Source organism: Pseudopipra pipra, chromosome W (assembly GCF_036250125.1).
Source record: "Pseudopipra pipra isolate bDixPip1 chromosome W, bDixPip1.hap1, whole genome shotgun sequence".
NCBI classification, from domain to species: Eukaryota; Metazoa; Chordata; class Aves; order Passeriformes; family Pipridae; genus Pseudopipra; species Pseudopipra pipra.
The window spans coordinates 51,666,433-51,810,611 of record NC_087580.1 but is presented as its reverse complement, the minus strand read 5'-3'; positions in this window follow the sequence as shown (position 1 = coordinate 51,810,611).

Sequence of the window (144,179 nt, the reverse complement as noted above, 5' to 3'; positions counted from 1 at the left end):
GATGACATCGGTACGGTCAGGAATATCCCTTTGGTCAGTTTGGGTCAGCTGACCTACTTGGGTCCCCTCCCAGGATCTTGCCCTCAACTAAGGAAGGAATGTTACAGTGTTGGTGCTGTGCTCAGCAGTAGCCAAAACACCGGTGTGTTATCAACACCCTTCTAGCTACCAATGCAAAGCACAGCACTGTGAGGGCTGCTATGGGGAAATGAAGTCCAGCTCAGCCAGACTCAATACAGCTGTCTAATGTAAAACCAACCTTTGTCCCCCAGCTTACCTACTGGGGATGAAGAGAGGAGTTTCCCGTCACCTCTCCTTTCTGTGATCCCTCCAGGGGAGGGGCTGTAGCAGGGACAGCTTTCAGGGATCCCTCCTTTGCTGGCTATTCTTGAATTAATATCTCTAATTTATCCGTGGGTTGGCCATCCATTAGGTTTTTGGGATTCCTTTTTGCAAGCCTTCAGTCCACAGGGTATTCCTTTTTTCCCTGTGTCCCCCAGTGTTAGTGGGTCCTCCTTGTCCAGGGAAGAATGTTACCTTTCGGAGTCTTGCTCGAGGAATACTTGTTTTGCATTCTGTGTGCCGAATTGATTTAGAATCAGTAGTAATTGAAGGTACTGGACCATATTTTCTTCCATAATTAATTCCTGTGCCACTTCCCCCCAGGTCCAAATCTTATTTTCTCCACGGTAATGACTGGGGGTTAAAGCTGCTTCCAAGGTGGCTGCAGTTCTTTACCCTTTGGTGAGGCTTTCTATTTGTCCTTTTAGCTGAATGCCAATGGGTTTCATAGCCTCAGGGAGATCTCTGATAAGGGGAATCATTCTTTCAGGGTCTACAGGCAGGATCACCCTTGAGGAGAAAAGACAATGCAGAAAGAATCGTGCTTTGCAGAATATACCACCTAAGGAGTCTTTCTGCTGTGCCTTTTGCAACCGAACATGTCTATCTCGTATTGGCCTTTTTAGCCACCAACGCGCTTGCAACAAACATGGGTAGAGCCCTTCCCAAATCTTCGTTCGTGAATCCTAACCATGATGACAGGCAGCATCATAGAGGATTCATGTCTTGGTGTTAATTCCCTATCATACATCATTTGTAAACAAGCAGCCTTTTGCACACTTTCGACAATCTGATTAACATTTCCCACTATAGCCAGGGGATCTCCCCTTTCTAGGGGTTTGAGTCTGCCAGCCCAATAGTCTGCTCTTTGGGTAAGGGACCAGGGTGCACGATTATCTCCTGTAGTCAGGAAAACTCCAACTCCCCAGAAGCCTTCAGTCTCCTTTTCTGATAACAAAATTTGGTCACCCCCAGTAAGAGAGAGTCTCCAAACATACTCAGTCTCATATTCTTAAGGGGTTCTGCTATATTCCTTTTTCAACTTAGCTAATTCAGTTGCTGTATAAGGAACTTCTTTTGTAGTTATTTGAGGTGTATTGTCATCCGAGCCCTCATATGTGTATTCTGTTTTAATTAGGGGACGGAGCGACACCAAGAGTTTTTCCACTTGGTCACGCAAAGGCTTTAAGTCAGAGAGGGGGTATGTTTCTTTAGATGACTCCAGCTCTGACTCCCTTTTCCCTTCTCTCATTAATCTTGCATAGAGCTCCTCTCGGAGTACATGGGCAGTAGCCCTTTCATTCCTTATCTCTTCCTGGAGGACATTGACAGTAGCCTCTCATTCCTCCAGCTGCATCTGCAAAGATTTAACCAAATCTTGCAGTGAGGTAACCACTTCCATGTGAGCTTTTAGCTGCTGTTCTTTGTTGTTAATTGCAGTTATTACAACTGCACCTAATATTGAATGAACAATACGTTTTCCTTTACCTTTTCTGACTCTCTCCCCTGCCTGCAGGGTAGAGATTCAATCAACAATTGCTTGAATATTATACCAATTATCTTGTGCCCATTCCATTCCTGGAGGAGATGGCCTGGCACCAAATTCATCTAATAGATTTGTAAGTGCCTGCACATTATGATCCATGTTACCACAAATTTGGAGTGAATATGTCTCCAGGGGTTACCTCTTGAAAGTTACGGCAAATTTCCAAAGTTCTTCACTCCTCTCCCTGGAAAGGCCCCTCTTAAAAGTTACAAGTTCAGAGCGATCTTCCCCAGAGAGCACCTATTGAAAGTTACAGCAAATTTCCCAAAGTCTCGCTCCTTCCTCTGGAGACTTACCCCTTAAAAGTTACGTTACAACCAAAAGCAGGGTGAGCTTATCCGGTGGGCCCCTCGTAAAAGTTAATTTCCAAAATTTCACCCCTTTCTCCTCAGAAAGCACTAAGTTACAATGTGCACATTAACTTCAAAGCAAAACAAAAACAAAACCCAAAAAAATAACTTGTAAAGTCAAAGTCCTAAAGTCACTCAGTCATAAAGTCAAAAAGGAAGGTACCTTACTCTGTTTGTCTATCACAAAATGATCAATCAAAAAAAATTAGCAATTATCAGATTTTGGAATGAACAGTTTTGCTTCAAGGGAATCCTGTCCTGTGATGCCAAAAAAGAAATGTTACAGTCTGCTTAAATGTTGCAGAAAGAACTTCAAATTCGAATGTTCCCTTGTGCAAAATTAAAACTCACACAAGTGTTCTGTTGATACCAAAACTGATTTTATTAATTGCTAAGGGATGCAAAGAAGAAAAAATAAGAAAAGTTGGAAAATGCTAAGATTACTTCTAGAAGCAGAGAAAAGAAACCACCAAAGCTACCTTTCTGCCGAGCTGGTCTATGTGTGGGGGGAGAGAAGCAGTTTCTGCTTTTTTTTTCTGTCTCTGCCGCTTTTTCATGTTATCTCTTTAGCTGTGGGGGAAGGAGGTGGGGTGGGTGTCTTAACAGCTTTAGTTCTCTGGAATGCAGCCAGGATGTGTGATTTCGCAGCTCACGCTGAGCTGTGTCCCAGGCTGTGCAGAGTCCGGGTCCAGCCACACCTTTTGGCCCTCAGAAATATGGCAAGGGTAGACGCATAAGATATAACTCACGCATGTCACACAGTGGGTCTCAGTCCTCTCCAGGCCAGCAGAGTTCCAGTCTCCGGTGGCAGGCAGGCAGCATACAGTGGCAGAAGAAAGGTGAGGGGGGCTGGGGAGAGATTCTCAGCTAGGGTAACTGGTTCTCTCTCCCTTTTGCTCTCCCCTGATTTTCCCAAATTTTTCCTCAACTTTTATAGTGTTCAAAGGAGGTTGTATGTGGTTTCTTGGCACGTAGTCCTATTCAGATGTTTGAAGAGATAAACAATAGCAGGATCTTTTGGCAGGAAAACTCCAGCAGGAAGCTCTGGTGAGAACTTCTGGTAGAAAGCTGACAGAGAATATTTGGTATGAAGTTTTGACAGGCAGAAACAATGGCAAAACATTATTTTTGGCATTTCTATGTTATCTGTGTGTTACAACAAGTCCTACCAGGAAACCTGCTCCAGTGTGCGCTCTTCTCTCCACAGGTCTGCAGGTCCCTGCCAGGCCCCTGCTCCAGTGCAGGCTTCCCATGGGGTCACAGCCTTCTTTCAGGCATCCACCTGCTCCAGTGGGGGTCTCCTCCACGGGCTGCAGGCAGATCTCTGCTCCTCCGTGGACTTCCATGGGCTGCAGGGGGACAGTCTGCTTCACCATGGTCTTCACCACAGGCTGCAGGGGAATCTCAGCTCTGGTACCTGGAGCACCTCCTCCGCCTCCTTCTTCACTGACCTTGGTGTCTGCATAGTTGTTGAAACATTACCTGTGACTATACTGCTGCCAGCCCACCATGGTTTCTGCTTCTCATTGTCAAAATGTTCAGCATGTAGTGTAACACTGGAGAGCACAGACAAACACAGCAAACCCTGTTTTAAGTTTCAATTTAGTTTTCCATAAAGTATAAAGGGGAAAAGGAATGAAAAAAAGAAGACGAATGAAGATTTTCCCACTGCGCTACTCTCCTTGGTGGCATCATGGGTTGTAATGGGTTTGTATTCCTCCCTGAGAGGGAAAAACAGAAATAGGATAAGTCATTTGATGTGTATTCTGCCAATAAAATATTCCATACCATGTTATGTCAGCCCAGCTATTTAAACAGCCAGGAAGGAAGAGATCTCTCTCTTCTTTTCCAGTTACCGAGCAAGGCAGTTTCAGGAAGAAAAGCATCGGTTGTTTGGGAAGTATCTTTATTTTTAACTCTTCTCTGTATACATATTGCTTGTAGTGTTTTTTCTATCTTTGTGTAAATATAAATAATCTCTCTTAACAGCCTTGGACTAGTTTTTTTCCTTCTTCCCTCTTTTTCCCTTTTTACCCCTCCCCTTCTTCCCAGAGGAACTGGGCGCAGGCTCAGTAGACACCTGGCCTTCAGCCAAAGTAAACAGTCACAAAAAAATTTGGTGCCGAAACCCGGGACGACTGCCAAGGGAACATTGTTTATAAAACAACTGCCTCACTTATCTATTTGTTTTGCTAACCAGGGAACATATAACAAAAACACGGCAATTCGCCCAGTTCTAGTGGGTATCCCTGTAATTTTAGTAACAGTTTTGATAGGTTGTGGGGACCCTGGCAGCCCCCGCACTGGGTGTGGCGGACATCCAGGGACCCCGGCAGCCCCCGCACCGTGGTGCGGAGGTCCGGGGACCCAGGCCCCTGGGCACGATCACGGTTGGCCCCCACCCTAGCCCTTGCGAGTGAAAGGAGAGAAAGAGGGGGAGCCTTGCCAGCAGGTACTGCACCCCCGTGGAAGACGAGAGGGGAGCTTCGGAGCACACAGAGGTTTGCCGTTCCAGGTCTGGGGGAGGGGAAGGGTGTTGAGCGGGCCATGGGGCTCCTCAGACTGGCAGGAGGGTGAGCGGGGCAATCCTGTATGAAATGTTGCAGGCGAGCAGTGTACCTGTAGATATGTGGTAAAACAGTGGGGTAAGGATAAGGTCAGGGTGGATAATGGGTTCTTTTAGAATGTTGGGGGTCCCAGCAGGGCTGGGGCCTTGAAAGGCACCCCAGCCTTGGATGGGTACAGGGACCAGAACAGTTTGTTTTTTTGTTTGTTTCTGGCTCACCTGCAGCTACTGCCCAGGTTCGGCATGCTCTGGATATATTTGCTTTGCTCTGTTACATCCTGAAAGGGTGGTCAGGACAAAGGGTTGTTCCTGGGTATTTCCTTGAGATTGTATATAGATAGGTGATAGCAAAGTAGGAAATGAAAGACTTGCCCAAATTGTTCCAATAGGAATGAAACCTGTGTACCCCTATGTGGTTGCGAGCTACACTGGCGATGGTACATGCCTTCAGTAGGGTCGCCCATGCCAGACAGGTCAAAAACGTAGGACCAGATACAATACATTCTTGGGCAGGATGAGCTTGTTAGCCTTCTGGCAGTCATCCTAGGAGAAGGACAACTCTAATCCCAAACCCGGGCAGATGGAGCTCGCTTAGCCCTGTAAGACCATCCATCTAAGAGAAGGTCACTCTAATCAAACCTACGTCCTGAGGACCTCGCTGCCATGGTCCAAACTCCCTCGACCGTGGCAGATGAACCTTAAGATTAAAGGGTCGAAACGGTAGGTGAAAGGTGCACTGGAAGCCGCAGACCCAACCCTGCATGCGAGTGGTTCAGGATATTGGTCATTTGAGACTGACTGGAGATGACAGTCTCTTGGGGTAGCACCCTGAATGACCAAGCAGCCTTTTCAAGGACAGCACTGCTTGCTGCACTCGGAGAGGGGCCTAGAAAAGGTGACCTAAACAAAACTCATCTCCACCTTCACCCAGTTGGTTAACCGCAGGCCAACAGGCATCTTCTTCCAATGCTGTCGCACAAAGATCAAAAGACAAAGGCATACACCTGCCTCCAAAGGTGTACCTAAATTAACTCTAGCATGTTGGAATATCAGAACCATGCTTGATTCTGCGGATAGCGGACGTCCTGAGCGACATTCTGCCCTAATTGCCCATGAACTGGCTCGTCTCAACATCGACATTGCTGCTCTCAGTGAAGTTCGCCTTCATGAAGAACATGGTGCCGGTTACACACTCTTTTGGTCAGGTAAGCCCAGAACCGAAAAACATCTCTCAGGAGTCGGCTTCATGATCAAAAACTCCATTGTTCCTAAACGCGAAAATCTGTCGACAGGTCACTCTGACCGCATTATCTCCCTATGCCTTCCACTCCACAACAACCAACACGTCGTCCTCTTTAGTATATATGCCCCAACTCTCTAATCTGACCCTGCTGAAAAAGATAAATTTTACACTGACCTGTGCCGCCTTACCCAAAAGGTGTCTGCAGATGATAAGATCATTATCCTTGGTGATTTCAATGCCAGAGTAGGTAAGAATTTTGAAGCATGGAAAGGAATATTAGGCAAGCATGGTGTTGGAAACTGCAAGGATAATGATCGACTTCTGCTAGAATTCTGTGCGGAGCAACAGCTCACCATCACTAATACTGTCTTTCAGCAGAAAAATGGTCTGAAGACAACCTGGATGCATCCCAGATCTAAGCATTCGCACCTCATTGATTATGTCTTGGTGCGACGGAGAGATATCCGCGATGTCCACCATACCCATGTGATGCCCAGTGCAGAATGCCAAACAGACCATCGGCTTGTGCGCTGTAAACTCAACTTCAATCTCAAATTCAAACCTAAAAGGGGCAGTATCCCAAGGAGAAGACTCCAAGTTAACAATCTCCAATCAGCCACAGTAAGTGACAGATTCCAGGTAAACCTTCAAACTCGGCTTGAAAACCATTCCACAGATTCTGCAGATTCCTCTCCTGAAACAATTTGGCACCATATTAAAAACAGCATCCTGCAATCCTCTGAAGAATCCTTAGGATTCTCCCTCAAGAAGAACAAGGACTGGTTTGATGAAAACAATCAAGAGATCTAGGAATTGTTGAGGAAGAAGAGAACCGCCCACCAAGCACACCTTGCACTGCCATCCTTTCGTCTTGCATGCAACAAACTCCAACAGAAACTCCATGACATCCAGAACAAGTGGTGGATCGATCTACCTGAAAAAACTCAGTTATATGCAGATACGGGTGATCACAAAGGATTCTATGAGGCCCTGAAAACAGCATATGGGCCTACATACCAGGTACAGAGCCCTCTACTCAGCGCTGATGGTCAAACCCTTCTAACAGATAAAACCTCCATTCTGAATCGATGGTCTGAACACTTTCAGACTCTTTTTAGTACCAACCGTGTAGTCCAAGACTCTGCAATTCAGTCCATCACACAACAACTGATGAAATACGAATTGGATATGCCCCCACTTTAGGAGAAACCCTCAAGGCCATACAACAGGTCAAAATCGGCAAGGCAGCTGAGGTTGATGGAATTCCACCCGAAGTCTGGAAACATGGGGGCCTTGCACTACATGCTAAATTTCATGAGTTTGTGGTGCGCTGTTGGGAACTAGGCGAACTACCATCAGACCTTCGTGATGCAGTCATCATCACTTTGTACAAGGAGAAAGGAGTTAAATCAGACTGCTCAAATTACCGTGGTATTACTCTGCTCTCCATTGCTGGCAAAATCCTGGCAAGGATACTCTTGAACAAACTAATACCTGCTATAGCAGAAGGAATTCTACCTGAAAGCCAATGTGGTTTCAGAGCCAACAGGAACGCAACGGACATGGTATTTGTTCTCAGACAACTGCAAGAGAAGTGTAGGGAACAGAACAAAGGTCTTTATGTAACCTTTGTCGACCTCACCAAGGCTTTTGATACTGTGAGCAGAAAAGGTTTGTGGCAGATTTTGGAACATTTAGGTTGTCCCCCCGAGTTCCTTACAATGATCATCTCACTCCATGAGGATCAGCATGGCCAAGTCAGATATGGCAATGCACTTTCTGAGCCCTTTCTAATAACTAATGGTTTGAAACAAGGCTGCGTTCTTGCACCAACCCTATTCACAGTCTTTTTCAGCATGGTGCTCCAAAGGGTCATGGCAGACCTCGATGATCAGGATGGTATCTACATTCGATACCATACTGATGGAAGCCTATTCAACCTAAGGCGACTGAAGGCCCACACTAAGACCTTAAACCATCTTGTCCGGGAGCTGCTTTATGCTGATGACTCCACCCTTGTTGCACACACAGAAGTAGCTCTGCAATGTTTAACATCCTGCTTTGCAGCTCTTTGGGCTGGAAGTCAGCTTAAAGAAGACAGAAGTTCTCTATCAACCGGCACCTCAGGAAGTCTTCCTTCATCTCCATATCACCATTGGCGAATCAGAGCTCAAATCAGTTCAGCAGTTTAATTACCTAGGTAGCCTTATCTCCTCGGATGGTAAGATTGACGGAGAGATAGACAACAGGTTAGCAAAGGCGTACAGTGCTTTCGGAAAGCTTCATAAAAGAGTTTGGCAAAATAAACACCTGAAGAAAAGTACAAAGATCAGTGTTTACAGAGCCATAGTGCTGTCTACTCTCTTATACGGATCTCAATCATGGGTCATCTACCGCCACCACCTGCGACTCTGAAGGAGTCTTTCTGCTATGCCTTTTGCAACCGGACATGTCTATATCGTATTGACCTTTTTAGCCACCAACGCGCTTGGGTAGAGCCCTTCCCAAATCTTCATTTGCAAAGCCTAGCCATGATGATGATGATAGGTTGTGGAACTTACCCCTTAAAAGACATAGAAGAAAAAAATAATTTTTTTTTCCCTTCTTAATTTTGACATAGAGGGCCTGGTAATGAAAGTACCCATGATCCTTACTAATCCTTACTTGAATTGTCTGGCTCTATTACTGCTTATAACCAATGCTCTTAAAACATTGTGGGGAGTGGGGAAGGTGGTGTTGTTTCTGTTGCCTTGTGCCAGGACAAAACCAACTTCAAGAGAGAATTTATTGGGATGTTCTCTAAAGGGACCAGTTCCTGGGTGGCAAGGGATGTGGATGAATTTAGGCAGGTTCTAACACCCCCTGTTGCTTGGGACTTCACACCAGAACAAGTATTCAACTCCGACAAACTGACATGTCGTTTGATGGAAGGATGCCTTGCCTACCCTGATCAAAACCAGCAACTTCTCACCCTGTACTGGGGCCTGGCCTGTGCCTACTGAGCTGCTGTTCAATACTCCAAAATGACTATGACTGAGACAGGGACCCAAACCATGACATCTGAAGTCACTATTGCCCTTCTAGTGAAAAGGAAGACATGGGTAACGAGATCTTCAGGACCTATAGTCATACCTCTGGGATTAGTAAGGGAGGAAGGGGATAGACTAACGTAACAACAGGAGAAGAACAGGAGGCAAGGCAAAGAGCCAGTTCACAAAGAGCCAGTTCCTCACTAGAGGAAAGTCGATCAATCAGAGAAGTCAGACAGGAAAGTGAAGTTACCCGGTCCCTGACCTTCGGAATTTGCAGAGATAATTATACCTGTCAGCCTGGTGAACGAATTCTTACCTGGCTGCTACGATGCTGGGACAATGGGGCTAGAAGTCACCTGTTAGAAGGTCATGAAGCACAGCAACTAGGATCTATTGCCCGAGATCGTGAAATTGAACAGGAAATTGGGAGAGATTTATTAGCAGTCTTTGGCTCTGGCTCCTCTACGCTGTGAGAGAAACGTACCTGTTCAAGGAAGATCTAATGAGCTCTCCAAGAAGGTGGACTACTGCAGAAGGCGGCGTCCAGTACCTACAGGAATTGGCCATGCTCGAAATTATTTATTGTGACCCAGGCAATCACCCCTTCCTAGATCCAGAGAGTGTTCCTTGCATGCTACCCATGTGGAGAAAAGTAATTCAAGGTGCCCCTGCATCATATGTTAACTGCATGGTAACAATATACCATCCAAGGATGACTGAATCAAATGTGGATATGATGTGTGCCTGGATACAGAGTATAGCAGAAGGTATGAAAGACTCCTCACTCTCCCAGGCCAGCAAGTTAGATTTCAGAGAAAGCTCCGATCTCCGACACCAATGCACCCACACTGGGGAGAGGATGGAAAGGCCTTATGAATCCTCTGAATGTGAGCACTGCCACAGAAACAGCTTAATAAAGCAGTCTCGGTCTCCTCCTGCCCCACTCAGAAGGAAAGGAAGTCCCAAGAGCAGACCACATGGTGAGCTATGGTTCTTTCTGCGTGAGCAGGGGGAAGACATGAAGAAGTGGGATGGTGAACCTACCTATAAACTTGAAGCCTGGGTATGAGAATTAAAAGGGAAAAAACCTAGTAAGAAGGCCATCCACATAGTTGATGCAGAAGCCCTGGAAAGAGATCGGCGACCTTTGAGACACAGAAAGACTGAGGTCAGTTCCTGTGATCGTGATGAAGGGACCTCTGGCTGGGCAATGCAAGGATCAGACAGTGAATACTCTGACCAAGAACAATAGAGAGGCCCTGCCTTCAGCCAGGAGAAGGAAAGGGACAATAGGGTTTACTGGACTGTGTGGGTTCGGTGGCCTGGCACATCGGATCCACAGAGATATAGAGCTTTGGTAGACACTGGCGCACAATGCACCTTGATGCCATCAGGGCATAAAAGCAGAGAGCCCATTTGGATTTCTGGAGTGACAGAGGGACATCAAGAATTATCGGTGCTAGAGGTTGAAGTGAGTTTAACGGGGGACAAACAGGAAAAGCACCTCATTGTGACTTGAGTTATGCTGGCTTGAGTTATGAGGAAAAAAAGAAGAAAAAAAAAGAAAAACTCACCTGAGAGAGCTGGGAGGTGGCTGTGCCCCTCCTGCTTGCCCTGCCTGCACGAACTGCCTCACTAACTGCTGTTCCACATCCCTATTTGCCCGCTTCTGTTCGCCACGCTCTGGGTTGCTGGCGCTCCCAGCAGCCGTTTAAATCCCTTGTGGAAGGGATGCCACTGATGCTACATGAAGCAAGTGGATTGCTTTGATTACATGGTGTGCTCAAATTGGAAACTCAAACCACCCTGGAATACTAGAAATCATAACAAATTGGCCTGAAGGTGGAAACTTCAGTCTGATAGATGAGGAAAAAGAACAAGTGAATCAGGCTGAGGAAGCTCCACCACACAACCAGTTACCCAAAGAAGAAACACACTATGCCCTCTTCACTGATGGTTCTTGTCGTATTGTAGGGAAGAACCGGAAGTGGAAAGCAGCTGTCTGGAGTCCCACCCGACAAGTGGCAGAAGCTACTGAAGGGGAAGGTGAATCAAGCCAATTTGCAGAACTCAAAACCATTCAATTGGCCCTGGACATTGCCGAACAAGAGAAATGGCCAAGGCTTTACCTCTACACCAACTCGTGGATGATAGTCAATGTTCTGTGGGGGTGGTTGGATTGGCAGAAGAAGATTAATTGGAAGCATGGAGGAAAACCTATCTGGGCTACTGATTTATGGCAAGACATTGCCACTCGGGTTGAGAAGTTGACTGTGAGAGTCTGTGGGGAATCTCGGCTGGACCGAGACCCTAACATGGACCGAAAAGGTGACTGAGAATGGAGGCCTTTCTCAGCACAACGCCATGCCTGCAAAACGTAAGGTATCTGGCCTTCTGGACACTGGGGCTGATGTCACTATAATCTCACGGAAAGATTGGCCTCCCACTTGGCCTGTAATTTCCTCCACTCAAGGCATGGTGGGTCTAGGAGGTTTAGCACAAAGCTTGATGGCTGCCCAACCAGTGACTGTTACTAACCCTGAGGGGCAGGTAGCAACAGTACGTCCTTTCGTCACAACAACACCTCTGAATCTATGGGGCCGAGACTGTCTCTCACAATGGGGGGTTCGCATCACTACGGATTTTCACTAGGGGCCACTGTATTGCAGGGGGTGAAGAGACCCACATTAGCCCTCAAATGGCTGACTGACACACCGATATGGGTAAACCAGTCGTCCCTCAATCAAGAGAAACTTGAAGCCCTGCATCTATTGGTAGCAGAACAGTTAAGAGCAGGCCACATTGAACCTTCTCACAGTCCCTGGAACACTCCTGTGCTTGTTATCAAAAAGAAATCAGGGAAATGGTGGTTACTGCATGATTTGTGACAGATCAATGCTGTTATGGCCACCATGGGTGCACTGCAACTAGGTTTGCCTTCCCCAGCCATGATTCCTATGCATTGGGAAATCATTGTCATGGATCTTGTTTTTTTACCATCCCCTTAGATCCAAATGACATGGAAAAATTTGCCTTCACTGTTCCGTCTGTGAATCATGCAGAACCTACACAAAGATACCATTGGAAAGTGCTTCCTTGAGGGATGAAAAATTCTTCCACCATATGCCAATGGTTTGTGGTCCAAACCTTAAGTCCCATCAAAAAATGTTTTCCTAACTGTTTGTGTTATCATTATATGGATGATATTCTTTTAGCTGCTCCATCACCTCAGATCTCAAATTCAATGGAAGATCAAACACGACTGTCCTTGCAACAATTCGGCCTTGTCGTTGCCCCTGAAAAGGTGCAACGCCAGTCTCCGTGGTTGTATCTAGGACTGAAAGTGCTTGATCGCACAGTGCAACCCCAACCCATTGCTATAAATTTTGAAATCAAAAATCTGAATGATGTTCAGAAATTGGCCAGTGTGATCAATTGGGTGAGACCTTACCTAGGCCTCTCCTCCTCTCAGTTATCACCTCTATTTGAACTCTTAAAGGGTGATACTGATCCATCTGCACCTTGTCATTTGATGCAGAATGTGAAAAAGGTAATTGAGTTGGTGGAGCAAGCAATTCAGAATAAACACATAGGCGCATTGACTTCTCTGTAGAAGTTCAAGTTTTTGTGGTGATTGATGAATTGATTCCTACTGCCATGATTGCTCAGTGGAGTGAGAAGTGGGATGACCCCCTTCATGCACTGGAATGGACCTTTTTGTCATTCCTCAGCAAGAAAACTGCCCCAGGTTTGTTTGAACTATTGGCTCAAGTAATTATTAAAGTACGACTGCGTTGTGCTGAATTGTTGGCAAGAGACCCAGCACACATTGTCGTGCCAGTTCGAGCTGAGTACTTTGAGTGGTGTCTAGCCAACAGCTCGGCTCTGCAAGCAGTGCTGATGAATTTTACTGGGCAAATTACTTATCATCTCCCTTCTCATCCATTGTTGAAACTGGCAAGTCAGGTACCGTTTGCCCAAAAACAACTCAGTTCACGAGATCCCGTGCCCGGTCCCACCGTTTTTACGGATGGGTCAGGAAAAACCAGAAAAGCTGCCGTAGTGTGGTATGCCGATTCACAATGGCATCACATTGTAGAGCAGCAAGAAGGCTCTCCCCAGGTTGTAGAATTGCATGCTGTTTTGTTAGTCTTTCAACATTTTAATGATGCTGTAAATATTGTCACTGATTCTGCTTATGTAGCTGGTTTGGTTCAATGACTTGACAAGGCTGTTTTGGGGTGTGTGTCTAATGCCCTCTTGTTTGGTGTGCTGAAGCTTTTGTGGTTGACCATTTAGAAATGCTCACATCCTTATTATATTTTACATATCAGGAACCATACTTCTCTTCCAGGTTTTTTCACCAAAGGTAATGCATGAGCGGACCACTTGGTTTCTGCACTAGCATTAGGCCCGGTTCCAAATTTGCGCCAACAAGCTGTTGAGTCCCATCGTTTTTTCCATCAAGGTTTTTGAGCCCTGATGAGACAGTTTCAACTTACAGCAGGTGATGCACGATCCATTGTTGCCTCTTGCCCCAATTGCCAGGATTATCATGTTCCTGCTTTTTATGGTACCAACCCACGAGGGCTTCAGGCCCTGCAAATTTGGCAATCTGATGTAACCCACATTCTAGAATTTGGTCGTCTAAAATATGTTCATGTTTCTATCGATACCTTTTCACAAGTCATCGTTGCCACCACCCATGCTGACGAGGCTGCCTGAGATGTGATCCGCCATTGGCAACAGGTGTTCGCTTTTTGCGGAGTTCCCAGTCAACTTAAAACTGACAATGCCCCAGCTTACAAATCAAGTAGGATTGCACTGTTTTTACAGCAATGGGGTCTTACACATATTACGGGCATCCCTCATTCTCCTACAGGCCAGAGTATTGTTGAGTGTGCTCATGGCACTCTCAAACGTTTTCTTCAAAAACAGAAAGGGGGAATGATGGGTGAATCCCCTGAGGCAAGATTAAACAAAGCAACATACATGTTTAACTTTTTGCATATTGCAGAAGGTTGTCAGGAACCTCCCATAGTTCACCATTTTGCGTCTCTGACACAAAATTCGACTGTTTCCCCCAGGGCCAAGGTGCAGGTAAAAAATTTGCAGACGGGACAATGGGACATTACTGGGGAATTATTAACTTGGGAACAAGGCTATGCTTGTGTCTCCACAGATGAATGGCCACGCTGGGTTCCTGCATGGTGTGTGCATCCTGTTCTGCATTGGGATGATCGCTGCTGATACATCCTACAAAGAGGAGCTGAATCGAATTAGTCTGTGGAAGGAGCGCAATGTCTGGGTCACCTTAATGAAGGCCTTGAATCAAACCACCTTTTGTGCCTCGCTTGCACGACCCAAACAGCCTTTTCATACCTGTCTGGTAGGGGTTCCGTTAAATGGCAGTGAGGCCAGCCTTATAGTAACCAGCCTCAGACCCCTAACGAAGCCGTTTTGTAAAGTTATGTGGCAGTGTACAGACAATTGGGATTTGTGGGATCATTCTCTCCCACGTGCTTTGCTGCTTCAAGAATTAGACATCTTGGGGAGTTTAACGACTGAGAGCTGTGTTTTCTTTAATCATAGGTGTGATTATGAGCTATACGACGATGGTACAATGGTCCCACAAGATATATCCTCTGGCGTACCTTTCTATCAAAATCATTCTAATTGGTGCCAACACTTAGGGCGCGATAAAATCTATCCCGCCCCAGGGGTCAATGTTGCAAGGAGATTGCTCTCTGGCCTGTTTCTCATATGTGGAGACAGAGCCTGGCCGGGAATTCCGGAAAAGATAACAGGGGGACCTTGTACCATAGGTCATCTAGGACTGTTAACACCTTCTCACAAAGTGCTTTTTAACCACACCCATCTATCTAGCCACTCTAGTGTTAAGCGTGCTTTAACTCTTGATTCTAAGTGTGACAATTCTGTCAACTTGTGGAATCGTGGGAAAATAGTAGCTGCCTCTTTCTTTGTGCCGGGAGCAGATGCTGCGAAAGCATTGGCGACCTTGAACAAGTTAGCCTGGTGGGTTACGAAACAAGCTAAAGAAAAGTCTCAAATTTTATATCAATTAGCCACAGATGTTGACAGTATTCGTCATGCTACTTTGCAAAATAGAGCCGCTATTGATTTTCTGCTTTTAGTTCACAGACGTGGCTGTCAGGAATTTGAAGGGATGTGTTGCATGAACTTGTCTGACCACTCTGAATCGATTTACAGACAGATCACGAAGTTACAAGAAAAGACTCAGAAAATTACTCAGGACACAGGGTTTTTTGGTTTAGATAATGTGTTTAAGGGATGGGGGTTATCGATATGGCTTCTTTCTTGCCTCAGGACAGGACTCCTTGTCATTGTTATAGTTGTAGTTGTGTTTCTGATGTTTCTGTGTATTGTGTCGCTTGTGCAAAGGGCCCTGCAGAAGACGGCACAGGCAATCTTTGTCGCACAAACACAGAAAGGGGGAATTGTGGGGTGACTGAGAATGGAGGCCTTAGTCCTGACAACATATTGATGCACCCTGAGAGAGGAGAAAAACACCAGGAGAAAGCTGTCCTGTGAGAACAAGGATGCTGTCCCATGAGAACTTATTTTGAACAAAGTGACTGAGTAGAATGTAAACATGAGAAGAAAACAAGAACAGATGTGCAGAGAGACTGTGAGAAAGTAAGACTAAGTCCACCTATCAGCCGTGAGAATTGTGGTTTGTGTGTTTGAATTAACCTATCTGTGTAGAATACGTGTGCCTAAAAAACTGTATTTAAGGAACTGTGCTGCTGCTGCTGCAGGCTCTCTTTTCTTTCCAATAAACTTTCTTGCTGGATACTTTATGTCACAGTCCGTTCCAACAGCGACAAGAGTCTGCCATGTAGATGCCCATGTACCCAAAAATTGAGCTAATGAAGAACATCATAACAACAAACAAGCAGACCGAGCTGCACAAGTCAAGGTGTCGCAAGTAGATCTAGATTGGCAGCGCAAAGGAGAGTTGTTCTTAGCTCGATGGGCGCATGATGCTTCAGGTCATCAGGGCAGACATGCCACTTATAGATGGGCATGAGACCGAGGGGTGGATCTAACTATGGATACTATTTCCCAAGTTATCCATGATTGTGAGACATGCGCTGCCATTAAACAAGCAAAGAGAGTGAAACCCCTATGGTATGGTGGACACTGGGATAAGTATAGATATGGGGAGGCTTGGCAGGTTGACTATATTGCACAGACCCACCAAGGTAAGTGCTATGTGCTCACCATGGTGGAAGCAAACACTGGATGGTTAGAGACTTATCTGGTGCCTCACGCAACTGCCTGAAATACCATCCTGGGCCTTGAAAAGCAAGTACTGTGGCGACACGGCACCCCAAAGTGCATTGAGTCAGAAAATGGGACCCATTTCAAAAACAGTTTAGTTACTACTTGGGCAAGGGAACATGGCATTGAATGGGTATACCATATCCCACATCATGCACCAGTCGCTGGAAAAGTTGAATGATGCAACGGATTGGTGAAAACTACTTTGAAGGCATTGGGTGGGGGGACTTTCAAAAATTTGGATCAGCATCTAGCAAAGGTTACATGGTTTGTCAACACTAGAGGCTCCGTCAGTCGAGCAGGCCCTGCCCAAACAGAGCCCTTTCACACTGTAGATGGAGACAAAAGCCCAGTAATTCACTTGAGAGGTATGTTAGGTAAAGCAGTTTGGGTCAATCCTCCCTCAAGCAAAGGTAAACCCATTCGTGGGATTGTCTTTGCTCAAGGACCTGGATACACTTGGTGGATAATGAGAGAAGATGGGGAAACCCAGTGTGGGAAAAACTAATTTGTATTCTGAGTTGTATGGTGCAGGAAAAGTCATTAGATGAGGAAGACCCGAACTGAGCTGGTGCTGGTGATCAACGATGGGACAACCGTAGAAGACAAGACTTATATAAGCATGGGATATGAGTGTGAGGTAAAATGGTATGGAATAAGGGGTGGAGATTGCAATGGGTTTGTATTCCTCCGTGAGAGGGAAAAACGGAAATAGGATAAGTCATTTGATATTTATTCTGCCAATAAAATATTCCATACAATGTTATGTCAGCCCAGCTTTTTAAACAGCCAGGAAGGAAAAGAGCTCTCTCTTCTTTTCTGGTTACCGAGCAAGGCGGTTTCAGGAAGAAAAGCATCAGTTGTTTGGGAAGTACCTTTATTTTTAATTCTTCTTTGTATACATATTGCTTGTAGTGTTTTTTTCTATCTTTGTGTAAATATAAATAATCTCTCTTAGCAGCCCTGGACTAGTTTTTTTCCTTCTTCCCTCTTTTTCCCTTTTTACCCCTCCCCTTCTTCCCAGAGGAACTGGGCGCAGGCTCAGTAGACACCTGACATTCAGTCAAAGAAAACAGCCACCTCCTCCCCCTCTTTCTTCACTGACCTTGGTGTCTGCATAGTTGTTGAAACATTGCCTGTGACTATACTGCTGCCAGCCCAACATGGTTTCTGTTTCTCATTGTCAAAATGTTCAGCATGTAGTGTAACACTGGAGAGCACAGACAAACACAGCAAACCCTGTTTTAAGTTTCAATTTAGTTTTCCATAAAGTATAAAGGGGAAAAGGAATGAAAAAAAAGAAGACAAATGAAGATTTTCCCACTGCGCTACTCTCCTTGGTGGCATCGTGGGTTCAAAAGCTGGTTTAAAACCAAACCTCTACAGATAGCAGCAGAAGACAAATATAGTCTGTGCCACCAGGCTCTGAAGAAATTTCAAGCTTAATTGCTTAGAAGCAACCTGACCTGAAAGGTGCTATACTATCAGCAACTGATGCTAAATGTGGTCCCGGAAGTTTCAGACTTTTAGCTCTTGGATCCCTTCCAACTGGAGGCTCAGCAGTGATGATAAAGCAAAGGTTACAATCAGCTAAGCTACATAGAGACTAATCTCTTCAATGTAGGTAAGGAAGGTTGCTTGTCTCAAACAGTAGCACTTAAGATTTTCTTTGTATTGTTTGCTTTTCTCACATTTTATCTAGATCAGTGAAATGGGGGACCTCAAGGCTTTTCACATGTATCTTGCTATGAAAACAGGTTACTACTGCATTCCAGCATCACTCTCATACAAAACAAGGGGCTATATATTACGATATTTTTATCCTTCACCTCCCCTAAACGTTACAGTATTTTCACCTCTTTCTGTTGTAGTGCTTTCAGTCCTCAGTCTTCATTAGTCCTATCTGAAGGCAATGCTGGAGGATTGCTGAACTGCCTCGCATAGCACAGGGAGTTGTGCCAGAAGAGATTTCAAAGAGTGCTGCAGCACAACTCAGTTCCTTCCTTTTTTCCTCAAGACAGAAACCATGCTTTGGCAAAAGTAAGCCTCCTCACTAGGCATATTCAGAAACCACCTACCATCTACTAATTACTGTCAGCATCCATTTATGGCCTGAAAGATGAAACAAGAAGTCAAGCTTCAGCCTTTCTCTGGGGTACAACAGAGTGAGTCACTGTTTTTGTTGTCTTGAAAAATATATTTGATAAACTACAGATTGCCATTGTCTCCTAGCCCCTTTATATTTATCATGCAGGAACCAATCAAAAAGCTACCCACATACAAAAATCACATATCTGCTTCATTGAAATGAACTTTTAAGATTTATGTGAATCTTAGGTGATAATTAAATTCCCAATAGCCTCTACTTTGAATGAAAAAAAGATTTTCCCTGACTTACAGATTTTTTCCTGCAAGAACAAATTTCTTCAACCCCCTCTCTCAGCTTTTTCAAATGTCATAATTTTCAGTGCTGTTAGTTTATTTCACTGTTTGTAAAAAAAAACTGAGAAGTGCTACAACAGGGGTAAACTTTATCGCTTCCACCAGAGCATTGAAGTGGACAAGTGAGAGTGGACAAGTGGAGTAACACCAGTTACTCCTGAATGTAGCAGTGTTAAGTTGACGAAATAGATGCAAGTGTAACTTTAAGGGTAAGGTCACCAGTAAGTGTGAGAACAAAAATACCACATTCAGAGCAACGCAGAAATCTTGAAAGCCAATTAGTTATCTGAAATTTTGAGGAAATACTAAAGATTACCAGATTAAAACAAATTTTAAAAGTCTTCCTTTTTTTTTGCATCTTCATAGCTCACACATGTTTTTGTCTGAATGGCTTTATTTAGATTATTGCAACTAGCACAGAAAGAAAGAATCATTATAATATTTCCTTGGCTAAGCACGTAGCCTGTACAACTCACATAGCAATATCATTGCTTTTGAACTGCCTCACATGGAACATCTGGAAGATGGGACATTGTCAACTGAAGGGGGGGAGGGTTTACCTGACTCTTAGTGTGGGGGAGACTTTCTCGATCCTTAGTAATTTATTTGTGTGTCAGTGCCTCAGGGAAGCCGAAACCCTTATGTGTTGTTGTGGCGGTCAAATAAAAATACACAGACAGTCTAGTTCCAAGAAATAAGATGGGAGAGGGATCTTTATTGCAACAGATCACTGACATTTATAGTCCTTGGCATAACATACATGTTAGACTACAATTGGCGTTTTTTCATAAACATACATCACAATTGACTGCTCTATAGCAAACTCATGATGATTCAGTATTTGCAGACTCACAGTGACTTGGCTCTTGCAGGCTCATGGTGACTTTGCAGAAAGTTCAGGATATCTGCTTTTGCAGTCCTGTCTTCCTTCTGACGGGCCTGCTGTCAACCCTGACAATTCCCTCTTTTTTTATTTATGCCACAAAGACAGCCTTGACAGTCTGCTGCAGGGCCCTTTGCAACAGGTTGATCAAGCAAGACATCAGTATTGACAACCCCTGATCCAAAGCTAAGAAGAAATGCAGCATCTCACAACAAGGATGGATAACAACCATTTGCTTAACATTTTGACACCCCATGTAAAGTATTTTTAAGTCCACACACATATATATCTACACAGTTTCTCTCTCTCATACAGTCTTCTTCCAGTCATTCAATAGGTGGCCACCTCAGTCATCCTTCACTCACACATATCTGGAATTTCTATTATACTTTTACATTTTAATTACACATTTTACATTTTAAGTAGTTATTGGCTGTGTACTTCTCGGTTCGTCATTTTTTGGTAGTCATGTTCAACAACTGTACCTGGTTTGAAGAGGAATTATTATAAGGAATATAAGGCCTAACAAACCTAGATGTAATCTATTCTGATTTAGCATCTGTTTATGCGCATACATAGTCTCTTTCCCCCTTTTTGTATTTTAAAATGTTCATTTGATGTGTAAAATGCTTTCTTGACAATAACTTGTTCTATGAGTGAGTTAGGAACTTCATATTTGTATCTTGCAGTAATTTGATTTTTCTAAGCAGCACAATAAAAACAATGTCATTTGAGTTAAAAGAACATAAGAAAGTAATGCCTGTACATTTTCAATTTTCAACTGAAATGCACTTAAGTTGTTTCATAACCTAAATTCCACTGCTATGACTATTATCTGTTATTGATGCTATTTTGTTTTGGGTGCTAACTTCTAGTTAAATCAAAGTTAATAAGATAGTATTACATACAGAGCATTCCAAAGGAGATGATTAAGGAACATCAAGACAAACTACACATTATGTGTTATATACGCCACTTAATCTTATTTTACTTCCACCTGTTCCTTGGGCTTATTTGCATAAGTGTTTAGGTCAGTTCACTGTGGAGACAACGTAGTCTCGATATTCAGGTCACACAGCTGATCCAGTTAAGAACAAAAAAAACAACTTATCATTTGGCTGGATAGACTTTCCGAATGAGTTCACTGCAGGGAGACACAAACTGAATTACTCTTAATTACTCTTTTAGTAAGCAGACATATAGAAGGGCAAAAAAGGGAAAAAACAGTAATTTAAACTTTTGAATTTAGAATAAAGATCTTAATGAATAGATAAGTTACTATTATAGTCTGCTAATACAGCTTGAAATTCAGTGTCTTCTGTGAGAAGTCAGTCCAAGTTGTCTCTGATGTCTGGGATGTAGTCAAGTCTCAGCCCTTGTTCATCTGCTTCTTTTAGTTGTTCTACACCTTTAATAACAAAAATTGCAAATTTGTTATTAATAGTTCAGTCAGTTTTAAGTGGTTATCGTGGGTAATTTCGCAGTTTTTCTTTGAAGCTGAAGGCCTAGTGATGATTCTTTGCAGTGTAATTTTTTTCTGTTGTAGATAGGTTCTATGGCTTGGCCTTTTGAATTTTTTTTCTGGAGCATTCTTCAGTCCTGCTTCTCAAATAACATTGGTTAGAACAATCACATTTAGTTTTAACTCAGCTTCTTATATCTCTAACTTCTGTATTTTCTTTTACTGTTTTTATCATTTTGAGCAGCATTTTATGAGGTTGTACTGCAGAACAATTCTTTCTTATTGTAAAGCAAAACACACTGAATTTCAGGAAGGTCACTGTAACTTTGATAAAGGCAAGTAGCAAGGCGTTAATTGAGAGCAGGTTGATAGGTGTCAGTTTTCACTATGAAGAAACAACTGGCTGTTCAAAATCCCAGCATATGGAAATCCTTCAGAGGATGGGATTACTGATTTTGATAAGGGTTTTATTTGCATGATTGGATTAAATATAGCTTTATCTCCTTTACCTTTCTGTTATCAAGTCACACAGAGCTTGAGATTTGAACAGCATTTCTAATGTAAGGATTCACAGTAATTCATAGGGCAGATTTCTGGCTCTCTGGATGCAAAAAAATGAAACTGGAGAACAGTCACGTCCTTTCAGACTCAAGCAGTCTCTCACCCAGCCTCTGAAAAGACATGATCAGCTAGGACTTATAAGCAACTAATTCTGAATTTTTGCTGATATTATATACTTTTCTGGGATAACATAATATTTTGAGAATATTTGTATGTATTAAGTAATGAAAAATAGGAATGCTTGAAAATTCTAAACACATTACTTGAACAAAATAGTTATAACAGTTTAACTTACGCAGATGCATTTAAGAATTTAACAACCATAAAGCAACTTTCAACTTTAGCAATTTAAATAAAGTCACAGTAAAACTCACTCAGGTTGCTCCAAACTAGGGTCTTGCTCATAGCAGCATACCAGGGGATCCAGGATGCACACCTGACTACAGGGAGGATGTAGTGGTCTGGCAGAAATGCTTCCTGGCAAAGCAGCAACAGTTCTGGTCTAAGCTTGTCACCTGATAACAGGGACACATCTTTGCTGCTTAGTACAGAGACTAGAACAGATGTAGTTTAAAACAATTTAAATACTTTCAAAATTACACATATTTGTATTTCACGGAATCTGAGTAAGGCAGAATTTGTCTTTTGAATCCCCAAATGTAATAAACCTAAACAAATCAATGCAAGGCTGTAACTAATAGTCAGTTGTGTTCTATTTTAGAGTTTGTTATTGGTGCTGTTATCTTTTCCAGCAAAATATCTTTGGGTGAAAGAGCATTTATACCCTTTTGTTTCTCTTTCTTAGAAAACCTCACAATTCTGAAAGCACTCGAGTTTTTCAGAATGTTTTCTGGTTTTCAGCAACAATCTGCATTTAAAAAAATTGACTAAGAAACAATTTCTACTTTTCAGTCTTTCTGGTATATGTTCTACTGAAAAGAGAACAAAAATTAAGGTTATCAAAGAAGTTCACATGGTTTGTTTCTTGCTTGTTGTTATAAAAAGTAGAAAAGGTTTTGATTTCCTCTATTCAATTACTAAGCAACAGTTTAAACTTGAAAGGCTGTCTGTTGCTAGGCAATTCCTTGTATTATCTGTGGAAGAGCAGGAATAAGAATGGGAACGGTTCCAGGCGTGGAAAAAGATATACAGCAATTGAAAGGACTTTATTATATGGACTTTACAGTTATTATGTGGTTTTAAATATGTACATTGTATGATTCCCCTACAGTTGTAACTGCCCAGGCATGTCCAGGCATGCCACAAGTTGTCTGCTCCCTGCTTCCCCGCTCCTCCCTCTGATTGGCTGAAAAAGCTGCAGTGTGGAGAGAGTTACCATTGGACCTTTCCGCTCCCAGTTCCTCCCCCCCTTCCCCTGAGTCCCTTACTCCTATTCGTTTCCCTGTTTGTCTGTCTCATGCTCCACCCCATTTTCTGGTGCATTCCACGCCAGAGCTTATATAAACCCCGCACACTTTCAATAAAGTAGCCATTGCATCCTCAAACCTCATTTGGACCCCTTCTGTGCAGTGTCGCGGTCCCACACCCCTCCCCCACAGACCGTGGCAATTATCTCTTTAGATCTCATCTCTCTCCCCCCAAAGGTGGAATTCTCAGGCTAAAACGGCCCATTTTTTCTTTTTTTCTCTGGCAAAAACTGCCTTTGTCAAATAAGATATCTTGGAACTAGGCATTTTACTAAATTAGTCTACATAAAAACTTTTCAAGTAATCTCTAAAGACTTGTGTGTAAAACACAGAACAACGAAAGGGTGTTTACACGGCTGTCCGCGCGGGGACGAAGGGGAGGGGAGGCAGCACAGCTGTGCCTGCCGCCACCTCCGCTCTGCTCCGGTGGAAAGCCGCCCTCCCCCACGCTTTGGAATTCTTTATAGCAGGCAGCGGGATCGCCCCCATAGGGGTCCTCGCGCCGGCCATGGTCACTGTTGCGTGGCCTCAGGCCGCTGCTGGCGCCCTGGTCCGGCACGGATCTGGCTCCAGCTCGTCTCGGCACGGCGCTGCCCCGCGCCACACTGCACAACCCCCCCCTTCCCCCGCCACTCGCAAGTGGTGGGGGTCGTCTCCGTCAGAGTCCCAGCACAGCGTCGGTACCCTCTCTCTTTTGTTCAAGACACTTTCTTTGGGCTTTCACTACATTAAACTTAATCTGTGAGTACTTTTTAAAACTGTTGCATATCCTATGTGTTTCGCCTTACACACACTGTGAAACTGAAACAGTTAACTAGCACATGAACAAAGAATAGGTAACTCAGACTGCGAAAAAGAAAGAAAAGAAGGTGGGAGGGTGGTGCCGCTTTGTTCTGGCCGCTGCCGACTCTAAGCCCGGTGGCTTGTACAAGGACGGGCTCTGCTCTGCTGTTCCACGCCCGGCCCCCGCTGAGGAGCCGCGGCACTCGGCTAGGTTTGGCCGCTCCTCTGTTCGCTCTCGAGTTTGTTTCTGCCCTGCTCCTTTTGCCTGCTTGTCTCGATTTGAATTTTTCTCCTTATTTGTTTTCTCGGCAGAGTCATCCGGTGGGAAAACTGTTTTTTGCTGCAGCGGCGGCACTGTGTGAGCCGGGATGGAAGGTCTTCCGATTGGAGGGGGAGCCTAGCGGGTTGGGCAGTGAGTCACGATTCTGTCCCGCACGCCTCGGTCGGGGCAGCATGCGTTGGGTAGCGATGTACTCTTCTCCTTTCGGCAGGCCCCGACGCCATTCTGTGACTACGCAGCTGAAAATTCCCGCATCGGCGGCAATGGAGGGGAGGGGCCCCTCTTTCTTTTCTGCCTCCGGGGGTGAATTGTTAGGTTTTTCTACATTTTCTGGCTTGGAGGGTGGTGACTTTTAAAAAGCGCGATCTTTTAAAGTTTCAAAGACAGTTCACTATGGTTTCAGTACACTGGCAGCCTGCTTATCTTCCTGGGTAGCTGCATCTCAGTTTGGTCCCTATGTGAATCATTGCATGGATTGCTGCCTCCCCCCCACTTCCAAATCTTTCAAACTCTCACAGAGCAAACGCCAGGCAGACACTAAATGCAACTGACGTAGTAGCTTCAGTTACACATTTACTCTTTAAAAGATGCTTCTAGGAGGATAGTAGAAATCTGATTCCCCATTATCAGATTCCCGTTCTTGGCGGCTCACCTTTCACCAGGTGTCAATTACTCTTCAGGTCTGGACCAGGCAACTCCGCCTCTGCTCTCAGCTACGCCAAGCTCCGCCACCACCCGTGCCTTGCCTCACGGGTCACACTCTCTCTCTTGGAGAGCATCTCGGAGGTCCCTGATGAACTCTAGGAGATCACCTGCTGAGGTCGTCAAACTGCTGGAGATCATGTTGATCATGTATCATGTCCAGGGGTCACCAAATGTTGTTGTGGCGGTCAAATAAAAATACACAGACAGTCTAGTTCCAGGAAATAAGACAGGAGAGGGATCTTTATTGCAACAGATCACTGACATTTATAGCCCTTGGCATAACATACATGTTAGACTACAATTGGTGTTTTTTCATAAACATACATCACGATTGACTGCTCTATAGCAAACTCACGATGATTCAGTATTTGCAGACTCACAGTGACTTGGCTCTTGCAGGCTCATGGTGACTTTGCAGAAAGTTCAGGATATCTGCTTTTGCAGTCCTGTCTTCCTTCCGACAGGCCTGCTGTCAACCCCGACACTTATGTCCAATCAATCTGTTAGCATCCCGTAAGGGGACCCTTCACTGAGCAGATTCACAAGATTGGAGGATGATTTGACTGCCCTTTTCAGGGAGGCTAAGCCAACAGCATGGAGACCCCTCAGCAAGTCTTCCCAATGTGTTATTCGCTGCTGGCAACTTCTAGCACTTATAAAGGACTCACTCTAACAGTTAAAAGAATAGTACTCTTTATTAATACAAATTGTGACAGGTTAATAAGGTTCATGGGTCCTTGGTGACAGTGTCTGACTGCAAAAACATGTTTTAAGCAATCTACTAATACTACAAAGCAAGCACAAGCTCTAATCCTAAAAGCATTTAGTGTGCACAGAATATGTTTCTTACCCAATAGGCTTCCCTATGGGAAGGAAGACAGGTTCAGCTCATCGACTGATCCCAGCAGTTTCAGTGGAGTCTTCCTCAATTTTCCCCTATTCTCAATTTATTTTTATACTATTTCTTTACGTTTAGGTGGAGCTTGAGTGACTTTAGTTGTAGAAAAAAGGTCCCTCACTTAGCACCCTTTTTGGCAAATGAATCCACGGGAGACAGACTTTGTCCAGGAAGAACTCTCTTGTAACTTTATTACTCCATTTCTATATACAGACTCTCTACCAACCCTGGGTCCGAGCTCTCCAGCCAGCAAGACGTTTCCTTATCTCCCCACATACCACACACCCATGTGACTGCTTCCAGCCACAGAGAACAACCATGCTTCAAGCAGCTTTCCAGCTTGACCTTGTGATTCTTTTCACACACACACTAATCTTAGCTCTGGCTAGCTCAGGACCACAAAATTTTTGCTTTAGTATTTTCTTCTTCTTTTATCATCCAGGTGGCTGGTGTTGTCTGTCCAACCACTCCTACATTAAGTCATAAGTACTTTTATCTCTGATTGATGTAAGGTTGTCTCACTTCACATACTTAATGAGGTGGTTGTATCTTGGCATCTGAGGAAGGAGATTTCGACATGATTGTTGGTCCAGCTACAGAACATTTTCATCCATCTCCCTTGGTTGACAGGTACTATACAGTCTTTGAACTACAAAGTACCACCACGTTCCCTTCCCTGCAGGGATTTCTATTTCCACCCTCCGTTCCATCCCCCACAGCAGGTACTTTTCGTTGTGTTGGGAACCTTTGTGGAGCATGTCGACCATGTTCCACAGAAGCTGCATTTTACCCTGTAATTCTTAGTCTCCTCTAATTTTTAACCCTATCCATCATCCAACAGACATGGAATACAGGCAATTCCTCAACAGTCTAAACAGTCTTAAATCTATGCACCTCCAAAGTAAATAAGTACATAAACCCCCAAACCCATCACTTAGGAATATCCTATCCATTTTGGGGACAAATATCTGTCTTTGGTAATGCTCCTGTAGCCTCTTGAATTTAATGGATAATCAAGGGCCAAAATGAACATGAGAATGAGAACAGACCCATACAGCCTCTTTTTGCTATTGTAATGGGCATTTTCATTCCCCCTCCCCAAGAAAAAGAATTAATAATATCTTTAACTCTAATCTCTGATCCTGGATTGTTTCAATTTAGTGGGTTTTATTTTTTTTCCTGATCAAAGCATAACAGCCACTGATGAAGCAACAGCTTTGAGTTTCTGAAAGACAGTTCTTGCAAGCTTAGGTAAGTACAACTATAGACAAGGACTGGACCTATCCTTAGGTCTATTAGTAAAAATAAAAGCAATACCATGGTGATGATTGGAATTATTTAGCTTCAGGTGAAAATGATTTGGCAGGGACATTACAAAGGAACATAAATTAAAATGTTTCTTATGAGATAAATGATCGGAATGGTTTCTATATTGTTTTAAATGCATATTTGCGAAAACCCAGACATCTTCATTTCACTGGAGTTCACATTCCTTGCTCAGCTGGAAACGCAATAATAAAAAAAATTAAGTGCATACAGATGTTTCTATAAATATATCCTTTGGCTGTCAATATGGAAAATTATATTGTGTTTTACCGATAAATGTTTACCTTTCAGATTTAATGCATATAAAATAAAAAAATAAGTTGTTTTTTTTAAATGCTCTAACTTGCAAAAGGAGAAAATCAAAGGATGGTGCTTTCTTTCAAAGCACAGACATGCTTTGTATCACACCAGTGGCACAATAATTCCCAGCAGCTATAGATTCTGTGCCACACTTCTGAATTAAAATAATAGAAAAAAAATGAAAGCATGGGGTTCCAAAATAATGGTCAGAGTTTTTATTTATTAATTTACGTACAAAAAACTTGCTTTTCAGTAAATGCAGGAGGAGACTGGCAGGCATTTGGATGCACCAGAATGAAACACCAGGACAGAGTTACAGAGCAGTCTTTCATCTGTCTGAAAAAAACATTGCCAATGTCTTATTGTCCAGAGCCAATCACATCAGTGTGACACTGGGCACTGCTTTCAAAAGACATTGCATTGATCTATAGGAATTGATTAATGCCATATCTTGAGCAGGCATTATTTAATTGTGCGCACAGATGAAGTTTATTAGGAATCGTGTCAGAAAATTCATGGAGGCATCATAATGGCTAGATTTCATCCTAAGAGTTTTACATTGCTTGCCAAATTCTTATTCTTGAAAACAGAAATAGTGCAGTGTTTCACCTTGTGATGCTACTCTGAGATTGCACTGAGATGCCAGAACTGGTTCAGCAAATGTTTAGGATACAGGGCAGAGAAAACCCATCTGCCAGAATTTTAAACAAGAGGTCCCAAGGGATCTGAAGTGACTCAGAAATTTCCAAAGACATGACTGATCCCTGTTCTTCAAAATTTAAGGATTTTAGACAATCATAGAATCATTGAGGTTGGAAAGGACCCTTAAGAGCATTGAGTCCAACCCTTAACCTAACACTGTCAAGTCTACCACTAAACCATGTCCCTAAGTGTTATATCTACATGTCTTTTAAATCCCTCCAGGGATGGTGACTCAACTGCTTTCCTGGGAAGCCTATCCTTTTGGTGAAGAATTTTTTCCTAATATCCGGTCTAAACCACCCCTGGCACAACTTGAGCTCATTTCCTCTTGTCCTATTGTTCGTTACCTGGGAGAAGAGACCGACCTGCACCTGGCTACAACCTCCTTTCAGGTAGTTGTAGAGAGCAAGAAGGTCTCCCCTCAGCCTCCATTTCTCCAGGCTAAACAACCCCAGCTCCCTCAGCCGTTCCTCATAAGACTTGTGCTCTAGACCCTTGACCAGCATCATTGCCCTTCTCTGGACATGCTCTGGCACCTGAATGTCTTTCTTGTAGTGGGGGGTCCAAAACTGAACACAGTACTAGAGGTGTGGCCTCACCAGTGCCAAGTACAGGAGATGATCACTGCCTTAGTCCTGCTGACAACACTATTTCTGATACAAACCAGAATGCCATTGGCCTTCTTAGCCACCTGGACCACTGCTGGCTCATATTCAGACAGCTGTTGACCAACACCCCCATGTCCTTTTCCACCAGGCAGCTTTACAGCCACTCTTCTCCAAGCCTGTAGCCTTGCATGGGGTTGTTGTGACCCAAGTGCAGGATCTGGCACCTCTCCTTATTGAACGTCATACAATTGGCCTTGATCCATTGATCCAGGCTGTTCAGATCCCTCTGTAGATCCTTCTTGCCCTCAAGCAGATCAACACTCCCACCCAACTTAGTGTCATCTGCAAACATAATGAGCGTGCACTCGATCCCCTCATCCAGGTCATTGATAAAGATATTAAACAGAATAGCATCACTGTCGTGGTTTGACCCCAGCTGGAAATTAAGCACCACGCAGCTGCTCGCTCACCCTCCCCTCTCTCCCCCCTTCCCCCAGTGGAATGGGGAGGAGAATCAAAGTAAAACTTGTATCACAGAATCACAGAATATGCCGAGTTGGAAGGGACCCACAAAGATCATCAAGTCCAACTCCTAGCCCTGCACAGGACCATTCCCAAGAGTCACACCATGTGCCTGAGAGTATTGTCCAAATGCTTCTTGAACTCTGTCAGGCTTGGTGCTGTGACCACTTTCCTGGGGAGCCTGTTCCAGCACCCAACCATCCTCTGGGTGAAGAACCTCTTTCTAATATCCAACCCAAACCTCCCCTGACACAACTTCAGGCCATTCCTTTGGGTCCTGTCACTGGTCACCAGAGAGAAGAGATCAGTCTGCCCCTCCTCTTCCCCTCACGAAGAAGTTGTAGACTGCAATGAGGTCTCTTCTCAGTCTCCTCTTCTCTGGGCTGAACAGACCAAGTGACCTCAGCTGCTCCTCATACAGCTTCCCCTCAAGGCCCTTCACCATCTTCATTGCCCTCCTTTGTACTCTCTCTAATAACTTAATATCTTTCTGCACACAATATTCAAGGTGAGGCTGCACCAGTGCAGAGTATAGCGGGACAATCACCTCCCTGGACCGGCTGGTGATGCTTTGCCTGATGCACCCCAGGACATGGTTTACCCTCCTGGCTGCCAGGGCAAACTTCTGACTCATATTCAACTTGCTGTCAACCAGGACCCCCACGTCCCTTTCTGCGGCACCGCTTTCCAGCATCTCGTTCCCCAGTCTGTGCGTACAGCTGGGGTTGCCCCATCCCAGGTGCAGAATCCAGAACTTTCTGTCATTGAACTTCATATGGTTTGTGATTGCCCAGTCCTCTAATTTGTTGAGGGCTCTCTGCAGGGCCTCCCTGCCTTGGAGGCAGTCAACAGCTCCTCCCAGTTTTGTGTCAGCTGCAAACTTGCTTACCATCCCTTCCGGTCCTGCACAGGGCCTAAAATGGATCCCTGTCGAAGCCCACTAGTGACAGGTTGCCAGCCCGATGTTACCCCATTCACTATTACCCTCTGTGCTCAACCTGTGAGCCAATTGCTCACCCACCGCATGATGTGTTTATCCAACTGTGTTCTGCACAGTTTGTCCAGAAGGATCCTGTGAGAGACAGTATCAAAAGCTTTACTGAAATCCAAAAAGATTGCATCAACTGGCTTCCCTTGATCAACTAGGTGGGTTACCTTGTCATAAAAGGAAATCAGGTTTGATAAGCAGGACTTTTCTCTAATGAAGCCGTGCTGGCTATGACCGATGACTGTGTTGTCTTTCAGGTGTTTTTCAATACCTTCCAGAATAGTCTTCTCCATAACTTTACCAGGCACTGAAGTGAGACTGACAGGCCTGTAGTTTCCAGAGGAGAATTAAACAGGTGTTTGTGCTTAAATATTTATATAAAGAACACTACATTGGACAGGGTCTTTCTCAGTCTGAAGAGACTGGAATGTTTGCTAAAGAGGATGAGTTATAAGATAGAACGAACTCCTGTCTCTCAGCAATTGTAAATTCAAAATTAAGGGGCTTTAATCGAGGAAGTGTGGAAAAAACAGAAGAAATAACAACCCTTTATTAAAAGATATATGTATGTTGGCAAAACCAGTAACAGAACACAAAAAAAAAACTAGAGAGTAGTCCTAGAAAAAAAAGGGTTTGAATGAATACTTCTCTGTCCTTTAGCGCAGTCCTAATCATGGCCTGCAGGGGGCGCTGTTGGATCACTGGAGGTGTAGGGCCTGCAGTTCTCTCTTGTGGCCTGCAGGGGGCGCTTTTGGATCGCTGAGGGTGGAGAGCCTGCAGTACCCTGTGGTGGTCGGCAGGGGGCGCTGTTGGATCGCTGAAGGTGTAGGACCTGCAGTTCTCTGTCGTGGTCAGCAGGGGGCGCTTTTGGATCACTGGAGGTCACAATGCGGAGAGAGGGGTCTGGGGGGTTGGTCTAGGGTCACGGGAGGAGCCGAAAAGAAGATGGAGGACCCTTCCCCCCCCCAGTAGAAGGAAGGGGTAAGGAAAAGCAGTTCACCCCTCAACAGGACTGTCATGGTTTGAGAGTTCCAAAAATCTAATTCCCTGGTCCAAGCTCCCTACCACATCTCAACCCAGTGTGAGATGGTTTTCCAGACACCACACAAGACTCAAAATGGGAGAAAGGGAATATATATTACAATGACTGTACAAATAAATACTACAATACATTATATACAATCTTAGCTATCTCTACCATGACATAAAAGTATTTACAATGGATCAAATCTCTTCTCCCCTCCAAATAAAAGTCCAGAAGGAAAAAAGGAAGGATCCCTTCTTCAGAGCAGCAATGTCTCTAAGGCAGCAGGTCTCTTTGTCTCTATGCAGCAGCTGTAACTGGATTGTTGTAGCTGGATCTCTTTTCAATACACACAAGGGGGTCTCCTTTCACCCCTCTCGTCCTTTGACTCCAAGCGAAGGTCTCACCCGTGGACTGCCAGCAGGGACAAAACTCGCTTCACCACGGGCATATCATGAAGTGCAGGGGCATCTTCGTGAAAGTCCCTTCCTCAGGGGATTTACCTCTGAGTCAGAACGTCTCGGGCAGCTTTCAGTTGAAAGTCTTTGCCTCAAGAGTTCTACCAGAGCTCCTGTGCTCTGTCCCAAGCAGCGGGGGGGGCCAAGGTCACCCTCTCCGCATTCCTTTGGCCGTCCTGATCCAGCTTTCCAGGACGCTTTGAGCTTTTCAGCTCCTCTGCAGTGCATGTTGCACTTCACCCCTCCCTGGAGGTGAGGAGTCTCCAAGGAGTTTGGGGTCTTTTGGTTTCAGTTCTTACCCCAAAAAATCTGTCTGTAGAGCTTAGGTTTACTCCCTCTGCTGCTCTCTCTCTCGGCTCTCTCTCTCCTTCCAGGAGTTCTCTCTGTGTGCTGCATGTCTGTTGTTGCTGCTCGGTCTTATCTCTCCTACCTCTCTGCCACCATTTCTTCGGTCAGTGCAGTTCTGCCGCCGCTTTTCAGTATCTCGTGCTGCGGCTCACAGTGGAGAAACATCCCCTGGCTCAGCTACAGACACTTAGTCCAGTCTTACACTGTTCCAAGTCTCTGCAGCCCCAGCCTGGGGCTGGGGGGCCAGAGCCTCCCCGAGGGGCTCCTGCCCTCACTCCTCGTGGCTTCTACAACATGGCTACTTCTTCTACAACAACTTCAACAACTACCTTCTCTTCCGTTCTGCTTGTGATATGTTTATATTTTGCAGAAGCGCTCACTGGGTAAAACCTCAAAACTTCAAGGGTCACCACCCCCTGGGGTTTTACCATTTCATAACTGCAGGGGGAAAACTGTTTCCCCCCACCACAAGGGCTCACTGTGGTTCTCAGTTGATGGCGCCCCAAAAAGCTCCTCCTTTTCTCCCAGCGAGCACAGAGACTCTCCGATGAAACACACAGCAGGTCCGGGTTGGAGACAAAAGACAGCTCGCAGGCAAGTTGAAGCCAGCAGTCAGGGCTGACCAGGACAGGAAACCAAACAAAAAGGCTTCCAGGCCTTCTCTCCAAATGCCCCAAACACAGACCTTGTCTCCGTCCTTGAAAGAGAACCCAGCCGTCTGAATCTCTCCCCTCCGAACAGAGCCAGCCCACCCTCTCCCAAAAAACTCCTCCCCTCTCCCCCCAGCCTCTCTGATGGCCCATTAGCCAGGAATTCAGCTAGATCTTTTGTAAAGCTAATTGGCTCCTTTCCCCCCACTCTCTTTTTCTTAGAGTGGAGCAGGGGAAGAAAAATTCTCCTGAACTTCTAACTTATAACAGGATCCTACCACCATAAGCACTTCTACACAGAGTCTGCAAAGATGGGTCTGGAGCTAATGCCTTATATCCTAGAATCGTTGAATCATAGAATGGTTTGAGTTGGAAGGGACCTTAAAGATGATCTCATTCCAACCCCCCTGACATGGGCAGGGACACCTTCCACTAGACCAGGTTGCCCCATCCAACCTGGCCTTGAACACTTCCAGGGAGGGGGCATCCGCAACTTCTCTGGGCAGCCTGTTCCAGTGCCTCACCACTCTCACAGTAAAGAATTTCTTCCATATATCCAATCTAAACCTACTCTCAGTTTAAAGCCATTACCCCTTGTCCTATCGCTACATGCTCTTGTAAACAGTTCCTCTCCATCTTTCTTGTAGGCCCCCTTCAGATACTGAAAGAATGCAATAAGGTGTCCCCAGGAGCCTTCTCTTCTCCAGGCTGAACAATCCCAACTCTCTCAGCCTTTCCTCATAGGAGAGGTGTTCCATCTGTCTAATCATCCTCATGGCCCTCCTCTGGACTCGCTCCAACAAGTCTATGTCTCTCCTGTTCTGGGGACCCCAGAGAAGAATGCGGTACTCCAGGTGGGGTCTCATGAGAGCAGAGTGGACTTGTTTTAGTGGGGAGAGTCCAAATAGGTTACCCCATTAAAAAAAAAAAGAAAAATCCATCATGCACTAATTCTCTGTTTTGCACAACTGCTGTCAGTAGCTTCCCAGGCAAGTGGGCCATGAGGTTTAGTTAAAGTCATAGGCACAGTACCAATGCATGGTAAATTGACCATCACAGGCTGTCCTGGCTGTAATGTCGTCAGATATTCTCTTTCCCCAGTAAGTGGAGCACTAAGCTCATTTTTTACTGTCCTAGTTAGAGCAGCTGAGACCAGTTCATCACTGTGTGGGTGTAACCCAAACTGTGTATTCTACACCCTCTATGTCATTTCCCAGGAACTGTTAACAATAGACCATTTGCAGCAGCTGCCCAGGGCACACCTGACCCCTCAGGCTATAAGCTGGATGTTAAGAAGCCTGTGAATAGGAGGATGTTCCTATCCTCACACCAATGACTCAGGTATGATAACTCCCCTCCATGGAGTCATTAGCACCTCCACACCCAGCCTGAGGGGTCATGTCTGCTAATGGACCATCAAGGATTCCAAAAATATCTCATGATTCACAATTGCCCATTGTTGAACTCCCCGCCCTGGAGGAGGTACTGGGCATTCCCACTTGAACCTGAGTGTATATAATCTTGGGGTCTTGGGTCTTCTAGGCCCACTTGTCAGATCCGGAGGAGGACCAGAACCGGACTGCAACCACCACTCTAGACCAGACTGCGACCAGCACTCTCACCAACAGGTCTTCCTTTCATTTTACTTTGGACTCAGGGGGCCACATGGGGCTCAGCACAGGGACCAACGAACACCATTCTGTTCGTGCCCCAGGGTGCTGGATTATACATCTGGATTTTGTGGGTTAAAACCAATTGTTTGTCCGTATAATTCTATTTATTATATTATTTTTATTAAATTGTAATTCTGACTTTGTTTTCTGCCTTGGGATGAATTACTTGAAAGTTTGAACAAAGACATTGGAGAACAAGATGAACAAAAAAACCCAAAACACCCACAATTTTAAAAACACTAAACCAACAAAAAAAAAACAGTTTGAAAAAGAAAAAAATTTATGTTTTGAATTAGGAGTGTTGAATTATATCTGCCAAGGATTTTGATCTTGAATCAGAGACTGTCCCTGATTTTGGACTTCAGGAGTGTTCAGGTTGGTTTTAGTTAAATTTTAAAAAAATCCCATATGTGTGCTGGGTTTGAAATGCTGCCCTTGTATTTGTTATTTTCTGTGGTTTCTATATGCAATGAATACATTCCTTAAACACTTCTGAGTGTCTCCTGCACTTTCCAAACATCTACAGCTCCCAGGAAATGGGATTTACAGCAGCTTCACTGTTGTGTGGGACTTTTCCCTCACAAAAATATCCATTATTTAATCGAAGACTTTGGGATAGTGCTGAGGGCATTTTGTATTATTTAAATTGAAAAATGACTGTAAAAAGGGGACGAAGTTTCTCAAAATTCGCTGTATTGGGTCAGTCTGGGCACTGGGGAGGTTTTGGGGAGCTGCCCACGGTGCCTGTCCCCAGCAGCCCCAGCTCTTGCCAGCACTTTTTGCCAGGTTTTATTAGTCCAGACTGGAGCTGAGGTGGATTAAAGGCTGAGCCAGGCTCTCCCAACAGCTGAGGAAGGGACTTTCTCCTCTGCTGCCTCTTGTTGGGCTGTGACACCCCCAGGCAGGTCACCTCCCACACTGGCTGATCCCAGAACTCCAGGAGTCAAAGCCCTTGGACTCCCCTCTCCCTTTGTTTATTCTCCGTTAATGCATCTCAGAGCCTGTGTTCCTGAGGGGCTGGAAGCCAGGCAAGGCAGAATTTCCCCTCTGGCTCATCTAAAATGAAGGAACAGCCGTGTCTGAGCAGTACCAGGGGGCACAGCCCCCCAAAATTCCCCCAGTGCCCAGGCTGCATGGAAAGGGTGAAGCCTGTTTTGCTGTAAGATGCCCTTGGCTCCATCCCTTCTCCTCTCTGTCTGTGCCCACAGGATGCACTGCAGGCCTCCCATGTGGCTTTGGGTTTTCACTCCTCTACCTCAAAATTGTGTTTTTAAAGTGTCTGAAGCCAGTTTTAAAGTGTTTAAAGCCAGTTTTAAAGTGTTCAAAGCATCATTCCTGTCCTTCTTCCCCTCCTGGTGGCACACAAGTTGTGCAGCAGTGCAGTGAGTCCTGCTGGGGACTCGAGCTGGGTTAAAACTGTCTTTTCCCTTTTTTGCTGTCTTTATCCCCCAAAGGCAGTCAGCCTCGCCAGGCAGGGAGGACCCCGGGCCCGCGAGGCAGCCATGCTGGGCAGGGGCTCCCGGCGGCCCCCTCGGGGGAGGGGAGAAGAGAGGAGGAACTTCGGAGGTTTGACAGTCCAATTTGGGGGAGGAGGTCTGGCGGACCATGGGGTCCCCGGACCGGCGGGAGGGCGGGCAGGGCAATCCTGCTTGGAGGGTCACGAGTGGGCAGTGCGAGGGAAGACCTGTAGTAACACGGTGGGGGAAGGTAAGGTCAGGGTGGGTAGTGGGTTTCTCCGGGGGTGTGGGGACTTAGGCTGTACTGGGGCCGTCGGAGGTTCCCAAGCCCCGGGTGGGTGTGGGGACCGGAACAGTTTGTTCTAACTCACCTGCGGCTACTGCCCAGGAATGGTTCGTTTTGGAAGTATAGCATCCTGAAAGGATGCTCAGGGCAAGGGAATGTCCCTGGGAATATCCCTGGGTTTCAGTATAGGTGGCTGGGGGAAAAGTAGGGAATGAAAGGTTTACCCTAACCATTTTAGTAGGGAAGTAGCTTGTATGCCCCTATGAGGTTGCGAACTATGCTGGCAATGGCAATGGTACATGCCTTCGGCAGGGTCTTCCATGCCAGACAGGTCAAAACTGAAGGGTCAGATAAAATGTCTTCATGGGCAGAATGGGCTCACTAACCTCCTGGCAGTCATCCCAGGAGAAGGACAACTCTAATTCCAAACCCGGGCAGATAGAGCTCCCTTAGACCTGTAAGGCCATCCATCTAAGAGAAGGATACTCTAAACCTACATCCTGAGGACCTCGCTGCCACCGTCCAAGCTTGCTAGGCCCTGACAGATGAGCCTTAGGATTAAAGGGTGGGTCCAGTTCCGCACATGCTGCGTCTCACCTAAAAATCCATTGCACAGGCTCGAATTCTGACTTATAATCTCTTCTGGGTTGGGTTCATTTCTCCTGCCAGTTTACCTTTAAACCAGCACATTTACAAAGACTACTTGGCTTACAGGGCTTCCAGCAGGCCCATATCGATTATTTAATTGCCAGAGTACTTAGGGAAGTCTCATATCTCATTGAGCTTTGTGTGGTTTGAGATTCCTCTTCAATAAGCCATTAGCTCTTTCTGCCATCCCATTTGATTGAGGGTATTATGGGGTATGGAATACCCATTTAATTCTTTCTTGTTTTGCCTAATCTTGCACTTCCTTACACGAAAAATGTGAGCCATTATCACTTTGGGTAACACCAGGAGTAAGCAGATTTGAGAACCAAAATGATAGTCTGAGCACTGTATTTCACCTGCCCCAGCTATGCTTCCTCCCACTGGCAGAGCATGAGACAAAGGAAACGAAAAAAAAAGAAGTCCTTGACTTAGGATAAACATGACTTAGCAAAACCCAAAACGTCAGTGTGTTATCAACACCATTCTCATTACAAATTCAAACCACAGCACTGTAACAGCTACTGAGAAGAAATTAACTCTACCCTAGCTGAAACCAGGACAATCATAAAGTGGAAACTTTGCACTATTTCTTATTTCACTAATAAGAATTCGACAAGCAATGTGGAATTAGGACCAAATCTAGCCATTTAGTTTTCCTCCATGAATTTTCTGACCTGACTACTAGTAATCTTTGTGTGCACAAATACTGAGCCCTGGGGAAGACTGCTTGTGACTGGCTGCCAAGTGAATTTACCTTCATTCACCAACACTTTGGGCCTGGCCATGTAGCCAGTTTTTTATCCAGTGAAGAGTTGTGGTGGGTTCACCTTGGCTAAATGCCAGGTACCCACCTAGCCGCTCTATCCCTCCCCTTCCCAGCCGGACAGGGGAGAGAGTAAGGTGGGAAAAGAAAACAACACAAATCGTGGGTTGCGATAAGGCAGTTTATATTGATGCAAAAAAAAGAAAGCAAAAGCAGCGTATGCGCGCACAAAGCAGAAGCTAGCAGTTAATCTCTACTTCCCATAAGCAGCGATGGTCGGCCACTTCTCTGAGAAGCAGGGCTCCAGCACACGTAACGGTTGTCAGCAGGCAGCCATCAGAGACAATGAGTACCTCCGGTCTTGCTCCTTGCCTCAGCTTTTATATCTGGGTTGATGTCATATGGTATGGAATATCCCCTTGGTCAGTGTGGGTCAGCTGGCTTACTTGTGTCCCCTCCCAGGATCTCGCCCTCGATTGAATGTTACAGTGCTGTGCTCAGCAGTAGCCAAAACATGGATGTGTTATCAACACTCCTCTAGCTACCAATGCAGAGCTACTATGGGGAAATAAATTCTGGCTCAGCCAGACCCACCACAAGACTATACCCATCTAAGCCATGAGCAGCCAGTTTCTCCAGGAGAATGCTGTGAGAAATAGTATCAAAGGCTTTACTGAAGTCTAGGTAGACAACATTCACAGTCTTTCCCTCATCCCCTAAGTGGGTCATTTTGCCATAGAAGGAGATCAGGTTAGTCAAGCAGGACCTGCCTGTCATAAACCCATTATGGCTGGGCTTGATCCCCTGGTTATCTTGCACTTGCCACATGATGACACTCAAGATGATCTACTCCATAACTTTCCCCGGCACCAAGGTCAGGTTGACAGGCCTGTAGTTCCCTGGATCCTCCTTCTGGTCCTTGTAGCTGGGCATCACAATTGCTCACCTCCAGTCAACTGGAACCTCCTCAGTTAGGCAGGACTGCTGATAAATGATTAAAAGTGTCTCAGTGAGCACTTCTGCCAGCTCCCTCAGTACCCTTGGGTGGATCCCATCCAGACCCATAGACTTGTGTGTGTTTAAGTGGTGTAGCAGGTCACTGACCATTTTCCCTTGGATTACGGGCCCTTCATTCTGCACAAAGGTGACACCTGAGCTTGGGATCCCGAGTGTTCCCATTCCAGGATGACTACAAGCAATGCTTTGACTCTTTCTTACCACCAAGGGAAACTCCGCTCCCTTTCAGGGAGTCCTCCTGTCTGTGGCATCCTTGCTTCCAGCCAGTTTAACCCCTTCTGCAGGTTGGGCCTTCTTACCCTCCATTCCTGACAGATCATTCCTCAGTCACAAACTACCACTGGCGAGCAGTTACAATTTGAATTTCCCTTCCAAGGGGGAGACTCTGTTTTCATCCAAAATATGAACAATAAGTGATACTACTGAAATTGGGCAATCATTTAAGCACCCAGGGACTGAAGCTATTTCAGAAAGCACAAAGTGTCACTAATCCCAACTGAAACACAGCAGACGCAATTACCATTCATTTGGAGAGATAAAATTTAAAATTTACCAATATTTTTCTACAAACCAAGGACAGTTAATAATTCTACACTGAACTTTTGCAACTGAGTCCAAATACTCACATCATAGTGCCTAACTCTTAATAAAGAGCAAAGAACTTCTAGAACAAACATTAAATAAACTCTAAACTTTTCAAGTGAGCATCCTCAATCAAAATTTGTGCTGTTAACCAGATGTCCACCAGGGGCTTTCAGCTCTCATCTGTGGGCTACTCCTGGGAAAGCCGAATAAATAAAGCAGGTCTGGCTCTGCGCAGAGTGGCCTGCAAGCCCATTTCCAGAGCTGTGCTAACTGAAATGCTGCTTTTCCAGCTTTGTTACTGGGCTTGCATCCAATGTTTGCATTGCATTACCAATATCTGCTCTATATTGTTTCTTTCACAGTGTTTCAGATAGCATACGTTTTTATTTAATAGCTCTCGTGCTTCTCTTTAACTTATGACCTTTATTGAAAATGAACACATTTGTCTGCAGACTGTCAGGCAAAAGGGTTAAATCACAGGGGCTTGGCATCTGTGAAATGCTTTGCAATCCACTGCAGCTGTATCAGGAAAGCAGTGATGGAAAACCATAAACTGCCTGAGATTAAAAGTTTATTCTGGAGGACCCCAACTTACCTTAGGAAGGCCAAGCACATTTTAAACCCTCACCAAAATAAAAACAAAGGCCTGTTGGGAATGGACATTTTGATGCTCCCCTAATGCATTACATTGTTGACTTTTCAGTCTTTTAAAAGCATTTCTGTCCTTTTCTTCATACCTTTACTGCTCATGCAACTCACGGTCCTCCTTAATGGATCCTAAGTGCTTGCACAAAGCGCTTCAGAAGCCAAAAGGGGACTGGGTGAATTCCAGAACTCATCAGAGTTTGGCAGCAGGGACCTGACAGCAGTGCCGGGACATCGCACATTACAAAACAGAGGCAAAAATCCATTTTGCTTTTATTTCAACAATCCACTAAAACCTAAACATTTGTGTCCTTACAATGTCTGCTTGTTTCCCAGCAACTTAAAGGATGCTCTCAATTTAAGACATGCATACTCAGCATGCATCTTGTGTTCAGAGCAGGGCAGGGTGAGCTCTGCACCAGTGCCCCTGACAAGGGGAAGGGTTTAGTATGCTTGCCAGGAGGAGGATGGAACAAGTTGGAGGCTGCTTGTCTATGTATGCTGTTGCTGCAGATATGCCCATAACAAAAGTCTCTTCATACCCAGACTTGGAGCTAAGCAAACCCTACCTGAAAGCACCTTTTAGGAGACTGTGCAGTTTCCCAGGGTTTTAGGTGGAAGCCAACACTGGATTAAGTAATCTGTGGAGGGCAACCACAGGTAAAGTCAATCTTCTGCCTGCTGTCCCCCACTCCACTGGTAATGCTCTGGAAGTGTGCAGTGGCAAGGCCATGTGCAGTTGCTTGCATTGGGGGCCACTGATAGATATCTTTGCTCCTCTGGGTGCAGCAGAACAGAAACCCCGTGGTAGCCTCCCAAAAATGGGCACAGTCTTCAGAGCGGCAAAGGGCTGAGACATGAAAAAAGGGCAATGAGGTCAGAGGATCAGGCCTTTACTTATTTACCTGGCTACTGAACTCTGGTGCTTATGGTCTCCTGCTATCTATTAACTCATACAAGTTCTAAAAGCCTTGGCACCAGTCAGAAAAACAACAGCATCTTTACTGAACCTGAAGGCTTGGAGTTAGAGGGCTTTGAGATTCTGGGATAGGTATGTTTGGAACATGTTTTTGAAAAAATAAAAATCCCCCAACAAAACATAATCAACAACCACAGTGAAGAAGTTGACGGTGGCATTTATGTGTGGTCCATACAACTGAGAGTTAAGGTTACATCCTAGTAAAACATGCAATTCATGCTTACCAGAGTTTATTGGAGGCTCAGAGCAATACCATTTCATCAAGGTTAAGCTGGGATGATGTAGTGGGTTGACCCTGGCTGGATGCCAGGTACTCACTAAAGCCGCTCTCTCACTCCACTCTGCAACTGGACAGAGGAGAAAAAAAAACCAGCTAAGGATGCATGAGTTGAGAGAAGAGCTGGGAGAGGTCACTTACTAGTCACCATCACCAGCAAAACAGACTAAAAGTGGGGATATTAATTGAATTTATTACTAACAGGATCAGAGCAAAAGAGTGAGAAGTAAAATAATCTTAAAAACACCTTCCCACCACCCTTCCTTGCTTCCATGTTTTCCCTCCTCCCCCCAGCAGTGCATGGGGATGGGGAATGGGGGTTATGGTCAGTTGTTTCTGCCGCTGCTCAGGGAGAGGAGTCCTTCCCCTGCTCCCGCAGGGTCCCTCCCATGGGAGACAGTCCTTCACGGACATCTCCGGCGTGAGTCCATCCCACAGACAGACTGCTGTCCTGTGGGTCACTTCTCCATGGGGTGCAGTCCTTCACAAATGAGCTGTACCAGCATGGGTCCCCCACAGGCACCACAAGTCCTACCCGGGAAAAACGTACTCCAGCGTGGGCTTCCCTCTCCACGGGCTGCATGTCTCTGGCAGAACCCTGCTCCATCTTGGGCCTCCCACGGGGTCACAGTCTCCTTCATGCATTCACCTGCTCCAGCATGGGCTTCTCCATGGGCTGCAGGTGGGTCTCTGCACCTCAATGATTCTCCATGGGCTGCAGGGGGACAGCCTGCTCCACCATGGTCTTCACCACGGGCTGCAGGGGCCTCAGCTCTGGCGCCTGGAGCACCTTCTCCACTTTATTTCATGCCCTTGATAAGAGATATATAAAATTTGGATGCCCATCATTAGGGCTATGAAAGGAAGAGGAAGAAAAAATGAAAACTGAAAGAGAACACTGCTCAACCATTTTTTGATCACACACCATTGTTCAGGCAACTCCATCTGGTATGAGATACCATGGAAGGCTACCATATGTAATCATGATTCCTATACTGCAGTATTCCCCCTTTGCAGTGCATAAATACCTGACTGGTGTCTTGCTTAAAATTCGGCTCTTGAAAGAAACCTCTAAGACTCAATTTGGGAGTTTTAGAAGTCAGGCATTCTTTATTACAGTGCGCCGGATGCACTGGGAATCATTTCACCAAAGTGCATGCCGAGGTATCTTAGCTACGGCTTATATGTTTGCATTACATGATTATTCATTTTCGTTTCCCACAATCCTGTTACATATTCATGACATTTCCCAGCACTAATTAGCATATATACATATCCTTATAAGGTCTCTGAGGGGCTTCACCGAGGGTCTCCAGTGGTTGTTTCTGTCTGGAGACCCCAAAGTTCTACATGACCACTTTATGAGCTCCTTTAAAACAATACATCTGGTTGTATAATACCCCTCCTTTGCTTGCTTGGCTGCTTCTGTTAATCACAAGTTCCTTTCTTTATTGTTTTTTTACTTTGCTTGGCTGGTTCCTTTAAATTGAAGCACAGTAATTTTCCATGGTACATTTTGTTGCAAGCACTACTAGTTCTGTTACATCTCAAAACTCTGATATCATTTCCCCCTTTTTCTTGAGACTTGGTTATTAGGACCAATGTCTCATTATTTAAAGCGTACTTTAAACCATAAGTGACTGCAACAGCTTCAGCATTGAATCATAATACAAGTTAATATACAAATGCAGATGATAACTACAATTCCTCCAAACAGTTGTTTTAGCCAATTCCAGTTTGGTAGCCATGAAGTGAATTTGTTCCAAATTTCTTCAAAACCCAAAGAGGTATCGTCAAGGGCTACTTGATGTAAGATTTGGGTTTGTTTCCAAATTTCTGCAAGATCTGTGGCGATTCTTCCACTTTGATCCACATAAGTACAATAACTGTGCAAACACCTCCTCCTGAGGCTAGCAAAAGATCAAGGGCCATTCTGTTCTGTAAAACTACGTGAGACAAACTCATGACTTCCTCTTGTAAGGCTGTGATTGCATCTAAGGTTTGATTTTCGATCTGTTCAATAGTGGCCAAGATATTAATGATTGCTCTTTCTAATTCACTTACTCCTAAAGAAGGAATGAGCCATCTAACAAAACTGTGAAATGCCGTGGGATGTTCAACAAGGGGGTTATTAGATCTTTTTATTCTCTTTACATAAGTTCTTACCCATCCACCTTGTTCATTAATCCGGCTGAAGATTGTTATATTTGGGACTAAGGCTCCGAGAGCACAGGCCCTGCCTTTATGAAGGGGCAAACCTTTCAGTGTTTCATTTTCACTTATCCAATACCACCCTGAACCATGTGGAGGAGTGATTCTGAAGGGTGTTTTTAACAATTTCTGTACAAACTCTGGTGCTAGTCTTGTCTTAGACTTAGTTCTATTACAATATGAAGGAAAAATAGCTTTTTTGCATTTAGCTACTCCTGTAACATTAACAACTATCCAGGGAACGGTATAGTTTTCATGGTTAGGGATTATGCTGCTTAGAGCTATGGGAATGAAAGTTTTATTGGTCCGTCCCCACCAATCAGATCCCGTTGATGCCTAAAAGCCAGAAAATAACCCTCTAAGACTCTTTTTGAATATTAGAAAGCAAAAAGCACTCGTTTATTACGGCATTCCGGATGCACAGGAATATTTTCCAAAGTGTGCATGCAGAGTTACAAAAGCCTCTTACTTTTATTTAGTTACCAAGTTAACAATTCAAAGCATTACCTAATACTGTTACACCCACTTCCAAAACTGTCCCTCCCTTAGTACCACCCTGTAATTTAGGGGTATCATTTGATGCCTAAAGAAAATGCAGGGAGGAAAAAACTCCGAGGCAATTTAGTTTTGGAGGTGAGATAAGGAAAGGGTTTTAATTTGTGCTTAAGCATAAAGATTACAAGATGCGCACAACCCCCCGTGCCTCAGTTGTTACAATTTATAATACTGTCTGTCCAATTCGAAGTTTTGTCCACCCACTGGCTTTTGCCCTGGACTACCCTCAGTCACGCCCCTTGGGAATTGAGGATAGGGTCTCTAAGACCACCTCTTCATCAATCTTCATCTTCTTTGGGGTACAGGGGGCACACGTTCACCCAGTTCTTGACTGTACTCTTGCGGTTCAGGCCAAGATACAAGTGTTCTCTAAACAAAATGGGCCTACTTTGACAAGAGACTAAACATTTTCTACTGGAATTCAGGGAATGATGATATGGGGAGCATGGAAGGGGGTAATAGGGGTTGAGGAATGTGTAAACTACTGTGCTAAAGGGTGAGTGATATAATACAACTACTTCTAAAATCTACTTCTACTACATAACTACTTATAAAACTTATAAAAATTAGAAAAATCAAAAAACTAAAAGAATCTTAAGGCATCAAATTCATCCATTCAACTTTACCACTTGCCTGGGGTCTACAGGGTGTATGCACATTCCAAGCCATCCCCAGCACTTTACTAACTTTGCATACCACTGCTGCAATAAAGTGTGATCCCCTATCTGATGACATTCCTAGAGGAATTCTGAACCTGGGAATAATGTGGTTTAAGAGAACTTTCACTACTTCTCTTGCTTTATTGCTGTGACAAGGATAGGCTTCTGGCCATCCACCAAAAGTATCTACTAACACTAAAATGTATCAATCTCCTTCTTTCTGGGGTAACTCAGTAAAGTCTATTTGCCAACAGTCTCCAGGAAGATTTCCAGCTTTTGTGACTGTGCAAGTTTCAAACTGGCTTCCCTCCAAGCCCCCAAAACTCGACAACAAGGACCCGCTTCCCAGAGAGGGAAGAGAAAAGAAACGACCCAAGCAGCCAAAGCTATAGCAAAAATATATACATATATATTTTTACATATGAGATAGATACACACAACGAGAATACCACACACCACAACTCCAGAAATCCCAAACAGCTCCCCAAAAGGGAAGAGGGGGAGGGAGAAGGGAGAAGGACAAAAAGGGACAAAGACCGAGCAAGTCAACCAGCCAACTGAAGGTAAATTAGCAAAATCTCACCACTTCCCTTTGAACAGGCAGGATGGCTAGACACGGCCCAGCGCTCTCCCCTCACGCGTGGCAGATAACAGCAGTCACTGTAGGCCTCAGCTCCAGATAAGCCAGACCGAGACAGGGACCCACCGTTCTCGAACCTCGCCGGAAAGGAAGAGGGCGAGGTCCCTCCTGCTGGCTTTATTTATACCTCATGTTACGTAAAGGAATAGCATGGAATACTTCCGTGATCACTTTCCTAGTTCCTTCCTGGTTACAAGCTGGTCTCCAGGAAGGCCTAGAGTGAAACCATCACAGTGACTCTTACAGTTATCTTATTGCTAGTATTTGGGTTATTTCTGGGACAAATTTCACATTTTCCTACAACCGATTGTATGATTTCAGTAATTTTTACACTCATAATTGTTTTCCTAAGGTGTTTTAATAAATTCTCTGCACCCCAGTGGGTGGTATCATGCTCTCTTTTAACTATTTCTCCCATAATTTTAGGTGGGGCTATCACCTGCCCTGTAGGGGTAACAGCCCATCCTGTAGCTTGAAAGTTAGCTTTGAGGGATTCAATTAACTGAAAGTCCTTTTTATTGTACTTTGGGGCAATTTTAGGTAACACTACTTCCTTTTCTGGGACTAAAGCCAGAATGCCTTTTTCTGCTGCCTCTTTTGCAGATTTGTCAGTGAAATGGTTTCCAATTTCAGGGAAAGTTTTTCCTTTTTGGTGTGCTCTGCAATGCATTATAGCAATCTCTGCTGGCTTCTGGATACTTTGTAAGAGTTCCTTAATTTGTGTGGCGTGTTGGATTTTGGTTCCTTGGGTTGATAGCAGTCCTCTTTCTTTCCAAATGGCTCCATGAGAGTGCACTGTGCTAAATGCATATTTAGAGTCAGTCCAAATGTTTACTCTTTTTCCTTGACTTAAGTCCAAGGCTCTCGTAAGAGCGATTACTTCTGCGTTTTGAGCAGAAACATTAGATGGTAAGGCTCCCGATTCAATTACCTTATCAGTGGTGGTTACTGCATACCCTGTCAGTCGTTTTCCCTCCTGAACAAAGCTACTTCCATCAGTATACAATTCCCAGTCAGAGTTTTGCAGAGGAACATCTTTTAAGTCTGGTTGGCTGGAGCAGGCTTCTTCAATTGTCTGTAAACAATCGTGCTCGGGGATACTTTCTACTTGCTTTGATGATAAAAACATAGCAGGATTAACAATCTATGTTACTTTGAGAGTGACAACATCTTGTTCCAACAAGGTCACCTGGTACTTCAACATTCGACTGGGGGATAACCAGTGACCTCCCTTTTGTTCAAGCACCATCAGTACCATATGAGGCACATATACAGTGATGCTCTGTCCCAAAGTCAGCTTCCGAGCTTCATGAATTAATAGCACCGTGGCTGCTACCACCTTCAGACAGCTTGACCATCCCTGGCTGACACTGTCAACTTGTTTAAAAAAATAAGCTACAGCTCTTCGCTGATCGCCTAGAAATTGTGCAAGCACTCCGAGGGCAGCATTCTGCCTTTCATAGGTAAACAGTTCAAACAGTTTTGAGAGATCTGGCAGACCTAGAGCTGGTGCTCTCATCAGGGAATGCTTTAGCTGCTTAAAGACTGCTCTTGCATCATCTGTCCAAATGAGGAAATTCTTACAGGCTGTTTTTAAAAGTTCATGTAACAGTCTTACCAAAAGTCCATAGTTAGCAATCCAGAATCAACACCATCCTACCATTCCCAGGAAGACGCACAGTTCATGAACTGTTCGTGGCTCAGGGAGGCAACAGATGGCTTCTTTTCTTTCCTTCCTGAGTTGATGTTGTCCTTTAAGAATTTCAAATCCCAGATAGATTGCTGTCTCTTGCAATTTGGGCTTTTTCTTTTGATACTCTATACCCACTAAGCCCTAAGAAATTTAAAAGACTAACACTGAGTGATGATGCCTTAAGTCCCTAATTTTTTTTTATTTTATTTTTCTAATATTTGTAAGAATTGTAAGTTTTAAAAAGCAGCAACCTTCCTCCCCCCCCCTTGTCCCTTGTTCCTTTCCCTTGTTTACATTCCCTAACCCTCTTACCCCATTCTATGCTCCCCATATCAATCCTGCTTTTGAATACAGCAGGGTGTTTAGTCTTTTGTCAAGGCAAGGCCTAAACAGTTGACAGAACAGCATATCAGGGCTCAAACCACAGAATACGGTCAAAAATTAGGTAACTATGTACCCTTTGTGCTCTGAAGATGGTGAAGATGATGAAGTAAAAGCCCCCAGACCCATTTCTCAGGGGGTGGACCCGGGGCGGACCAGAGGAAGGGCCGCAGGGTGGACACATCTGGGATTGGATGGATGGTATTATAAAATGTAACCTCTCGGGCACGGCCGGTGCACGTCCTGTAGCATCTTAGCCTTGGCAAATAAACCCTTTCTTATCTCACCCCTAATTAACTGCTCCGGAGATTTTTTTTCAGCACCAAAATACACCGGTAACAGTGAAATGCATTACTCTCTATTTTCGGCAGCTATTAGGAAATCATCAACATACTGTAACATAACTCCTCCGGGATTCTGTCTTCTGCAATCTTCTAACTCCTTTGCCAGTTGGTTTCTGAAAACAGTGGGGCTATTTTTAAATCCTTGAGGCAAGACTGTCCAGGTGAATTGGGCTTTCCTCCCTGTTTCCGGATTTTCCCATTCAAAAGCAAAGATTTCTTGGCTTTGTTTGCTCAAGGGGATGCAGAAAAGGGCATCTTTTAAATCTAATACTGTAAACCATTCTAGGTTATCATTTAAGGTGGTTAATAAAGTATACGGGTTAGCTACGACTGAGTGGATATCCTCCACTATTTGATTGATTGGTCTCAGGTCCTGCACTAATCAATAATCTTTCCCATTTGCTTTCTTTGCTGGTAAAATCGGTGTGTTATACTTAGATTCACATTCTACAAGCAAACCACGCTTAACAAATTTGTCTATTACTGGAACCAATCTAACTTGGCTTTCTAATTTTAAAGGATGCTGGTTTTGCCTTACTGGTATAGCTTCTGGCTTAAGGGTTATTCTTACAGGTTCTGCCCTTTTCAATTTTCCTGGAATTCCACCAGCCCACACGATAGGAACAACCCCATCTTCAACTTCAGTCAGGATGTTGTTGCTAACTGGAGTTATTTCCTGCACGAGAAGAGCTGCTGCTTCGACATATTTAGTTTCAGGAATCAAAATTTCAATATCCCCATTTTTAAATTTAATTTCTGCCTCAAGTTTTTCCAATAAATCTCTTGCTAGCAAAGGTTATGGGGAGTTTGGCAAATAAGAGAATTGTTTCCCCAATTTAAATTTTATAGGTTGGAAAAAAGGTTGTGTTTCACGAACCCCAGTCGAGCCAATAACCTTTACAGTGTCATTGTTTAATTCTCCTTCTATTGTGTTAAGAACTGAATAAGTTGCACCTGTGTCTGACTAATATGTGGCCAAACCAGATGGTGGGGACTCGAACCCACACCTTTTATCCAGATGGTGGGGACTGGAACCTGCACCTTTTGAAACTCATATAGTTCTTACAATTATATTTAATAGAAAATAGCCAATTATACCATCACTAATGATTTAACAATGTATATAGTTTAGAGTGCCATCTTGTGGCCATTTCTCCTCAAAGATATTAAAAAAACTGGATATTGTCCTGAGCAATCTGCTCTAGCCCACCCTGCCAACCTCAATCATCCTGTGATTCCGCGATTGTAAACAAATTCAAATGTTGCTGTACAAATTGGGTCGGTTATGTTCCATTTCACTTCACACTATGCAGTGTCCCACTTCCTCTGAAGTAAAAAATTATGTATCTTTTCACAGACATGTCAGATTTTTGTTTATTAATATTAATTTTTTATTATTTAGATAGCTGCTGGATTTTATTGTTGTTACCTAATTTGGGGGAAAGCTTACATGCTGATTTATTCTGTTACTTTGGTTTTAGTTCTGGAATTTTTTTACATTTTGACTGTCTAATTGCTTGAAGAAATTAAGAGGCCATGGCAAATCAATTGAAAAATTATAGCATGGTCCTTTTCTTATCAATGTAACTTTTGCTTGTTCCACAATCTTTTATTTTAATTTGATCTATTGTCCTTAATTATCGATGGCAAAGGTATGTTACATTGCCTGTATACAAGTACTGAAGCAGTGTAATTACCAAAGCGGGTGGAGCTATGCAATTGTAAAGGACAAAAAGGCAGAACTAGGAACATTTAACTAAAGGAAATGCAGGCTAAATATTACAGAAAAGTTCTCAAATGTTTGATTTTTTAGATTGTGCTGACCCAAAGAATTAAGTGGTAGCTCATTCACTTGAGTGGTTTCAGAATATGCTGGGTATTACACCGTATCAAAAATATGGTTTTGGGAGAGGTTTGTCTAGATGAGGTCAGGAAATTTTTGTCTATCTATTAAACAGCTACTACTGGAAATTTTCATCACTGAAAAACTATGCCTATAGTGCCACAGTGCTAAAATATACTTGAATTTGTCACACTTTGTTTAACAAAAGGTAGAGCCAATGGTAGGAAATAATTTCATCTCAACACTATAACTTCTCCAGTCTATAGAAACATAAATAACTGGTTCGCATGACACTTCTGTTGTTTCAGGGGGCATTATGTCATGCCAGGATCAAAAGCATCTGCAACTTTAAAGGGGGTTATTTAATCTGTGAATTATTGCTTTCCTTCCTATGTATTAGAATGAGCTATTTGTGTTCAACAAGAGACCTGGTCCAATTTTAAGTAATTGCAATGATTTATAGATCCCAGTAAGATAAATAATATCTGAAATTTTCCTTCTAAATGTTGCTACAGGTTAATGGTAGTGATAGAACCTTTTAAAATGATTCATCAGAAGATCCGGGACCATAAAAGGGAATTTGGGGGAATGGGATGTTCCCAAACGACCACCAAAGACCCTCAAAAGATGCCTATTCATATCCAAATAAGTTCACAAAAATAATTACCATATTCAGGAAATGTAATGCATATGTAATAGAAATGTGATGAATATGTATTAGTTTCATAAATATAACCTGGTCTGTTAGGTTGTTGCTCATGTGTGCTTTGAGGAGTAATCCCTGTTGTAGGGTACCTGTCAGAGGCCTTGGTCTGTGGGGGAAGAAAGACACATGACACACACACACTAGGATGATGAGACACTAGGATGAGACAGAGAGATGTCTGCCTGCGCAGCGCAGCAGGCAGCTTTTTATTAAGTTCTCTAACTTCTACTTTCCCACACATACAACATAAACATATTCCTACAAAAACACCCAGGAATGCAGCACCTGCACTCAGCCAAACAGTTTTAACCTTGTACTCTTTATAACTCAAGGCTGTGTCCATGGGAACTATATAATTAGCTCCACTGCTCTCATGGAAAACGACCCAACACTTTGTAATAATCCAAACCCCTCAAGCTTCAGTTGTGGGGCTGTGACTTCACCCCACAATTCCCCCCTTGTCTGTAGTTGTGCAACAAAGACTGCCCGTATCGTATCCTGCAGGGCCCTTTGCAGGAACGACACTAGACAAGGCAGCATCAGCAACACAACTACAACCACCAACTTTTTAGATGTACAAGGCCCCCCTATTGGCTGTGCAGGGATTCCTGGCCAGATTCTATCTCCACACAGAAGAAACACTCCCGTAGGGAGTCAACAAGGTGCACTCTCTGCTGGAGTACTCCAAGTTCGATTCTTACCAACACCAGAAGGAACTATTTTTATAGAAAGACGATTCAGGGAACACATCCCATACCATAGACTCACCACGTGCTCGTTCCATATCATAACCTACACGATGATTAAAATACACACAGTCTTTTACAAACAGTGACTCTAAAATACCTAACTTTTGAAGTGGAGTGCTAACAGACAACACATCATCCCAGCTATCAACATGGTCAAGACACCCGCGCACAGTATGACAGTCCCGTTTCAATAAGTCACGCCGTCGGACGACATCCTGCACCAGGAGAGATGCTTCTGTGTCACCCAGAGGAACACCAACAAGACAGGTGTGAAATGGCTGCTCTGGATACGCCAGTGATGCACAAAAGGTCGTGTGATTCAGTTCCTTCATTAGTGTCACCCAGACATTTCGACTATGCCATGGAGTGAACTTTGACAGGTCAGGAACTGCACTGACGACTTCCAGGACCAAAACAGCAGGATGTACACACCACGCAGGTATTCAGCGAGGACCATTATCTGTAGAGACACCCATATCCCTTTCCCCAAGTTATCAAGTCATGTGGATCAGACCACTGACCAGAGACAAGTTCTGCATCTGCATGCTGTGCTCCATGCTCAGCTCTCACAGGGACCACAAGATTATCAGTTTGGAGGAGACTTTTTGCCAAGCACAGCATATTTTTCCTGAAACTCTAAGAGAAGGTAAATAAAGACAATCGCCAGAGAAGGTCAAAAGGTTTGAGACATACAGAGCTTTGTCTAGCCCAGAGACTGAGGGGGTTATCCCCTCATTCCCCCTTTCTGTTCTTGAAGCAATTACTTCAGGGCACCATACACTCTCTCCACAATAACGTGTCCTGTAGAAGAATGTGAAATAGTCGTAACATGAGTGACCCTCTACAAAGCAAAGAAAATTTGGACGGATTTACAGACATAAGACAGCTTATTGTTCGTCCACACTTGAGTGGGTGCTCCAGATGTAGCAAAAGCACAGAGGAAGTGTTTAATGACGTCATGGCTTTTTTGTCTAGTATGTGCATTAGCAATCACCACATGGGAAAACATGTCAGTGGACACATGGACATGCTTTAAATTACCAAATTCATTGACATGAGTGTCATCCAATTGCCACATCTGTAAGGCCTTAAGGCCTCGAGGGTTAGTACCAAAACAGACAGGAGTCTAGGCATTGTGACAATCTGGACAAGAGTATAGGCATTACGACAGTCTGGACAAGAGGCAACAATTAAGCGAGCAATAGAATGAGTCAAGCCAAATCGACGTCTGAAAGCTTCTGCACCTTGATAAAAAAAAAACTAATGAGACAAGACAGCTTGCTGGTGAATGTTAGGAACAAGTCTCAAAGCGACAGCAAAAACAAGAGCATCTGCTCAGGCATTACCCTCTGTAAAGAAACCTGGCAAAGAGGTATGACTACAAACATGTAGCACAAAATAAGGAACAGGCCTCTGCAAAAGAGTTCTCCAGAGCTCGAACAAAACTTGAGAAATAAGACCTGGAGATGGACAATACAACACCACCTGATCGAGTCGCTGTAATAAATTAACAACATATGCAGAATCAGTAATAACATTTTAAGACCGATTAGGAAATAATTGAAAAGCAAGAGTTACAACTCAAAGTTCCACAATTTGAAGAGAACCATCCACATTTTGCTTTCCACGCTACCGCAGCTTCACCCGTCTTCCTCGAGCCGTCCGCAAAGACTGTAAGGCCATTGAGGAGCTCTGTACTGCGTAGTATTTTTTGTCCAATAGGAATTTCCCTAAAAAAAAAAAACTTAAGAAGGGGATGTGAAGGTAAATGATAAGAAATTTGGCCGTGGAACCCAACTAAAGCAGCTTGCAATTCACATTTGTTTCCAAGGCACCACTCAAAGTAACGAGATTGTACAGGTACAACAATGCATGCTGGATTTCTGCCAGTACACTCTACACACCTTTTTCTAGCCTTAATGATAATTTGAGCTATGAGCTCAAACAATCCAGAAGCAGTTTTTTGAACCCAATAAGGCAAAAATAGCCACTCTGTGATGTGCAGTGGATCAGACCAATGGTCAAACCACTGTACCAATGCCCCAGAAGGAACACTGTGATCTGCAAAAATAAAAAATTAGACAATTTGACAATGATCAATTCGTGAAACAACTTTAGAATGTAAAGCCTGCTCTACTTGCTGGATGGTTTGAACTGCTCTTTTAGTCAGTTCCCTTGGTTCCTGTGGATTGTCAGAATGTTTGAGTAGGTCAAATAGAGGTGCCAGCTGGGTGTTTGCCAATTCCAAATAGGACCTAATCCAATTCAAAGACCCTAATAGCTTTTGTACATCAGTGTTTTGACATTAATATCCAATTGAACTGGCTGAGGAATGACTGCTTTCCATGTAATTTTGAACCCTAAATACTTCCAGGGTTCCTCTCGCTGCACCTTCTCAGGAGCAACTACTAGGCCAAAGGATTGTAGACTCTTTCTGGTTTCAACTTCCAACACATCCAACTGATCCTCAGTGGCCACAGCCAGCAGAAATATTACCTATATAATGACAACAAAAGACAGTCAGAAAATTACAGGAGATAATGTTGGAATCATAAACCACTGACAAATTATAGGAATATTTTCATTTCCTGGGAGAGGGTTTTCTATGTATAACACTCGTAAGGTTCTGCACGATTAATAGATGGAACTGAAAATGTGATTTTTTCTCTATCACTGTGGTCTAACTGGATTGTGAAAAAAAAACCCCAACCTGTCAAATTAATAATAACAATGGGTTATTCAGCAGGAAGCATAGAAGGGGTCAGTAAACCAATGCTGACATGGTAACCATGACCGCACCAACCCGTCTGAGATCATGCAACAGTCTTCATTTCACAGATTTTTTCTTTATCACAAGGACAGGGGTGATTAAAGGATTCTGTGATGGTTCAATGTGATCAGCATCAAACTACTCTTTAACAAGCTGTTGCAGGGCCAACAGCTTTTCTGTAGGTATGAGCCACTGCTGAAGTCACACAGGATCTGTATGTTCTAAAAGAAAATTCTGAGCAGTACCTCCCAGTCTCACAACCCAAACCCCTGGTGTGACCACAGGCCAGGAGGCCGGCCAGGATGTCCGTGCAATGATAGTTACATCAGCTCTCAAATGCAGAAGTTCATTCGCCTGGACAACTGACAGCAAGCTTCGAGTATCGTAGAGAGTACAGGTCAGCTGTGGGTGTTGCGCAGAGATCGGCACTGACCAAAAGACTTGTGGTGCATCAGTAGAAACAAATCCTCCATCCTGACACTCACGAGACTCTGCTTGGGGAACACAACTCACAAAATGTACAAGTTGAGCTATTCGTGTCCCTTTAGGAATTGTCACTGGAGGATAAGGTGTGGAGACCATAGCACAGATCTGCCTTGTATAGTTAGCATCAATGACTGCAACATGAACAAAAAATCCCAAAATCCCGCAACTGTGCTACTAGAACGGCTGATTAACAAGGCACTTAACTCACGCTGCCTTCGTACAATGCTAAACATCCACTAGTCAGATTATGTGATCAATACGTCTGGTGTAGAACAAGCAGCAGTCACAAGCATTGAGGCCATTTTTCTGAGAACACAGCTGTGATGGGCAGGGCACGTCCCAAGGATGAAGGACTAGCTGTTTTACGATGAATATTGCCACCAGATGCCGCATGAGAGGAGCCCCGAAGAGAAGACACAAGGACTCCCTGAAACGACATCGCAGCCCTGGCCACACTGATCAACATAACTGGTGTACTCTGGTCTCCAATCAGGAGGCCTAGAGACACACTATCTATAACGCTGTTGATGCTTCTGAGAAAGGACGCAGGATGGCCCTGACAGTCTGCAGGGCCCCCCCGCAACAGGCTGATCAAGCAGGGCAGCAACATCGACAACCCTTGATTTAAACCCTGGAAAACACAGAAAAGCTCAAACAACCCTCACTACCGCCATAGAAGATGCAAATGCAGTTATTTGATGGTCTAAGGACCCCACCCCAGCACAAGTCTGCATCATTGCATCAAGGATAGTACTTTTTGACAGTCTGCATTGGCATTATCTCTAGCTAGTTGTGCAATCAGTAGCTTCTGTACCTGAGTGTCAAAAACCTGTTTCTCTACAGCGTCTTGCAGCTTTTCTATGAATTGCAAGAATGGTTCCGGGCACCTGGACGCATGGTCGTGCACCTTACTCTGGGCTCTGCTAACTCTGCAGCCCGCACTAATGCTTGCTGGCTTATGGTTTTTACTTATTCCAAAACTAGTGGTCTTCTGCGCAGCTCACACAGCTAAGAAACAGCACCAGTGGAAAGACTCCACCTGAGATTTAACTTCTACAAATTTCATACAAGGCTGAAATAGAATACCAAATTTCTGTAAGAATCTCTTACTTAACCTCAGTCCTAACACCTTCTTAAAATCTCGACACCGATGGAAAGTATTTTTAAGTTTACACAGTTACACATTCATGTAGCTTTTCTCTTTCACGAAGTCTTTTTCCAGTCATACATAGGTGGCCACCTCAGTCATTCATCACTCACACACACATCATAAGTAGTTATTGGCTGTGTAGTTCTCATCAGTCTCATAACTTAAAGGGAATTTATGGCATATTTGCTAACATGAACTTGTAAATATTGTACAATTCTCCATGCAAAAGACAAATACGACAGGAACAGACAGGATATTACCTTGGAAATTTTCAACCTTTTTCGTAGAGCAAGGACACTCTATTTGTCATAACAGCAACAGAACCACTTCTGCAGGGGGCAGGACTACCCCCTTTTGTCTTCCCTTCTTCACCTTTTCCTGCCCTATGTCCCCCTGCGTCTCCTGCTTGTCTTGAGCACTCGGCTGCCCTTGAAGCAAAAGTGTTACTTCGTTAAGGGAGCGTCACACCGCTTGGGACCATGGCTGTCGGCAGCGCGGGGGAAAAACAGACACCCTCGCCTTCCGCTGTGCCGGGGCCGGGGCCGCTCCGCCCAGAGCCAGCGCCTGGGACCGCAGTTGCTACCAGTCCACCGGCATCCAGGGCCACGCCGCGGCTGCTGCTGCCCGTGCAGGCACAGATGGACTCGGCAGCGCTGAGGCCGGAGCCGACGCCACCCCGCAGGCACCCACAGCGGGCGGACCTGACATGGCTGTGCAGGCACCTGGTGCTGGGTACACAGGCACGGCACTGTCTGGAGGAGACATAGAAAGCTCCTTAAGGTGAAAATCAGTCACTGCGTTCACAAGATCGTCTCCCGGTCCATCAACAGCACATTCATGCCGTAGCTGTCCTTGATCATCTTGGACAAGTAGTGCTGAATCGCTAGCAGAGCGTTCATCTTGGCGGGGCCGCTCGGCTGCCCCCGGCCCCGCTCCGCAACCTCCGGTCCCGCTTCGGCTCCCTTCGGCTCCACCTGGCCCCTCTTCATCAGCACTCTAATGTCCTCCCAGGCAAAGCAGCCTCTCTCCCATTCCAAAGACACAAAACTAATAAGCGACATAGCTTCGTCGCGTCTAACACCAAAACGCCGTAACAAAGCTTTCCAGGCGATAAACACACGCCTTTCGTTTGCACTCATGGTCTGTCTCCATGGTGACTAGGAAAAAGTTCTCAGGAGCTCACCTGAGCCCTACCACATGCCAGATGCACCCGGGCTCTCCAGGCAACTTGTGCCTTCCAAGTGCGACAGAAACACTTGCCTTCAGGTGTGGAAAACAATTGGACCTGGATCCTGCAGGGTCATGCTGCTATAACAGCTCCTGAGCACCAAGACCTCGCTGCGCCTCGCCCCACAACTCAACTGGCTCCGGTCGCGATACTCCAGATGACACAGGCAATACTCGACAGTCTTTTTCTGGTCCTCACACAGGGCACCATTGTCGTAGGGTACCTGTCGGAGGCCTTGGTCTGTGGGGGAAGAAAGACACATGACACACACACACTAGGATGATGAGACACTAGGATGAGACAGAGAGATGTCTGCCTGCGCAGCGCAGCAGGCAGCTTTTTATTAAGTTCTCTAACTTCTACTTTCCCACACATACAACATAAACATATTCCTACAAAAACACCCAGGAATGCAGCACCTGCACTCAGCCAAACAGCTTTAACCTTGTACTCTTTATAACTCAAGGCTGTGTCCACGGGAACTATTTAATTAGCTCCACTGCTCTCATGGAAAACGACCCAACACTTTGTAATATTCCAAACCTCTCAAGCTTCAGTTGTGGGGCTGTGACTTCACCCCACAAATCTCCATGCATCCAGCGCTGCTAATAAAGTAATGTTGGCTTTCTAACCTAGTAAACTGGTTGGAGAGTTTGTTTCCCGGTTTTTGGTGACAATGGGAAGCCCCCTCTTGAGTAGCTTGTTGCCTACAGCGTGCATCCCCATGGGCTGCTGTTGCACCAGCATATCCCCAATCAGAACTGGCCAAGGGGATATTCCGTATCATGGAACGCCATGCTCAGTATATAAACTGGGGGGAATTATCCAGGAGTGGGGGCCGATTGCAGCTCGGGTCTGGCTTGGCATTGGTGAGTGGGTGGTGAGCAATTGTATTCTGCATCACTTGTCTTTCTTGGGTTTTATCTCACTCTCTCCCTCTCCTTTTTATTACTATTAGTAGTAGTGGCATAATTATTATTATATTTTACTTTCTTTTAATTATTAAACTGTTCTTATCTCAACCCACAAGTTCTTATTTTCTTTTCTTTCCTGATTCTCCTCCCCATCCCATCGGTGGGGGAGAAGGAGAAATAAGCGAGTGGCTGCATGTTACTTAGTTGCTGGTTGGGGTTAAACCACAATGCAAGATTACATGTATGCTGTGGCATATTTTGTGATCTCTCGTTGGATTATCAAACAGCTGGGTCACCTCGTAATGAAATTAGGCTTCATCTCCAAAGCATACTTATTGTTCCTTGCTCTGCAGCTGAGATACCTAACCTTGTCCTCTCTCCCTTTTTTGGTCACTGCATAAATGACATGCTTCTAGACAGTCTTATATTGATCGAAAAACTCATCATAAATTTTCCAGATTCAGATTCAAATTGCAGTAATCAGAAAAGATAGATCACTGTAAAATGCAATATTCTCAAGAATCAATAAATCTTGCTTTTGGAACTGAAGAGGGTTGTCATGGGTGCCCCCTTCCCACTCCCCTCTTCAGAGGAAAGCAGGAAAACTCACCACGCAGGCGGAATGGTCACAAACCAGGTCCTCACAGCACCTGCCAATATTGCTTCTCCCCATGGCAGCAGCATCCACGCTCCACCTACTAGATTTGGCATAGTTGCAGGCGCAAGAGAAAGGTTGGGGTTGGCAAGTTAATTCAAGTAGCATTGACAGAGCATTTCAAGCTTACCAGTCATCTCGCTGCCTTAATAGCACTGAGGTGTGCAAGGCCTACATCGATCACTTGTCCAATTTCTTTTAGTATTCCCCTTTTTATTAGGGTTGAGTGCTAAAATTTAATGATGCATGCCAGTGTTTTCCAATTTAATTCCCACAAAAGATTTATTGTCACTTGCAAATATGACATCAAGACATCAAGAACAAGAGTGCCATTTTAATTTTCGTCCTTTTCCTGCATGTTTTTCATTATAAAAATCACTACTGCAGGTATTTGGTCACAACAAAATCTTGTTGCAAGACATGTTGCTGCATTAGACTTGTTGCTGGTTGTTTTGCCATGGACAGTTAGTCATGGAAATTTCATCCCGTGCAGCATTTATTCCAGGGCATAGATCTATGTCCAACAAGTGGGGATGAAGTTTCACCACAATTACTACAGCTACTACAGTTCTGCAGCTTTTCACCATACAGAGGATTCATGCAAAGATGTTTCCATGTGACCACTCTAGTCAAAGTATTCCGGAAAAGTGGGAAATGATAAAAGAATTGATGGCCTTACAGAGAGATTGTTCAGAGTGAAATCACTGATACAAGTGTTAGAACTCTACTTTTTTTGCTTCTAAGTAGGATTTTGATCAAGATTGTCTTTTATTCTTCATCATCATGGCTGGGCTTCGCGAACAAAGATTTGGGAAGGCTCTATCCACATTTGTTACAGGCACGTTGGTGACTTATGAGGCCAATACAAGATAGATATATCCAATTGCAAAAGGCACAGTCGAAAGACTCTTTAGATGATATATTCTGCAGAAGGCGGTTCTTTCTGCGTTACCTTTTCCCCTCGAGAGTGATCCTGCGTGTGTTCTCAAAGGAGACAGCTGCGTTATAGATGGTGTTTCCCCAGGCCTCCCGATTTCAGACCAGAGTAGACCAGTTATGGTGATCAATATGGCCAAGGCTGAGATGTTGTTTCAGGGAGTCCTTGAATCTTTTCTTCGGGGCTCCTCTCTTGCGGCAGCCAGTGGCAAGTTCACCATAGAGCAGGATCTTAGGGAGGCGATGGTCCTTCATCCTGGAGACGTGCCCTGCCCATCGCAGCTGTGTTCTCATCAACATGGCTTCTATACTTGTGACTACTACTTGCTCTAGAACAGATGTATTGGTCACATAATCTGACCAGTGGATGTTTAAGATTGTTCGGAGGCAGCGTTGATGGAAGTGTTCTAGGAGACGCAGATGGTGGCGGTAGATGACCCTTGATTCGGAACCAAACAAGAGAGTAGACAGCACTATGGCTCTGTAAACACTGATCTTGGTGCTTTTCTTCAAGTGTTTATTACGCCATACTCTTTTGGGGAGTTTTCCAAAAGCACTATATGCCTTTGTTAACCTGTTGTCTATCTCTCCGTCAATCTTACCATCCGAGGAGATGAGGCTGCCTAGGTAGTTAAACTGTTAGACTGATTTGAGTTCTGATTGGCCAATGGTGATGTGGGGATGATGGGGGACTTCCTGAGGTGGAGGTTGATGGACAACCTCTGTCTTCTTTAAGCTGACTTCCAGCCCAAAGAGCTCAGCAGCATCTGCAAAGCAGGATGTTAAATGCTGCAGAGCTTCTTCTGTGTGGGCGACAAGGGCGGCGTCATCAGCATAAAGCAGCTCCCGGACAAGATGGTTTAAGGTCTTAGTGTGGGCCTTCAGATTGAATAGGCTTCCATCAGTACGATATCGAATGTAGATACCGTCCTGATCATTGAGATCCGCCATGACCCTTTGGAGCATCATGCTAAAGAACACTGTGAATAGGGTAGGAGCGAGAACGCAGCCCTGTTTTACACCATTCTTAATTAAAAAGGGCTCAGAAAGTGCATTGCCATATCTGACTTGACCATGTTGATCCTCGTGGAGTGAGACGATCATTTTAAGGAACTTGGGGGGACATCCTAAACGTTCCAAAATCTGCCACAGACCTTTTCTGCTCACAGTATCAAAAGCCTTGGTGAGGTCGACAAAGGTTACATAAAGACCTTTGTTCTGTTCCCTACACTTCTCTTGCAGTTGTCTGAGAACAAATACCATGTCTGTGGTACTCCTGTTGGCTCTGAAACCACACTGACTTTCAGGTAGGATTCCTTCTGCTCTAGCGGGTATTAGTCTGTTCAAGAGTATTCTAGCCAGGATTTTGCCAGCAATGGAGAATAGAGTAATACCACGGTAGTTTGAGCAGTCAGATTTAATTCCTTTCTTCTTATACAAAGTGATGATGACTGCATCACGAAGGTCAGATGGTAGTTCACCGAATTCCCAACAGCGCACCACGAACTCATGAAATTTGGTGTGGAGTGCAAGGCCCCCATGTTTCCAGATTTCAGGTGGAATTCCATCAATCTCAGCTGCCTTGCTGATTTTCACCTGCTGTATGGCCTTGAGGGTTTCTCCTAAAGTGGGAGCAGTATCCAATTCATACTTTACTGGTTGTTGTGTGATGGACTGAATTGCTGAGTCTTGGACTACACGGTTGGTACTGAAAAGAGTCTGAAAGTGTTCAGACCATCGATTCAGAATGGAGGTTTTATCTGTCAGAAGTGTTTGACCATCAGCGCTGAGTAGAGGGCTTTGGACCTGGTATGTAGGCCCGTATGCTGTTTTCAAGGCCTCATAGAATCCTTTGTGATCCCCTGTATCCGCGCATAATTGAGTTTTTTCAGCTAGATCGGTCCACCACTTGTTCTGGATGTCACGGAGTTTCTGTTGGAGCTTGCTGTATGCAAGACAGAAGGCTGTTTTTCTTGCGTGACAGGATGGCAGTGCAAGGTGTGCTTGGTGGGCGGTTCTCTTCTTCCTCAACAAGTCTTGGATTTCTTGGTTGTTTTCGTCAAACCAGTCCTTGTTCTTCTTGAGGGAGAACCCTAAGGATTCTTCAGAGGACTGCTGGATGCTGTTTTTAATATGGTGCCAAATTGTTTCAGGAGAGGAATCTGCAGAATCTGTGGAACGGTTTTCAAGCCTAGTTTGAAGGTTTGCCTGGAATCTGTCACTTACTGTGGCTGATTGGAGATTGTTAACTTGGAGTCTTCTCCTTGGGATACTGCCCCTTTTAGGTTTGAATTTGAGATTAAAGTTGAGTTTACAGCACACAAGCCGATGGTCTGTTTGGCATTCTGCACTGGGCATCACGCGGGTATGGAGGACATCGCGAACATCTCTCTGTCGCACCAGGACATAATCGATGAGGTGCCAATGCTTAGATCTGGGGTGCATCCAGATTGTCTTCAGACTATCTTTCTGCTGATAGTGTTAGTGATGGTGAGCTGTTGCTCTGCACAGAATTCTAGCAGGAGTCGACCATTATCACTGCAGTTTCCAACACCATGCTTGCCTAATATTCCTTTCCAGGCATCAAAATTCTTTCCTACTCTGGCGTTGAAATCACCAAGGATAATGATCTTATCCTCTGCAGGCACCTTTTGGGTAAGGAGGAGCAGGTCAGCGTAAAATTTGTCTTTTTCAGCAGGGTCAGCTTGGAGAGTTGGGGCGTCCTAAAGAGGACGACGTGTGGGTTGTTGTGGAGTGGAAGGCATAGGGAGATAATGCGGTCAGAGTGACCTGTCGGCAGATTTTCGAGTTTGGGAAGAATAGAGTTTTTGATCATGAAGCCGACACCTGAGAGATGTTTTTCGGTTCTGGGCTTACCTGACCAAAAGAGTGTGTAACCGGCACCATGTTCTCTGAGGTTGCCTTCTTCATGAAGGCGAACTTCACTGAGAGCAGCAATGTCGATGTTGAGACGAGCCAGTTCATGGGCAATTAGGGCGGAACGTCGCTCAGGACATTCGCTATCCGCAGAATCGAGCATGGTTCTGATGTTCCAACATGCTAGAGTTAATTTAGGTACACCTTTGGAGGCATGTGCGTGCCTTTGTCTTTTGATCTTTGTGCGACCGCATTGGAAGAAGATGCCCGTTGGTCTGCGGTTAACCAACCTGGTGAAAGTGGAGATGAGCTTTGTTTAGGCCACCGAGTGGAGCAAGCAGTGCTGTCCTTGATAAGGCTGCTTGGTCGTTCAGGGTGCTGCCCCAAGAGACTGTCATCTCCGGTCAGTCTCAAATGACCAATATCATGAACCACCTGCATGCAGGGTTGGGTCTGCGGCTTCCAGTGCATCTTTCACCTGCCGTTTCGACCCTCGCCTGTCGCTACAGGGTTTTTTGCATGTGGGTAAAACCTTCAAGCCTGCGCAATGGATTTTTTTTAGGTGAGATGCAGTATGCACGAAACTGAACCCACCCTTTAATCCTGAGGTTCATCTGCCAGGGCCGAGCGAGCTTGGATGGTGGCAGCGAGATCCTCAGGACGTAGGTTTGATTAGAGTGACCTTCTCTTAGATGGATGGCCTTACAGGGCTAAGCTAGCTCCATCTGCCCAGGTTTGAGATTAGAGTTGTCCTTCTCCTAGGATGACTGCCAGAAGGCTAACGAGCTCATCCTGTCCACAGATTTATTGTATCCGACCCTACAGTTTTGACCTGTCTGGCATGGTCGACCCTACTGAAGGCATGTACTATCGCCAGCATAGCTCGCAACCACATAGGGGTACACAGGCTGCGCTCCTACTATTAAAACAATTAGGGCAAGTCTTACACTTCCTAGTTTTCTGCCATCTGTCTATATTCAATCCCAGGGAAACACCCAGGATCAGCCCTTTGTCCTGACCACCCTTTCAGGATGTAACAAATATATCCAGGACATACCAAACCTGGGCAGTAGCCGCAGGTGAGCCATGAACAAACAAATGAGCAAAACTGTCCTGGCCACCATACCCACCTAGGGCTCGAGGACCTCTCCAGGCCCCAGCCTGGCCAAGATCTCCAAGCCCCAGAGGAAACTATTATCCACCCTGATCTTGTCCTCCCCCCACCGTGTTTCCTCATATCTTCCCACGCACTACTTACCTGACCACCCTCCAGTCCGAGGACCCCCACAGCCTGCCTGGTACCCTTCACCTCCCCCCCCCCTCCCCAAACCAGACCGGCAAACCTCTGTGTGCTCCGAGGCTTCCACTCTCCTCTCTCTTCTTTCTCACCAGGGCACAAAGCCACGCCGGCGAAACTCCCTCTCTCCTTTCCCCGCTGGGGGGGAGGGGACCGGGGGGGAGCCCTTTTATTCTTAACACAAAGAAAATTACAAATATCACATTCTACTTGTACCTTTGGCAATAAGTTACATATTTAACTCCTGTTCCTTTGCTCCCAGTGAATTAAGAAGTGGCTCCTTGAGCATTCACCTCTCTAATGATCAGGACAATTGCTTAGAAATCTCACTCCATTATTCCTTTGCAAGTCCTATAAACAGCACCTACCCATGAAGAATGGTACATTCCTTTTGACAGCAGAAAACAGTGAATTAAAGGCAATGTCTGATTTTGTTCTTTGTGCCTTTATCCCCTGAGCTAAAGTCTGGGATAGTACAGTTCCAACAAGTGCTAATTGAACATTAGCGGCAACAGAGCAGCAGCATGATTAACTCATGCCGACTGACAGCCCAGCAGTACTCACTCTCATTTTTCCCAAACATCTCGCCGATGCCTTTACTGGAGGAAGGACCCCTGCATCCAACAGCAGCTTTAGCACTTCGAGGCTGAGACAAAGGTCTCGTTAACAATTTGTGAACTCCCTCTTTTGATACCAGGATATTTCCAGCTACTGCATCTTTCCATCTAATTGAAGACAAATACTTCTGCTTTCTTGTTTGAGACAGAACAATATTCCAATGCCAAAAATTAACTCTTCTGTGGACTGAGTATGTTAACAACCTGCATGATGCAAATGCATTGGAAGTAGAGTATCTTATAATAATGGGTACTTGTTTAATAATGGATATAACAGAGTTTCTTATAATACTGAGGAAAGAGAGCTTTGGGACATATCTTTGGGTACCTATACCTGCAGGCTGGTCCTACATGCTACTTCCTACACTCCCACATTTGGTTCTATATTTCATAAAATCTTAGAATTATAGAATTGTAGAGTGGTTTGGATTGGAAGGGACCTTTAAAGGTCATCTAGTTCAACCTCCCAGCCTTAGGCAGGGATGCCACTCACTAGATCAAGTTGTTCAGAGCCCCATACAACCTGACCTCGAATGTTTCCAGGGATGGGGCATCTACCACCTCTACTACAACCTGTGCAAGTGTTTCACCACCCTCATACTTTCTTCCTTATATCTAGTCTGAATTTACCCTCTAGTTTAAAACCATTAACTCTTGTCCTATCATTACAGGCCCTACTAAAAAGTCTGTCCCCATCTTTCTTATAAGACCCTTTTAAATATTTCCTCTGCACTCACAGCCACTCACATCTCAGATTTTGGTTCAGGCTATTCTCTGCAACAAGTACGATTTTGCTGCGGTGGGAGCTTTCATAGTAATGAATGTGCCTCCTGTCTTTTATCACTTTATCGTTTGATGAGTCTCATGCTCCAGACTCCTCCTTGTGACATACAACACGGCACAGAGGGGTCCCAACACTCACCTTTGGCTCAGGAAAGTACATTTTTAATGAACCCTCCTCCCCCTGCCTGATATACATCAGTCAAGACAATGTATACAACCCTTGTCTGAAACAAGAACTGCCTGTTTTGCATCACATCTGACCAGCCTGTAAGGTTGCTGGAACTTTATTACTGATGTGATGTTTTTGCACAGAGCAACGTGAAAAGGTGCATTTAATAAGTTGAAGTTCTGTTATCATTTTTTCCTCTTCTGATTTAAGATTATGACTAAATCTTGTTAGTGATTCAAAACTCAGTTCTGCAACATGGAAACAAGTGAGATTTCATTGAAAATGAGCACTTGTACTTGCAAAATGAAGCATGAAAGATGTGAAAATGCAATGAGTGAGACAAGGCGAACAGCTTCAGTGCAGGCACTTCCCGCAGCACGGTGAACAGGGAGAGTTCCTTGAGCCAGGGGAACCCCAGGAGAGCAACAAGACCCACGTGGAGCCAGCAGCTTGCACAAGAGCATTTGAGTCAGAATGGTCGGAGCCAGCAGTGACAGCGGCTACCCCCACTCTCTCATTAGGAGCCCCCAGGGAGCACAGAGCGCAGCAAACACAGCGTGTCACGGCAGTTTGCACCGCAGTTTGCGAGGAAGGGCTCCTTTCCATAGGAGGCCACATTTCTGGAGAATCAAAGTACATGCAACCCAGCAACTGGGCACCAGTCTGTGACCATCTGGCAGTGAACAGACACAGTAGTTGGCACAGACAGGCACAAAGAGGTCTCTTCATCCCCAGTCTTACTAGTGTAGGCTCCCTCAGGTATGGTTGTGACGTGCTGCAGAGCTCATTCCCTGGTAGTTGCTGGAGTCACTGCACCAACCGTGTCAGAAGCCTCCAGCCAGACAGACCTTTTGACGGTAGATGTAGCTCTCCAGGTCTCAGGTTGCCAGGAGTGCCTGATGCCTCTCCGTGAGACTGGGGCTGACAATCACTCCTTTTGCAGAAGGTGTGTTGTTGATGGGCTCTGTCACCAGGTAAAGGAGTTACAGGAGGAAGTGAGAAGGCTGTGCAGCATTTATGAGAAGGAGCGAGAGACTGACAGGTTATTTTCAGAGACCCTACAGTCTCAGGAGTCTCAAACCCCCATTGAAGTGGAGATGCATGTGGACTCAGAACCATGTCTGTTGAATGTGAAGGTTGGAAGTTGGTCACTGCCCGTACTAGGAGGAAGACTCCTACTCCACCTGAAAACTTACAGTTGACAAATAGATTTGGTACCTTATACAACAGGTTTGAGGTCCTGGAACTGGAAGGAGAGGCAACTGATGAGGTGGACAAAGGTCCTTCTGGGATGGAGGGGTCACCTAGGGCAAGACAGCCTACCCCTCCACTACCTCTGTTAGGAAAAAAGAAGGGTAGTTGTCATAGGTGACTCCCTTCTAAGGGGAACGGAGACCCTGGTATGCAGACCGGACCCATCCCACAGGGAAGTCTGCTGCCTCCCTGGGGCCCAGGTAAGGGACATTACTAGAAAACTCTCAAGTCTAGTATGGCCCTCTGGTTATTATCCACTATTGGTTCTTCATGTTGGCAGCAATGCGATAGCAAAGAGAAGTCTGAGGGCAATGAAAAGGGATTTCAGGGCCTTGGGACAGTTGGTTGAAGGATCAGGACCACAGGTAGTGTTTTCCTCGATCCTTCCAGTAGCAGGGAAGAATATTGAAAAGAACAGGCTCTAAGGCTGGTGCCATCAGCAGAATTTTGGGCAGGGCAGGCGAGGTGGGTGGGTGGCATCGTATGTAATGGAGGGGCTGAAATGTATGGAGCTTGCAGTTGGCAATAGCACAGTTGAAAACCTCTGGGTAAGGATTAAGGGACAAACAAATAATGTGGATGTCATTGTGGGAGTCTACTATAGGCCACCCAGCCAGGACCAGTGCCTGGTAAAATTATGGAGAAGATTATTCTGGGTATTATTGAAAAACACCTGAAAGACAATGCAGTCATCGGTCACAGTGATGGGTGAGCAACTGGCTCATGGGTCAGGCAAAAAGGGTTATAGCAAATGGGGTTACATCAGGCTCATGACCAGTCACCAGTAGGGTTCTGCAGGGCTCCATTTTACTGCCAGTGCTTCATAAAATATTTGGATGCAGGACTCAAAGGTATAATGAGTAAGTTTGCTGACAACACTAAATTGGGAAGAACAGTTGACTCCCTCAAAGGCAGAGAGGCCTCTTGACAAGTTAAAGGGCTGGGCAATCACCAACTGTATTAAGTTTAACAAGGGAAAGTGACAGATTCTGCAGCTTGAACAGGTCAACCCTGGATGTACGTACAGACTGGGGAACAAGAGGCTGGAAAGCAGCAGTGTGGAAAGGGACCTGGGGGCCTTGGTCAATGGCAAGTTGAATATGAGTCAGCAGTGTGCCCTGGCAGCCAAAAGGGCCAACCATATCTTGGGGTGCATCAAGCACAGCATTGCCAGCCGGTCGAAGGAGGTGATTGTCCTGCTCCACTCTGCACTGGTGTGGCCTCACCTCAAGTCCTGTGTGTAGTTTTGGGTGCCACAATATAAGAAGGATATAAAGCTATTAGTGTCCAAAGAAGGGTCGTGAAGCCAGTGAAGGGTCTAGAGGGGGAACCATATGAGGAGTGGCTGAGATCACTCAGTTTGTTCAGTCTAGAGAAGAGGAGACTAAGGAAAGACCTCATTGTGGTCTTCAACATCCTCATGAGAGGAAGTGGAAGGGCAGACACTGATCTCTTCTGTCTGGTGACCAGTGATAGGACCCAGGGGAAAGGTATTGTAGTGGGTTGAGCTTGGCTGGATGCCAGGTGCCCACCAAGCTGCTCTATCACTCCCCTTCTCAGTTGGGCAGGGGAGAGAGAATAAGATGGGGAAAAGACTCGTAGGTTAAGACAGTTTACTAAAGCAACAGTGAAAGTTTGCACTCGCACAAGCAAAGAGGAAAATAACAAGGTTTATTCTCTATTTCCCATTAGCAAGAGGTGTTGTGTCCCCTCCCAGGATCTTGCCCTAGACTGGGGGGAGGAATGTTACAGTGCTGATGCTGTGCCAGCACTGCTCAGCAGTGGCCAAAACACTGGTGTGTTATCAACACCTTTCTAGCTAACAATGTAAAGCACAGCACTGTGAGGGCTGCTATGGGGAAACAAACTCCATCTCAGCCAGATCCAATACAATCTCCACCCCTTATTCCATACCATTTGTGTCATACTCAGATCCCACCTAATTTACATATCTTCTGACGATCTCCCTTCCTTTCACAGATAGATATTATGTTCCCATTTTCATGGGCTTCTCCCACCCCTCCAGATCTTGGGCTCCATTCCATCAGGATGGGTACTCAGGACCTTAGAAGCAACACAATCGATCGTTGGGCACTGTGGGGGTTGAGGGGGACCCTGCGCAAGAAATAGGAGAGGAGATGAATTGATTTGGAAATTTGTCTTTGCTCAAGAAACTTGTCATGGCTAAAGAAATATACGTTGAGAGAATGTGTGAGAACAACTACTTTTGTCTTTCCCTCTTACACGCCAGAGAAAAGCTCCCCCTGTGGGCAGCTCCCTGGAATGCGGAGAGATAAAACAGATGTTACAAGCAAGTGCAGCAGAGGCCAGAGAGATAATAAAACTGAAAAAGGAGGAGGAGGCATCTCTCTCTCTCTCTCTATCTCAGGCCCAGCGCTGCTTTGCAGCCTGGTGCAGGTTTCCTTTGTAAGTTTTTTAGTGTTCTGGCCTTCAAAATAAACCTTTTTGAATTCTTTCCACTGCCTTGGCATTTTTGGGGGATACCTGTGTATATCTTACTTTACAGGCACGGACACCAGCTCAGCTTTGGTCATGGTCGCACTCTCCTTGCTCCTCACAAAATTCGTTCTTCATTGGCATGCTACTTTACTTCCTGCAACATACAATTTACAACACAGATTATTTTTCCCCCAAGGTTAAATCTCCTTGAGGCACACACCAGGTCTGCCCATTCTTCCGCATTACCCACCAGGTACACCCCGGTCCGTGAGCAAAGACAATCCCATGGATGGGTTTACCTTTTCCCATGGGAGGAGAAACCCACACCGACTTCCCCAGCCACTTCCCCATGTGTAGTATGGGGACCTTATCTACTCCCACAGCATGTAGGGTAAACAAGAAGGGCTTGCTTTCTTTCCCTTGCTATTCATTTACATTTTGGTTTTGCACAAAATTAACTGCAACATAATCACCATAAAAAGTGGGCTCCGTGATCATGATGCTTGATCAGCCTGAAAAGATCAACTATGTAAGTTAGGAACCTTTTCAGTCACTTCTCTAGAAAATGCTACATACACTATCCCAATCTCAATAATTCTACCATAAATGTCATCAATATTTCAGTAGGTGAGCAATGGGATTTCATGGCTGTGGGAACTAGGATGATGCACATGGAAATCACCCTTTTAAGAACTGTCACATGGTATTTACTACTTCTCTATATTGGATTGATTCTGAATCAAGCAGCAGCCAAGACTCTTTATTCATATCTGGTTTTAATTTGAAGCTTTACTGAATAAAATCAAGGATGAGGAAATACTTAGATTTCTTCCAAACAGATAAATATTTTTTCCAGAAGTCTTTAGATAGGATTTTGACCTACTTTACAGAAACTAGAGGTGGGTACAATCTAGCTACTCAACCACTTCTGTGCAACCTGGAAATTTCTTCCTTTCTTCCTTTGACGTGTCACAAAACTGTTTTGTCCAATGTGTAGAGATATGCTGTAAAAACCTGATAGAGTTACTTTAAGGCAACCCCATATCTTCTGCACAAGTCTCAGATTCTCCCATTTATAAGTCTCGATCTCTTGCCAGTTTGTGAAAGACTATTGCTGCTTTCTGCTCCCACACTATGATACTTCATATCTGTTTGGTAGAAGTCTTTCCGGGGGAGACTTTCCTTCATTCCAGCTGAGCATGAGTATCAACAGGAGCGGTAAGCCTGCGTTGCTCTTACAAAAATCAACTACCCACCCTGTAAGATAATCAGTTACTGATGCCAAGGAGTGTAAGAGGGAGGCAGTCACACATGAAGCTCTAAACAGGCACATTTATGTGATGAAGACCACTACACTTGCCTCTGAAATTGTGCAAAGCATTTGACGCTGTCATGCACATCCTTGTCTCTAAACTGGAAAGGCATGGATTTGACAGATGGACCACTCTTGCAGTGGATAAGGAATTGGTAGGATGATTGCACTCAAAGAGTTGTGGTCAATGGTTCAATGTCCAAGTGCAGATCAGTGACAAGTGGCATTCCTCATGGGTCGATGTTGGAACCAGTGCTATTTAACATCTTTGTCGGCAACATGGGCAGTGGGATTGAGTGTACCCTCAGCAAGTTTGCCGACGACACCAACCTGTGTGGTGTGGTCTACATGCTGGAGGGAAGGGATGCCATGCAGAGGGGCCTTGACAGGCTTGAGAGGTGGGACTGTGCAAACCTCATGAAGTTCAACAAGGCCAAGAAAATGGTCCTGCACCTGTGTCAGGGAAATCCCAAGCACAAATACAGGCTGGGCAGAGAATGGATTGAGAGCAGCCCTGAGGAGAAAGACTTGGGGGTGTTGGTGGATGAGAAGCTTGACATGACCCAGCAATGTGTGCTTGCAGCCAAGAAAGCCAATTGTATCCTGGGCTGCATCAAAAGAAGGGTGGCCAGCAGGTCAAGGGAGGTGATTCTCCTCTGCCTTCTACTCTGCTCTCAGGAGACCCTGCCTAGAGTACCTGTGTTCAGCTCTGGGGTCCTCAGCAAAGTAAGGACACTGACCTGTTGGAGTGAGTCCAGAGGAGGGCCACAAAGATGATTAGAGGGATTGAGCACCTCTCCTATGAGGAAAGGCTGAGAGAATTTGGACTGTTCAGCCTGGACAAGGGAAGGCTCTGGGGTGACCTTACTGTGGCCTTTCAGCAGCTGAAGGAAGCCTAAAAGAAAGCTGGAGAGGGACTTTTTACAAGGACAAGGGGGAATGTCTTCAAACTGAAAGAGACCGGGTTTAGATCAGATACGAGGAAGAAATTCTTTACTGTGAGGGTGGTGAGGCACTGGAACAGGTTGCCCAGAGAAGCTGTGGATGCCCCATTCCTGGAATTGTTCAAGGCCAGATTGGACAGGGTCCTGAGCCACCTGGTCTAGTGGAAGCTGTCCCTGTCCATGGCAGGGGGGTTGGAATGAGATCATCTTTAGGGTCTGTAGTGGGTTGACCCTGGATGGATGCCAGGTACCCACTAAAGCCACTCTCTCCCTCCCCTCTGCAACTGGACAGAGGACAGAAAAAAAACAGCGAAGGATTCATGAGGTGAGATAAGAGCTGGGAGAGGTCACTTACTGATCACCATCACCAGCAAAACAGACTCAAAGTGGGGATATTGATTGAATTTATTACTAACAGGATCAGAGCAAAAGAGTGAGAAGTAAAATAATCTTAAAAACATCTTCCCCCCACCCCTCCTTGCTTCCAAGTTCTACCTCCTCCCCGTCAACCGTACAGGGAGACAGAGAATGGGGGTTACGGTCAGTTGCTGTTTCTGTTGCTGCTCAGAGAGAGGAGTCCTTCCCCTGCTTCCCGTAGCATCCCTCCCACAGGAGACAGTCCTTCACAAACCTCTTCAGATTGAGTCCATCCCACGGGCAACAGTTCTTCATGAAACTGCTGTCCTGTGGGTCACTTCTCCACGGGGTGCAGTCCTTCACAAATGAGCTGCTCCAGTGTGGGTCCCCCACAGGGCCACAAAGTCCTACCAGGGAAAACCTGCTCCAGCGTGGTCTCCTCTCTCCGTGTACTGTAGGTCCTGCTGCAGGACCCTGCTCCATCTTGGGCCTCCCAAGGGGTCACAGCCTCCTTCACATATCCACCTGCTCTGGCATGGGCTCCACCATGGGCTACAGGTGCATCTCTGCACCCCAATGGTCCTCCATAGGCTGCAGGGAGACAACCTACTCCACCACGGTCTTCACCACGGGCTGCAGGGGCCTCAGTTCTGGTGCCAGGAGTACCTCCTCCCCCTCCTTCTGCACCGACCTTGCTGTCTATGTTGTTTTTCATATGTTCTCACTCCACTCTTCCCTTGCTGGATGTTATCACGGAGGCATTACTATCACTCGATTGGCTTGGCCTTGGCTAGCGGCAGGAAGTCCATCCTGGAGCCAGCTGGCACTGGCTCCACGAGAGAGGGGAAGCTTCTAGCAGTTTCTAACAGAAGCCACCCCAGTAGTCCCTCTGCTACCAAAACCCAGCCACAGAAACCCACTACAGGGTCCCTTCCAATCCAAACCATTCTATGATTCTATGAATTTTCTAGAGTGGCATTTCTGGCCCATGGGATCACATGCCATGTGTATTCCTGAAGACATTCATTCCGAAAAATCCGGTATAAAGAACTGCTCAGAGTCTTTTGGATCTTTGAGCAGCAAAGGTATTTATTGACAGCGCCAGGAGCAAGTGTGGTTCGCACCACAAAGAACTTGCTCAAAGGTTTCACACAAAATCAGTAGTTTTTATACAATTTTCATATATGATTAAATGCATATTCATGTGATTACAACATCTATCTATACATATTAATAACAGGAGGAGTATAGGTGGAGCTCAGGTGGGGCTTGGGGTGGTGCTTCTCTTGGCCCTCAATCTTGGTGGGAGATCTGCTCTTCCTCCCGTGAGTCTGGGGTCATAATCTCATCTTCCTCAGCTTGACCTTCCTTCTTTTCCATTGTTCTCGTTTCCCGCTCACTGAAGCTTGGAGAAAGCCTTGGCTCCAGGCCTGTTTCTCCTATTCAAATGTCTACTTTATCTTACTGCATCCTAATTTATTACTTCTAGGCCTATTGTATGTTTCTTTTACCATTCTTTTAAGTTTTGGTCCAGTATGTAGAACAGAAGAGCACAGATCATTTAGATGTTGATAGCTTCTTAGCAGGCCCAGATTTTCTCAGTTAACTCTTTTGGGCCTGGCTTCTTGTTTTAGTCCCCCCTTTTCTTATGACTTACGAATTCTTTCTTCTAGTTCTAATGGGTTTTGATACGTATGCATCACTGCCCACATTATCTGCATCCTTTTGACTATGGTACTCAATTTTTACCATAGCCAGGCATTTAAGAGGGATAGCAGAATTATAGCGGCTACTAAAACCAATACTGGATGTATCAAATAGTGAAACACTTGTGATGCTGTAGGGGAGTACCCCGTAAAGATGTCCCACCAATGATGCTCTCCCACTTGTTCCACTTTACTTTAAACAGTTTTTATATTTTCAGTGTCATGTTCTACTTGCCAGAGCATTCGCTGAGTCAGTCTGTTCACTTCCTGGACCAGTTTCTCTATATCAGGATGTTTAAGCATTGCTTTAAAAAGATTAATGTTCATTCCTATCTGCAATTTCGGCACATCATGATACACTGTATAATCAGCTTCAATCAGTTGTCTAGTAGTCACTGGAACAATATAATCAAAGTCACAGCTTGTGATCCAAGTAAAATTGCACACACAAAAATTAGTACCATTCACTACTTCATGACAATGACCTATGGTAAAATTAACACAAAAAGTCCTAACACAAGGGGGGTCTTGGGGAGCTACATTAATTCCACATCTTTTCTGCCACTCTGGTTTGCTTTTTTGGAGTGAAAAACATCAACATACATCACTTCATCCCGCTTTTGTTCTCTGTGGAGGAATAACATAAGCTGCAGGATTGTATTATAATTAATACTCCCCTGAGGGGGCCATTTTTTGCCATCATCTAAAGTATACAGGGGCCACCTGTTTTGGCAATATTTTAAAATGGTCTTTTTACTCAGATTTCCCCCGGGAGTTCCTCCCAGATCTTTCCAGTGCCTCAGTATGCACCCCATGGGAGTCTTGGAATTAATCTTCTTACTTACTTTGACTCTCATTGTGAAAATCGATGATTAAATATAAAATATCCTAACAACCACAACTATTATACTCCAAACAATATTCACCTCTCAAATCTAAATACTGCTTTTTGACAAAAACTTCCTAAATTCACTAGTTTTACAACCAACTTGCACTAATACAAAAATTCACAAGATGTCACCCTTAGACTACAAATATGCCTGGCTTCTGCAATAAGCCTGTATATCTACAAAAATCCACAAGATGCCGCTGTTGACCACCAAATGCACATTCTATAACAAATCTGAACACTTTTAAGACACGAAAATCCAAAACACATTCTATGACCCTGAATGTTTCGAAAGAAACACTTGCCTATGAGTTCTGCAACAGTAATATTGCGCAAGCCTAGTTTCCTCCAAAGTTTGATTAGCTCCACATCTAATACAATACATCTAATACAATCTAATCTTATTTCCTGGGTAGATCGGGGTCCAAGAATGTATTTCAAACAATTATTACATAAAGCACACACATACAACGAACAATTGCAAAATGGACAGATCTTAATTCTAGGTTTCAGGCTATGTGGTGTATTCAAAGTCAACCTCTCAGACCCCCTCCCATACAAATTTAACAAGATGTTTCTATGATTGGTTTAGGATGGACAAGCACTTCAGGAGCTCAATTTTGCTTCCAACAAAGAGCAAGAAAACACAAAATTAGCAAAGCAACATAAAACACACAAAATACTATAACTGCTATTTTCCAAGAATACATAATAGGCACCTTAAAGCATAGACAAAAGAACAATCAAAATAAAACTTAGGTGCCTTGTTTTCCCAGAAATAAACAATATTTGGCCAAATACAACCAAAACCAGAACATACCAACCCAGAGGGGATATTCCCCAGGAAGAGCATCGTCTCCTGTATCCCTATGAGAGACCGCGTCCCGTCTTCGGCTTATGGGAATCCAGAACCAGAATAACCAGAACCAGAATAGACAAAACTAGAAACCAGATATAAATACCTTTTATCAATAGGCAGTGTTCTTGTCCAGTCCCCGCAAGAAGCCACCAAAGAAGGGAGCCCCTGTGGGTGAAGCAAGGCAAGGCCTAGAGAGCAAATGTAATATAGCAATACGAAAAGTAGAGAGTTAAATTCAGAATATAGGTTTTAAGCAAAAGCACGAAGGATGTGGTCTTAGAAACAGCGGAGGCCATAATTCATTAAAGAATGCAGGACACATTGACACAGAACAGAAGCATATGTACACAGGAAAACAGAAAGAACTAAAAGGCTAAAATAAGTATATAGAGAGGAAAACAAAGACTGATAAGGAAGGAAAATGAGACAAGACCTAGGTATCCTTGCCAAGGTATCAGGAACTTCTGCCAAATTCACTAGGAAGGTAGCCAAAGTAGGAGAGTTCACAAAGTTCATGATGATGATGGAAAGAGGGACAGGGGCTTGTGAGGCTGAAGAACAGGAACGACCCTCCCAGATTCTCCCCAAATTGAAGACTGCACCCCTAACTCCGCTTAAATTCTACCTGTTATGAATATTAAGAATGTATGTTGCAATATTATACATATTCATGCATGATGATGTAATTGCTTGGCAAAAATTGTATAAAAAGTCCAGTTGTGAATTGCTAGGACAAAGAAGTTTGTCCAGGGAGACCTGGCTGCTTCCCGGCACCGTAAATAAAGATTCCTCCTGCTTATTGACTGAAAACTTTGTCTCTGAGCAGTTTCTTCGTCCGTGCCTTTTGGGGCATAAAATTGGCATCAATTTGGCAACTCTGCCGGGACTGGGGAGTCTCCCTGACCCGTGATCCCAGGGGCTAGGGACACTTCTGGGGCCCCCCCGACTGGATTCTGTCAGCAACAGTCTCCCCTTGGTTCTACGAGTCAGCGGACATGAACCTCCCGCTTCAAATTAAGAGGTATTTATGCTGTTGTATTTTATTTTAGAGGGAAAAGCACTTTATTTGGTCGGGGTAGGATGCTACCGCTTGAGGGGGAGTCGGGGGACGCCTCGGCATTAACCCCAACTGGGTTCGAGTCCCAGGTATTAAAGGTAGCAGGTTAAAGTCCTGTGAAAGGTAACAGGTTAAAGTCCTTCCAGGAGGACCCCAAGAGAAGTCCCCGAAATGGGTTGGAGGCCCGACACTGCAGTGAAAAATTGCCTTTACCCTGTGTTGCTGTGTTCACCTTTTATGCTTTGTGTATTGCCTTAAAAGTGCTTTTGCTCTGGCTTGTCTCGTTCGCTTTCTGTTTTGTGTGAAATATTGTCCAGTAATGTATTTAAAGTTGTTAAAGATTTGGGAGATTAATAGTCCTTAGCTTTTCCTTTTGAACTGTTTCAAGATTGGAGAGTGTCTCCTTTTGATTTTCTTGAGACAAGGGGCTTTAGAACCCAGTGGAACTTCTAGTCCTACTAAAGAATTCTTGGAATGCGGTAGTTAGAGATAATGTACTGAGAGTTTCTTATACAAGCTGCTCTGGTCTGTGTTAAAATTGTAGTTTGTTTGAGTGTTTATGGGAGATAACCTCAGTACTATACCACGCCATTTGAAACTTAAAAGTGCAGTGAAGAGTTCTATTACTTGTGATATTTTGATTGCTGTTTGTAGTGTTTTGTTTGCCTCCTGTGTGTCATAGACTGTTTCGTAAAGTGTTTTGTGTGCCAGAGAGTATTTTGTAAAATAGCATATTTCGTAAAATGTTTTAGAACTTTACATGGGAAGTGATTGCAATTCTGTGAGGGTAAAAAAGATTTTACCAGCACGCCAAAATTCTAGGATTAAGATCTGTCCTTTTTGTTATTGTTCACTATATGTTAGGGCTTTGTGTAACAACTGTGGAAAGTACATTCTGGGTCCGAGAGGGACACAAGAAATAGTGCTCGATTGGGCCCTCAATTTCTATTGTATACGCTGTTGGTCTAATCAAGATCTAGCAGAAACTAAGTGGGTGAGATTTTATTGTCGACACACTCACAGACAGGTATTTATAACATCTTGGTTGCATTTTCTGTAAAGAGTATATTTTACAGTTCACAGTGACATCTTGTGGCTTTGTGGTAACATAGACCGGCCGGTCAGCAACAAACCTGTATTTCACAGTCTGCGGCGACATCTCGCAACCTTACTCGGTAACGCAGATTACCCAAATAGCAATCATAAGGTAGGAAAGTCTCTATTCAAAGTGTGCAGGTGTTTATGAGTGTGATTGAGACAAACGAAGCGTATGGATATTGTGTTCATCAGTGTGGAATAGAATAAGGGACACTCTAAGACGGTGGAATAGAATAAGGAAGGTGTTGAAACTGAAAGTAAAGTTTAGAGATATACCAAAAACTGCTCAGTTAGAACATATCGGTGGAAGTCTAGCTCGATTAGACTTGGAAGCACAGGTCCAGGGACAAGGATTGCTTGATATAATAGTGTATCATATAAGTGGGTTTATAGAACAATTAGAACAGAAAAGAGAAAAGTTAGGCTATGACCCTCTAGTAATAGAAGACCTTTACAATTGGGCAGCAGTCTGGGAACATGATCCTTGAGTTAGCTGGCACATTACTGATGCTAGAATAGCAAGACGATCCAGTAAGACGCCTTATCGGTTTGCCTGGTAGACACCCTGCATTCCAAGATCTTTACCAGTTGCTCCCAGAATCTGATCTCTACCAGACACTGGCAACATAATAAGGCAGAGTAAATCATTAGACAGAATTAAGAACCACAAGGACCTAAACTCCTGCAATAATGGGAAGCCAACAAAGTAAAGATATAAACATGAAAACTCCCTTAGGATGTATTTTGAAGCATTGGAAAGATCTAGGAAGAACCCCAGGGGGAAGCGTGAATAAAAAGACACTTCTCAAATGCTGTACCCAATGGTGGCCCTTGTATAAGCTAGATGATGACGAGAAATGGCCAGCTGACGGGACATTAAGCTACAATACTATTTTACAGCTCATGTTGTTCCTCCGTTGACTGGGCAAATGGGACGAAGTAATGTATTGCGAGATGTTCTTTACCCTAAGGAATAAGCCAGAATGGCAGAGAGAATGTGGGGTAAATATCGCACCTCAGGATCCTTTGGTCCTGGCTTTAGAGAAAAATAAGAAAAATCTAAGACCGAAGGAGTGTTGTTGTGATGCCTGTAGTATTGGACAACAGTGCCTTAAGTTAAAGAGAAGGGACAGTGGAAAGGAAAGCGAAGTGAGTTTGTGGGAGTACCAACCTTATGCGCCAGGGTATGGGGTGCCGCCCCCATATTCAAGAGAGGGTGAGAGAGACACCAGTTTGTTAGGAAATACCTCACTAGAATCAGGAAAAGACAGAGCAGGGTACAGTCCTCAGGGGCTAGGAAGTGGTGAAGGAGAGAGTAGCCCTGCAAGGATAAGAAAGTCACCGGGAGGAGAGTAGTCTACCAAGATTAGAAAGTGATAGCAAAGAGGATAGCCCATCCAGATCAAGAGGCAGCAGAAATAGAGATAGTAGCACACCAAGAAATGAAGATAGTGTGCAAAGATTAGGCAGCTGCAGAGCAGGAAGCAACCCATGAGGAGTTGGGAGCTATGGGGACAAAGGTAGTCCACCAAGATCAGGGGGCAATGGAAAGGAGAGTAGTTCCCCCAGGTTAAGGTGCAGTGAAGGAGAAAGTAACACAGTAACTCAAGTAGAAAGGGAAAATAGTCTGCAAAGATTAAACATAGTAATTCAGATAGATGACAGAAGGGACACACAAGGAGCCGAGGGAGACGGGGAGCAGAAACAGGAAAAGAAAAAGGAAAAGAGAAAGAATAGAGTTGACACTGAGGCCCAGATGGAGGAAGACTCCAGAGAAGAGGTTGACCATTCATACTTTACTAGGTCTGTAGCACAAAAGGTTAGAGCCCAGGAGGAAGAAGAAGCGAAAGATAAGGCTGAAGAAAGTTATACAATAGTACCCCTTCGGCAAATTATGCCCATTCCAGGAGAACAGGGACGGATAAAGGTACCATTCACAACAAGCGATATGAACAGCTGGAGGGAGGAAGTGAAAAATTTTAGGAAAAATCCAGAAGGGGTTGCTAAGAGATTTGAACTATTGGTAAAGAATTTGGATATAGATTGGGAAGATATTGATGTCATGTTATCAGAATTAACTGAAACAGAGAGAGAGCTTGTAGTGAGAACAGGGAGAATGCATGCTTCCGTAATGGTCGGGGACCTCGATACTATATTTCCTCGCACAAATTTGAATTGGGATCCGAACAATCCAACTCACTATAAATGGCTAGTGCGATATAGAAAACTAGTGGCATTGGGCCTACGAAATGCAATACCTAAAGCCATTAACTGGGCGGTCCTGTACGATGTCAGGCAAGGAAAAGATAAAACCCCCTCAGAATTTTTGGATAGACTTAGAACAGCCGTGAGACAATATACCCCTCTAGACCTGGCGTCAGAGCAAGGCAGGCAACAACTGCTAGGATTAGTTATGGGACAGTGGACCCCAGACATTAGAAGGAAGCTACAGAAACTCGAACACCCAGTAAATAGAGATCTAGAGACATTAATGAACGAAGCTTGGAAAGTATACAATAATAGGGAAAAGGAAGAAAAGGGAAGATAAAAGACTCGCTAGAGTCGTAGCAGTAGCAGTGGCAGCCCAAAACACAAAGTTCCCAGAAGCAAATACCAGGGGTAGGGGTCGCAGCTACCCTGTAAGAGAGAGAGGAGGATTCCAGCCCCAGCCAGCCAGAATAGGACTGAATCAATGTTCCAATTGCTTGCAAATAGGCCCCTGGAAGCGGCACTGCCCACAGCTAAAAGAAAGATTTGGAAATGCTGCTATTGCACATCAGAGCAGCTAATGAGGGGGACCAGTGAGTCGTTCCCTAGCAGACCCACTGGTTACAATGGAGCTAGGGGAAGGTGAAAAGGAATTAGATTTTTTGATTGATACAGGAGCTACATTTTCAGTTCTAAATCAGGAACTAGTACCAAAGAGTGATGAGTTTGTACAAGTTGGGGGGGCAACAGGCCAACCAGAAAAAGTTTATTTTCTAAAACCCATCAAATACAAAATTGGAAAACAAATGGGGATCCATCAATTTTTGTACTTACCAAATTCACCAAAGCCTCTACTAGGTAGATATTTATTAGAAAATTTGGGAGCAATAATAAAATTTAACCAAGACAAGTTTGAATTCCAGGTAAACGAAGAATGACTGATCGCAGCTTTAAGCTTGATGATCAGTTGCATAGAACCAAAACCTGATAGTCATAATATCGAGTGAATTATGAGTGAAGTGTACCCATTAGTATGGGCCACTGACATACCTGGGAAATCAAAACAAGCAACACCTGTAGGAGGCGTGTCCCAGGGGCAGAGAAATCAAGGGACATGCGCAGGGACAGACAACCCCATTGGATAGAAGTTCACATGGTCTTGGAAGATAAAATAGGGTGCGAATTCAAATAAAGCCTCTTTGTTTTCCACCTCAGAAAAGCGTGCATCATTCTTTATCATATAAAGACCCCCCACGCTACATATGGCGCAAGGAACCTGGGCCTAGAACCTACGTTAGGTAGATTAAAATATCCTGAATCAGTCGAATTGTTCGGTAATTCCGGTATCGTCTCAATTATGTGTAGACAGGAATTTTAACTGAAAAAAACCAAGACATCTGTAAATTGTTCTCTCAGCGGAATCTGAGAAACGCAGTTAGTATAGTGAGCTCAAAAATATTAGGGAAAAGTGCACAGAACAAAGAAGAAAGAAGAAAAGAAGAAGGAGAAACAGAACGGCTGGTGGCAAAGAGAGGAGCTGAAGACCATGCAGGCAGAAGCGAAACAACGAAGCTGAATGAGTTATCAACACTGCAACCCCCAGCCCCTGTGTATCGGGACGAAGTTGGGATGTTATTTTTTGGTCTGTGTTTGGCCCTAGCCACCTGCAGTTAGTTTATGTTTTCTCCTGCCAAGTCTTCTGATAAAGCAGTGAACTTGGCCTTGGAGGGAGAGCTTCTGTGTAAACTGTTTTAATTGGTCTGTTGTGATTGGTCAATTGCTCGTCAGGGGCAGTTGGAGGACACAGTGATGAGGAGGGTGATGAAGTAAACCCACAGCCTCAATTGAAAAGACCCCCCTTAATTCACTGCGCCTGCGTGGGGGACTTTCCAAAGTGCTCACGCAGGTGCAGGAGGGGTGCACTTACATAACCAAGGGGGGTGGGATTCAGAACCCTGACGGGGCGGTGCTGGCCACACCTCTCCGGGGCAGGTGCTCTCAAAAAACTTTATAAAAACAGAGATGCTTCTTGGGGGGTTGCCGGCTCTTCACGATGGACCAAGTTGCTTTCAGTGGGGACGCCTGCTTGAAGTGGGAACCTGCCACCCCCCATGAACCCGCAGCTGCTGCAGAGAGACTTCATTATTGGTTAGGATGGGTAAGACTTGTTTACAGGTGACACCTGAGTGAGTATGGGGGGGGAAAGCCTTCTTCCTAGGGTCTTTTATGCACTTTTTCCTCCGCCCCAATCCTTTTCCCTCAGGCGCCTGTTTTGTTTTCTCCCTTTTTCCTTGTTTGCCACCTTTTCCTAATAAATAGCTATTATTTTTGCCAACTAGCAACGGTGTTTGGTTTATTCACGCTCCAGAATCTCTCGAACCTGAGTTTTTCCCTTGGATTAGTCCCCTTCCCTGTTACACCCTGCCAAGGGGGGCTCGGAGCTGCTGTGTATACCTTGCAAGCTGCTGCCAGGCCCTCCGCAGCTAAAGAGCAAGGGAGACCCGTGCAGAAGCAGCTAAGCCGCCCCGTGCTTCCTCCTTGGACTCCCTGGGGACCCTAGGACCCCGCGTGCCGCCCCGGCCCCCTTCCCTTCCCACCGCCATGAGAGCCGCCGCAGGGACCCAGCGCTGGGACTGCCGCTCCCACTGGCCCCGCTTAAAAACTGCGCGGGACCGGCTGAAACCACACCGCAACCCTGCCGGCACCCGGACCTCCCCGCACTGCCCAGTGCACCGGGGCAAGGAATGCTTCGCCGCCACTGCTGTCGGAGCGGTGCTAGGACCCTGTGCCGCACCGAAGGACCCCCCGTCGCAACCGCCTGCCGCAATCCCCAAGCACCGAACCACCAGCGCCGGGATTGCCGCAGGGATTGCAGCCACGTTGTCATCAGACGCAGCCCCTGCGCCACCTGACCACCACCGCTGGGAACCAACAACGCCGCCGTGCCATGAGACCCGCCCCGGGACCTGCCACCGCCGGACCCCAGCGCTGCTCAGGTAGCGATCCAGTCGCCTGCAAGTACTGGAGCAGCAGCAGAGACCTGGAGAACAGCGGACAGAAGAAAAAAAAAAATGCAGAAAAGCAGCCGATAAACTGAAACTCAGCAGCTAGACAAAGAACTTCCCCCACGTGCCTGCCGCCCCGGGACTAAGGTAAACATGGGGAGCTTTGTTTCCACGGAAACCTCACAAGACACAGACGCACTAGCTATTTTGCTAAAACCATACCACATACAAGCTACAAGAGCTGAACTAACAGAGCTTGTACGTTTCATTAAATCAGCAGTACCAGAGTTGCCCTTAGTGGAAGCTCTTCACATAGAGATTTGGGATAAAATAGGAAACCTCATAAAACTGAAAGCCCAGGGGGGGACCCCCAGGCTAACAACGCCTTTTCAGCCTGGCAAATCATAATGTCTGTACTACATAGAGCCCACAAACGGACAATACAAGCATCCAACACCAACACGCACCCCCCTGCCCACACTGCTAGCAGCAGCCGGACCCCAAGGCGTAGAACAAACGCACGAGATCCACCGGGGGGACGGCGAGGGGGAGGAACCGTTCGTGAGTTAAGTCACGGGTTGTGAGCCGGGGGCCACAGGAACATAGGTCGCTGGGAGGGAACTGAGCCTGAAATGTGGGATCCCAAGCCATGAGATCAGCTCACAGGGCTCTGTTACAGTGATGAGGGGGATAACCCAGTGTCCCTGCCCCCCCACGCTGCGAATGACCAGCGACCACATGTTTCGGAGTAGGCGCAGCCATCTTGCCCGCCAAACGGACCGGAAGTCGATCCGTCTCTTCCAGCCCTGCCCATAGACATGAGAGGGCGGAAAGCCCCTCCCCCACACCGCCTCCACCACCCAGCACCACCCCCTCACAGGGAACCAAACTCACTGGAACCACGGGGGGGAGGCAAAGGGGGATGAGGAGGAGGGACCAGGGATGGTTCCACCGGGAGGGAGCGAGGAGGCAAATGGGGGAAGGTCAGCTAACAAGTGGGAGCAATGTCAGGATGAGGCATTTCGAGTGAGAGGCATGAAGGATATTCAGGCATGCTCAATCGATACTAGCCAACGTCAGCCCCCTCAATTTCAGCCTCTGTCATATGAGGCTACAGAGAAATTGAGGCAGTCGGTAAGAGGTGCTGGCATGTCCTTAACCAATACTTTCAAGTATTTGGAGACATTGAGTTCCATCTATTTTTTCACCCCACATGACCGGAAGAATCTAATGAAATTAGTTCTTAATAACACCCAGTATACAGTCTGGTTAGCTGACTTGAGGGAAAATTGTGCTAAGTATGCAACTAACACCCAAGTAGGCATAACAACAAACCAATTAACCAGGGATGGAAATTATAGTTCAATAGATGCACAGTCTAAGCACCGTAGAGAGATAGAATCATAGAATCATAGAATCGATTGGGTTGGAAAAGACCTCCGAGATCATCGAGTCCAACCCTTGGTCCAAATCCAGTCCATTTACTAGATCATGGCACTCAGTGCCACGTCCAATCTGCGTTTAAAAATCTCCAGGGATGGTGAATCCACCACCTCTCTGGGCAGCCCATTCCAATGCCTGATCACTCCCTCTGTAAAGAATTTTCTCCTGATATCCAACTTAAATTTCCCCTGGCGGAGCTTAAGCCCGTGCCCCCTTGTCCTATTGCTGAGTGCCTGAGAGAAGAGACCAACCCCCACCTGGCTAGAACTTCCCTTCAGGTAGTTATAGACGGTGATGAGGTCACCTCTGAGCCTCCTCTTCTCCAGGCTAAACAACCCCAGCTGCCTCAGCCTCTCCCCATAGGACTTATGCTCCAGTCCCTTCACCAGCCTTGTTGCTCTTCTCTGGACCCGCTCCAGCACCTCAATATCCTTTCTGAACTGAGGGGCCCAGAACTGAACACAATACTCAAGGTGTGGCCTCACCAACGCAGAGTACAGGGGAAGGATCACTTCCCTGCTCCTGCTGGCCACACTATTTTTGATACAGCACAAGATCCCATTGGCCTTCTTGGCCACCTGGGCACACTGTTGGCTCATGTTGAGCTTCCTGTCAATTAGTACCCCCAGGTCCCTTTCTGCCTGGCTGCTCTCCAGCCACTCTGTCCCCAGCCTGTAGCGCTGCATGGGGTTGTTGTGGCCAAAGTGCAGGACCCGGCACTTGGCTTTATTGAACTTCATCCCATTGGAATCAGCCCATCTCTCCAGTCTATCCAGATCCCTCTGCAGAGCCTTCCTGCCTTCCAGCAGGTCGACACTCCCTCCCAATTTAGTGTCATCAGCAAATTTGCTCATGATACACTCAATCCCCTCATCTAAATCATCAATAAAGATGTTAAACAGAACTGGGCCCAACACTGACCCCTGGGGAACACCACTGGTGACCGGCCGCCAACTGGATGCAGCTCCATTCACCAGCACTCTCTGGGCCCGACCCTCCAGCCAGCTCCTAATCCAGGAGAGGGTACACTTGTCCAAGCCATGGGCTACCAGCTTTTCCAGGAGTATATTATGGGAGACAGGTATACGAGGTATAAGCTAAACAGGCCCTGAAAGCCATGAAAAACCTTCTCACTACAGACCAAGATAGCAACCTGTCCTCCACAAAAGTGTTACAAGGTTGTACTGAACCAAATTCAAGATGCTTAGATCGGCTGCAATCTGCTTTAAACAAGCAAGTTGAGTACAATAAAGCCAGAGAGATGCTGTATAGGCAATTGGTTTTTGAAAAGGTGAACACAGGCTATGAAAGAGCTTTGCAAGCTCTTCCTGAAAGGGACAGCTACAGCATTGCTGAGCTGATTCAACCCTACCAAAGAGTTAGTTCTGTAAAGCACCAGTCTGCCCCTTTTGCTACAACCCTAAGAGCCCAGTTAGGAGTAAAAGAAGAGGCCAGACACAGAGCAAGTTGTATTAGATGTGGTGACCCTGACCACTTTCAAAGAGATTGTCCTTGGAGACCCTTAGCAGCAACATCCCACAAGTACCTAAACAGCAGGGAATGGACTGAGTTGTACCAAAGGTGCCGTGGGAGAGGCAGAGGTCACGCCATGAGCATCGCACTGCTTGCTGCAGTGCTGCTCACCATTCTTCTCCTCTTTGCCACCCACTTTCACGAGCAAGAGAGGAAGCAGCTTGAGGCAAGCCACAATGTGCCAACAACCAGTCCCAAAAATACCACTGTATTCTGCATCCCCAAGAAAAGTGAGGGGTGGAGGATGCTGCAAATGTTAAAAGCAATAAAAGCAGTCATAGAACCAGTGGGAGCGTTGCAGCCAGGACTGCCCTCACCCGCTATGCTCCAAGCAAATTGGCCACTAGTGGTAATTGATTTAAAGGACTGTTTCTTTACCATCTTCCTATACCCTGAGAACGCGCCAAGGTTTACCTTTTCCATCATGGCCTTGAACAATGCACAACCCATGCAAAGCTATTGCTGGGTTGTCCTTCCTCAGGGGATGCAAAACAGCCCGACGAGAAATCAAACAGCTATCATACACCATCATGGAGATGACATATTAATAACCAGGGCCACAAGAAATGAACTGCCATTTGTTATTACTGCTCTAATTAAAGATGTCCAAGATGCAGGGTTACAGGTTGCTCCAGAGAAGATCCAGTGATCACAACCCTGGACTTACCTTGGATGGGAAATCACGCAGCAAGAAACTTCTCCACATCCACTGCAGCTCGAGGTAAAAAACACTTTAACTTTACATGAGTTGCAAAAACTTCTGGGAGCCATCAACTGGTTAAGGCCTATTTTAGGCATAACCACAGAGGAGCTACACCCTCTATTTGAGCTGCTTAAGGGGAACTCCAACCTAACGTCTAACAAGTCTCTGATTGTAGAGGCAAAGGAGGTGTTAGACATTCGTGCAAGGGCAATAGAAAGCAGACAAGGCAGAAGGAGAAATCCTGAACTGCAAATCTGCCTGACCCTTGTTTCCCAGCAGGTACCAGGCATTTGCAGTTTTGTTTCAGTGGAATCAGACTGAGAAAGACCCGCTGCTAATTCTGGAGTGGCTGTTTCTGCCCCACACACCACCTAAAACTGTGTGAAATACTAATGAAATGTTTGCCAAGCTTGTCATTAAAGGCAGAACACGATTACAAGAACTGGACAGAGGAACCCTACAACCATCTTCACCCCAGCTGCAAAGGACAACTTCGATTGAATGCTAGCTGAGGACCCTGGATTCCAGGTTGCCCTGGCAGGTTTTGACAGTGACATTTCAATACATCTCCCTAAACACAGATTGTGGGCAGAAATTGGTAGTTTACCTTTAAAAACCACAACCAGATGCAAACATGAACCAGTGAAAGGCCTCACGGTTTTCACAGATGCATCTGGAAAAACACAAAAAGCTGCAGTGACTTGGGTAAAACCCTGTCACAGGACAATGGGAATGAGAGGTACAGACCATGAACCAAGGTTCTGTACAGGTTCTGAAACTGGCTGCCATTTGTATTGCCTTGGGGAAGTTTTCTGATCAACCTATTAATATGTAATTGATTCCTGATATACTGCATAGTTAGTCTCCCATCTCGAGAGTTCGTTTCTTCAGGATATTGTTAACCCTCACTTGTTGTTTGAAATGCATTCTATTTGGTTTCTTGTCAGTCATAGAAGGTTTGATTTCTATATAATGCACACAAGATCACACACTGACATGCCAGGGCCAATAGCTGACGGAAACCGAGAAGCTGACAAAGCAGCTATGTTTAACACCATACCTAGAGTCTTAGAGCAAGCGAAATTGTCTCACTCATTTTTCCATCAGAACACACATTCTCTGAAGAGACAATTTCAAATAACACTCAGTCAGGCTCGAGACATCATCATGTCATGCCCAGACTGTCAGAAAATCACACCTATGCCATCTCAGGAAGGTGTTAACCCCAGAGAGTTAATGGCAAATGAGATTTGGCAAACAGATATCACACACATCTCTGTGTGTAAAATATGTACATGTAGATACACATTCCCAATACATAACTGCCACAACACCCACTGGACAAAAGGCCAAGAGTGTAAAAACACACTGGCTTAGTTACTTTGCAACCCTGAGTACCCCAAATCAAATAAAAACTGACAATAAAACAGTTTTACTTCCTATCAAATAGGGAAACTTCACACATCACAGGTATTCTGCACTCATCCATTGGACAAGCAATTATTGAAAGGGCACATTACACACTGAAGGACATGTTAGATAAACAAAAGAAAGGGGGAATCTGTGTAACCCACAAGAGCATCTGTGGAAAGCCACGTATGTTATCAATTTTTCAAATTGTGACAGCACTGAAAGAAGCAGGTACGAAAAGCAGCACAAGCTTCAGGTTCTCACCTCTCCCAAACCACCAGTCATGGTAAGAGATTTAATTTCAGGGCAGTGGACGGGACCGTTAGATCTCGTCACTTGGGGACAAGGCTACGCCTGTGTGGCTACAGGAAAAGAGCTTACATGGATTCCTTCCAGGTGTGTTAGACTCTACTTAGGTACACAACCACAGCAGCAAGAACCAGAGTAATGCAGAAGTTATAAAAGAGTTATGTTTATATTTCAGGTTTACATTAAGGGATGACCAGTGTGGCAAAAAGCAGTCTGTAAAAAATCTATAAATGTGTGTGTGATGAATGGAATGACGGCCGTCAATGAATGAGAGTGTGAATAAATAAGAGAGTTGTTTGACTGGACAAGTGTATTGAAAACAAAACACCTCACAAAATAACACTACCTCCGCCACATGGTCACTTTAGGAGAATTTAGTTTTGCTAAGCTTAGCCTGTTTCTTAAATAAAGTTGAACTCCCTGGTTATTTAAAACTCTTAGATTAATAAAGATTATAAGTTTGCATGGTTGAACTAAGACCCCTAAGTTAATAAAGTTATTTTTCCAAGTTGCACTACCCTTTAGGAATATAAGAAAGTTTTATAAAGTTTACCATAGATGTACAAGAGGCCAAAGCAAGCAATGTGCTGGGTCATTGCAAGCTTTAGTAGTTTACAATGTACTGTTCTGATTGTTTGCATTATTGTTGTTGCTCTGTTTTCGTGACCTTCTTAAATAGTAAAGAAGGGAGTAATGTAGGGGACGTGTCCCAGGGGCAGAGAAATCAAGGGACGTGCGCAGGGACAGACAACCCCATTGGATAGAAGGTCACATGGTCTTGGGAGATAAAATAGGGCGCGAATTCGAATAAAGCCTCTTTGTTTTCCACCTCAGAAGAGCGTGCATCATTCTTTATCATACAAAGACCCCCCACGCTACAACCCACCTATCACTATTGAACTCATACCTGGAGTAAGGCCAGTGATGAGGAAACAATACCCACTGAGGTTAGAAGATAGAAAAGGAATTGAGCCAATAATTAGAAAATTTTTAGAATTGGGGTTATTAATAGAGTGCGAATCAGACTATAACACACCAATCTTGCCGGTTAAGAAACCAAATGGGACTTATAGGCTAGTTCAAGATTTAAGAGCCATAAATGCAATAACAAAGACACTACATCCAGTGGTAGCCAACCCTTATACACTTCTAACTAAATTGAAAGACAATTTAATTTGGTTCACAGTGCTAGATCTAAAAGATGCATTCTTCTGTACTATTCTTCTGAGCCAGCTGGATCCCAACAAGTCTATGGGACCAGACGGGATCCATCCCAGGGTGATGAGAGAGCTGGCAGAAGAGCTTGCCAAACCGCTCTCCATCATCTTCCAACAGTCCTGGCTCTCTGGGAAGGTCCCAAATGATTGGAGGTTGGCGAATGTCACTCCAATCCACAAAAAAGGCTGCAAGCAGGACCCTGGCAACTATAGGCCTGTCAGCCTGACCTCGGTGCCTGGCAGGGTTATGGAACAGATCATCCTGAGTGCAATCACACAGCACCTTCAGGATGGACAAGGGATTAGACCCAGCCAGCATGGGTTTAGGAGGGGCAGGTCCTGTCTGACCAACCTGATCTCTTTTTACGATCAGGTGACCCACCTGGTGGATGAGGGGAAGGCTGTAGATGTGGTCTATCTAGACTTCAGCAAGGCCTTTGACACTGTCTCCCATAATATACTCCTGGAAAAGCTGGTAGCCCATGGCTTGGACAAGTATACCCTCTCCTGGATTAGGAACTGGCTGGAGGGTCGGGCCCAGAGAGTGCTGGTGAATGGAGCTGCATCCAGCTGGCGGCCGGTCACCAGTGGTGTTCCCCAGGGATCAGTGTTGGGCCCAGTCCTGTTTAACATCTTTATAGATGATTTAGATGAGGGGATTGAGTGTATCATGAGCAAATTTGCTGATGACACTAAATTGGGAGGGAGTGTCGACCTGCTGGAAGGCAGGAGGGCTCTGCAGAGGGATCTGGATAGACTTGAGAGATGGGCTGATTCCAATGGGATGAAGTTCAATAAAGCCAAGTGCCGGGTCCTGCACTTTGGCCACAACAACCCCATGCAGTGCTACAGGCTGGGCAAAGAGTGGCTGAAGAGCAGCCAGGCAGAAAGGGACCTGGGGGTACTAATTGACAGGAAACTCAACATGAGCCAACAGTGTGCCCAGGTGGCCAAGAAGGCCAATGGGATCTTGTCCTGTATCAAAAATAGCGTGGCCAGCAGGAGCAGGGAAGTGATCCTTCCCCTGTACTCTGCGTTGGTGAGGCCACACCTTGAGTATTGTGTTCAGTTCTGGGCCCCTCAGTTCAGAAAGGATATTGAGGTGCTGGAGCGGGTCCAGAGAAGAGCGACAAGGCTGGTGAAGGGACTGGAGCATAAGTCCTATGGGGAGAGGCTGAGGGAGCTGGGGTTGTTTAGCCTGGAGAAGAGGAGGCTCAGAGGTGACCTCATCACCATCTATAACTACCTGAAGGGAAGTTCTAGCCAGGTGGGGGTTGGTCTCTTCTCTCAGGCACTCAGCAATAGGACAAGGGGGCACGGGCTTAAGCTCCGCCAGGGGAAATTTAAGTTGGATATCAGGAGAAAATTCTTTACAGAGAGAGTGATCAGGCATTGGAATGGGCTGCCCAGAGAGGTGGTGGATTCACCATCCCTGGAGATTTTTAAACGCAGATTGGATGTGGCACTGAGTGCCATGATCTAATAAATGGACTGGATTTGGACCAAGGGTTGGACTCGATGATCTCGGAGGTCTTTTCCAACCCAATCGATTCTATGATTCTATGATTCTATGATTCTATGATTCTGCCTTCCCGTAGCCCCGGAAAGCCAAAAGATCTTTGCCTTTCAATGGGAATCTGTTAGCAAAGGGAGGAAGATCCAATTAACCTGGACAGTGTTGCCTCAGGGCTATAAAAATAGTCCAACAATTTTTGGAAACCAATTAGCTAAAGAGTTAGAACAATGGGAAAGGCCACAGTGAGATGGCACTCTTCTACAGTACATAGATGATCTACTAATAGCAACTGAGACAGAAGAAGAGTTTGTTAAATGGACAATTTCTCTGTTGAATTTCCTGGGTTTAAGCGGATATTGAGTCTCTCAACAGAAAGCGCAACTGATGCAAGAAAAGGTAGTATACCTGGGATATGAAATTTCCAGAGGACAACAATCCCTAGTGTTCCTGGTGTATTTTGGTTCTGGAAAAAAACTCCGGAACAGTTAATTAGGGGTGAGATAAGAAAGGGTTTATTTGCCAAGGCAATAGGTGATATAGACGCGCGCGCGCCCTCCGGCCATGCCCGAGAGGTTACATTTTATAACATTATCCATCCAATCCCAGATGTGTCCACCCTTTGGCCCTTCCTCTGGACTGCCCCGGGCCCTCCCCCTGAGAATTGGGTCTGGGGTCTTTTTGGGACCACCTACTTCATCATCTTCAGCTTCATCAGAGTACAAAGGGTACATTGTTACCTAGTTTTTGACCGTACTCTGTGGTTTAGGCCCTGATATGCTGTTCTCCAAACAGTCTAGGCCTTTGCCTTGACAAAAGACTAAACACTGCTACTGGATTCAGGGGTAGGTTGATATAGAAGGCATAGAATGGGGTAAAAGGGTTAGGGAATGTGTAAACAAGGGAAAGGAACAAGGGGACAAAGGGGTTTCTGCTTTTTAAAACCTACAATTCTTACCAGTCTTACAAATATTAGAAAAATAAAAAAAACCATTAGGGGCTTAAGGCATCACTAGGAATGGCAAGGAGAGAAGCCATCTGCCAGATGCCTAGACCAGAAATGGTGAGAGATCTACCAGCCTTTCTGGGAATGACAGGTTGGTGCCGTATATGGATCTATTAATATGGGATACTCGCTAAACCACTGTGTGATTTATTGAAAGAGACTAAGAGTGTCTTAGTCTGGACTCCTGAAGCAGAAGGAGCTTTTAAGAGACTGAAACAAGAACTCATGAAAGCCCCAGCATTGGGCCTGCCCGATGTAACAAGACCATTTTGCCTGTTCTCTCATGAACGGCAAGGCATGGCTTTAGGAGTCTTAGCACAACAGTTGGGACCATATAAAAGAGCCATAGCTTATTTCTCCAAACAGTTGGATGAAGTAAGCAAAGGATGGCCCAGTTGTCTGAAAGCAGTGGCCGCAGTAATCATAAATATAGAAGAGGCCAGAAAACTCACATTGGGCCGGAAAATGACTGTGTTAGTGTCCCACACTGTGTCTGCAGTACTTGAGCAGAAGGGTGGCCATTGGTTGTCACCTTCTAGATTCCTAAAGTACAAGGTGATCCTAGCCGAGTCAGATGATATAACCATTCAAGTCACCAATATTGTGAATCCAGACTCATTTCTAGAAGGAAGAATGCCAGCAGAACCACTTGAGCATGACTGCCTGGAGACCATCAAAGCAGTCTACTCCAGCCACCCAGACCTCAAAGACGAGCCATTTGAAGATGCGGACAACTGGTGCTCCGACGGCAGCAGTTCTGTGAAAGAAGGAGTAAGGATGGCAGGCTATGCAGTAACCACAATGGAAGAGGTAATCGAATCAAATCCTTTACCTGCCGGGACTTCAGCCCAGAAGGCAGAACTGATAGCTCTTACCTGAGCTCTGGAAATGGCAGAAGGCATACGAATTAATATTTGGACTGACTCTAAGTATGCCTTGTCCGTTGCACACACTCATGGAGCAATCTAGAAAGAAAGATGTCGTGGTTTGAGATCTCCAAAATCCAATTCCCTAGCTCCATTCCCCCTCCCGCATCTCAACCCAGTGAGAGATGATTCTTTCCAGACAAAACACACCAGACTCAAAGTGGGGGAAAGGGAATATATATTACAATGACTGTACAAATAAATACTACAATACATTATATACACGATCACAACTATCTCTACCATGACATAAGTATTTACAATGGATCAGATCTCTTCTCCCCTCCAAATAAAAGTCCAGGAGGGAAGAAGGACAGATGCCTTCCACATTTAGGGCAGCAGCTCCTCTTCTGTCTTCCATGCAGCAGTTGCAACTGGATTGTTGTAGCTGGATCTCTTTTCAATACACACAAGGGGGTCTCCAAGCCCCTCAGCTCTCCTTCGACTCCAAACGAAGGCCTCACCTGTGGACTGCGTAGCAGGGACAAAAGTCGCTTCACCACAGGTATATCACGAAATGCAGGGGCATCTTTGTGAAAGTCCCTTCCTCAGGGGATTCACCCCTGAGTCAGAACATCTTGGGCAGCTTTCAGTTGAAAGTCTTTGCCTCAAGAGTTCCACCAGAGCTCCTGTGCTCTGTCTCAACTGCCAACGTGGCAGCAGCAGCGGGGGGGGGAAGCAAGGTCACCCCCCTCTGCATTCCATCTGGCCATCCCGGTCCAACTCCGGGACGTCTTTGAGCTTCTTAGCTCCTCTCTCTCCAGTGCTGCAGCATTCCAAAACTCCTCTCCTTAATAGGAGTCCATCTCCCTCCTTTCTAGGAGGGGTCTCGAAGGAGTTTGGGGTTTTTGTTCAGTTCTTACCCCAAACTCTGTCTCTCTGCTGCTAGCTCTCTTTCTTTGGACAACACTGTGTCTCTCCTGCTTGGCTGTAATGCCTCTGCCGCATCTTATCTTTTCTGGCTCTCTGCCACCACTCCAGTCAGTGCAGTTCTGCCGCTGCTGCTGCTGCTGCTGCTCACAGTGGAGAAACATCTCCAGGTTCAGCTACAGACACTTAGTCCAGCTTAACACTGTTCCAAGTCTCTGTAGCCCCCAACTGGGGTTGGGGGGCCCCAGAGGCCCCAAGGGGCTCTGAGTTCCTTCCTCGTGGTCTTACAACATGGCTACTTCTTCTACCCCCCAAAACTACCACTCTTCTCTTCCATTTGGTTGTGATATGTTTATATTTTGCAGAAACACTCATTGGACAAAACTTCAAAACTTCCAGGGCCACCACCCCCTGGGGTTTTACCATTTTCAACTGCAGGGGGAAAACCTGGTTCAAACCACTACAAAAGAGGACTGCTAACTGCCCAAGGGAAAACTGTCAAACATGCAGAGGAAATTCTACAATTGTTAGAAGCAGTCCAACTCCCAGCACAAGTGGCCATAATGCATTGTAAGGGACACCTGAAAGGTAACACTGTTCTGGAAATAGGGAATAGGAAAGCTGATGCAGAAGCTAAATTAGCTGCTGCAAGGACTGAGGAAGTGACCATAACAGCTTTAGTACCAGGGGAACTAGATACTAACTTTCAACCAAACTATCAAGAATCAGATCATAGGTGGATTCAAAGAAATAAAGGCAAATTGTTAGACAATGGATGGGGTCAGTTAGAAACAGGACAACTAATAATACCAAGGAAATTAATGTGGCAATTTGTAAAAACAGAACATGAAAAGGTCCATTGGAGTTTAGATCCACTTTATCAGTATTTGCAAACTAGAATAGCGGGACCAAAATTGTTCACCATAAAGCAAGTCACATCCCAATGCAAATGATGCTTGAAGAACAACCCAAATACAGGAACCAAAATACAACAAGGAGCAATAAACCGAGGCAAATTCGCAGGTGAAGTATGGCAAATTGATTTCTCTGAACTCCCAAGAAAAGGGGGGTATCGATATTTATTGGTGTTGACTGACACATTTTCTGGGTGGCCTGAAGCATTCCCCTGCAGAACAAACAAAGAAAGAGATGTAACTAAAGTTTTGTTAAATGAAATCATACCATGGTTTGGGGTACCAAGAAGTATCTCTTCAGACAGAGGTTCACATTTTTGTGCAAAGGTTGTGAGAGCAATATGCAAAACATTGCAGATTAAATGGCAATTGCATATGCCCTACAGGCCACAGTCCAGTGGGCAAGTAGAAAAGATGAATCATCTTATCAAACAACAAATTGCTAAAATATGTCGAGACTAATTTACAATGGTACCAAGCTTTGCCTATTGCTCTGATCAGGTTGAGGGTTAAACCTCTATCAAAAGAAAAACTAAGCCCATTTGAAATTCTGTATGGTCTACCTTATGCCATGCAAATTGTAAATAGCGATGCTATAGACCAAATAGGTAATCAACATATATATGATTATGTAATTGCTGTAGGAAAACATTTTGATAAAAATGCCACAGTAGTAATAGAACACCAACCCAAACAACCTGATTGTAAGCTGCATCTGTTTAACCCTGGTGATTGGGTGTATGTTAAGAATCTTTTAGGAAAACCCCTACAAGAGAAGTGGGAGGGACCTTTCCAAGTGCTGCTAACCACCTTCACCGCGGTTTGGATAAAGGAGCGACCCACATGGATCCACTATTCTCGGGTTAAGAAAGTTCCAGAGAACAGACAAGGAGACCCGACATGATGAATCTGTCCCTCTCTCGGATCTTCTCAGTGCTGACCATTGGACTCTCGATAAGTACCATTGGACTCTCGATGAGTGTTGCTCTGCCCCGGGGCCCTGTCCCAGAGTGGCCCTGGTCTAATGCCTATTCACCTACCAGGTACGAACACCTACCTATGGCCACTTATGTTATGTTTAATAACCAACCATATACACTACGGCAATGGAAAAGAGGTGGTATTCTCTTAGGCCGAGAGGGAGATAGCGTTCAAGTGGGATGCCGAGGACTTGATACCCCAGCAGAAGAAATAGACGGAGTTTTATTTCCAGCTGAAAAAGTAGACAGGGTCATATTAACTATTGAATCTAAACAAAACCTATCAATTACACATAGCCACATAGAAGGTACGATTCATACTGTTTGGATTATAAGAAAAGGACCAATCTTTTGTTGGTGGGATGAGATGAGAAGGGATAAAGAACCTAAGCCACAGTGCGAGATTAGAGTTTTATTAGACCAACCAAAAACAGTTTCCTGTAGATGAGAGAGTAGGAATACTGCCAACACATGGAAATTCGATATCGAACCTACCTCCGAAATTATCACAGACCCACCTGAGGAAACCACTAGCACTCCCACAACTCCTTCACTAAGTTGCAAAGGGGTGCATAATTTGACCTTCATAGGGCCTCACGTGATAAGACAATCAAATGAGTTAAAATTACTGATAGACCCTACATATTCACTAAAGAAGATCCAAATAAATATCCAAACAGACATCACACACTTACAAAAAGATTGTCAGCCTTTTATACAACAAAGACTTAAGGATTGGAATGCATAGCTGACAGCTAGATCACACCCCAGGCGAACACAAAGAGATGTGACTGGGTGGGTCGGCATGGGGCTAGGCATATTAAATACCATAGATCAAGAAGTATTGATAAATAAGTTAAGTACTGTCACGTCTAATTTAGGAAAACTCAAAATTCCTTTGAGTTCATCTATGCTTACCTTGGCAGAAACCCAATCACTAGCAGTCAAATTACTAACCTTAGTAGCTAATCATACCGCTGAAGATTTTCTTAAAATTGCACACTATGCTGGGGATATCAGTAAAGAAGTGGCACTTGCTATCCAGTGCATCCAAACACAACAATGGGTACAATCAGTGGCAGCAGGGATCTTGAGAGAAGGAACGTTGGGTACACTACCTCAGGAAATAAGAGAAATAATAGTAAGAAATAGCTCCACTACTCAATTTGAGAAAGATCACCAAGCCTGGTGGCAGTTAGTGAATTTTACTTACAATCCACAGCACGAGCACATTGAGGCCTATGTTCTCACTATTAGTGCTGCAGAGGAAAAAGTCATCTTTCCTGTCTTGACTTTAGGAACCATACATCAGAATGTTATCGTTAAACCAGTAGATCATAATGTTTGGGCTAGTTATGATAATATCAAGAATAAGTGTCAATCAGCACAGAAGCATGTATCCCCAAAGGACAATTGGGATATATCTGCGAAAATGCCATTGTAGAAGCAGAAGATTTATGCTTAGATGCCGAAAACAGTGTATGTACTTACAAAATGCTTCCTCACAATAGAGCTCAATCACAAGTATTTTATGTAGGTAATGAATGTGCATGTATAAGAACTGCTTGTAGTGGCATCACCATAGATAACTGCCATCAAGTAACCAATGATACTAACTTTTGTATATGTAACTTCACTAGAATTGTAGGCTGCAACTTTAACTACACTGCTCCTGTAACCACTCAGCAACTAATTGAAGCAGAATACACTTTATATCATGATATACCAAGACTAAAAATAGGTATGGATACTAACCTTCTTAAAGCAATGCTCACACATCCTGACATAGAGAAGTTAGTCCAAGAAGTAAACAAGACCACTCAACGCATGCTTTGGCAGGTGGAACATGACTCAGCAGGAATAAAGAATATCTTAACAAAAGTTGAACAAGTAGGGGAGCACCACTGGTGGGATATCTTTACAGGATATTCCCCTACAGCATCCCAAGTTTTCCATTACTTGGTACACCCAATCTTGATCATGTCAATAGCAATGTTCCTGTTGACCCTTCTGAACGTGTGCCTGTGGTGCAAACTAAACTCTATAATCACGAGAACACAGGTAATCTGGGCAATGGTACAAGCATATCAACACCCTCGAGGACTAGAAGTTGACGAAAGAATTCGTAAGTTTTGAGAAAAGGGGGGAAATGAAGCAAGGCAAGGCCTAGAGAACAAATGTAATATAGCAATACGAAAAGTAGAGAGTTAAATTCAGAATATAGGCTTTAAGCAAAAGCACGAAGGATGTGGTCTTAGAAACAGCGGAGGCCATAATTCATTAAAGAATGCAGGACACATTGACACAGAACAGAAGCATATGTACACAGGAAAACAGAAAGAACTAAAAGGCTAAAATAAGTATATAGAGAGGAAAACAAAGACTGATAAGGAAGGAAAATGAGACAAGACCTAGGTATCCTTGCCAAGGTATCAGGAACTTCTGCCAAATTCACTAGGAAGGTAGCCAAAGTAGGAGAGTTCACAAAGTTCATGATGATGATGGAAAGAGGGACAGGGGCTTGTGAGGCTGAAGAACAGGAACGACCCTCCCAGATTCTCCCCAAATTGAAGACTGCACCCCTAACTCCGCTTAAATTCTACCTGTTATGAATATTAAGAATGTATGTTGCAATATTATACATATTCATGCATGATGATGTAATTGCTTGGCAAAAATTGTATAAAAAGTCCAGTTGTGAATTGCTAGGACAAAGAAGTTTGTCCAGGGAGACCTGGCTGCTTCCCAGCACCATAAATAAAGATTCCTCCTGCTTATTGACTGAAAACTTTGTCTCTGAGCAGTTTCTTCGTCCGTGCCTTTTGGGGCATAAAATTGGCATCACGGGTAAAAAGACTTACCCAAGAGTGCCCAAGGGGGTCCCGTCCTCCGAGGGATTCCACAGCCGGGTGGAGAAGGTGTCCTTCTGGGAGTCACCAAATGATTCCGAAAAATCCGGTATAAAGAACTGCTCAGAGTCTTTTGGATCTTTGAGCAGCAAATGTATTTATTGACAGCACCAGGAGCAAGTGTGGTTTGCACCACAAAGAACTTGCTCAAAGGTTTCACACAAAATCAGTAGTTTTTATACAATTTTCATATATGATTAAATGCATATTCATGTGATTACAACATCTATCTATACATATTAATAACAGGAGGAGTATAGGTGTAGCTCAGGCGGGGCTTGGGGTGGTGCTTCTCTTGGCCCTCAATCTTGGTGGGAGATCCTCTCTGGGGTCATAATCTCATCTTCCTCAGCTTGACCTTCCTTCTTTTCTATTGTTCTCGTTTCCCGCTCACTGAAGCTTGGAGAAAGCCTTGGCTCCAGGCCTGTTTCTCCTATTCAAATGTCTACTTTATCTTACTGCATCCTAATTTATTACTTCTAGGCCTATTGTATGTTTCTTTACCATTCTTTTAAGTTTTGGTCCAGTAGGTAGAACAGAAGAGCACAGATCATTTAGATGTTGATAGCTTCTTAGCAGGCCCAGATTTTCTCAGTTAACTCTTTTGGGCCTGGCTTCTTGTTTCAACATGAACCAGCATAGTAGTTGCTGTGGCCAGTGTGTGCTGCCCTGTGTAACCTGAGGACTGTCACACAGTGGAACGTATAACTAGCTGTGGGAAAGCACTGGTTTAAACCATGCTGGTTGAATTTAATGTCTTCTTTTTTCTCTCTGCGCTTGCAGGTCAGAAGATTCTTCACCACAGAAGTGATGCCTTAGAAACTGTAGTCCTTATCAATCCCTCAGATGAAGCAGTTAGTACTGAGGTAAGTCAGTCAGAAATACTTCACTAGATGTGTCATAAAAGCTCCATTAAGTGGACAGGTTGAGTGAAGCTCCTAACTGTGGACAAAAGGACATGCTAGAAACAAATATCATCAAAAACATCCAAAGAATCCCTTGATTTTTTCCTGTTTTCCTGGTGTCATGGGTGGGAGTGGAAGGCTTAGACAAAATTTATTAAAAAGCCCTGCTGTTGAGTCATGAGGTGCAGAAAGGACTCCCTTGCTTTCTAACCCCCATCTCAGAGAGGAGCCTAGGTGTGGCTGAATCCAGTCTTAGCCACAGATTATGTCACCAGTTTAAATTTAAGGAATTACAGAGGTGTGATTGAACCACTTTTGTCCCGCAGGTTTTAATGATTGGCAAAATGAGAATATTTATATAAAATGAGTCATTTATTATTACAAATGATCAGACAAAAGATCTTAATCAGAATTATTTACTACACAATATAAATGCTAAAACTACTAGTAGTATAGTATAAGATAGGACAGTGCACTATATTGAAGCAATTATTGAAACAATTATATTGAAGCTAGCAAAAAAGAAATAATTTTTAAGTAGAGATTTGGTGTAACTCACCCATACCAACGCTCGTGGGGAGATCTCTTTCTCTCAACCTCGAGGAGTATCCTTGGAGGGCGTCCCCATCCAAGGGAGGAATCTCCACACATACACCCCAAGAAGGGTTATGTTAGAAGAATCTGGCTGTATGAAAGGGGACCGGACTTTTATAGTATAAAGTGATTGACTGCTAGTCACACATTTACAGGCCAGCTACCAGCTTATCTGATTTGAAGTCTGGTGAACCAGGATGGTTTCAGCATAATGAACACCAAGACAGCACTCTGGCACCAGCAGTTGAACTGGCATTGAACTAGTTTGCCTGATGGTTTGCATTGTATGCATTCTCTGATTGGATTTTAGATCTTATCAGGTGGGGGCTATCCTGCCACACCCAGACTCCTGATAAAGTTTCAAAGACACAGGACAGAAACACACCACTTAGCCAGCACTCATTTCCTCATAACACACCAAGTTCCCTTCTTGATGAAGTGAAGGCAGCTGTGGTAAAACTGTATCTAGTTTTCTTCTGTTCCTCCATTGTTTGGTAGCTCTGGTTGCCTTTTTTACATATGAAAAAATGCCTGAAAAAGAAACCAGATGCCATGAGATAAATTTAGGTCCTCCAGAAGAATGATCATCTATGTGGCGGTGACTCTAGGTTGATCTATGTGATCTGTCCTTCAAAAACTGCATGACATGATCAGTGGACTCTGAAGAGTACCCTAGAAGAGGACTGTCAATTCCTCATAAACTTGCTAGAGTAGAGCCGAAGAACTGAGCATGGAGCTCAAAGAAAAAATTGACAAATTTAGCTAACGATACTGAAGGTTGTAAGAATTAATTACATTGCTAGCCAGTGCTGGGAAGCACTGGCATGGTACAATTTATTTTGGGAAATGAAGTGACTCTGCTTGTGGTACTTTGTGAAAAATCTATTTGTTTACTAACCTTAAGTGATATTAAACAGAAACAGGAAGAAACTGTCATGGTTTGACCTCAGTCAGCAACTAAGTGCCATGCAGCCACTCACTTCCTCCATGCCGGAGAACAAGAGAATCCTAAAAAAAAAAGTCAACCTCTTGGGTAGAACGAAGAACAGTTTAATAATTGAAACAAAATAAAATGTAATCAAATATAACAATGATAATAATAATAACAACAGTAATAATAGTAATGAAAAGGAGAGAGAGAAATTAATAGAACCCAAGAGAAACAAGTGATGCACAATAATTCACCACCTTCTGACCAATACCCAGTTAGTCCCCTCCCATCCAACTCCCCCTAGTTTATATACTGAGCATGACATTCTATGGTATGGAATATCCCTTTGGCCAGTTCAGGTCAGCTGCCCCAAACTGCAATCTTTATTCCTATACCTCTCAAGTGGATGGACTACAAGATGGGGACTGGAAGAGCAAAGTCCCTCCCACTGTAAGAGAACATCAGAGATCAACATAATTTATTACTATGTTTTGAAAAAAGGTCTTGGGTTGGTACACTTAAAAAAAACTGTAAAAAGTTACAGTGTCCATAGTTAGTGATATCATGAGATGTAAACAGTACATGTGACTGTATCTGGGTGCTTGATTATGATTATGGTGAAACAGAAACATCCTTTAACTTTGTAGATAATTGAACAGAATGACAGTCTAAATATACCACTTTTATGTGTGATTTGTGGCTGTTACTTTTTAGTGACATTTTTGCAACTGAATGAGAAGCAATGCTGTACACTGGGAAAAGAAAATTTGCCTTCCAAAAGCAGTCTGACACATTAGCATGCGGGACACAGCTGACCAAGGCTGTCCTGATACACTGCTATTAAAGTTCAACAAGAGTTATAGAAGGAATGTATTTTTTCTGTTCCTTTGCTGCTTGGGAAAGAGGCATCCTGCCAGGGATAAGTCTTATGCGTTTTCTCCTCCTGCATTCCAGAGAGGCTGACTTGCTGGTACGAGAGAAAATAAGTCCTTGCAGACATGCTGTTATGGTTTAGTTAAATGAAGATTTTGTTGTTGAATTTTTTCATGTCATCATGTGGTTTTGAAGAGTGTAGGGGACACCTCCTTGCTCTTTCTCCCGCGCAGGGTGGAGAGTGGGGAGTGATGAAGGGTCCCGCCAGGAGATACTGTGAGAACTTAAGAGGCTAAAACTTGCTACCAGGACTGGAACACCCTCTTTTTGCTTCCTGGGACTGCAGCTGGGAGGGAGTTGTTGGCCGCTGAACCCCTGGAGCCACCCCGTTCAGGCAGGAGCCCCCTGACTGATGCCTTAAATGACCAGAAAGAACCCTCTAACACTCCTTTTTGAGTATTAGAAAGTAAAGCATTCTTTATTTACAGCATGCTGGGTGCATAGGAATAATTTCCAAAGTACGCACACTGAATTACAGAGGTGCTAAAGTTTTATACTATAATATCTAACATTACAAAGCCATTGTACTGTCTACTCTCTTATATGGGTCCGAATCATGGGTCATTTACCGCCACCACCTGCGACTCTTAGAACGCTTCCATCAACGCTGCCTCCATACAATCCTAAACATCCACTGATCAGATTATGTAACTAACACATCTGTTCTAGAACAGGCAGCAGTTATGAGTATTGAGGCCATGTTGCTGAGAACACAGTTGCGTTGGGCAGGGCACGTCTCCAGGATGGAGGACTACCGCCTCCCCAAGATGGTGCTCTATGGTGAACTTGCCACTGGCTGCCACAAGAGAGGAGTCCCGAAGAAGAGATACAAGGACTCCCTGAAGCAACATCTAAGCCTTGGTGTATTAGGGAGGGTTCAAAACCATACTGAAACTTGAAACCAAGACACCATTGCAAGCTCAACAAAAAACCCCAATATTTATTACCAAGAGGTGGCCAACAAAACGAACAAACCCAAAAGGGAGGAAGGAGGAGAGAAATAAGCCCCCAGCATGACCTCCCCAGTTACCCAGCTGTTGCCCATAAAGTTATCTTACCGACCTAGCATGTCTATAATTACCCATAGCAGAAGCTGCATCCTTGGAGAGTCAGTAAGTTCACAAACTGGCAGGCATCTCTGCCAAAAGGCAATGTTGTCCTTGGTGTGAAGTTAGCTCCCCCCAAGCAAGCACTATCTACTTTTTATACAATTAACTGAGTGGCCACAACCTCCCAGGTGTGGCCAGCACCGCCCAGCCCGAGGCCCTCAGTCCCACCTCCCGGTTATGTAAGTGCATCTCTTCTGCGCACACGTGAGAACTTCGGAAATCCCCTCACGCACGCGCAGCATGTTTTGGGGGTCTTTCTTAATTGAGTCTGGGGGTGAGCCTTCCTCATCGTCCTCCTCAATCTCTCCTTCAAGCAACCTTGGAGGACAACTAGCCAATCACAGAATACCAATTAAAACAGTTTATACAAGAAGCTCTCTTCAAGGACAACTTTCCCTTTTATCAGTGCTTGTTTTCCCATAACTTGGCAAGGAAAGAGCAAAGCTTTCACAGGTGGCAGGGCCAAACACAGACCAAAAGTATCAGCATAAATTCACCCTGGTACACTTGGCCACAATGATCTTCATTGCTGGTCTACCCTGACCTCCAATTGGGAGGTCTGGAGACACACAATTCATAACGCTGCTGTTTCCTTTGAGAACGCACGCAGGATCACTCTTGAGGAGAAAAGACAAGGCAGAAAGAATCATACCCTGCCGATACCATCCAAGGAGTCTTTCTGCTGTGCCTTTTGCAACCGATCTTGTGTATCTCACATTGACCTCTTTAGCCACCAGCACGCCTGTAGCAAATGTGGGTTGAACCCTTCCCAAATCTTCATTCACGAAGCCTAGCCATGATGATCTAACATTACATCATCTGTTACATCCACTTCCCAAAACCGTCCATCCTATTGGACCTCCCTTAGCCGCCTTAGACACACCTTTCGAATTTGAGTCAGAGGTCTCAACAACCCTTTATCTTCATCTTGCCTTCCTCTTCCTTATCTTGTTCCTTGGTCTTTGGCACAGTGGCATGCCTTCTGGAACAGTTTCAAGGCTTCTGAGCAGCTCTGACTCAGTTATATCAAACAATGTGCCTTTTATGTCTTTTCTGAGTACATTTGCTACAGACAAAATGTTCTTTACCTTGCTACAATCTTTGTCCATTGGAATTCTTGACAAGAAATATTAAACAACACTTTTAGAAATCTTGTACAAAGGTACTAACAGGCCAAAGACACTAGCAAACTATACCAAAAGTGCTAAAAAGCTATACTATAATCTATATATTATAGATTTTAAGGCATCAGCATTGGTCATGGCCACCGGTCAGGGAAATTCCCTTTCATGTGTGGTAAGTGGCCTCTGCCTCTACTGCCTGGGAATAGCACTGCCGCCACTGCAGTCGCCCGAGCCATGGCAACCGTCCTTGACACCTGCTTTGCAGGCATGTTTTTCCATGCCTGGTGCAGGTACTGTTGTCATGTTAGCATTCTCAGCTTTCAGAAATAAATTCTCCTAAATCCTTCCACTGCCTGGTCCTGAGAGTACCTGCACTTAATCTTTCTTCACAAAGGCTTATGGGACACCTTATCACCATGTTCCAGTATTTAAAGGGTGGCCAAAAAGAAGATGGAGACCCCCTTTTTACAAGGAGCCACATGGCAAAGATGAGAGGTAATGGCTACAAGTTACTCCTGGGGAGATTCTGATTGGACAAAAGAGGAACATTTTTCACAATGAGAACAATCAACCATTGGAATAATCTCCCCAGGGAAGTGGTGGATTCCCCAACATTGAACACTTTTAAGATTTGGCTGGACAGGGTGCTGGGTCATCTTTTTGCTAACAAAGGTTGGACCAGATGATCCTTGAGGTCCCTTCCAATCTGGTATTCTATGAAATAATTAGGACTGGCATTTTATCCTGTTCAAAAAGAACAAATAAAGCCAATCTCTGACATTTTGAGGAACTAAAAAGAGTGCTCTCTTGTTCAGGCAAAACTTCTTGGTTTCATAATTTCAAAAAGTTTCATTCAGATATCAGCTATTATTTATTTTTGTCTTTTGAAACTGCCTTGCACTTTGAAATAAAAACTTTCTCTCTGGAAAACCTGCACTTTCTGCTGAGGAAACATCAAAATAAAGCAGGTAAGGAATTTCTAAAAGGTATTGCATAACAAGTGCCATACCAGTTTAGACCAAATCTTCATCTCACCTTGTGTCCCATTCATCAGCAGCTGTCAAAAGTCAGTGTCCCAGGAAGGGTGGAGCAACTATGTCATGAACCTGCCCCTGAACACTGCCCCAGCATCTGGCAGCTCAGGGACTTTCTAAACCAGGCCATCTGTGTTTTTATTTAGCAGTGCTCATTGGCTTTTGCTTTAATGAATCTCAGTTCCTTTTACATCACTCTGGGATTTTACCATATCCTGCATCAAGGAGTTCCCCATCCATGTGAAGATCCATGTTCCTGCAGCACAGCATGTGCTGGAAGGCAGTGAGCTGATGTTCCTCTCCCCATGTACCCATGACTCTCAGGACTCAAGAGGGGCTTCTCACCTCCACCCTTGGTACAGCTCTTCTCCAAGGTCAAAAACCGTCATTCCTCAGACAGAGGCTGTGCCTTGCCTCTGGTCATCCCCTGCTCTTTGTTGGGCTTTTCTGATTTCTGCTCTATATCCTTGGAGGCACAGAGTTGCACAAAACATTCAGCACATGAGCACACCAGGGATTTGCACAGCATCAACTGTTTTCTTCTTTCTATCCCTTTTCCTAGTAATACAGATTGCTTTCTGAACTACTCTTGCTTTCTTATGCTTTCACAGATCTATTACATAATGATCTCATTTCCAAGGGGACATAGCAGTACTTTCTTCAGTTCAGAAACTAAAAGAAATTGCCCTTTCCCCAGGAAAAGTTTCAGTTTTGACAATTCATCAAAATATCATAAACAAGGAGAAGCTTTGTTGAAAAAAATTCCCAGCTGGTTCAGGGAAGACACCTCTATCTTTTGCAGGCATCAAGATGAACTGCGAGGCACTCTTTCATCTGATTTTTCACAATGCTAAGTCCTACCCTGATGTCGTGCTTTAACCTTGGTAGGCAGCTAAGCCCCACACAGCTACTCACTCACTCTCATCCAGGGGGATGGGGGAAAGAATCATAAGGTAAAAGAAAACTCATGGATTGAGGTAAAGACAGTTTCATAGAATATCCTGAATTGGAAGCCCTTCCTGTTATCCTTGATATCCCTGACCAGACTCAATTGTGACTTCTCTAACCTTGTCCCTAGCTTCCTGTACAATTTCCTTGTATTCCTTCCAGGCCACCTGTACTTGTTTCCACTTCCTGAAAGTTTCCTTTTTCACTCTGAATTTGCTCAGCAGCTCCTTATCCATCCAGGGAGGCCTCCTGGCATTTTTGCCCAATTTCCTCCTTGCAGGGATGCATCATTCCTGAGCTTGGAGGAGGTGATACTTGAAATTCAGCCAGCGTTCTTGGGCCTCTGCCCTCCAGGGCTCTATCCCATGGGACTCTACTGACTAGGTCCTTGAAGAGGCCAAAGTCTGCTCTCCTGAAGTCCAGGGAAGTGGGCTTGCTGCATGCCCTCCTCACTGCCCTGAGGATCTCGAACTCCACCATCTCATAGTCACTGCAGCCAAGGCTGCCTTGGAGCTTCATATTCCCCACCAGCTCCTCCCTGTTGGTGAGCACAAGGTTCAGCATGGCACCTCTCCTTGTTGGCTCCTCAATCACTTGTGTAAGGAAGTTGTCATTGACACATTCGAGGAACCTCCAGGATTGCTTGTGCCCTGCCATGTTGTCCCTCCAACAGATATTGGGGTGGTTGAAATCCCCCATGAGGACCAGGGCTTGCAAGCGTGAGGCCACTCCTATCTGCCTACAGAGACCTTCATCCACACCATCCTCCTGATCAGGTGACCTGTAGCAGACCCCCACTATCACAGAATCATAGAATCATAGAATCAGCTGGGTTGGAAGGGACCTTCGAGATCATCAAGTCCAACCCTTGATCCACTACTGCTGCGATTACTAGACCATGGCACTGAGTGCCACATCCAGTTTCTTTTTAAAAATCTCCAGGGACAGAGCATTCACTACTTCCCCGGGCAACCCATTCCAATGTCTGACCACCCTCTCTGTAAAGAAATTCTTTATAATATATAACCTAAACCACCCCTGGCACAACTTGAGACCATGCCCTCTTGTCTTGCTTATAGTTGCCTGGGAAAAGAGACCAACCCCCACCTGGCTACAACCTCCTTTCAGGTAGTTGTAGAGAGTGATGAGGTCTCCCCTGAGCCTCCTCTTCTCCAGGCTGAACAACCTCAGCTCCCTCAGCCTCTCCTCATAGGACTTGTGCTTGAGTCCCTTCACCAGCCTAGTTGCCCTCCTCTGGACCTGCTCCAGCACCTCAATATCCTTCCTGAACTGAGGGGCCCAGAACTGGACACAGTACTCCAGGTCTGACCTCACCAATGCTGAGTACAGAGGAAGAATCACTTCCTTGGACCTGCTGGCCACACTGTTCCTGATACAGGTCAGGATGCCATTGGCCTTCTTGGCCACCTGGGCACACTGCTGGCTCATGTTCAGCTTCTTGTCAATCCAAACTCCCAGGTCCCTCTCTGTCTGACTGCTCTCCAGCCACTCTGTCCCCAGCCTGTAGCGCTGCATGAGGTTGTTGTGGCCAAAGTGCAGGACCTGGCACTTGGCCTTGTTGAACCTCATCCTGTTGGAATCAGCCCAACTCTCCAACCTATCCAGGTCCCTCTGCAGAGGCCTCCTGCCTTCCAGCTGATCAACACTCCCCCCCAGCTTAGTGTCATCTGCAAATCTGCTGATGATGGACTCAATCCCCTCATCTAAATCATCAATAAACATCTTAAACAGAACTGGGCCCAACACTGATCCCTGGGGGACACCACTAGTGACCGGCCACCAACTGGATGCAGCACCGGTCACCACCACTCTCTGGGCCCGGCCCTCCAGCCAGTTCTTAACCCAGCAGAGAGTGCACCTGTACAAACCATGGGCTGCCAGCTTTTTCAGGAGAATGCTGTGGGAGATGGTGTCAAAGGCCTTGCTGAAGTCCAGGTAGACCACATCCACAGCCTTCCCCTCATCCACCAGGCAAGTCACCTGATCATAAAAGGAGATCAGGTTGGTCAGACAGGACCTGCCCTTCCTAAACCCGTGCTGGCTGGGTCTGATCCCTTGTCCATCCTGTAGGTGCTGTGTGATTGCACTGAGGATGATCTGCTCCATAACCTTGCCAGGCACTGAGGTCAGGCTGACGGGTCTGTAGTTTCCTGGGTCCTCCTTCTGACCCTTTTTGTGGATTGGCGTGACATTCGCCAACTTCCAATCATCTGGGACCTCCCCAGTGAGCCAGGACTGTTGGTAAATGATGGAGAGAGGCTTGGCGAGCTCTTCCACCAGCTCCCTTATCACCCTTGGGTGGATCCCATCTGGTCCCATAGACTTGTGGGGATCCAAGCAGCTCAGTAGGTCACTAACTGTTTCCTTCTGGATTAGAGGGGGGCTGTTCAGATTCTTGTCTCTTTCTACAAGCTCCAGAAGCCAACTGTCCTCAGGACAACCTGTCTTACTGTTGAAAACTGAGACAAAGAAGGTGTTAAATACCTCAGCCTTTTCCTCATCTTTGATAACTATATTCCCACCCATATTCAGTAAAGAGTGGAGGTTTTCCTTGCCCCTCCTTTTGCTATTGATGTATCTGTAGAAGGACTTTTTGTTATCCTTCACAGAGGTGGCAAGATTCACTGTAACATCCCCCATCCCTGCCCCCTCCTTAATCTTGACTCACAAGTTCTCAGCTCCTCATCTCTCCCCAGGCAGAGTTCTGAAACAAGAAGCTAGGACCAAAAGAATTAACTGAGATCTGGGCCTGCTAAGAGGTCCCCTAACATATAGTCAGTCTGTGTTGCTAAGGTTTGTTCTGTTCTGCTTATTGGACCAAAACTTAGAAGAATGCTAGAAGCAATTTTCAATAGGCCTAGAGGTAATAAATTAGGATACAGTAAGATAAGGTAGACATTTGAATAGAAGAAATAGGCTTGGAGCCAGGGCTTTTTCCAAGCTTCACTGAGCTGGTCAAGAACAACGGAAAGGTAGAAAGTTCACGGTGATGAAGAGGAGCAGAGACCCCAGACTCATGGGAGGAAGACCTAAAACCCCTACCAGAATTGAGTGCCAAGAGAAGTTCCACCTGCACTCTGCCTATGCTCCGCCTGTTATTAATATGTGTAGATAGATGTTGTAATCATATGAATATGCATTTAATTATATATGAAAAATGTATAAAACCCCCTGATTTTGTGTGAAGCCTCTGAGCAAGTTCTCTGTGGCGCGAACCACGCTTGCTCCCTACGTCGGCAAATAAATACCTGCTCAAAAGATCCAAAAGTCTCTGAGCAGTTCTTTAAACTGAATTTTTTGGAATCATTTGGCGACTGCAGCAGCACAATAACTTCTCCACCTGGCTGCAGAATCCTCAGAGGTCGGGACCCCCTTGGGCACCCTCAGGTGAGTCTTTTCACCTGAAGGGGCTCCCTTCTTCAGTGGCTTCCTGCGGGGGCTGGGCAAGAACACTGCCTATTGATAAAAGGTATTTATATTTGGCTTTGTCTATTTTGGTTTTGGAATCCCATAAGACGCGGACGGGACGCCATCTCACTGGGAGGGGAGAGGACGCTCTTCCTGGGGAATATCCCCTTTGGGCTGGTATGTTCCAGTTTTGTTTATATATGGCCAAATATTGTTTATTTTGAGTGAAACGAGGTATTTAAGTTTCCTTTTGGTTGTTCTTTTGTTTATGGTTTGAGGCGCCTATTGTGTATTCTTGGAAAGTGGCAGTTGTCATAGTATTCTGTTTGTTTTATGTTGCTTTGATAATTCTGTGTTTTCTTGCTCTGTTTTGGAAGCAAAATCGAGCTCCTGAAGTGTCTGTTTGTTCTGAACTGGTCATAGAAACATCTTGTTAAGATTTTTATGGGGAGGGGGTCTGAGAGGTTGACTGTGAATACACCACATAGCCTGAAACCTAGAATTAGAATCTGTCCATTTTGTAATTGTTCATTGTATGTGCATGCTTTATGTAATAATTGTTTTGATGCCTTAAGACTCTTTTAGTTTCTTATTTTTCTAATTTTGTAAGCTTTATAAGTTTTATAAGAAGTAGAAGCAGCAGCCCTTGTTCCCTCACCCTGTAGCCCAAGTAGTTTACACATTCCTCAACCCTCTTACCCCATCCCATGCTCCCCATATCAATCCTACCCCTGAATTCAGTAGAAATGTTTAGTCTTTTGTCAAGGCAAGGCCTATGTTGTTTAGAGAACACTCATATCTTGGCCTGAACAACAGAACACAGTCAAGAACTAGGTGACCGTGTACCCTTTGTGCTCTGAAGATGGTGATGGTGATGAAGAAGTGGTCCCAAAAGCACACAAACCCAATTCCCGAGGGGTGGACCAGGGGGTGGACCAGAGCAAAGGCAACTGGATGGACAAACTTGGATTGGTCAAGCAGTATTATAAAATGTAACATCTCAGGCACAGCCAGCGTGTATCCTGTAACATCTCTGCCTTGGCACAAATTAAACCCTTTCCTTATCTCACCCTCAATTAACTGCTCCTGAGTTTTTTCTTTAACATCAACATTTTAGGCATCAGTTTGAAATATATTCTTGGATCCCAGTCTACCCAAGAGATAAGATTAGATTGGACTTTGAATTTATATTGTATTAGATGTGCAGTTAATCAGACTTTAGAGGTTGGTTTTAAAATTAGTGAATTTAGGAGATTTCTACTGAGAAGTAGTACTTGGATTGGAAGAGTAGATATTATTTGGCAGTATAATAGTTGTGATTGGTAAGATATTATAGATTTAATTGTCTATCTCCATAATGGGGATCAAAATGAGTAAAGAAATAAATGCCAAGACTCCCATGGGGTGTATATTACAACAAAAAACCTTCCTTTCCAATGCTCCAGGCATAGGACCACCATGTCTCCGTGATGCCAATGACATCATACCCACGCAGGCATGCACAAGTCTCTAGTTCCTCTTGTTTGTCCCCCATACTATGTGGATTTGTATATAGGCATCTGAGCCAGACCCTAGATAAAGCTGACTTGCTGGCTGGAGTATCTGGAATGCCTTTGCATTGTTCCAGGAATCCATTAGAGGTGTTGGCATCTGACTGGCAGGATTGGGATGGATAGGTGCCCTCTCATGACAAATCTAGTTTAAAGCCCCCTTCACCAGTCTGGCAAGTCCCCAAACAAAGATATTTTTTCCCTTCTTTGTCAGATGGACTCCATCAGCCCCCAGTAAACCAGGCTTGGCAAAGCAAGTCCCATGGTCTGAGTAACCAAAACCCTGACTACAGCACCATTGCTTGACCTGCCAGATTTGTCTGACCATTTTGAGACCCTCTCCTTTGACCTGGAGGATTAATGAAAAAACTACTTAAGCTCCAGAGCCCTTTACCACCTCTCCCAGGGTTCTGTTGTCCCTCTTAGTGCTTCCCAGACTGCTGCCAGCTATATTGCAGGCTTACACATGGAACACTAATAGTGGGTAATAATCAGTGGGTTTAACTAGGCTTGGCAGCTTCTCAGTAATGTCCCTGATCTGAGCTCCAGGAAGACAACATACCTGCCTTGAAAGTGGGTCAGGCTAACAGATGAGTGTCTCTGTGCCTCTTAGAGTCACCCACTACTGTCACCTACTGCCTTTTCTTGGTTGAACTAGTTGTTAATTTCTTTATTCATGGGGCAGCTTGGGCTGCTCCAGTTAGCTCTGGCTGTTCTTCCAGTGTGTCGAGTGTTGCCTAGAGTTATGAGGCTGTCCTGGGTGGGGATGTCTGGCTGGATGGGAATGTCTGGTTTTGAAAGAAGCTCCTTCCCTTTACTAGTTTCTTTCCTCTTCCATTGTTTTTTCCCCCACTACTTCCCAAGTCCCTGTGTTAATGCCTTCCCTCCCTTTCATGTGGGCCAGGGTGTGAATTTTTGGCCTTTCCTCAGTGTGCTGTGGTTCCCCCACCATAGCGGCTTGGAACCAGCCGTCCAACTCCCTCTCAACCTCCCTGATATCTGTCTTTTGTCTGCCTCCTGCAGCTCGACCACCTGTTTCTGGAGGTCCTTCACCAGGGTGCACTTGTTACAGGTCAGTGAACTATCCCTTTCAGACTCCCTGATACTCCTTGATCTCTCCACTTCCTCTTTGAGCTCTGTCACCAGGCTGAGCAGCTCATCCACCTGTTCAGACCACATCCACTGCCCCCCGGTGTCAGTGACAAGCTCAGGCACTCACTGCAGCCAGTGACTTGGACAGCTGCATGTTGATGTGTGAGATCCATTTGGGTCACTGTGTTCCTTCTGACAGTGTCACAGTCACAGAATATTCTGAATTGGAAGGGACCCACAAGGACCATCAAATCCAACTCTTAAGTGAATGGCCTGTATAGGGTTCAAACCTGTGACCTTGGTCTTTTAGCACCATGCTTTAACCAACTGAGCTAATCTCAACTGGCTTTTCACTGAGTGGAAACCATAGTTAGTCCTCTTCTAGTTGGGTGCGTGATGACTCATTCCCTAAGTTCTGCACTCTACCTTTGCTAACTGCCTGCATGAACTGATGTACCATGTCCCACTAAGATGCTACATGCTCCCTGGAGCCATTTAAATCTCCGGAGAATGTTCCTGGCAACACCCCCTCCACACCTGATTGGTTCGCAAGAGCTTCCCAGTCTGCATGGGGCTCTGGGCTGCTGATTGAGTGTCCCTGATCATTGTCCAAATGCTTCTTGAACTCTGGCAGGTTTGGTGCTCTGACCACTTCCCTGGGGAACATGTTCCAGTGCCCAAACACCCTCTGGGTGAAGAAATTTTTCCTAATATCTAACTTAAACCTCCCCTGACAGAGCTTCATGCCATTCCCTCAGGTCATGTCACTGGTTACCAGAGAGAAGAGAATGGTGCCTGTCCCTCCACTTCTTGTGAGGAAACTGTAGACCACAATGAGATCTCCCCTCAGTCTCCTCTTCTCTTGGCTGAACAAACCAAGTGACCACAGCCCCTCCTCATAAGGTTTCCCCTCTAGGCCCTTCACCATTTTTATACCCCTCCTTTGGATGCTTTCTAATAACTTTATATCTTTCTTATACTGTGGTGACCAAAATTGCAGACAGAACTCGAGGTGAGGCCACATCAGCACAGAGTAGAGCGGGACAATCACCTCCCTCAACCAGATGGCGATGCTGTGCTTGATGCACCTCAGGGCATGGTTGGCACCTTTTGGCTGCCAGGGCATACATAACTCATATTCAACTTGCCATCGACCAGGACCCACAGGTCCCTTTCCACAGTGCTGCTATCCAGCCTCTCATTCCCCAGTCTGTAAGCATAGTTTAATAGGGAAAGCAAAATCTGTGTATGCAAGCAAAGCAAAACAAGGAATTCTTTCACCACTTTCCATGGTCAGGCAGGTGTTCAACCATCTCCAGGAAAGCAGGATGTCATAGGTGTACTTGTTCTAAAAATCCAAGCAGAAATTTTCCTTTCTCCTGTCCCACTGTAAGAGAAGGAGGTTGAACAAGGAGGGGGAAGGGGTAATTAACTATACAAAAGAACTAGCTGGCAGACCTGCATTCCCGGCTAATAGCCCATCTAAAAAACTGCAGGGAGGGGGGAGGAGTTTTTCTCCTCCTCTCCTTACAAACAGGGAACACCTCACTTTGTGCCTTAATGGGGGCAAGGTGTGTTAGAAAAGCTCGGAGGCCGTTTTGCTCTCGACCTGGTCATCTGTCTGTTCTTCGGCCTCGGTTTGTCTATGGTCTGCTCTGTTGCCAGCTGAATCTGCCCAGATTTCATCATAGAGTTTGTGTTCACCGACAAACAAAGGGGGAGTCCTGTCTACAGCCAGTCGCAGACAGCGTGAGTTTAGTGGGAAAGAAACCGCCTTTCTTTCCCCTTTCTTCCCCTTCCCCTCCCTGCTGTGGGGAGCAGATCTCCATTTCGGCTTCTCCCATGATCTGGGGCCCCCATGCGGCAACCGCCAGAGCCCAAAAGCACCCTCTGCAGACCAACATCTAGTACTACAGGCTCTGCTCCTCCAGTGATCCAACAGTGCTCCTGCCAACCGTGATTAGAATTGCGCTAGAGGACAGAGAAGTATCAGACTGTTTCCTTTTTGAAGGGGACTTTTTGGGTACAGGATTATTGCTTAGTTGTTTTTTTGTTCTGTTACTGTTTTTGCCAATATACATATATCCTTTAATAAAGGGTTGTTCTTTCTTCCTTTTTCCATACTTCCTTGATTGGAGCCTCTTAATTTCAGATTTACAATTGCTGAGAGAGAAGAGTTTTATCTGCCTCATAACTCATCCTCCTTAGCAAAACACTCCAGTCTCTTTAAACTGAGACTCTGGGCTCCATCATGCATAATGACTTGGGAAGACAAATGCCATCACTTCAAATATCCCCCCTTCCTTCTTCCTCCCCCTGCTTTATATACTGAGCATGATGTCATATGATCGGGAATATCCCTTCGGATAGTTGGGGTCAGCGGTCCCAGTTGTGTCTCCTCTCTACTTCTTGTGCCCCCCCCAGCATCCTTGCTGTTGGAGTGGGAGGAGAAACAGAAAAGGCCTTGACTCTGTGTAAGCTCTGCTCAGCAATAACAAAAACATCTCTACATTATCAACAGCATTTTCAGCACAAATCCAAAACATAGTCCCTTACTAGCTACTGTGAAGAAAATTAACTCTATGCCAGCCCAAACCAGTACACCCAAGTAAATCTGCATGAAAGACCTGTGCTCCTCCAAGCACTGCCAAGTAAAATAGATTGCCCACGCAGGGATACAACTCCTGTCTCTCCCATCATTCTGTCAGTAGCAGTGTGCTCATCCAACAGATATTCATGATGCTAATTAGCCTGCAGTATGATTACCTTAGTCAAACAGATCAGCATATTGTAAATTGATTTCTAGAGGCTGTTAAACCTTTATATTTGAGTTAAACTTTAATTAAAATCTTTATAACTTTTGCCTAAAAACTGGGAGAAAAAGACTCACCTGACAACATTAGTATAGATAAGACAGAGAGCAGGTCTTTCAATAAAGGCCTTCTAGCGCACAGAGTGCAAAGACAAACACCTGTGTCCAGGGGTTCTACCATTTTATAGTGCTATCCATCCAATCCGAGAACTATCTGCCCCCAGATCCTCCCTGGAATTGCCCCCTGGAACGCCACCCTGGAATTGAGTCAGAGGTCTCAAGACCCCTTTCTTCCTCATCTTCCTCCTCCTCACAGCACACACTGTCTCTGGAGCTTCTCCAAGGTTCCGGGTCTTCAAGGTTGCTTTGGGTACAAGATATCTTGTTGTTCCAGCCTAGGGAGCCTATGTTCCTAAACAGGATGTTTTTGCCAGAGACCTTCCTTGAAAAAGAACCTAAACAAGCTTAAAGAATTTAGAAAATTCGATATGAAGAGTGAGAATATGGTTGATGTGTCAACTGCTATTCTAAAGTGTGAGAAACTACACAGCTATACTTGTCCTAGTTAGAACAACTGGGACTGATTCAGCACTGGATGGGTATAGCCCAAAACTGTGTATTCTATGGTCCTCCATGCCATTTCCCAGAAACTGTTGTCGGGGGGGGGGGGGGCCTGCCTGTGGGGGGATGTTCCTGTCCTCATACCCTTTTATGGAATTCCCTGCTCTGAGCATCCTCATACCCTTTTATGGAATTCCCCGCTCTGAGGGAAGGATTGACCATTCCTTTTATGGAATTCCCCGCTCTGAGGGAAGGATTGACCATTCCTGCCTGAACTGGAGAATATATAAACCTGGAGTTTCAGAACCTTTCTACCACTCGTGGGATCCAGAGGAAGACTACAGCTCACTGCTCTCAACCAGACTGAGACCACCACCCTCAACTGGACTGCAATCACCACTTTTGATCAGACTGCAACAACTCTCCCACCAGCAGGTTTTTTCCCCTCTCCCTTTACTTTGGATGCAAGAGGGGGCCCAAGGAACACCCCTTGGTTCATGCCCCAGGGTGCTGGGTTATACATTTGGGTTTTGTGGGTTAAGACCAATTGTTTGTTTGTATAATTGTACTTACTGTATTATTTTAATAAATTGTTATTCTGACTTATAATCTCTCCTTTGAATTGAGTTCATTTCCCCTGCTGGTTAACTCTTAAACCAGCACATTTTTGGCGCCCAACGTGGGGCAGAGAGAGAGAAGTCAGAATCACAATTTCATTTTAAGCATTTGACTATTTGGATACAGAAACTCCCTGATCACCATGTTGTTTGATGCGTTCACATGGATGTTGTATTTGAACCTGTTCATATTTCCACAGATGGGGTATTATTTGCCTGTTTTGATGCTCTCTTTAAGACCAGGGAGAGGGATCCAAATTGCTTTATTAGTATATTATGTTTATGTCCTTCTAACATCAGAAGTAATGAGTTTCATTGTAAATGTGTATTCAGTCCTGTTTGCCTGTCCTGGTTTGGGTTGCTACCTCTGGGGCCTCATTAAAAATCCCACCCAGCCCTTTGGGGGAACAGGGGGGGATGGTTGTTTCCAGCCTCTGACCTCTTTCTTCCCCTTCAGACCTGCTACAACAGTTTTTGAAAATATTGAGTTCCCTTTTGATGTTAAGGACAGCATAATGTTATTGTTAGTGTTGCTCTGTCTGCTCTGCACTGTGTACACCATGTTTAGGGTCAGAACAGGGCCTTCTAGGGAGGTTGTTTGGACACCTGCCCTGGGAGCAGATAATGCTGAGTGGCACGGGAAGTGGGAGGACATCGGCCAGTATTTGGAGAAGTTTTCTCCTCCAATGATCTGGAAATTCACCCCTGAACAACTGCAGGATCCTGTTAGCATGATAAGACTGGTGAAGGGAAAATGCTCTGGCAGCTCCAGAGATGGTCAACTCACAGCAACCGTCTGGGCCCTGGTCACTGCCTACCGGACACTACTTGACATGGTACAGCACTGTCAGGGGGAGGAGAGAAGGACCAAATCCGCAGGTACCACGTCCACCCAAACCACAGCTGAGTCAGAGGGAGAAAGAAATAAACCAACCGGCATCGTGTCCACACAAACCATCGAGGAGCCAGAAGAACAACCAAAACCAATAGCAGTCGCCCCTGTCCAGAAAAGGAAATCAAAGACTAAATCAGTCCATATAGCAAATGATGACGAAGAGGCAGGACCTTCACATCCACCAGAGGAGACGGAGCCAGAAATAATCACTCGGTCCCTATCCCTGGGTGAGCTATGTGAGCTCTGGAGAGAGTTCACACGACAGGCGAACGAGTCCATTCTGACCTGGTTGCTCCGAATCTGGGATGCCGCAGCTAACGATACAATCCTAGATAGGAGTGAAGCCAGACAGCTGGGATCCCTGTCTCGAGATGTAGTCATTGATCAGGGGATTGGAAGGAGGCAGGAAACTCTCAGCCTCTGGCGGCAACTATTGTCCAGTGTGAGGGAGAGATACCTTTGTAAGGAGGACCTCCACGTACAGCAAGGACAGTGGAACACGATGGAACAAGGTATCCGGTGCTTAAGGGAGTTAGTTGTACTGGAGATAATCTTTTCAGAGGACGAAAGATTCCCTAAAAGTCCAGATGGTGTACAGTGCACCTCCCAGATGTGGTTAAAGTTTGCACGACTCGGGCCAGAAATGTATTCCTGCTGCTTAGCAACGCTGCAATGGAGGGAGGGAGAGGACAAGGTGGGTGTGTTGGTCAGTAAACTCAGGATTTATGAAGACACTGTCACCGCCCCATTACGAGCCCACGTCTCATCTGTGGAAACCAAACTGGCTGAACATGTCCGAAGCCTGGAAGAGAAGATTGAAGAGGGCCACCAGAAGCTAAGAGAGGAAATTAAGGAAGGGATTTTCCATATCTCGCCAGGACAAACAAGAGTCTCTGCTATCAGGAGCAGGCGTCCCCCAGCTAAGGAGAGAGGGTACACTCCACGTGGCAATCTATGGTTTTACCTCCATGAGCATGGAGAAGATATGAGGAAGTGGGATGGGAAACCCACCTCTTCCTTAGCAACCCGGGTACGTGAACTGAAAAGAGGAACAAGTACCACAAGGAACTCGTCAAGGGTAAACGCTGCTCCAGTCTCTTGTGGGCAAGACTCCAGACGGTACAGGAATGATGATACGTCTGATCCTCTTGAAGGGACCTCCAGGTCATACTCACAAGAAGAGCACAATGAGTACCATGATCAGGACTAGGGGTGCCCTGCCTCTAGCTAGGTAGAGGAGAGGGACAATCGAGTCTATTGGACAGTGTGGATTCGGTGGCCTGGCACATCAGAGCCACAAAGATATAAGGCCTTAGTGGACACCGGCGCACAATGTACTTTAATGCCATCAAGACACGTAGGGGCAGAATCCATCTCCATTTCTGGGGTGACAGGGGGATCCCAACAGCTGACTGTACTGGAAGCCGAAGTGAGCCTGACTGGGAAGGAATGGCACAGACACCCCATCATGACTGGCCCAGAGGCCCCGTGCATCCTTGGCATAGATTACCTGAGGAGTGGGTATTTCAAAGACCCAAAAGGACTTCGTTGGGCTTTTGGCATAGCTGCTGTGGAGACAGAGGAAATTAGACAGTTGAACACCTTGCCTGGTCTCTCAGAGGACCCCTCTGCTGTGGGACTGCTGAAGGTTGAAGAACAATTGGTACCGATAGCCACAGCAACAGTGCACCGTTGGCAATACCGCACCAACCGAGACTCTGTGACCCCTATACATAAGATGATCCGTGACCTGGAGACCCAGGGGGTGGTCAGCAAGACTCACTCACCCTTTAATAGCCCTATATGGCCAGTGCATAAGTCCAGTGGAGAGTGGAGGCTGACAGTGGATTACCGTGGACTCAATGAAGTCACACCACCCCTGAGTGCTGCTGTCCCAGACATGCTGGAGCTCCAGTATGAGCTGGAGTCCAAGGAAGCCAAGTGGTATGCCACCATTGACATTGCCAATGCCTTTTTCTCCATTCCTTTGGCAGTGGAGTGCAGGCCACAATTTGCTTTCACTTGGAGAGGTGTGCAGTACACCTGGAATCGACTGCCTCAGGGGTGGAAACACAGTCCCAGCATTTGCCATGGACTGATCCAGACTGCACTGGAAAAGGGCAAGGCTCCAGAAGATTTACAGTACATTGACGACATCATTGTATGGGGGAACACAGCGGGCGAAGTCTTCGAGAAAGGAGAGAAGATAATCCAGATTCTCCTAAGAGCTGGTTTTGCCATTAAACGGAGTAAGGTCAAGGCACCTGCTCAGGAAATTCAGTTCCTAGGAGTGGTGGCAAGATGGACGCTGCCTAATTCCAACGGAGGTGATTAACGAAATAGCAACCATGTCCCCACCAAGCAGCAAGAAGGAAACACAGGCTTTCCTAGGCGCTGTGGACTTTTGGAGGATGCATATCCCCGAGTATAGTCAGATTGTAAGCCGTCTCTACCTTGTGACACGGAACAAAAATGATTTCCAGTGGGACCCCGAACAACAACAAGCCTTTGAACAAATTAAACAGGAGATTGCCCATGCGGCAGCCCTTGGGCCAGTAAGGACAGGTCAGGACCTGAAGAACGTGCTCTACACTGCAACCGGGAAGAATGGCCCTTCCTGGAGCCTCTGGCAGAAGGTGCCTGGGGAGACCTGAGGATGACCGCTGGGATTCTGGAGACGGGGATACAAAGGATCTGAAGCCAGCTATACACCAACTGAGAAAGAGATCCTGGCTGTTTATGAAGGAGTTTGAGCTGCCTCAGACGTGATCAGCACCAAAGCGCAGCTCCTCCTGGCACCCCGACTACCAGTGCTGGGCTGGGTGTTCAAGGGAAGAGTTCCTTCTACACATCACGCCACTGATGCCACATGGAGTAAATGGATCGCTCTGATCATGCAGCGAACACGGATAGGGAATCCTAATCGCCCTGGAATTCTGGAACTTATCACCAATTGGTCCGAAGGTGAGAGTTTTGAACTATCCTCTGAAGAAGAAGAGGAGCAGGTGACACGTGTTGAGGAGGCCCCACCATATGACAAGCTACCAGCAGATGAAAGGCGATATGCGCTCTTCAGGGATGGTTCCTGTAGCATGGTAGGGACAAACCGAAAATGGAAGGCAGCTGTATGGAGTCCCACACGGCGAGTTGCAGAAGCGACCAAAGGACAAGGTGGGTCAAGTCAGTTTGCAGAGCTTAAAACCGTTCAGTTGGCTTTGGATATAGCTGAACGAGAGAAGTGGCCAAGACTCTATCTCTACACTGACTCATGGATGGTGGCCAATGCTCTGTGGGGATGGTTGGAGCGATGGAAAAAGGCCAACTGGCAGTGTCAAGGGAAACCCATCTGGGCGGCAGAGATGTGGCAGGACATCACTGACCAGGTAGAGAAGCTGAGTGTGAAGGTCGGTCACGTAGACGCTCATGTAGGCAAGAAACAGGCTAATGAGGAGCATCGTAACAACGAGCAGGCGGACCGAGCTGCCAGGATTAAAGTCTCTCAGGTAGATCTGGATTGGCAGTACAAAGGAGAATTATTTCTGGCTCGATGGGCCCATGATGCCACTGGTCACCAGGGGAGAGATGCAACATACAGATGGGCTCGTGACCGAGGGGTGGACTTAACCAAGGGCATTGTCTCACAGGTCATCCATGACTGTGAGACATGTGCTGCCATCAAGCAGGCCAAGCGGGTGAAGCCTCTATGGTATGGTGGACAGTGGTCGAAGTACAGGTATGGGGAAGCCTGGCAAGTTGACTACATCACGCTCCCCAAAACCCGCCAAGGCAAGCGCTACGTACTGACCATGGTAGAAGGAAGTACAGGATGGTTGGAGACATACCCTGTGCTGTGGGAGGCATGTCAGGATGCACAGGGGATGTGCCAGGCCGAGGGGCCCGAGGGGACATGCGCAGTCACATATAACTCTATTGGCTGAAGAAGTCACGTGGTACACAGGGATTTAAGAGTGGGAAATTTGAATAAAAGTTCTCCTTGACCACACCACCGCACGAGGAGCGTCTTTATTCCTTGTTATACAAGGACCCCTGGAACAAATGGCGACCCAGATGGGACATTTTTAGCTTATATTAAGTGAGATATCTATCCTGGATCAGGAGATTAGCTGGTGACTCCCGGATTGTCTCGATTTTTCGGAGACGGGAGCCTTTACCGCAAAAAATCTTGACGTCAATAATCCGTGGTCTTAGTGGCATCTAAGAGACGGACAGTTTAGTTTAGCGAGCTCAAAAATAGTAAGATAGTGCACAGAAGAAGAGAAGAAAGAAGTTGAAGAAGAAACCAAGAGGTCAAAACAGCCACCGAGAGAGCGAAGAAGGTCAAAGCAACATCAAAGACGGTGAGTCTGTCTGGAACGCTCCCCGCACGTCTAAGACTGATCCCTGGACGCAAGCGTGCCTGCAACTCGGAGAACGAACCGCAGAGCACCTTAAGATCGTCAGGGAAAGGCCTGTTTGTTCCCTAAGTGTCGGTCATTTTGATAAAGGGACCCTTCGCTACCAACTGTGTGGACCACGTGCAAAAAGCGGCTTGCCGCTGCCACGTCCTAGCAACCCCAGCCACCGCTGACCCCCGCGGAGCCCCCGTTCCAGTTTTCTGTCCAGCAGAAACTGGCTGCGGCTCCCCGCCTGCTCGTTGCTGCTGACTGACCCTGCGGCGTGCTTAAAAAGCACTGCCAGCAAAAAGCCCTTGCGCCGTGTTCAGACTGCGCGGGCTTTACCGACGGGACGCCACAGCCCAGCCGACAGTGAGCCAACACAAATCAACAAACCGACAGACCCTCTTCAGCAGCGCACCCCAGCAGCGCCGAGGCTCAAAGGTAACATGGGAAACTTTTTCCCTACCAAACTATCACGAGACACAGAAGCACTGGCTGCTCTGCTGAATCCTTACTATGTTCAGGTTACAAGGGCTGAACTCTCAGAGTTGGTGCGGCTCATTAAAGCAGCCGTACCAGAACTGCCTCTAGTTGAAGCCCTCAACATTCACATATGGGACAAAATAGGCAACCTTATAAAACTCAGGGCTCAGGGAGGAGATTCCCAAGCAAACAATGCTTATCCAGCCTGGCAAGCTATAATGACTGCATTAAGCAGATCCCATAAAAGAACGACGAACTCATACACCCCCATTCACGCTGCAACCAGCAGCCCCACTTTTACGCGTCGCAATTCAAACACACAAACCGCGGCGGGGGGAGGGGGTGGAGCCGTTCACAATTCAACTCTGGGGAAAGGAACAGGAAGCCCGAGAGACACGGACCGGCGGGAGGGAGCGGGACCTCAAATGCGAGGTTCCAGTCCATGGGACAGCAGCAGGGGGTCCCTTGACGGGGGTGGGGGGGCTAGTCCAACTTACTTGCCAACCCATCCCGCGCATGAACGCCCAGGGGCGGGCACCACCATCTCGCCCGCCACGCGATACGGACGCTGACCCATCCTTCCCCGCCCCTGCGCCGTCTTCCCCAACCACCACCACCACCCACCCACAGGCAGCCGCTTTCGCCGGAGCTGCGGGGGGGGGGGATGGGAGGAATGGGGGGAGGAGGAGGGGGATTTCGGAATAGTTCCGCCGGCAAGGGATGAAGCGACATACCGAGAGGGCACAATTGATAGGTGGGCTTTATGTAGGGAAGAGGCATTGCGTACTGGGGACTTACAAGTTATACAAGCATGTCCAGTAATTATCGGCCCACGTCAAAGCCGCAGGTTCCAACCATTACCACATGAACTAACCAAAGAACTGAGACAGTTAATAAGAGAAACGGGTGTTTCATCCCCTAACACGCTTGCATTTTTAGAATCACTAAGTTCCACATATATCTTCATGCCTCATGACTGGAGAACCCTGTTACAAATAAGCCTTTCTAACACACAGTACAATGTATGGCTGAACGATTTTAGAGAAATCTGTTCTGCCTATGCTAATGACCCACAAGCAGGGGTATCAGCACACCAACTCACAGGGGATGGTAACTATCGTTCCATAGATGCTCAAACCGGGTACAATAGAGAGGTATACGAAGTCATTGCAAAGCATGCCCTGCGGGCAATAAGGAAATTACCCACATCAGACAGAGATGCAAACTTGTCATTTACAAAAATAGTACAGGGCCCAACAGAACCTTATACAAAATTCTTAGATCGGTTGCAATCTGCTCTGGATAGGCAGATTGAAAATGAGGAAGCCAGAGAAATCCTTAGCAGAAGACTGGCTTTCGAAAATGCTAATGTGGATTGCCAGAGAGTTCTGCAAACCCTTCCTAAGAGGGAAACTTGCAGTATCTCAGAATTAGTTCGTGCCTGCCAGGAGGTAGGTTCTTTAACACATCAAACAGATTTGCTAGCAGTAGCACTGAGTACTCAGTTAAGGACACAGCAGGGGGCCAGACCCAGAGAAGGTTGCTTCATTTGTGGGGCCCCCGACCATTTCCAAAGGGACTGCCCTCAGAGACCTCTAGCATTGGTACCTCGAAAGCAACCCAAAGCAAGGAGGATGCCAAAAAACTGGAGGCGAGGGGCGCTGTCGCACGCCCCGGTGCAGCAATCACATGCGACACAAGGGAACAGGCTGGCGATTTGCGCCCCCCCAGCTCAGCCAGCGCTCTGTGCCCCTACACCCCAGCCAGCAATCTGCGCTCCTCCACCGCAGCCAGCGCTGGGCTGGACTTATCCAACAGGGACACAGTCCTCATAACTTCCACTGAAGTAGTGCTAATCCTGACTGGGTGTTGGGGTCCCCTTAATCCAGGGGTACATGCACTGCTGATTGGAAGGTCCTCCACCACCAGAATGGGTTTGTTTGTGCTGCCAGGTGTAATAGATTCAGATTCTCATAGTGAGATTCTAATAATGGTTTGGACCCCTTCACCCCCCTGCTTCATCCCGAAAGGACAGAAGCTTGCTCAGTTAATCCCCTTCTACAGTGCGTCGCCTGCAGGGGAGGGGGGGAGGGAGCGGGATTCAGGGGCCTTTGGCAGCACGGGACAACCACAAGTTTACTGGGCAACAGCCATCACAGCCACACAGCCGCTCATGACGTGCCAGGTTAATGGGCACCGATTTATAGGCCTTTTGGACTCGGGAGCCGATGTCTCCATCATAAAAGACTCGGAGTGGCCACTTGACTGGCCCACTGTTTGCCCAGCTGCAACCATTCAAGGGGTAGGAGGTACACAAAGACCCAGACAGAGTGCTCAAATACTCACTGTCTTGGGGCCGGAGGGACAATTAGCAAAGGTAGCTCCATTCATAGCTCCAATCCCTTGCTCTCTGTGGGGACGTGATATACTTTCACAGTTTGGCACAGTCATGCAAATACCTCCTGCAAGCAGCCAGGTTTTTCAATAGGGGCCATTGGTCAGCCGTCCCAAGCACCGATTAAGCTGGTCTGGAAAAGTGACCAGCCGGTCTGGGTAGACCAGTGGCCCGTGAAAAAAGAAAGGCTTGATCATTTAAAAATGCTTGTAGAGGAACAATTAGAAGCAGGACACATTGTGCCAACAAATAGTCCCTGGAACACTCCTGTATTTTGCATTCCCAAAAAATCTGGCAAATGGAGGATGATTCAGGATCTCAGAGCAGTAAATGCAGTCATTGAGTCCATGGGAACATTGCAACCAGGATTACCCTCACCTGCGATGCTCCCAGCGAACTGGCCTCTGACAATAATTGATTTAAAGGATTGCTTTTTTACCATATTCCTGCACCCCGAGGATGCCCCAAGGTTTGCATTTTCCATTCCAGCATTAAACAACTCACAGCCTATGCAAAGGTATCACTGGGTTGTTCTCCCTCAAGGGATGAAGAACAGTCCAACCATATGCCAAACAGTAGTTGCAAATGCTATTCAACCCATCAGAAAGCGTTTCCCCTCTGCAATAATATATCAGTTCATGGATGATATTCTAATAAGCATGGCCACAGAAAATGAACTGCAAATTGTTGTTACTGCCTTGACTGATGCTGTCCAAGAAGCAGGCTTACAGGTTGCAGCAGAGAAAATCCAGCGATCGCAGCCCTGGACCTATCTTGGATGGAGAATCACGCAGCAACAGATTTCCCCACAGCCACTGCAGCTCGAGGTAAAGGACACTTTAACCTTAAATGAGTTGCAAAAACTCCTGGGAGCTATTAATTGGTTAAGGCCTATTCTAGGCTTAACCACAGAGGAGCTACACCCTCTCTTTGTGTTACTAAAGGGGGACTCTGATCTAACGTCTAACAGGTCTCTGACAGCAGAGGCAAAACAGGCGTTGGACATTTGTGCCAAGGCAATAGAATCTAGGCAGAGCAGAAGGAGAAATCCTGAACTGCAAATCTGCCTGGCCTTAGTTCCCAGCAGGTACCAGCCATTTGCAGTCTTGTTTCAGTGGGACCAGACTGAAAAGGACCCACTGCTGGTTCTAGAATGGCTATTTCTGCCCCACACCCCACATAAAACTGTATGGACAATTAATGAAATGTTTGCTAAGCTTGTTATTAAAGGCAGAGCTCGACTACAGGAACTAGATGGAAGGGATCCAGCGGTCATCTACATTCCAGCCACGAAGGACAATTTAGCTTGGATGCTGGCTGAGGACACCGAGTTCCAAGCTGCCTTAGCAGGTTTTGATGGTAACATTTCAGTTAATCTCCCTAAGCACAAACTTTGGGCAGAAATCGGTAATTTACCTTTAAGAACCACGACTAAATGCAGAAGTGAGCCAATAAAAGGCCTCACAGTTTTTACAGATGCATCTGGACGATCACAAAAAGCTGCAGTGACTTGGGTGAATCCTGATACAGGACAATGGGAACAAAAAGTACAGATCATGAACCAATGCTCTGTACAGGTTCTGGAACTGGCTGCTATTCGTATTGCCTTGGAAAAGTTTTCTGAACAACCTGTTAATATTGTCACTGATTCTTGTTATGCTGCAGGGTTAGTTTCACATCTAGAATGTTCATTTCTTCGGGATGTTTCTAACCCTCATTTGTTGTTTGAAATGCGTTCTATTTGGTTCCTTGTCAATCACAGAAAGTTTGATTTCTATATAATGCACATCAGGTCTCACACTGACATGCCAGGGCCAATAGCTGAAGGGAACCGGGAAGCTGACAAAGCAGCAATGTTCAACACAGTACCTAGGACCCTTGAGCAAGCAAAATTGTCCCATTCATTTTTTCACCAGAATGCACGCTCTCTAAAGAGACAATTCGAAATTACTATCAATCAGGCCCGAGATATCATATTGTCTTGTCCAGACTGTCAAAAAATCACCCCTATGCCATCTCAGGAAGGTGTTAACCCCAGAGGGTTGGTATCCAATGAAATATGGCAATCAGATATTACACACATCCCAGAATTTGGCCCCTTGAAATATGTACATGTAACTGTAGACACACATTCACAGTACATCACTGCTACAGCACACACAGGTGAGAAAGCCAAAGATGTAATAAGACACTGGCTAAGCTGTTTTGCTTCCCTTGGCACTCCAAAACAAATTAAAAGTGATAATGGACCAGCATACGTCTCTGAAAAGGTAAGGAACTTCCTATCAGAATGGGGAATTTCACATATTAAAGGAATTCCACACTCACCTACGGGACAAGCAATTGTAGAAAGAGCACACCGCACACTGAAAGAGATGCTAATAAAACAAAGAGGGGGGGAGAAGTTATGTAGTCCGCAAGAACGTTTGTGGAAAGCCACATATGTTATCAATTTTTTAAATTGTGACAGTGCTGAAAGAAGCAGATATGAGAAGCAGCACAAATCTCAGGCGTTTGCCTCTCCCAGGCCGCTAGTCATGGTAAAAGATTTGATTTCGGGACAGTGGACAGGACCTTTAGATCTTATGACTTGGGGGAGAGGTTACGCTTGTGTGGCAACAGGAAAAGAACTGAAGTGGATTCCCTCCAGGTGTGTAAAGCCCTATTTGGATACACAATCACAGCTGCAGGAACCAGATAACGCAGGAGTTTAAAAACAGTTATGTTATGTTTCAGTTTATGTTAATGACCAATGTGGTGACAAGCAAACTGCAAATATTGGTGTGTGTATGTTTGTGCGTGAATGATGACGGTCGTCGTGTGTGAGTTGAGTGAATGAATAAGAGAATTGTGTGACTGGAAAACATAAAAACACAGAATACCTCACAAAACCACATTACCTACACCACAAGGTCACTTTGAAAGAATTGAGTTTTGATATGCTTACCCTGTTTTTTGAATAAAGTTTGAAATCCCCAGTTATTAAAAAACCCTCAGATTAATAAAAGTTATAGTTTACACACAGTTGGGCTAAAGGCCCCAAGTTAATAAAATAGTTATCCAAGTTGCACTACCCTATAGGAAAATAAGGTTTTAAAAGGTTTATGTTAGAGTTAGAAGCTAAGCGAAGCAATGCGCTGGGTCGCTGCGAAGCTTGGTAGTTTACAATGTTCTGGTTGTTTGCACTGTTTTTTACACTGTTTTTTGTGACTTCTTTAAATATTTGAGAGAGGGGATGTGTGGGAGGCATGTCAGGATGCACAGGGGATGTGCCAGGCCGAGGGGCCCGAGGGGACATGCGCAGTCACATATAACTCTATTGGCTGAAGAAGTCACATGGTATACAGGGATTTAAGAGTGGGAAGTTTGAATAAAAGTTCTCCTTGACCACACCACCGCACGAGGAGCGTCTTTATTCCTTGTTATACAAGGACCCCTGCAACACTGTGCCTCATGCCACTTCCCGGAACACCATCCTGGGCCTTGAGAAACAAGTCCTGTGGCGACACAGCACCCCAGAGAGAATTGAGTCTGATAATGGGACCCATTTCAAGAATGGTCTCGTAGACACCTGGGTCAAAGAGCACGGCATTGAGTGGGTGTATCACATTCCCTACCATGCACCAGCTGCTGGAAAAGTTGAGTGGTGCAACAGACTGCTGAAAACCACCCTGAAGGCACTGTGTGGGGAGACTCTCAAACACTGGGAGCTGCATTTAGCAAAGGCCACCTGGTTGGTCAACACCCGAGGCTCCATCAATCGGGCTGGCCCTGCCCAATCAGAACTTTTGCATACTGTAGATGGAGATAAAGTCCCCATGGGGCATATGAGAGGAATGTTAGGGAAGACTGTTTGGATTAGTCCCACCTCAAGCAAAGGCAAACCCATCCGAGGGATTGTTTTTGCTGAAGGACCTGGTTCCACCTGGTGGGTAATGCAAAAAGATGGGGAGACACGTTGTGTACCACAAGGGGACCTAATTTTGAATGAGAATGGTCTGTAATGTTTCAATGTATATATATATATATATATATATAAGTATATATAGTTTTAAGGAGACATAGTTTTTAAGGGGGTTAATTTGGGCATGACATGGATGGCATAGAATAAGGGGTGGATAATGTCCTAGTTAGAACAACTGGGACTGATTCATCACTGGATGGGTATAGCCCAAAACTGTGTATTCTATGGCCCTCCATGCCATTTCCCAGAAACTGTTGTCCGGGGGGGGGGGGGGGCCTGCCTGTGGGGGGATGTTCCTGTCCTCATACCCTTTTATGGAATTCCCTGCTCTGAGCATCCTCATACCCTTTTATGGAATTCCCTTCTCTGAGGGAAGGATTGACCATTCCTTTTATGGAATTCCCCGCTCTGAGGGAAGGATTGACCATTCCTACCTGAACTGGAGAATATATAAACCTGGAGTTTCAGAACCTTTCTACCACTCGTGGGATCCAGAGGAAGACTACAGCTCACTGCTCTCAACCAGACTGAGACCACCACCCTCAACTGGACTGCAATCACCACTTTTGACCAGACTGCAACAACTCTCCCACCAGCAGGTTTTTTCCCCTCTCCCTTTACTTTGGACTCAAGGGGGGGCCAAGGAACACCCCTTGGTTCATGCCCCAGGGTGCTGGGTTATACATTTGGGTTTTGTGGGTTAAGACCAATTGTTTGTTTGTATAATTGTACTTATTGTATTATTTTAATAAATTGTTATTCTGACTTATAATCTCTCCTTTGAATTGAGTTCATTTCCCCTGCTGGTTAACTCTTAAACCAGCACAGTACTGAAAATCCATATTTATTGCATGACTACATTAAAATCTAAAAAAGCTAAAAACCCTAAAAATTCAAAGGCATCATAAGCATGAAACATCCTCTGCAGCAGACAAGACACAAAAAACTAATTTCCCTAGTAAAAGTTAAGGATTAAAAAAAGGTGATAAACAAAAGCAAGGAAAGCAGATGCTGTTTTTATGGTAGCCTGCTCTTAGTTTACAGTCAGGAGACATAAAGAGGAATGTTGCGTTATCTCCAGAAGTCAGTCACTTTTGCTGTAAAAGGTAGAAACAGTAACTGCAATTAAGCCAATAGCTCAGGACAAAACCAAATATATTTGAATAGGTAAGTGAAAACCTTAAAATGGCACATTTTAAGAATACTACCCAAATTAATAGAAATACATGAGCAAGCAGTTTAGCAATAAATATGGGGGTCAGCAGCTCCTGATTTCCAGCCCCAATATCCTTTGTGGCCTTCAGCAAGCCAAGTTTGGTATCCATCTGAGGCATTTATAAGACTGCCATTTCAGTGCTTTCCACATAAATCATCATGTATGTCCTAGTTACAGGGGCCAGGACCAGTTTATTACTATGTGGGTATAACCAAAACTGTGTATTCTACACCCTCTATGTCATTTCTGATGGACTGTTAAAAATAGATCATTTGCAGCAGCTGCCCAGGGCACACCTAATGACTGAACTGTGATAACTCCCCTTCAGGGTGGAATTAGCACCTTCACACCCAGCCTGAGGGTTCATCTCTGCAAATGGGCCAAACTGGACTGGCATAATAGGCCGCTGCAACACTGTATTGGGTATGGCTGAGCTGGAGTTTTTTCCCCCACAGTAGCCCTCACAGTGCTGTACTTTGCATTGGCAGCTAGAAGGGTGTTGATAACACATTGGTGTTTTGGCTACTGCTGAGCACAGTATCAGCACTGTAACATTCCTTCCTCAGTTGAGGGCAAGATCCTGGGAGGGGACACAAGTAGGCCAGCTGACCTAAACTGACCAAAGGGATATTCCATACCATATTGATGTCAGGTCAGATATAAAAGCTGAGGCAAGGAGCAGGAAGGTGGGCATTCATTGTCTCCAATGGCTGCCTGCTGAGAAACCGTCACATGTACTGAAGGCCTGCTTCTTGGAAGTGGCCAACCATCGCTTCTCATGGGAAGTAGATAATAAATCCTGCTATCTTTCATTTCTGTGCATGCAAGTTTCGCTTTACTTTTTTTGCTTTAAATAAACTGCCTTATCCCAACCCACGAGTTGTTTCTTTCGACCTTACTCTCTTCCCACTGGGAAGGGGAGTGATAGAGCGGCTGGGTGAGCACCTGGTGTCCAGCCAAGGTCAACCTACCACAAACCCCTAGACCATCAAAGACTCCAAAAATATCCCATGACTCACAGAGTTAAATCACCCATTGTAAAACTCCCTGCCCTGGGGAGGGACATTCCCACCTGAACCTGAGCATATATAATCTTGGGGTTTTGGGACTTCTGGTGCCACTCGTTGGATCGAGAGGAGGACCAGAACTCCAACAGGACTGCAACTGCCACTCTCGACAAGACTGCGATCATTACCTCAACAGAACTGCCACCATCATCTGGACCAATAGGTTTACTTCCTTTTACTTTGCACCCAGGGGGGCCACATGCTTTTAAACCAGTACAATGTATTAGCAAAATCTCTCATGTACTTTCAGGAGTTTTTTGTACATCTTCATTTTGTGTAACAATAGTAGACCATTTTAATGGGGATTTTGGGGATTTGTATTATTTCAGGTTTTGTAATGAGAAACATTAGTTCCTTGACAGGTTGTGTGTGTGGGATTGTTTATTTTTGTTTTGTTTTGTTTATAAACCATTAAAGAAATAAAACTAATCTGCCATTATTTGGAAATTGTGTCACACTCAAGAGATAACACTGCTCATTGTCAGATGCATGCTTATGAAGATTTTTACATGTTTCTAAACCGTGACAGAGATGACAACTACAGGTTATAACTAGTTTATTTATTTGACCTCTGCTGTAAGGGAGATGTCACAGAGCAGGGGACAAGCGCTACTCTTGTGCATCTTCCAGACTTTCCTGTAAGTTTTGCAAGGACGGATGGATCATGGATCTGAACACTCTTGGTCTGGTGGAGTTAACCCTCCTCAGTTTAGGAGGTAACTGAAAAGAACCAAAAATAGAAGCTAAGATGGAGGATCCTCTTCACTAGTACATGTGAAAGATTCGATCCTGCTTGAGAAACTCAGGCCTGTTGCCCTTGTCTCGCAGCCGCGTGAACTCTCAGATTGAAAAAGTAAAAGTAAAGCTTTGAATTCTGCTGCCAAGACATCCCATCAAGGCACTGAAGATGCATTATTCCTCTGAAGCACAAATTGTACTTTGTGATTTGTATTTAGCTGCATTCTAAGTGTTAAAGTCCAACTCCACAACTACCACCTGGCAGGTCAGAGAAAGGGTGAGCCTTGCAGGAATAGCAAACCTCACCCCTAGGAAGCCTCTTTATCAGGGACATCTATTTGAGCACACACAGGGGCAGAAGGATCAGCCTGCCATACACCTCCTGCACTGCAGACTGTAGAGTAACAAGCAGAAAAAACAGGTGAGTTAGTTTTTAAATAAGGAAATATTTTGTGCATTTAAGGTCTGATGCTCAATGGCATGGCTCATAGGTTCAAATATCAGAGAATCGCAAAAGTGTTGGCTGGCTGGGATGTCACCCTGCAGAGCTCTCTTCTGACCTCTTGCTGAAAGCAGGACCTTCTCCAGCTCTCCGACAAGTTGCTGCTGTATCTTTGCTTAGACAAGCCTTTAAACCTACAAGGATGGAGAGTCGTCTGTGAGCCACCCATGCCAGTGCTGGGCCACCCCCTAGTGAAGAGGGTGCCCATTCTGAGTTTCCCAAGCTGCAGTGCTGCAGTTTCATCTCACTGTCTGCTGCTACCCAGATAATTTCAGCCCCACCACCTTGGCTGTCATCCCCTCACATGTCTGCAGGTAACTCAGACTATACATTAGCTTCCTCCTTAAAAAATGGGCAAGACCGGCTCCCTTGGCCTCTCCATGTGTCTTTGGACCTCAGCATTTCAGAGGGTCTTTGCTGGACCTTTTCCAGGTTCCTCAGATTCCTCTTGAATGGGGGCTAAACTCTGCACAGCACTCCAGGTGCAACCTTACCCAGGGACATGGGCAGGGAAGTAATAACTCCCTGTGGTGTGCTGGTCCTTATGTGGCCTAATACTTGGTGTGACTTCATTGTGGGGAGGACATGTTGTGTGTTTAGTGCCCACTGGAAAGCATACTAGGAAAAACCTGAGAGAAATGAAGATATTTATCAGGAAGAAGAATTATTTTCATGTAAGCAGCATTTACTGAGAAGCATGTTTTCTGATGGATGCTGTTACCTATCTTCTTGCCAAAGTTCACCAGTCAAAGACAACAAACTGCCTTTATGGAAGTGATTAGGAGTGTGGAAATGTACAGAGGTCTCTAAGACTTGTGAGAATCACAGATGAAACCATTCACAGCTATCTTTCTGTCATAGTTTTAATCATCATGGAGTATGCATTAACATGACTTCTAAAAAGCTGAATTGTGCAGTCAGATAGTGCTCAGGGAGCTTCAAATTACAAGAGCACAGGAGTTTCAATCCACAGCTGAAGCAAAAATACCATGGCTGGCAGGTGTTCAGCCATCTCCAGGAAAGCAGGGCTCCATCATGTACAATGATGACCTGGGAAGGCAAATGCCATCACTCTAAATGTCCCCCCCTTCCTTCTTCTTCCCCCAGTTTTATATGCTGAGCATATAGCTATTATGAAGAAAAATAACTTTACCCTAGCCAAACCCAGCACAGAAGGTAACAGATTCCTAAAATCAGTGCTTGTTAAAGAAATCTATTTGTTCCTAAGAAAAGGACACTGAAAAACATGAAAGAAAAAGAAAATTGGGGCAGCAATAAGGAAGGGATACCCATGAGTCACATCCAGTGTTCAGGGGTTTCCACTGTTGCCTGTTAAGGGAAATAGGGACACACCTGATGCCACCTGGCTTACTTCACTGTGTGATACACCAAGAGCTGCTTGCAAAAGGTGGCAATCCCAGTAGTCTGAATCCCCCTTCTCCGCTGCATGGAAGAAAGGGATCATTTGCTTGAATGAAGTGTATGTTTAGTACAGAATAAAATGTCTTGGGGATTTCAAAAACAGTTTTAGTCTAGTATTTTCATGACCCAAGGGAAATATGCAAGTCTATTTCAAATTTTGTGATTCTAGTGTCGTGAAAAGAATTGTAGAGCTTTCCACTTTCTCTAAAAAAGAGTTCCACATAGGCACTCAATATTTTTGTAAAACCTTGTGGTGGGTTGACCTTGGTCAGACAGCAGGTGCCCAGCAAGCCTGGGCACTCCCCCTCCTCAACAGGACAGGGAGAAAAAGTATGATGGAAAAGCTCATGGGTCAAGATAAGGACAGGGAGATCACTCACCAATTATCACGGGTAAAAAAGTCTCAACTTGGGGAACATTAATTTAATTTAAAATAAATAAGAACAAATCTAAAACCACCATCCCCCACCCTTCCCTTCTTCCCAGGCTCAACTTCACTCCCTGCTTCTCTACCTCCTCCCCCCAAATGTCACAGTGGGATGGGGAATGGGGTTGTTGTCAGTTCATTACGTGTTGCCTCTGCTGCTCCTGCCTCCTCACACTCTTTCCCAGCTCCAGTGTAGTGTCTCTCCCACGGGAGACAGTCTTTAATGAACTTCTCAAACATGAATTTTTCCCACAGGCTGCAGTTCTTCATGAACTGCTCCAACGTCCTTTCCATGGGGTGCAGTCCTTCAGACAGAGACTGTTCCAGCATGCATCGCCCACGGAGTCATAGGTCCTGCCAGCAAACCTGCTCCAGCATGAGCTCCTCTTCACAGTCCACAGTTCCTGTCAGAAGCCTGCTCCAATGCAGGCTTCCCATGGGGTCACGCCTTCCTTCAGAGCATATCTACTTACTCTGACATGGAATCCTCCATGGGTTGCAGGTAGATCTCTGCTCCACTGTTAACCTACACGTACTGCAGGGGGACAGCCTGTCTCACTATGGTCTTCACCACAGACTTCTATTGCCTAGATAGATTAATTAGAGGGATTTGTAGCCATATGTCAAATACTTACTCTAAAGGTATGTACGATTGGACAGAGGGAGACTCAAACTGTCCAGAATTGACAGTATCATTCAGAAAGTGAAATGTTGCTATATACTCCAAATATTCAAGCTCAGGTAATAGAATGTAAGCTTGAAACAGTTAAATAAGAGACTTTTAAACACATTTTAAACTGACATTCCAGTCAGTGGGAACTTCACCAGATTGCCATGACTTCTCAAATATGATGACTCAGCCACTTCCTCCGACAACTCCCTCAGGACCCATGGATACATCTTATCAGGTCCCATATACTTGTACACCTTCAGGTTCCTTAAATGGTCTTGAACTTGATCATCTACAGTGAGTGGTTCTTCAATATCACAGTCTCTACCTTCTGTGACTCAAGCAGTGTGGCTGGAGCACTTGTCAGAGTAGACTAAGGCAAAAACATCCTTCAGTACCTCAGCTTTCTCCATGTCCTGGGTAATCAGGTCTCCTGTTTCCTTCCAGAGAGGGCACACATTTTCCCTAGTCTTCCTTTCAACACCAACATACCTATAGAAGCTTTTCTTGCTGTCCTTGATGTCCCTGACCAGGTTTAATTCTATCAGGGCTTCAGCTTTCCTAACCTGATCCCTGGCTGCTCAGACAATCTCTCTGTATTCCTCTCAGACTTCCTGTATTGCTTCCACCCTCTGCAGGTTTCTTTTCTGTGTTTGAGTTTGTCCAGGAGCTCCTTGTTCATCAACTCAGGTCTTCTGGCACTTTTGCCTGAGTTCCTTTTTGTAGGGATACATTGCTTCTGAGCTTGGAGGTGATCATTGAATATCAACTATCTTTCTTGGGCCTCTCTTCCCTCCAGGGCCTTACCCCATTGTACTCTATGAAGTAGACCCTTGATGAGACCAGTCTGCTTTCCTGAAGTCCAGGGTCCTGAGCTTGCTGTGCACCTTTCTTGCTGCCCTAAGGATCTCGAACTCCATCATTCCATGGTCACTGCAGCCAAGGCTGCTCTTGAGCTTCACATTCCCCACCAGCCCCTCCTTGTTGATTAGAACAAGGTCAAGCATAGTACCTCTCCTCGTTGGCTCCTTGTCCAGATTGCAGAGAGGGGGGCAGAGCTTAGCACCATGTAGGCACAGCTAAGTTGTTATTTTATACCACCCGCGTGGGGACATGATTTTGTGAGGAAAAACTGAGCGCCCCACCAGAAGTGTGCCATTTTTGCCTTGCTCTTGCACTTACAAGAAGGTTGTTGGCATCAGCCCTGCAGACCCCATCTTTTGCCGGTGCCATCCACCTCCTCACATTTTCTCCAAGACACAGCTACAGGATATGGTGCTGAAAGGACCTAGCTTTAGGGGGTCTGCTTGTCATTGTTTTTCATTGTCTCAGGCTGAGGGGTGGGAAACATTAGCTGCTGGAGCCCCTTGCCATCTTGCCTTTGTTCCTTACTGTCACGTGGCACAGAGCACAGGAACGGTTGCCATCTTACCTTTGTCTTACCTTTCTAAAATTATCAGTAAAAGTATCTCCTGAGAAAACATATGCTTTGTATTCCCTTTATGCTACCTCAGGGTATTAAAGAACTGAGGGTTCTCCAAAACATTCAGTGGGTGAATTTTTGGAGCCTTGCATATTTTTAAAAGTAATACTCCTAGTTGAGCTTGTCACTCCAGGGCTGAGGTCTTACAGCGAACTACGAGGAGTAACCTCCATCTTAATTTTTTCTGATGGTGAACACCTTTTTGTGGGTAAATGTCTTGGTTTATTGAAAATATGTTCAGGAGGTGAGACAACCAATGAAATAAAACCCTTCTTTTTTCTTTTCTTCTATTTCTCTCCTCCCAAATATTGACAAATTAGAAATTACTAGGACTCTGAATGAAGAAGGAAAAAACCAATTTTACTAAAAACAGGAAAGAAAACAAACAACAAAAAACCAAACAAACAACAGAAGAAAAATGTTACCCAGTTGCCCCCTCCCCTAGGTCAAAAACAAAACCTGGAAGGATATTTCATCCGAAGGAAAAATTCTATGCTACCAAGTCAGTAGCATGTATTCCAATGTAGCAAAGCCACATGGAGTAACAATGGAGGAGCTGGGATGACCCAGAGAGCTGGATGGCAGCTGCTGCGGTGAGAGACCTGGGCTATGGGAACTGCAGAGAGGGACCTGGGTGGCAGCTGCCATGGCGAGAACGGTCGACATCTTGCGGGCCCGGGGGAACTCCTCGAAGCACTCGGCATGGGGCTGTGGCAGTCCTCTTCCTTGGCACCTGTTACGACCCGCCCCAGAGAAAGGGGAGGGGGGTAACCCAGGTTCTTAACAATAATTCCCTTGGGGTGGATTAGAGTGAAACGACACTGAATAATTGGTGTCTGAAAACATATATTGGTAAGGTTTATTTTAACAATTTTGTATCAACAGGTATGCTAGCATTTTGGGTGTTGTCATATAACAATGTGACATAGAGATAACCTTTGGGGGGGGAGAAAATGCATAGGGGAGAGAAAGACAGGATAAGAGTAAGGGAGAGTAAGGAAAAAGAAAAGATGAGAGTGGAAAAAACATATATAGTCACCACCCACGGGGTCCAGCGATGACACTTGGTAGTTGCCGCTTCCATGTCTGTCAGTTGAAGTGGTGGCCTTGATCTGCTGGGGGTGAAGGAGGGAAGCCCCCACACACCAAGAAGTTGTGAGTTATTATACCCATGGTTAGTGTCACGGGCCATGCCTCGAGCCTCCAAACTCTCCCTGGGCCTGCAGAGTTTCTGTGTCTGGCCTGGTTCCCACCTTTCAAGATTGGCGGGGGGGGGGGGGGGGGGGGGGGGGGGGGGGATGGGCTTTAATGGGCCATCAGAGGTATTAACTCGGCTCTTTCTGCCTTTTCAGGGCTTGACACCTTCAGCACTGGAGGGAGGGATGGGCCCAACTGCCCATCAGAGGTCAAAAGCCTGCAAAAGTCTCCTAGAATGCATAAATCATTAACCGTTTCAGTCTGTGACACCACCCACACCCAGGAACAAGAGAGAGAGAGTTCCAGAAGCCCTGGGGATTTACCCTCTCTCTCCTGAATGGAATGAGGAAAGATGTTCCTAGTACCTTTAACACCACCTGACCAGAAGTGATTCATTTACCAAAACCATCTCGTTTGCACTGAATTAAAAACTGGAGCAAGAATGAGAGGAAGCTTTTTATAACAAATTAAAAATTCACAAAGTATCTGTATTTCCTGATTGTTCTTTCAGACATTTGTTTTTTCCAAATTATGCTTCTAACAAATATTTTCTCTTGAAAGAAATCAGAGGAGGCAATAAAACTGTACTCGCCTTGCCAAATGCAATATTCTACATGGCAATACAGAATACCTGCAACTTTTTCCTTAAATAGTGTTCTTTAAGCAAGGATCTCTTAGCAAGCATGTTATCCCTAGCATTTTTTACTCTGTTAACCAGGAGTGCAAGACTAGCTTGCCTGATATCAGACATATCCCTCCAAGCACTCTTTTTGTCTCTCTGCTCTCTAGCCTTTTCTGTTCAGACCCCAGTGTTGTGTTCATTAGGGAAATTTCTAGCAGCATTCACCTCAAGTCTTTCTAAAGTCTCATTGCTTAGATCCAATCTCCTCTTTCCTAATTTTTTGGACCCCTTTATTCTATGTACCTTCACGCCACCATTTTCTTTCCCCCTTTTTCCTTAGCTTTTCACACTTCCCAGCAATCAGCCATAGATAGGTTATTTGATATCCTCTAATAAGTAAAAGTTTTATTACAAGCACTAATTTGAAATCTTGGTGTATTTCTTAGATTTGAATTTCAAGCAGATTGGCTGCAAGGTATGTGCACTGAAATGAGAGAGGGTGTCCTTTCTAAATGACTTAGAAAATTAGAAGTTTTAGCTTAGATAAAAATTATATCCTTATCAACTAAGGGATTTGCTTTCTTGGCATAGTAGTTGTCTTTTCTTTTAGGACTACAATTAGTTTCAGGATGTAGAATGTAGATGAAACATGGGAACTAATAGAGAGTGTACCGTATGCCCACCTGCAAGAAATTAGCTTACATGCCTCAGAAAACTTGATCAATAAGAGATTTTTCTGTTAAGAATAAATTCAATTGAAGATTGTTTAAGCTAATGGGAAATTCTAGTTATCTTTAACCAATGATGAATATATGTGTCTTAGTTGGTCCTAGAACAATTAATTTAGCTGTTAGAGGTCAACTGGATCAATCATAGATGCTGGGAGGCCTGCCAAACGAGAAAAAAGACTCTGCGAGAACGACTGCGCCCCCCAGAAAAAATGGATGCTAGATGGCAATCCAGCTCCACGAATGAACTCCAAGATTATATTTGACCCCAAAATCATGACATAATCAGGGGTTGGGTGTGAAGGGGGAGTCTTTCAGGTATCACTGTATTTATATTCCAAAATTTGTGCTGATTCTTTAATTCATGTATGGTGATTCTATCCCCATGAATCCCCAGCTGGCATATTAAAGAAATGTCCAATCCAGTGATTTTTGGTCATTGGGTTTAATTCTTTTGTTTCAGCACATACACACACTTGCATGGATAAAATCCGAGGAGTTCTGTAAAGACTTGCTATTTCCATCTCAGAAGTAAATAGGATATTTGTTATAGACTGAGACATACATATTGAAGAAAAGTTAATGTGGTTCAGACTCTAAGACTTTAAAGCCAAGGACTCTGGCATCTGCCCAGTAATACTGGCTGATGCTCAACAGAAACGGAAATCTCATAAGGATCCAAGAAACTTTGGAAATGTTAATTAAATGCTGAAGTTAAGAGTTTTAAGTTGATGCACTTATCCTGACTCCTTGTTTACATTGCTGTCTTTGCCTAGCAAGTGACACAGCAGCCTGTCATGAAGCAATACTGGCTTTGCCAAGCCTCATCATTTGTCCATAGGGAGATAACATTCATCACCTAATGTCCCCGAGGCAGCTGGGGTTGCTGCTACATAGCCTGTGGCCAAGTCCTGCTTATCCTGCTCAGACAAGAAACACCAGGTATGATGTATTGGGTCTAGCTGAGATGGAGTTCATTTTCCCATAGCAGTCCTCACAGTGCTGTGCTTTGCATTGGTAGTTAGAAAGGTGTTGATAACACACCAGTGTTTTGGCTACTGCTGAGCAGTGCTGGCACAGCATCAGCACTGTCTCTCCAACATTCCCTCCGTCTTAGTTTAATGAGACAAAAGTATTTGCTAAGGAGGGCGGGATAGGACAAAACCAAACTCCTCCCTCAGTTATTATAATTTCAAAATTAAGAGGCTTCAGTTGAAAAGGTGTGGAAAAGAAAATAACAGTTCTTTGCTAAATATATATATATATATGCAACACAACAGAACAAGCAACAATACCGTAACTGAAACTTTCACCGAAAACAATTAAGTATTTTTTGTCTTTTGGTGTAGTTATAACCACAAACAGCAGGGAGTGCTGGTACGCCTCAGGAGGCAGGGACTCACAGTCACCAGGTGGTGCTGTTGAGCTCCGATGAAAATGCAAGGGCTGCAGTGATTCCCTTTCAACCAACAGGGAGCGTCTGCGGGCTGTTCCTGGGGCCCACTGGCAAACAGGGCTCCCCAAACAGCATAAAGGGAACTCCCTCCAGGCAGGTTGTCTCTGACAGTCCACGCTGACCCCAGGCCCCTTCTCCTCAGCTATAGAGGCTGGCAAGGGATGGAGATGCCAGTCCATCCAGCAAAGAGCAGGGAGACCCAAAAGCCCCATGAGGCAATGGCAGCCTCTGTGACAACAGAGGTGGTGTGGGACTCCCCACCATGAGCACCATAGGGACTCTCTCACCAGGGGGACAAACAGGAGCTCCTCTGGTGCTCAGCAGCTCCAAAAGGCGCCCAGGCAGTGGTGGCAGTCCACAGAGAAAGCGTCACAGGGCACAGGTGGTCAGGGGACGAGCCGGGACCCCTCCCAAACTATGGCGAGTCTCAGCAAAGCAACCACTGAGTGCAAAGGCAATGGAACCAGAGGGGGTTGAACCTCATCCCATTGGAATTAGACCATCTCTCCATCTTGTCCAGGTCCCTCTGCAGAGCCCTCCTGCCTTCCAGCAGATCAACACTCCCCCCTAGCTTGGTGTCATCTGCTTTTTTTTTTTTTTACTTTTTCAGCTTCTGGTGAATTTTTTCCACACCAACCTGGTTGGGGTGGAGGAAGGTTCAGGCTTTATTGTTCTCTGGCTCAGACCTTAACGAGTGCCCTATTGAAATGCTAACAGCATGAAAAATCTCGTTTATATAAGAGGTGTTCACCGGGTTAGCTATAAAAGGACAGGGATCGGGCCTTCTCTCTCCTCCTCTTTTTCCCTTTTGTTTTCCTTGTCTCGCAACCCCAGCTCTGGACCAACGTGGGATCTAAGAACTTGTGATATTCTTTGTTTTCTTCCCTTGCTTTGCCTGGTATGCTGGTTTAAAAGTAAACCGGTGGGAGAAATGAATCCAACTCTAGAAAGATTATAAGCCAGAGTTACAATTTACTAAAAATAAATTACAATAGATGCAAGGATACAGAAAAAAACTGGTTTTAACTCACAAAAACAGATGTATAACCCAGCCTCCTGGGACAAGAACAGAACAGTGTTTGTTGACCCCTGTGCTGAGCACCACGTGGCCCCTCTGGGTGCAAAGTAAAAGGAAAGTAAACCTATTGGTCCAGATGATGGTGGCAGTTCTGTTGAAGTAATGATCGCAGTCTTGTCGAGAGTGGCAGTTGCAGTCCTGTTGAAATTCTGGTCTTCCTCTCGATCCAACAAGTGGTACCAGAAGTCCTAAAAGCAAAAGTTTATATATGCTCAAGTTCAGGTAGGAATGCCCAGTGCCTCCTCCAGGGCAGGGAGTTTCACAATGGGTGATGTGAGTCATGGGATATTTTTGGAGTCTTTGATGGTCTAGGTGGTTGCAGCTGCCTATTATGCCAGTCCAGTATGGCCCATTAGCAGAGATGACCCCTCAAGCTGGGTGTGAAGGTGCTAATTCCTCCCCAGAGGGAAGTTATCACAGCTGAGTCATTGGTGTGAAGACAAAGAAACACTCCTTGCAGAGTTCTTTAACACCCAGCTTGTAGCTTGAGGTGTCAAGTGTGCCCTAGGCAGCTGCTGCAAATGATCCATTATTAACAGTCCATCAGAAATGGCAGAGGGTGTAGAATACACAGTTTTGGTTATACCCACATAGTGATAAACTGGTCCCAGCCTCTGTAACTAGGACACCTGGGCAAAGCATGGCTATCATACTCTGCTTTGAAGTTTGTTATGGGAGGGGGGAGCTTGTGGAGGTGTTTGTGGCTTATAAACCAGCACCTTTGTGCAATGGTGTCGTGGCTTGTTAGTCAGCTCCTTTGAATATTGCTGTGTTGTGGCTTGTGAGCCAGCACCTTCGGTTGTGTGCTGTGGGAGTTGAGAACTTATTGAAATGTACTGTACAAAATTAAGGGCTTGTTAGCTGCCATTCCTGTGGAAGTGTATTGTATAAATTTAAGGGCATTAGCCAATACATTTTGAGTCTAAATATTGGGCTGTTTGCCAGAGTTAAGAAGATGGTACAAGAAAACATAAGATTTCCTTGACATGTGGTCTGGTGTCTTTGTTCAACCAGACAAGAATTTACAATGAACATCCCCTACCATGCATTGTGACAATAAATTGGCATCATAGACAGGATTCTCGTGAGGCTGAAAGAGACTGAACAGCTCTTTAGCTATTCATAGCCAAGATGGGCTCAGATCTCTCCATTCCTGACTGGGGGACAGGATGGATCTGGAACAGAGAAGTGGCCTGGGAAATGCTTAGCTTTGACCTCTTTCCCTTTATGGATAATGCTTACCCCATGCTCATCTTCATCTGTGGAGTATTGGGTGTTGTGCTGACGGTAGCATGAATTAATAAAAATATTTGTGACTCTTTTCAAAAATATTCAGAAGTTTTAAATTACTCTATTCAGAAACATTCAGATAATTTGTTTGTCCCCTATTAAAAACATTTAGATTGATGCCGAAAAACCTCAGAATAAATAACTGCTCCGAGACTTTGCATCTTTAAGCAGCAAGGTATTTGTTTATTCAATGTTGGGAGCAAGCCAGCTTGCTCTGGACAAACTTGCTCCGCTCAAAAGTGCAAAAGCAAGCCATTTTATACACTTTAGATACATGGTTACACTCTGGCTCTGGGCCCCTATATCGAATTCAAACGTCTAGTTTACCTAATTTATTACTATGCGTATACTACTCCTATTCTTTCTATAATAAGGACTTTGGTCCAGTGAGCAGAACAGAACATATTAACCAGTGCCCCTAAAAATGTTCTTCTAGCAAAACAGGTAGAGCAAACAGGGCAAGGTATACCAACTGAACCATTGTTAACTCTTTTTGTGCCTTTTTGCCCCTTTTTGCCCCTTTTTGCCATCAAGATAAGGAGATTTACTTTTTTTGCTTTAAAAAAACTGCCTTATCCCAACCCACGAGTTGTTTCTTTCGACCTTACTCTCTCCCCTGTCCCACTGGGAAGGGGAGTGATAGAGCGGCTGGGTGGGCACCTGGTGTCCAGCCAAGGTCAACCTACCACAAACCCCTAGACCATCAAAGACTCCAAAAATATCCCATGACTCACAGAGTTAAATCACCCATTGTAAAACTCCCTGCCCTGGGGGAGGTACTGGACATTCCCACCTGAACCTGAGCATATATAATCTTGGGGTTTTGGGACTTCTGGTGCCACTCGTTGGATCGAGAGGAGGACCAGAACTCCAACAGGACTGCAACTGCCACTCTCGACAAGACTGTGATCATTACCTCAACAGAACTGCCACCTCATCACTCTCTACAACTACCTGAAAGGAGGTTGTAGCCAGGTCAGGGATTGGTCTCTTCTCCCAGGCAACCAGCAGTAGAACAAGAGGGCATGGTCTTAAGCTGTGCCAGGGGAGGTTTAGGTTGGATATTAGGAAGAAATTCTTTACAGACAGGGTAATCAGGCATTAGAATGGGCTGCCCAGGGAGGTGGTGGATTCTCTGTCCCTGGAGGTTTTTAAGATGAGACTGGATGTGGCACTTAGTGCCATGGTCTAGTAACCATGGTGGTAGTGGATCAAGGGTTGGACTTGATGATCTCGGAGGTCCTTTCCAACCCGACTGATTCTATGATTCTATGAAGATGAAAGAAGCAAATTTCTACAAGATTCGGTTGGCCTCTTACAAAAACGTTTAGATAGGGAACAAAATGAGAGAGTGAAATTGGAATCTCTGCTGAATATAGAAAGGGACCTTACTCGATGACTGCGCCATAAACTCAGTAAAGCTGTTGCAGAGCGGGAGAGCAAAATGAGAGAGACATTGAGTACCCCAGCAGGAATGAGAAGCCAGCAGGGGGAGCACAAGAATTTGGATAGTGTCTCAGATGAGGAATTAGAAACCGGGTGTGGATGTTAAGTGATGCAAGCAGACAAACAAAAGCTAAACTGTCTGCCCCTCTACCTAGTCAAGGAATTAGGGGAGTACTGGGAGACCATGCATGGGAAACAAGTGGCAATGCCACCCCTAATTAAAACGGAAGTAGTGGGAGGTGAGGAGGATGAGGAGAAGGAAATGACTATAAAGTCAGTTCCCTATTTGGCTGAGAGCTTAGTAAACTCCAAGAGAAGTATGGCAAGTGACCCTAGGAGTCAGAGACTGAATATGTTTGGAGGGTGTCCCTAACTGGTGGGGACAGGATCGTCCTATCAGAAGAGGAAGCCCAGGGATACTGAGGACCAGAGGTTTTCCTAATGGTAAATGATCCTTGTAAGCCCTGGTCCCTTACCCTGCCTATTGGGCAGCGTCTCCAGGGGAGACCCTGTAAGTATTCCCACCTCAAATGTGGGGGCGCTAACAGAAAATGTTCATAAGGTGGCTTGTCTTCAATTCATGCATCAACATTGAATATCAGTGCTGCATCAGCCATCCCCCATGCTTTTGATCTCTAACCATAATCTCATGACTCCACTCATTTGGGGGTTACCAGACCCCTTAAAAATAGATGCTGTTCAACTGCAAGACCAATTGTGAGATGCATTAACCCCCCCAAGTAGGGGCCCGTGAAAAGTTTCAGGGGAAACCTCTGACGTGGGGAGAGGTGGTGTGGGAATTGATTAATTTTGGGAGGAGAACAGGCATTAACTTCGATAATGTTGTCCACAAAATTTGGATTTGTTACCCAGTGTGCAACAAGCCAATAATTATTTACTTCAGAGTTGCACAAGCCTGAGTGCTCAGTGATATTACACAAATCAAGCACACCAACTATCAAAACTTTTTACTATTTATACATTTTAGCGAACAAAGGAATTGGTGTTCATTGGATACAAGTTACATAGTTCTCTTATTAATTAGTATTCTATCTTTTATTGGTTAATGATTTTCATGCAAAGTGGTTCACATGCTCAGTCTTTCTCTTCCTTTGAGTCTGTGGGTTTCTTGGGTTGGTGGTCCATGAGTCAGTGGTTGCGATCTCCCCCTGCCGGAATTACCTTTTACCCAGTTGGAACTGATTTCTGCACAGTTGCTGAGTTGGCTTTATTAGTTTCTTCCTTATCTTGGGAATTCTGCCAGATGTCCTTGTGGCCCATAAATTCTGCATTCTTTGTGTCCACCATCAGTGGGCATCCTTATTCCCAAGTTTTGTTAACCTCCCCCTAGGTCTGAGATCATTGAAACATGTCAAGCCCTAAACCTTAACAAGGCAATTCTACCAACAAGTAATTT